The sequence below is a fragment of the Rattus rattus genome, chromosome 18 (genome assembly GCF_011064425.1).
Source record: "Rattus rattus isolate New Zealand chromosome 18, Rrattus_CSIRO_v1, whole genome shotgun sequence".
NCBI lineage: Eukaryota > Metazoa > Chordata > Mammalia > Rodentia > Muridae > Rattus > Rattus rattus.
Window position 1 is genome coordinate 26999232 of NC_046171.1, and position 143246 is coordinate 27142477.

General features: G+C 50.1%; 3 protein-coding genes across 4 annotated transcripts; 2 read left to right on the forward strand and 1 right to left on the reverse strand.

Moving 5' to 3' along the window:
* Positions 1-8903: 8903 nt before the first annotated feature.
* Positions 8904-23061, forward strand: Tbata (thymus, brain and testes associated). The gene is made up of 9 exons (XM_032888685.1): positions 8904-9052; positions 10343-10590; positions 13185-13343; positions 14357-14436; positions 18033-18224; positions 19888-19969; positions 20732-20876; positions 22108-22160; positions 22982-23061. Exons 1-9 carry the CDS (start codon positions 9009-9011, stop codon positions 23059-23061), a joined length of 1083 nt encoding a protein of 360 aa, XP_032744576.1. The 5' UTR covers positions 8904-9008.
* Positions 23062-31784: 8723 nt separating this feature from the next.
* On the reverse strand, positions 31785-107939 carry Adamts14 (ADAM metallopeptidase with thrombospondin type 1 motif 14). 2 transcript variants are annotated; one of them, XM_032888667.1, is made up of 22 exons: positions 107858-107939; positions 105853-106244; positions 82647-82803; positions 78570-78760; positions 63733-63816; positions 63205-63352; positions 60350-60455; positions 58554-58697; positions 57492-57624; positions 56284-56397; positions 53935-54083; positions 50338-50513; positions 47430-47563; positions 46984-47107; positions 45787-45867; positions 40487-40650; positions 38865-39033; positions 38337-38469; positions 36255-36462; positions 34754-34883; positions 33830-33940; positions 31785-32540 (listed from the first exon to the last, which is right to left on the reverse strand). In XM_032888667.1, exons 1-22 carry the CDS (start codon positions 107937-107939, stop codon positions 32059-32061), a joined length of 3612 nt encoding a protein of 1203 aa, XP_032744558.1. In that variant the 3' UTR covers positions 31785-32058. The 2 variants fall into 2 exon arrangements, with proteins under 2 accessions (XP_032744558.1, XP_032744559.1); XM_032888668.1 differs by having other exon boundaries at positions 63196-63352.
* A 26437-nt stretch (positions 107940-134376) lies between these two features.
* Prf1 (perforin 1) lies at positions 134377-140319 on the forward strand. Its single transcript, XM_032888593.1, has 3 exons — positions 134377-134464; positions 136334-136905; positions 138949-140319. The coding sequence occupies exons 2-3, from the start codon at positions 136370-136372 to the stop codon at positions 140075-140077; spliced, it is 1665 nt and encodes a 554-aa protein (XP_032744484.1). The 5' UTR covers positions 134377-134464; positions 136334-136369; the 3' UTR covers positions 140078-140319.
* The last annotated feature ends 2927 nt before the right edge of the window (positions 140320-143246 follow it).

A 143246-nucleotide genomic window follows, 5' to 3' on the forward strand; every position in this document is an offset into this window, starting at 1 on the left:
AGGTTAGGAGCATGGCACGAAAGCAGAACAAAGGGGCCCATGTCCCTTCTGGAAAGCCCCAGAACTGGAAGCACAGTGCCTCGTGCTGTGCTGTGAGTCTGGTTCCATTTGCTCATGCTACCTCCTCCATTGCTGCCAAGATGTCCATCTCCATGGGCTGTCCACAGGCCCGCAGCCCGCCATGGCCAAGATGTAGGGGATGGCTATCAAGGGGCGCTCAGCTTGAAGAGAAACCAGGAAGGTTTTTTATGGTTTTTTTTAATGATATTTATTTGTTTGTTTGTTTGTTATGTATACAGCGTTCTGCCTGCATGTATACCTCCAGCCCAGAAGAGGGCACCAGATCGGGTTAGAGATGCTTCCGAGCCACCATGTGGTTGCTGGGAATTGAACTCAGGACCTCTGGAAGAGTAGCCAGTGCTCTAAACCGCTGAGCCCTCTCTCCAGCCCAACCAGGAAGTTCTTTAAAGTGGCATCCCTCAAAAGCCAGGTGGTGTCCCCTGCAAACTCCTTCGCCAAGCTCACTTGTAATAACAGGTGCCTGTGTGTGTAGGGAAGTCTCCCTCACAACCTTCTGAAGCTCCAGTTCCAGGGGATCCACTGTCCTCTTCTGACCTCTGTGGGCGCCAGGCTCTTATGTGGCAAACAGACACCCACGCTGGCAAAACACCCTGATACTTGAACATAAATAAACAAACAAAACTTTAAAACAAACAAAAAACCTCAGAGCCGGCAGTCGTGGAGTATTGTGTATCAAGATGGCTTTAAACTGGGTTTGGACTACAAGTGTATAATCCTAGCCTGAGGCAGAGGGTAGTTCTAGGCCAGTCTGTGCAAGTAACAAGACCTTGTTTTAAAACACGAGGTGGAGCAAGGGTTTCGACTGTAGGCTGGTGAGACAGCGCTTGACTAGCACCAAGGAAAGAAATGGAAGAAAAGAAAGAGCAAGGGGAGGAGGAGCGGGAGGGAGGGAAGAAGGGCGGAGGGAGGAAGGAAAGGGGGAGAGATACATTGAAAGTGTCAGTAGTTAAGATACTGCAGCCTTGGGATTGGGGATTTAGCTCAGTGGTAGAGCATTTGCCTAGCAAGCGCAAGGCCCTGGGTTCGGTCCCCAGCTCCGGAAAAAAAAAAAAAAAAAAAAAAAAAAGATACTGTAGCCTTAGTCAATTTCACAGACATTCAGAGTTCATAAGTACAGATGCTGGGTTGTGGTTGTTGCTTTTTAAATCTCATTTGTGTGTGTGTGTGTGTGTGTGTGTGTGTGTGTGTGTGTGTGTGTATGTGTCAGAGTGTGTGCGCGCGAAGGTATGTGTATGTATAGTAATGTGTATGCGTGAGAATGAGTGTGTATGTGTGTGTAAGAGAGTATGTGAGAGAGAGTCCGTGCGCGTGCACTCGCTTGTGTTTCTGGAATAATCTGTAGGAGTCAGTTCTCTCCTTGACCCTGTAAGTAGCGGAAATTGAACTCAGGTCATCGGCTTTGGTGGCAAGTGACGCTCACCCAGGGAGCCATCTTGCCAGCTTTGTTTGTTCTTGAAAAGAGCCCCACTCTGTAGCCCAGGCTAACCTCGGTGCAATCCTACTGCAGCCCCTCCTAAACGCTACAGTTACAGGCATGAAGCACCACACCCAGCTCCAGTGAGTATGTATCTGGAAAAGATCTCCACTCCTATCCTACGCCTGAGCAAAACCTTTTTCCAGTTGACCAAAGATTAAAACTTCAAAGATAAGCCAGGCAATGCTCAAGAAAATAATGGGCGAATATCTTCATAGCCTCAGGTAGGCAAACATTAAAAGTAAGATTGATTGAAATCAAATGTATCTTTATCAGAAGATTATGTTAGAGCTGGCGTGGCGGTGTAGGCCTGTAATCAGAGACTCTTTAAGTTCAAGGCCAGCCTAAGCTATGAAGGGAGACCTTTTCTCTAGAAAGACTGGGGAGATAGTTCAGGGCCCTAGGTTCAATCCCCAGCAAGAGGTGGGGAGAGCAGAAAATCAATGCACTGGAGAGAGAGGAACAACCACAGATGGAAGAAATATTTGCAACATGCAGATCTCCCCCATCTCCAGTTCCCTCGGCTTGAGGGTTAAATGAGGTAAAACATCTGGAAGAGATGTCACAGGGCTTGGCACGCAGGAAGCCTGTTGAAGTTTTTCATGGTGGGGAGCTTATTGTGAAATCATTATCAGGAGATGTGCAACTTATAGGTAGAAGCAATGATAACCCTTTAAATTGTCGGGAGGCACTAAACCCTGGGCCTTGTTTCCATATGAATTCATAATTATCTGACCTCTTGAAACGCCACTCTCCATTCTGCCTTTTCTGTGAAGTCTAACATTAGTCCTCTCTTCCTGAGAGAATGAAGCAGAGCGCCCCACCTCCAACCGCTCCAAGGCAGATCTCCCTTCCTTCTTCCCTGTCCCCCCACATCCCTCCATCTCTCTACATCTGTCTGTCTGTCTGCCTGCCTGTCTGTCTCTCATTCTTCCTCCTCTCCCCTCTCCTGTCCTCCTCCCCCTCCTCTTCCTCCCCTTTCTCTTTTCCTCCCTGTCTCCCCTCCTCTCCCCTCCTCCCTCCCTCCCCCTCTCTTTCTCTGTCTCTGTTTCCTCTTCCTCCCCTCCCATTCCCTCCCCTCTGCTCTCCTGTCTTCTGTCTTTTTTTTTTTTTTTTTTCTTTTTTTTTTTTTTTTTCCTCCCCTCCCATCCCAAGCCTCTGCTCTACCCTGTCTTCCCCAACCCTGTCTTTCTTATTTACACTAGACAAGACTTCTCTGTTTAGCCCGGGCTGGCCTTGAGCTGGAGGTAACCTTCCCATCTCAGTCTCCCCATTCAGCCCAGCTCACTCCTCTTTCTGACGGTACTCAGGTCTCCAGTTCCTCTGCAAACCAGTACTTCAGACATTTCTCTCTTCTCTTAATTTTTTTCTCATTCTGTTTGTTTTGTTTTGTTGTTTGTGACAGGGTTTCTCTGTGCGGCCCTGGCTGTTCTAGAACGTGCTCTGTAGACCAGGATGCCCTTGAAATCACAGAGATCTACCTGCTTCTGCCATTTGCCCCCACTGTCTTAAGACATCCCCTGACTTCCCCACCCCAGCTTCGGCTCAGCACACTGTGGACACATTAAAGGGCACCCTAGGATGCGAGGCAGGGGGTTTCTCAGCTGTGTCAGCAGATTCGTTGGGAAACCGCCCCCCCCCCCTGCTGGAAGCTGCAGGAAGGAGCTGCTCATGAGAGGAAAGCCCTCCCTGCTTCAAACACGGTAGGATTTGTATCAGTAGTACCAGACTGCCCAGGAACGTGCAACAAGGGCTTTCAGGCTGGTTTCTGAAGCTCACCCGAACCCTGAAGAAACAGACCCAGGAAAGGTCCCCTCTCAGACAGAGAATAATCTCGAGGGAAGTTTTGGAAACAAGGGCAGAGTCAGAGGCTGCCTTCCTCTGCAGTGGCTAGAGTCCTATCACATCCCCACCCCCCATTCCCCCCCACCCCCCCACCCCTGGCCCGCTTCAGGTGAGGGGGGGGGGCATTAGGAGAGGTTAAGGCTTGCTCAGAGCTATCCATTTCAACCTCCTTGCTCCCCGGAGTCTACCCACAGAGTCTAGACGCCTCAGAACAATGCGGAGAGGCAGCCCTGAGAGACACCCCATCAGCTCTGAAAAACATCGGCCTTATTTCTAGACCAGCTTCCGGACGCTTTCTCTAGCCTTCTTGGCTTACAGAAGCCTATACATATGGCTCCCAGCCAAAACTGCTCCCGGACCCAGGATTAACCTTGCTCCCACATTACTGTATCTGGCTTGGACCTCAGAGAAATAAAGTGAATGAATCACGAAAGGTAGTTACGGACAAAGAAGTCACCCCACATCCTACTTTCACTTAGTGACCAGTAATGGTAGTCATCAATTGTTCCTTCGAACATCTCTTCTGTGTGTGTGTGCAGGGAGAGGTGCACATGTGAAGGTCAGAAATCGACCTTAAAATTACATTCCTCAGGACTCTCACTAACTTGGAACTCACCAAGCAGGTTAGGTGTCCTAGTTAGGGTTACTATTGACGTGATGAAAGACCGTGACCAAAGCAACTTGAGGAGGAAAGGGTTTATTTGTCTTTTGCTTCCACAACACTGTTCATCATCATCAGAAGTCAGGACAGGAACCTGGAGGCAGGAGCTAACGCAGTCTGTGAACGGATGGGCTTCCCAGCAGGCTCCTCCTGGCTGGCTCCGCGTGCTTTTCTGATTGGCTCAAGGGTGACTCCACCCACAGTGGGTTGGGCTTTCCTCCACCAATCATTAAGTAGGAAACTGCCTAACAGGCCTGTCTACCGCCCAAGCTTAAGGAAGCCTTTTCTCAATGAGGTTCCTTCCTCTCCAGTGACTCTAGCTGGCCCGAACTTGACGTAAAACTAGCCAGCACAAGGCTGACCAACTCAGCTGCCACCCAGGCCCAGACCCAGGGCTTTGAGTTGGTCCACTCCCAAATCTATGTCATCTATGTCATCTGTGAACTGTTTGGGTATGTGAAAATGCTGTTCCTGTTGATCCAAAGCTGCAGGAGCTCCATGATGCCGGGCAACAACAGATAACCAGGAGGAGTTCTAGTGAGGATCCAGTATTGATGGTGTTACCAAAGCCAGAGACCTGGAACCAGACCAATAAGCCACTGCAATGAATATTTGCAAGTGAAGATGTGTGCAGGGAGGGGTACACTGTGGGACACACGGTGACACACTACAGCTTCCAGAACAGGATTTTTTTATGCGCTCTCTCTCGCGCTCGCGCTCTCTCTTTCTCTCTCTCCCTCCCTCTCTCTCTCTCTCTCCCCCTCTGTGTGTGTGTGTGTGTGTGTGTGTCTGTGTCTGTGTGCATGTGTGTGTGATTTGGGGGGACAGTCGCAAGAGCAGAGAGCACATGATGTGAAACTCACAAAGAATAAAAGGTTACAAATGAGGATCTACCCAGCACACTAAGCTAATGGCCCAAGAATGTGAGGGAGTCAGCTAAGTCTGCCCAGTGCTGACATTACACACAACACTGTGACCCACCCTTTTTGGGGGTGTTGACATGAGGGTACTGGGGGTTGAACTCATGCCCTCATCCTTGCAGGGTGTACACTTTGCAGACAAAGCCACCTCCCGAGTCCCCCTTTTGAGCATCTCTTTACTCCCGATCAGTTCATTTATTCTTTAGAACAAGCCCGGAAGTGGGCAAGAACATTCATTTCCCAGCCCCAGCCTACACAGTAATAGTTAAGAGATCGGATTTGATGCCGCACGGTGTTCTAAGCACTTTAATGTGTGTTAACTCGATTTCCAAGGGACAATAAGTGGGGACCCCATCTCAGCCCTACTGGACCTGAGCCTCCGAGAGTAATTAACCCCCTGCCTGGCCTCCTGAGCAAAATTTTGAAAACAAAACAAAACCAAAATGCAGATAGGTTAGAAAATTGTTCATAATGTGCCTCAGTGGTTAGATTTAGATGAAACTTGGGGAGACTGTAGAAAACAGGCACCTGCTATTCCTGCTATACCGGAAACTCGGTTTTATAGACATTTCTATCATTCCTGCTGTAACAGAAACTCTGATAGGGTCAGAGACATGAGGTTCAGAGCCTTTGGGTAGACTGAGATCACATCAGGATAAATGGCAGAATAGGATTTTAACAGAGGGTAATTTCACTTTATACCCCTGGTAATGCAGACACCTTAACTAACAGAAGACCTTAATCTTCCCTCCCACCACCTGGCCAAGTGAAGCCACCAGGACCCTCCAGATCCTGTGATTGGGTTCCTTGTCTCTACCTAAGAAAGTAGGCAGCTCCCCCAGGACTGATCCTAAGAATGAAAGCTCCCAGAGGCAGGGCCCTGCACAGCACCATCTGGCTTTGTCAAGAGTGGCAAGACCAGAACCCAGCCTAGCCTGAATCCTTGGACAGATTTTCACCCTCTGTCGGCTGCTGTCCGATTCAACGGGGTGGCTAACCTGCTTGCGTGGGTCCGTATTGGAAGTGCGTGGATAGGAAGCAGAGGAGGAGTTTCAAGGGTCAAGAGAGAGTCCTCAGGAAGCTGTCTGCCCCCCCAGGAAGGGGAAAGATGAATTCCAAGGTGGTGGGGGAGAAAGATGTTGGGCTATGTTCTGGAGTTGTGGGGAAGGGGTAACCTAGCAACCCCTGGGCTCAGCACAGTCACAAAGCAACAGGTTTGCCCACAATTCCGACAAGCCTTCGATTAGTCTTATCCATCCTGGTCAGGCACCAGGGGCTTCTAGCTCATATGCTATAGTGGGACATCTTCCTGGTGAGTTCAGGGACCTCTCTGAAGGGACAGGGAATGAAATGGGTCCTGGCTCCAGGTGATGAAAAAGGAATGGGGGGGGTGATAAGAGGGTGTCTGCGGTTACATCGGTGGCTCCCTTGGGATCTCTTGTACCTGACTGTCAAGGTGCCCAGGATCAGAAGCAGGAAAGGGCAGGGATGGGCTACAGTAGGCCTCATCTGTCTCTCTTCCTAGGTCCCTATTGACCCTTGTAGGTGGGTGTTGACTCATAAGCTTATTAAAGAATTTAGTGGGTCATGTTTAACATTCATGAAGAAAAGAAAAAAAAAACCAAGATGCAAGTATCCATTTACATCTTATGTGTAGCTATTGCTTCAGAGTACCCCCCCATGTTCATTGCTGACACATACACACATGCATGCACACACACGCACACACACAAACACTCATGTGAATTTAGACCTAAGGAAAAAAATGGATTTCTTGCTGTTGTGATGGTCAAAAGCATTTGAGAGTCTCTTCTCTAAAGAGCACCTTTTCCTGTAGCAGGTGGCTGAGGGACTTCCACATGCCCTGTCTTCAAGCATGAAGCATCTAAGAACCCCAGCCCTTGCCATGGATGATGCCTACATGAAGCTTCCTGAAGAGGGAGCCCTGCTCACTGTTTTTAGACAAAAGATCAGCAGCCTGTTAGTCAGATGCCTATGCTGGCCCTTGGCTGTGCAGCCTCAAATGAGGCAAACCCATCATATGCTACTAACCCGATGGAGGTGGTCCTGAGGCATCTCAGAGAGCCTTGCAGATCTGTGGTTCTAGGGCCTTTCTCAGAACTCACTCACATCCTGTCCCCAGGGGCTTTAGATTTAATCATCATTTTAGCTTTGATATCTATCGTCTTTCATCCATTTCTTTCCATTGGTTTACTGAGCTGCAGTAAACGAGTCGCCTGTTCAAGAACCACAGCACCACCACTAACTCATCTCCTGTGGCCTCTCCTCCTGTCCCCACCCAAAATGCCACTAGGGGAACGTCCTTAGTTATATTATTGAGTGATCTCATGTTTGTGATGATTCTATTTGCCTGGGAACTTGTGTGTGTGCGCGTGTGCATGCATGCTTGGGGGTGTGTATATGAGTGTGTGTATGTAAGAGTGTGTGTATATAAGGGTGCGTGTATATGAGCATGTGTGTTTGGGGTAGGTGTGTATAAATGTGTGTGTGTGTGTTTGGGGGTAGGTGTGTATGTGTGTGTTTGGGGGTAGGTGTGTATGTGTGTGTGTCTGTGCATGCTTGGGGGTGTGTATATGAGTGTGTGTATATAAGGGTGCGTGTATATGAGCATGTGTGTTTGGGGTAGGTGTGTATAAATGTGTGTGTATGTGTGTGTTTGGGGGTAGGTGTGTACGAGTATGTGTGTTTGGGGATGTGTATATGGGTGTGTGTATGTAGGAGTGTGTGTGTGGATGGATGTGTGTGTTTGGATGTTTGTGTTTAGATGTGTGTGAAAGAATGATGTATATGGATGTGTGTGTATGGTATGGATGTGTGCATATGAGTGTGCGTGTATGGATGGTTATGTAAGGGTATGTGTGTATGGTGTATGTATTTATGATGTGTGGATGAATGTGTTTGAATGGGTTTGTATGTGTTTGTATGTGTATATGGATGTATGTGTACGTTGTGTATATATTAGTGTTTGTGTGTTTGTGTGTGTGTGTGTGTGTGTGTGTGTGTAGAGGTCAGAGAACAACTTGGAAGCGTTGACCTTCTTTTACCATCATGTGGGTTACAGGGACTAAACTCAGGCTTGGTGGCAAATGCCTCAGCCTGTTGAGCCATCTTACTGGTCCTTTACTTTTCTTTTTTTTTTTTTTTTTGAGCTGGGGATCGAACCCAGGGCCTTGCGCTTGCTAGCAAGTGCTCTACCACTGAGCTAAGTCCCCAACCCACTGGTCCTTTACTTTTAAAAAGCGTCTCAAAGCTGGGCATGGTGGAGAGAGGCCTTTAACCCCAGCACTCTGGAGTCAGACACAGGTGGATCTCTGTAAGCCTGAGACCAAGGCTGGCCTGGTCTCCGTATGAGTGCTAGTCCAGTTAGGATTACATAGTGAGACCCTATGTCCTTGCTTCCTAACCTTCCTAATGCTGTGACACTTTAATACAGTCCCTCGTGTTGTGGTGGCCCCCAACCATAAAATGATTTCATTGCTTCTTCATAACTGTAATTTTGACACTGTTATGAATCATAACGTAAACATCGCATATTTGACCCCTGTGAGGTCATTTGGGGTTGCGACCCACAGGTTGAGAACCACTCACTCCATGGGCTTCCAAACCATACTAAGCGCTGTGTTTGCATGGTTGGTCCATGTGGTGGCTGTCACTACAGTTCACTGCTTCTCACAGCAACAAAAAAATCTCGATGTGGTCTGAACAAAGCTTTACTCCTGTGTTTAGACATAGGTGAAGTCACTGGGTTTGGGCTGTTTTGGACCCTCTGGATGGGGCTACTCCCCCAGACAGCCTAAGTCAGGCAACTGTAGGAGTTTCTCTTGTGTCTGGGAGAGAAATGACTGGGTGAGACAGTGTCCAGCTTTATCAGGTGTCGTCGTCCTCTCGCCCTCAGATCCTGTGTTCCAGTTTGCACACCCGCCACCAGACCACGAGAGCTGTGCCAGCCATCGAAGACGCCGGCATTCCCAGTCTAGTCTTTTCATCTCTCATTGCAAACCCTGCTATGACTACAGAGGTGAAACAGCTGGATGAGCATCCTCTAGTGAGGTGAGGCCCTAAACGCACATGGGCTGGAGAGGAGCGTGTAAGGCAAAGGGGAGATGGGGCAGGATAGCCTTGGAGGAAGTTGGTAAACAGGGGTCCAAGGTCCAGGGAAAGCCTTTCCCTCACCTCAGAATGCCATCTATCTCCATCTGCCGAGGGCCTGGGTGGCTGTGTTGACACAGGTCTCTGAAATACACAGGAGGAGGTAGGGCTACAGCAGAGGGGCTCTGGGGTTTCCAGAGACTTCCCCTTTATTTGGGAGTAAAGGAAGTCTCGTACTGGGTACGACCGGCACTTCAGAGAGGTTTGCTTTCTTTCTTTAAGACCCGGATTGCCTAGAGCTGAAAGGAAGGAGAATGGAACAGGCTACTCAGGGGGCCGCCCAGCAACGTCTTCCCAGGAATCGGGGGAGGCGCACCTGGCTTAGTATATTCCCAGCCCACCTCCACTCCACCAAGGGACCTCCCTCCAGCCAGGGCCAGCAAGAGAAGGAAGTGCAGAAAGCCACCAGGCAGGTGGTAGAGTGCAGGCTCTCCTGGGACACAGACTTCGGCTTCCTTCAGGGACAGAGACTAAGCATCCTCAAATCCTGGGCAAAGGATGGGTTGCTGGGAACCTGAGACAGCTGGTCTCCAGCCTCACCTAGCAAGACAAGAGTTGGACGCTTCTCGCGTCCTGCTCCCCCACCCCCACCCCACCCCACCCCAGCCGCTTTGGCGTCTGTCAGTTCCGCGTCTCCAGGGAGGGACCACGTGGGCAAAGGACTCACTAAGACCACCCTGGTCTTGGCTCTAGTTCTGACCCCTGGGTGCTGAAGCTAAGATAATAATGACCCAGGGGAGGTAACAGCTAATTTTGGGGGGTTGCCAATTTTTTGGTTTGGGGAGAAACTTATGTTGGGGCCAGCCTCTGTTCCCGGGGAGTGTATATAAAGGGTGTTTGGCACCTCGTAGGGGATGAAGTGACTAGGTGGGTCTGAGGTTTCTCTTTCTGGTTTTAGATCTGGTCTCAGGAAGAAAGCGGGGATCCTGGGAGGTTCCACCTGCTTTCTGACAGATGGGCCCCAGCTCCCCACCAAGGCATCTTAGGAAGACAGAGGCCCACTGGGACCAAATGGCATCATTGAGAAAGGATTCTGGGGGAACCAAGCTTTGTGGGGGGTCCTAGGGTGGGGGTGCCATAAAGGCAGACTTCAGCCTCTGGGGCTGGGCTTCATGATAGGCACTTGAGTCCTCGAGGCCTGGTGAGCCAGAGGAAACACCACTGGTCTCTCTTTAACCATCCCTGCTTCAGTCCAAAGACAGAGCCCCAGCCTGAGAAGAAGCCGGAGCAAGTTCCAAGGAGCCACGGGGATGTTGGGTTCCAGAAAGAGCCTGTGGTCCCAGGCATTGTGGACTTCGAGCTGATCCACGAGGACCTGAAGACCACAAAGCCCCCAACACTGCAACCAGCACCCGGTGCCTACCGCTTCGGACGCCTCAGCCATCATTCCTTCTTCTCGAGGCACCACCCGCAAGCACAGCGAGTGACTCATATCCAAGGTACGGCCGAGGGCGCGGGATCTGGCCACAGGGACCTGTAGCGGCGGCGGTCGATTGGCAGAGGGCGCAGGATCTGGCTGCGGGGGGGGGGGGCGCTGCAGAAGCGGGGTTGGGGGGCGGGAGGAGGTCAATCGCTGATTGATCTTGAGATCTGCTATAGAAGCATGCACTCACATTTCCCTGGTAGAGTCAAGAGAGTGTGGAGGTCCTAAGGCTGCCCCAGTGGCCAAGCCAGGACTGAGATCTGGGGGGCTAGAGGAAACTGCGGCCTATAAGGGTGACTCCTGACTTCCGACTCATGCTGCTTGGATCTTTTGGCCATCAGTCCACCCACCCATCCATCCACAGCATTGCGAGCTCCGAGAGGACACTTGTGTGGATTCTAAGAATATGACGACAGACAGAAACAGACTACTGTCACTGCTGTCCTGGAGCTGAGGGATGAGACAGAGTAAATGTCTGGGTCGGGCTACAAGAGGGGAAATGGCTATTTTCAAAAGGTTGTCACAAGGGTCCCAGTAAATTACATGATATTGAGAAAAATTAAAGGACAAGTGAAACCCGTGGGCACAGGTCAACCAAGTGCAAGAACGTCCTGCAGAGGGACACAGAGGTCCTGGCTCTGTTGGAGGTACAGCAGGAGAGCCCCTCGGTGTCTGGGGCAGGACACCAAGTAGAGGAGAAGAGATGGGTTCAGACAGGCATTGGAGCCAGATCGGGTGGACAAAGAGGCCACTGGTGCTGCCTTAAGTCACCTCAGCCTGACATAGTGTATACTCCTGTAACCCTAGCATTTGGAATGCAGAGGCAGAAGTATCACCACGAGTGTAAAGCCTGGTCTACATTAGAGGTCCTGCTTAGCCTGTGCTACCTAGTGAGATTTTTGCCTGAATAATAATAATAATAATAATAATAATAATAATAATAATAATAATAGACAACGTCACTTCACTGATTCAAGTGAGACCACTGGGAGGGTGACAGCCCAGAAGTGACCATGAGAGATATTCGAACAAGGTCACACTGGCCTTGATGGAAGCTAAACCATGGAGCAGTGGAAGATTCCATAGCTCTGGTCTAGAGGTACAGAAGGGAAAGGATTTGACCACTGACTGCAGGTGAGGTATACAGGGCAAAGAGGCATCGACGTCACTCCTTATTGGTCAGCTTGGGCAATAGTGGACCAGAAAACCCTAATACCAAGAAGCCATCAAGGGCCAGTTGGGGAGGAGGTAGAGGTGGGGAGGAGCCACTGGCAGAGGAAGCAGAACAGGCAGGGAGATACCACTATGAGAGCCATTTGGGAGGGAGCAGCGCCCTGTGAGGACATGTGAGAGCAGAGCTTTGGATTCGCAGGTTGAGAAAATTAGGAGATGATAGAGAAGATGAGGAGAGGTCAAGAAGCCAGAAGAATGAGGATCCAGAGGCCAGAGCAGCAAAGGCCTCGCCACACTGTTCCTTGCCTCTGGATTGGTGATAATGTGATTGATTGTTCAGACCAATCTCTCTCAGATCAAGACTCTCCTCCACCCTGTATAGCTTTTCTATTGTTCTTACTGCACCCCCCCACTTGTGTGTGTGTGTGTGTGTGTGTGTGTGTGCGCGCACATGCATGTTCATGTGTGTGCAGGTAGAGGCCAGACAATAACCATAGCTGCTGTCCCCCAGGCACCATCCCCATTTGGCTGATGGCTGGTCCCGTGAGCACTAGGGAATCCTCCTGCCTCCACCTACCCAGCTCTAGGATTATAAGCCTGGGCCACCATGCTTGGCTTTCTGTGTATGTGTGTGTGTGCACATTCACCCTTATGAATGTGGATGAACCTGTGGCCAGGTTTGCGTGTGGAAGTCAGAGGTCAGCCTCAGCGGTCAGTCTTTGCCTCCTACCTTGTTTGATACAGAGTATCTTTGTTTTTCCATCATATATGCCAGGTTAGATGGCCAGCAAGCTTCCTGGGTATTTTCTCTCTTCCCCAAATCTTCCCCTACATAGGAACACTAGATTATACAGATGCCTTTTATCTGACTTTTATGTGGGTCCTGGGGATTCAAACTCAGAACCTCACATTTGCATGTCAAGTGATTTTACTCACAAACCGTCTTCCCTAGACCTTTTTAAAAAGTCATGGGTCGGGGTTGGGGATTTAGCTCAGTGGTAGAAAGGCCCTGAGTTCGGTCCCCAGTCCGAAAAAAAAAAAAAAAAAAAAAAAAAAAAAAAAAAAAAAAAAAAAAGTCATGGGTCTAAGTATTGGACACAAGTTCTCTTGCTTTCAAGGCAAGCACTTACCAACTGAACTGTCTTCCCAACCCTTGTGTCTTTGCTGTAAACTACCTACAATTCACTGACCTGTCACGTAAAGCCAGAAGGCCCTCAGGAGGAGGTCCCATGAAGACTGTCTTGCCTCTGTGTGCCCAACTCACTGGTGACCCTAAACAGGCCTTCTTGTCCTTGTGCCCACGAGTAAAGTGGCTGCTGGTCTAGTTGTGGGCTCTAACACTATGAGTTTCTAGTTACAGGAAGAGGAGGACCTGGAGCACTCCCCGCCCCTCACCAGCCCCCTGGGTCCAGCCCACAGATCTCACTCCCTCTGCAGATATCGCCGGCAAGCCCATCTGCACGGTCAGGGACGAGTTCTCTCTGTCGGCCTTGACTCAGCCCTCATTCTTATCCCCCTGTGTGATGGGGATGCCTACCGTCTCTGTTCCCATTGGGGATCCACAGTCCAATCGGAAGCCCCGGCTTTCTACTTCCGGTGAGTACTTTGGCCAGGCGGTTCTACGGTTCTACGTGGGGCTCATACCTTCCCCGAAGTATGTGGTTGGGCAGAGGCCAGTGAAGGAAGGAGCCATTGTTCTTCTAACCGGGTCCCCCTTTTCTCTCATTTCCTGCCACCTGCAAATAGTGTGCCTGTTTAAGAAGTAATGAAGTTAAGCCGATTTGGGCCATAGTCATGTGACTTGGCGCTAGAGACGAGAGCAACACCTTATGTTTAGTTATATTTAGTGTCTTGTAATATTTAGTGACAGGTACTCTGGGGCAGAGGTTTATCCGGACCTCCAGCTGTGATGTTGGAGAGACTTTGGAGGTCAAGCCCTACTCTTCTGTTCCAGGGATGTGTGTGTGGGAGAGCCAGGAGGATAGGGTGTGGAAGAGATCCTGCTGAACAGGGTGACAGCCAGTTCAGGGCAGAGAAGTTTGCTCGCTGCAGAACAAACACTAAACCTGTCTTGAGAGTCACTTGCTGTCTTTTTTTTTTTTTGTAGATTTATTTATTTATTATATGTAAGTACACGGTCCCTGTCCTCAGACACACCAGAAGAGGGCATCAGATCTCATTACAGATGGTTGTGAGCCACCATGTGGTTGCTGGGATTTGAACTCAGGACCTCTGGAAGAGCAGTCAGTGCTCTTAACCTCTGAGCCATCTCTCCAGCCCCGTCATTTGCTGTCTTATCAAGAGACACGGCATCTTTCCTGAATCTCAGTGTAGGCTCCAGGCATCTCAAGGGGGAAGAGATATCAGATCAAACTTCTTGCATTTAGACACAGTAGCCTAACGTCCTCCAGCACGGAGAGGACTCAGGGGAGACTGCCAACATTAGCAAACCCTGATCCAGGGCATTTTCTAAGCCTTTGGGACAGAAAGGCTTACAAAGTGAGGGGCTACTTCTATCTAGAGCCTTTCCTCTCCATCCCAGTCCTGATGTCACAGGGGCGGCAAAACAGTCAGTCACCCCCTCCTCTTGTCCTGTCATCTCCTCTCAGCCACCTGGAGGAAGAATTTAAAGGACCTGGCTTCCCGAGTGACTTTCTTCACTAAGGAAATCGCGTCAACAACCAATGAGGTTGGTGTTGAACAAAGAATGGAGACTAGAAAAAAAGCCTTTGTAAGTTCCTCCAACGCTCAGCAGCTGGCATGGGAGAGGAAGGACCCTCATAATCATGAAGGTGACAGTGAAGGTCAAAGAAACACAAAATCACACCTAGTAGAGAAATCCAGGAAGTGTCCCCAGGAGTACCCTCTAAAGCAGCGGTTCTTAACCTGACCCTTAAATACAACTCCTCATGTTTTAGTGACAATCCCCCCAATAAAATTATTTCCATTGCTACTTAATCACTGCAATTTCATTAGTTATGAATCATAATGTAAATATCTGACAGGCAGGATGGTTTTAAGAGACCCCTGTGAAAGGGTCGTTTGACTCCCCAATGGGTCACAACACACAGTTTGAAAACCGCTGCTCTAGGTTCCTCCATGGATGCTTATATGAGGAAGACTTCTGAACAGAGAACCCCCCTCCCACCCAGGCCCATCTCAGGACATCCGAACCCAGGGCCTTGCGCTTCCTAGGCAAGCGCTCTACCACTGAGCTAAATCCCCAACCCCCATCTCAGGACATCTTAAGAGAACACAGGGTATGGAGAGGTGAGAGGTGGGGGGGGGGGATGACTTTGAATGTAGGGAGGAAAACATTCTTAACGTCCCACACTAGTTAGGATCCAGTTCCATCAGGAGTGGAGAGTCACTGGAGGCTTTCAGACAGAATGGAGATGATTTCAAGGGTCTTATTCCAGGACAAAATGCTAAGGGACAGACCTGGCCCTTTTTAATGGAGTGTGTTTTGGTCAACCTGTGTGTAGAGGTGGGGACATGGCTTCTTGTCCCTGCTTGCAGCTAACTCATCATGGTGCTCAGGGTAGCTCAGTTGAATGTCCAGGTCTCCTCTGTTTTAAAGTGAGAAGAAAAATGGGTTTGGCGATGCACATCTCTAATCTCAGCACCAGGGGGACAGAGGCAGGAGGATTACTGCAAGTTTAAGGCTAACCTGCTTTCCACAGTAAAGTTCCAGGTCTGTCAATGCTACTTACTGAGGCTTTGTCTCAAAGCAAATAAAAGTAAAACAAAGAAAAAAACATGGGGGTGGGGTTTGGGGAGAGATAGTAAACTCTATAGCTAGAATTTCAAGGACAGGAAGCTCTAAGCCTGCCATGCACCCAGAAGCTTCCTGGGGCAGAAAAAGAATGTTAAGGGCTGGGAACACAGCTTCTTCAGAAAGCACTTGCATATACATATACATATACATATACATATACATATACATATACATATACATATACATATACATATACATATACATATACATATACATATACATATACATATACACATGTGTGTATGCATATGAATATGTGTATGTATATGTTATGTATATGTAGTATATGTATATACCACTAAACTACTGACAGGCATAGTGGAACATGCATTTAATCCCTTGGAGGGCTGAGGCAAGAAAATCTATGTGAGTTTGAGGCCAGCTTGGTCTACACAGTGAGTTCTAACATAGCCAGATCTATGTAGAGAGACCCTGTCTCAAAAATAAAATATAAAATACACTTATAAAGCATGAGGACCTGAGTTCAATCTTCAACACTCCCCTTTTTAAACTTTTTTAAAAGCCTTTGAGGGTTGGAGGACTGGAGAGATGGCTCAGTGGCCAAGAGCACCACCCGCTCTTCCAGAGGACCTGGGTTCAGTGTCCAGCATCCATATGGTGGCGCACAAGCAGTCATAATTCCAGTTCCAGGGGATAAAGAAAAGATACTCACTGCACACATGTGGTCTACCTCCTTACATGCAGAGAAACACACACACACACACACACATGCACACACAGGCTCGCACGTATACAATCACACACATACACCCCTCTTAAAAAACAAAAAGCTTGACATAACAATGCATGCTTATAATCTTTGCTCTGGGAAGGCAGAGATGAACAAGATCCAGGCTAGCGTGAGACCTTATTTCAGGGGGAAAAACCTGTAAGGAATGACACTAGAGGCTGTTCTCTGACTTCCCTGCATACACATGCACACCTGAGCATCCATATAGACCTGTACACACATGAACATACACACCCACACACACATACAAGCACAGACACACAAGCAGACACACACACAAGCACAAACACACAAGCAGACACACACAAGCATAGACACACAAGCAGGCACAGACACACAAGCCGATACACACACACACAGACACACAAGCAGACACACACACAAGCACAAACACACAAGCAGACACACACAAGCATAGACACACAAGCAGGCACACACAAGCACACACACACACACACAACACAGACACACACACCACACATACACACACACACACTGTACACACAATGCACACATACACACACACACCACACACACACCACACACACACCACACACACACCACACACACACACCACACACACACACACACACACACACACACACACACACACACACACACACACACACACACACACACACACACACACACACACACACACACACACACACACACACACACACACACACACACACACACACAGGGTTGGGGAAGCAGATGGAGAAGGAAGGATATTAAGCTGTGAGGAACAGACCTCACACGGAGGGGCAGCTGAGCCAGGAATTAGGGTGGAGTGTGGGAGTGTGTGGAGAGTTGAGGGGAGGGAGGTAGAGGGGTGATGGTGGAGGTGCCCACAGTTCGTGTTCTCCTTCACCAGACCAGAAGGGGAAACAGCGGTATCTGGGAGAATGTTGTGATATGGGGGTGTCCACTGAGAGTCAAGAATAGGGAGGGCGGAGGGGGAGGGGAGTGAGTCGAGGCTTACCTTTCCCAGGCAGAGAGGGGAGGTAGAGCTGGTGTCCCAGATAAGCAGAGCCCAGTCTGAATGAGAATGAGGGCTGAAGAGTGTACCAAAGGGGCTGGAAGAGAGAAGGCCTTCCTCCAGACTTGTAGGTGTGGCTCTTTAAGGCCTTCCTCCACAAGCCTTAATGAAAGGATGGTCCTCGCTTTTCATACCGGTTTATTTGGAGGTGGACTTGAAAGGCATACACTTTATTCAGGGTGAACCAGGAATTTAACACTTTTTTTTTTTTTTTTGGAGCTGGGGACCGAACCCAGGGCCTTGAGCTTGCTAGGCAAGCACTCTACCACTAAGCTAAATCCACAACCCCAATTTAACACTTTTTGAGGGAAGGAATGTCCAGGAAGGGAAGGACTATCTAGTTACCTCATTAGCATGGAGAAGAACTCCAGGTGTCTATGCTACCCAGTGCTATGATCCTCAGTGAGGTGTCATGGTTACCTGCTCCACGGCAGATAGAGGCAGACAGGGAATGGCCCCCCTCTTGCCCGTCTCAATTCAGAGATTCCAGGTATTTGAGCTCGTTCAACGTTTGTACCATTTTTTTTTTCTTTTTTTCGGAGCTGGGGACCGAACCCAGGGCCTTGCGCTTGCTAGGCAAGTGCTCTACCGCTGAGCTAAATCCCCAACCCCTGTTTGTACCATTCTTAAGCTGTCTGGTGGCACAGTCCATGCACCCATCATGCCTTCTGCCCTCGCTGGCTCCTAGTGAGTCTCTGCTCGCTTGTGTTCCAGCAGAAGGACGAGCCTCCTATGAAGGATCCTTCTCCGAGAGAGCAGGGGGCCAAGTACTCAGCTGAGACTGGTAGGCTTATCCCTGCTTACAGCCATGCCCTCACCCGCCGAAATCGCCAGGCCCAGCGGGGCCACACTTCTGGCAAAGGTGGAGGAATCCAAGCCTCCATTCTGCAGGACCAGGAGCTGCTGGTAAGCCCCTACTCTGGAGGCAGGGACTGCAATGGTCTCAGCCTCCAGGTTCCCAGGCCTTCCGAGCCAGCACCCTGTCTGTGGGAGGCTTCTTCAGAGAAGCCTCCTAAGACGGTAAGACCAGAAAGACCCTGTCCCAGGATTCAGCTTCCTGGGCTCTGAGCCCCTCTGCCTCTAGACAAGCCTGTTGTCATCCTGACCCCCTCTACGTAAGTCCCCTTTCGTGGGTCATTGGCCAAATTGGGACCATACGTGTGTTACCACTGTATTACAACTGAAGAGGATGTCCATTGTTCTTGAGAGAGCTGCACAGACCCTGAGGAGCTTGGGGGCAGGGCCTGCAAGCGTAGCCTAGCCTGGGCCTTCTGTTGCTCCTTTTCTCACGGAGGCTTGAAGTGGGCCCCACTGTGTGGCCGTGATGCCAGTGATCCCTATGAAAATGCGGGAGTGTTCTCCACAGCCCCTTAAAGGCCATGCTTTTGGGCCTAGCAACATGGATAGAACAGGCAGATCCCAGGATCTCCATTCAACAGATGAGGAGGTTTGGGGTCTGTTGGATAGTAGTCTATGGCTCAGGTCCCAAAAGGATGTGTAGGCAAAACCAGGCTAGAATTGGTACTTTCTCCATCATAGGGCGGCCTCACCGCACCTGGAGTTAAGTTCTCAGGTCCCGTGGGGAGGGGGCCCAGGGCAGGTAAGGAGGACGGGGAGAACTGGGAAGGGGCAAAGGGCAGCTCAGGGTGGGTCACCACTGCAAAGGGATGCTGGGAGACTCGGGTGGACATCCAGCAGGTACAGGCCTGAGGAAAAGCCCAACCCAGTTCCTACTCCACCAAGGATAGGTGACTGGAAAATGCTAAGGAAAGCCCACTTTCCTAGGATTCCTAGGGCTCCACCTCCTACCTCCGGTACCCCCTCCACCCCTCCATAGCTACAGACAGCACCGGCAACCTGGCCTAGGAAGTCCCCCGAGCACATCCAAGAAACAGACGGAACATATCCTGCCACTACTTGACCCGAGGCCACAGAAAAAGCCACCGGCAAAGAAAGCAGCTAGGGATGGAGATTCCCAGCTGCTCCACTGGATGGAACCCCTCACTAAGCATTTGGCAGAAACCACCCAATCTGGCCAGCAGGCTGCCAACAGCGAGTCCCCTACCTCCTGGCAAACATTTCCAGATTCTTGGAGCTCCAGGGTGGGGAGGCCCTTGGGGTACCCCAAGTCACCACCCAAAACATCCCAGCATGCAGGACTCGGTGCGTCTCTGAGGAAGTGACTGGCCAGCTCTGATTTTGCTGTCCCAGTGAGGGGCCCTAGGTTCTAACCAGCCCAGTGGAACTGTGGTACTGAAGGGTTTACCCATCTGATAGCTGAGGCTTGATTCTGTTCTAAAGTCCCTATTTGATGGCTTCCTTCCCAGGCCCCACGGTCTTTACCTGACCTGCAGGGAGCTTACGTGTATCTGCACCCCTAAGACTATTGTGACAAAAAGTCCCCCCTCAAAGTGCTAGTTCCCATGGAGGAACCTTTAGGGGAGCCAGTTTAGCTAAGCTCAGAGACTGATCCCATGTTGAGGGGAGGATCCTGCTGTTCCCTAATACATTTGCCTGCACTTGCGCGGCAGGGAATCCTACTGACCATGACCTGTCCTCTTACACTCAGATCCTGGAGCTTCTTTGTCAGATTCTACAAACAGATTCTCTAAGGGCTATCCAGTTCTGGCTGCTCTACGCTCCGCCAAAAGGTGAGGACCCCCAGAACGTGGTGCTCTCCCAGCTTCTATTCCAGGGCCTTCTCTCCTTTCGTTTGGGAGTTCAAAGCATTCCAAAGTCTTCCCATCATCACTTCCCCCAGCAGAATTTCTGTGGCCCCATTCCTTGGTGGGAACCCTTCTTTAGTACCAACCTCAGGCATAGGTGTCTGGGATGAGAAAAATAAAATCCAGATTGCACCTAGCAGACACAGTCCACCCACCCACCTCCTTCTGCACCCCCCACCCCCCTCATCCCCGTTGCTGTAGAAAGCGTATGCACATGGTTGCAAAGAGGAAGAACACACAGGCTTGTCTATAAAACATATCTGCTTCAGGGCAGGGTGGAAGGGCACATCTCCTCGGAAGGAGCTAAAACTCACTCTCAAGGTTTCTAGATAAGAGGAGGGAGTTGGAGGGGAGGGGTGTAAAATCCCAGATTTCCAAATGTGGTGGGGGGGGCAGGGAAGGAGGGGGAAGGGACAGAAAGGGCCAAAACCAAAGTGCATATGGGCTTTCATGGTTGGAGAGGGTGCTGAAGGGCTAAAGGACTCTGCTCACATAGCTACAAGCACTGTGGGGGACCTTCCTTGGAAGCAGGGGTTGGGGGAATTTGGAGGGGAGGGGAGTTTTGGCAGGGAGGTGACCTTTGAGGAATGTAGCACTATTAGAGAAAGCTGTCCTTCACCAGGGTCTGGGCTGGATGAGGGAAGAAAGGGGCAGGGCTGAGCATACTGCCCCGGGCTGCTTTTTCAGAAAAAGATTTGGCTTTGGGGCTTCTACAGACCGCCTTGGCTCAGCTCATCCCCCAGCCTCTCCCCTCCATCCCAGCAGAGAAGCTGTGGCACCAACTTCAAGAGCTTCAAGACCCTCCTCAAGAGATACAACAGGCAACCTACAGGTGGGCTCCGGCCCCTCACCGGCCCTTCTATTCCCAGAACCACACCTTCATCCATCGCCGCCATAGTCCCTGGTTTACTGACCCACCCATCATCCCAGCATTGTAGATGGGGAAAGGAGGGTGGATCCTTGAACAAAGCTGGCCAGCTACACTGATTTATGTATCAGTGTGCATTGAATACAGTTGAGAGATCCTGCTTCTGTGATCAGGACAGAGAGCACCCACGTGGGTGCTGAACTTTGGGTCCTCGCACACTTGCACAGCAAATGCCATCTCCAGCCGAACACTGGGGACTAGAAAAGTTGCGAGGCTGGGAAAAGGTCACGTCTGGAAGGAGGAGGAGCACAGGTCTACAGGAAGTAGGAGGAGTCAGGAAAGGACAAACTGCAGGGAATAACATTTGCAGTTACAAGGCTGAGAAACTGGCTCGGGTTTGGGGGAGGTTTATTTTGGTGGGTAGTTGTTTTTTGTTTTGTGGACCTGGCTGGCCTCAAACCTGCTTTGTGTTTGAAGATGACCTTGAACTCTTGATCCTTCTGCCTCTGCCTCCTGAGTGCTGGGATTACAGGTGAGCACCACCACATTCTGAACAGTGCTGGGATGGAACCTGCCTTGGCACCAGTTAGGCAAGCGTTCATCAGCTTATCTACAAAGGACTAGCTAGGGCTGGGGTTCATTGGTAGACAATTTTACAGGCTCTGGTTTAGTTCCTAATGTTGCAACATTGTAACTAAGCCAACCGGAAAGAGAGCAGCAAGGAGGGCAAGTTCTAAGGTATGATTGGATGAGAAACCCCAAGTTGGCCTCTTCATCCCTTCTCTGAAGCCTTCTGCTAGAGTTACAGGGAAAATGAGGTGAGGGGCTACTGCAGCTTAAGGCTGGCTCACACAAGGTAGAAGAACATTAGCCGCTTGTCCAGAACCAGCTTGAAAGGCAAGGGGCTATGGGAAAGGCCATAGTGGTGGCTGTCCCATATGACTCCAGACAAGAGAACCTTGGTTCCCTGTGGTGTCAGCAGGCACAGAAGGACAGCTCTCAGGCTCCTGCTTAGGAGGTGCAGGGAGGTGCCTGGGTCCATGCATGAACTGCACTGCTCCAGGCTCCTCAGGAGGGGTGTCTTGCTTTTCCTGAGAGCTGGTGGCTTATCACACCCGTGCCAGCCACCAAGTCCTACTCGCCCGACCACCTGTAGACTCAGCCTCCCGAGCCTGTCTTTTGTACTTGGTTATAGTCCATCCCTGAAGAAGACGAAAACACCACCTGTATCCAAGACAGACAAACCAGGTAAGAGTCCTCAAAAGGGTTCGCTGAAGCCAGCTCCGGCTGGATTCCTGCCCAAGGCGGTTGGCTCACTTCTGCATGCAGCAAACGTGTATTGAAGACTTACTGTGTATCAAGTTGGGGGTCGGGGAAGTCGTGAGGGAAGGATTGGGACAAGTGCCTATGTCATCAGGGTTTATTTCTTAGAGAGGAAGTATCCAAAGGACAAAAGCCCCTGGGAGGACAGTAGGTGAATCAGGGAGATCTCCCTGTCATAAAGCATAGACTCTCCCACTTGGGAATGCCCAGGGAGAATCTACAAATAGAACTGATGGAAGACCAAGCTGGACAGGGTATCTGGGCTCTGTTAGGGGGGGTGGGGAGGCAATGGAGGTAAGACAAGAGAGGGTGAGCCACTCTGGAGGTTATGAGCATGATGCGGCATGCCCCTGTGGTCGATATGCGAGGCATGGATGGCAGTGAAAATGGCAAGCAAGGACAAGGGAGCCAGGAAAAAGGCCCCTGTGGTGGACATAGTATCTTAGACCAGAGAGTGTGGGGGTAGGGTGGCAGCTGGAGGGGAAGAAGAGAATGCTCGTCCCCAGTGGACTTGACTCTTCCTTGTCAGGCTGTGCAGGGTCCCAAGCACTCAGCAGAGTGTCTGGCGGGCGTGCCAGAGGGGCTCGATTCACGTTCGATATCTGGAGGAGAAGGGACCTGGGTGTAGCCGGGCTCCCACAGGGGAACCAGCTTATTTCAGGTCCGAAGGTGAACAGAAGGCAAAGCAGACCTTGACCTCGGTACTTCCCTGTCTGCTCTCTTTCTGTTTCCTCTCCCATCCCCAGAGTACATGGGCAAAGCTCAAGTCCTCCTAGTACATCCGATGGAGAACCCAGAGGAGAAAATGACCAAGCCCAAGGCCTAAAGCTGAGGAGCATCGCTGACAGCACGGAGACTTCTGCGTAGATCAAAGGCAGTTAGTTAGCTTGGGGAGGGAGCACTGGCTCCTGTCCTGCTTCCTCGACTCCAGCCCCTGGCCGCCAAGAATACTCTACTAAATAAAATACTGCCCTCCCTCCCTGGATGAGGGCGGATCTACCCTCAGGAGTGTCTGTGTTTTGGATGGTTTATTCTATAAAAGCAGTGTCCCCTCCCAAGGAGCAAGCCCATGGTAGCGCCCACAGTTAGCAAAGGTCTTCACGAATTCACATAATCTCCCACAGGCATGCACAGAAGCCTGTCTCGTAGGTGATTCTAGATCCTGTCAAACTGACGCCGAACATGACCATCCCAACCACCACGCCTGGCCACCTGTGTTCATATTAAAGCACCTCGTTTTTAAAGCCCTTATCCCTTCCCCCCTCCTCAGTGGCAGTCTAAGTGACAACCGTGCCCATTGCTGTTTCTCTGGCTTCACCCTTACCCGGACAGTAGATTTGTTTCTCAATTACATCCATTCAAGTTTCAAAAATGTGGTCAAAACTAAGGGGAAGGTTACCATCTAAACCACCAGGGGGTGGTGGTTTAAATAAGAATGGCCCCTAGGCTCACAGGTGTGCTTAGGGAGTGGCACTGTTTGAAAGGATTAGGTGGTGTGGTCTTGTTAGAGTGGGTGTGGCCTTGTTGCCACACCCACTTGTGTCACTCATTGTCTGTGGGCCTCGAGGTTTCCCAAGTCCATCCCCGGCGCGGTGTACCTTCCTGTTGCCTGTGGACCCAGATGTGGAACTCTCAGTTACCTCTCCAGCACCGTGTCTGCCTCTGTTCCACCATGCTTCCTGACATGACTGTATTGGATCCAATGTCTGAAACTGTAAGCCAGACCCAATGAAATGTTTTCCTTTGTAAGAGTTGCCTTGGTCATGTCGTCTCTTCACAGTAATAGAACAGTGATGTAAGACAGAAGGGTACTGACCCCTCCATTGTGAGACTGTCCTTCCCTCCATCTTTTTATGTCTTGCAGAAGTGAGACTCTTTCTTGTCTTTGTCTTGCCTGTTTGAAAAACTACCACACAGATACCTTGGATTAGGTACTGCATAGACAACTGAAGTTTGTTTTACCTTCTAGAAGTGGAAAAGTCCAAGGTCAAGGCTCTGTAGTTATGGTATCTGGTGAGGACCTGTCATTCTTGGATGAGGACCTTCTCTATGCCCTTGCATGGCACAATGGGAAGACAGACTCCCCTCAAGCCCTCTTGGAAGGGCACCTAATCACTACTTATTCATGAAGTGAAAACCCCCATGAGCCAATTCCTTGTATAGGCCTGTTTTTTTCAAGTTGAGACAGGACTCTCCATTTAGCCCCATTCAGACTGGCTTTGAACTTAGTCTTCTTGGTTCAGCCTCTCTAGTGCTGGGATTGCAGATATAAGCCATCACCCCTTGGCCAAGTCCCAATTTCTTAACACTGTGAGTCACCTTGGGGACAGTGTTTAACACTAACACCTCTCTGGAATCTGGGGGTGGGGGGGATCGACCAACCATAGCACCCACAAAACAGTAAGTCCCCAGACCCTTATCGTTGACTGCTGGAGACCGCCCTCCGGTTTTCTGTGTCTGAGTGTGGAGCAGTTCCTAGGCATCTCCTACTAGAATTCTCTTCGCCTTTCTGTATCAGATTTGGTTTTCTTGGATAACTTCAAGAAGTCCGACATGTTGTGACCTGTGTCACAGTCTCTTGCAACCTCTGTTTTTATTGATGTAGCTCTGAAGCTCTCCAGCCTAGACCATCCAGCTTCATCAACAACCTGAGCCCCACCAAGGGTCTGTCTGTAGTGAAGGGGACATAATGCCGTCACTGGCCTTATCCTAGACAAAATAAACTACAGCTGGCACGAAGTTACAGGTGTCTTAGTTAGTAGGGTTTTACTGCTGTGAACAGGCACCATGACCAAGGCAAGTCTTATAAAAGATGACATTTCATTGGGGCGGGGCGGGCTTACAGGTTCGAAGGTTCAGTCCAGTATCATCAAGGTGGGGGCATGGCAGCATCTAGGCAGGCATGGTGCAGGAGCTGAGAGTTCTGTATCTTCATTTGAAGGCTGCTAGGAGAATACTGACCTCCAGGCAGCTAGGATGAGTGTATTAAAGCCCACGCCTACAGTGACACACCTCTTCCAACAAGATCACAATTCCTCCAACCAGGCCACACGTTCTAATAGTGCCACTCCCTGGGCCGAGCACCTATAAACCATCACATGGGGTAAATCCTGGTCACTGTGGATTCTCCCTTATTTCGGTCCAGAGGATCAGTCTACCAGTGGCTACCCTGCTTTAGTCCTGAGGGTAAAGAGCATTCTGACCGCAAAATGCCAACGGTGTTAGTTAGGTAGGAGTGTGTGGTAGAGGTGGTGCTCACTGCAGCCAAGAAGCAGGGAGAGGAACAAGTATCTGGGACAAGATCAAGCCTCTGAACCACAACCCTGTTGACGCCTCCCTCCAGCTGGTCCCCATCTCCAAAAGTTCCCACCATGGCCCAGCAGCAACTGGACTCCATCAATGGTTAATCTTGAAGGAGGGGCCCCTTGTAATTTAAGCACTGGAAGTTGGGTTTAGTCATTTGGAAGGAGAGAGTCCAGGACGACCACTCCTCCTCTCCCAAGGTTTGCATAAAGCCAGGCTCTGTCCAGTCATTTGGCATAGGCTTGACTGATGGGGAAGATAAGCATGTGATCTGCACTGGGCCAAGCACACACTGACCTTGGGAAGATTTTGTGCTGGCCCCTGAACACGCAGGATTCTGTCTGTCCTTAGTCATCTAGTCCATGGAGACCAAGGGCTCGGCCCACTCGAGCCATCAAAGTACCGGAAGTGTTTCCATGGCGTCGTGCCACACACCTTTAATCTCAACATCTTAAAGGCAGGGGCAGGTGGATCTCTCGACTTGGAGGCCAACCTGGTCTACAGAGTGAATTCCAGGACAGCCAGGGGTGCACAGAGAAACTCTGTCTTAAACACCACCAACAAAATCCGTGTCAACTTATTTTATTTCTCACATAAAACTTACCATTTTTGTCATGTTTAAGTGCCTGACTTAGGAGCATCAGGAATGTTCCAACTGCTGTGGTATCTACCTCATCCTTTCCCAGGGCAGTAGCTCTTGCAAAACCTCTATTGTTGTTACATAGGAACGCTCCTTCCCTCCTCCAAGACACTCTTGGCTCTCACCCTATTTTGTTTATGTGTGTTTGGCTGCTCTAAAAGCTCCATGTAGAGCATTTTTTCCTGACTGGCTTATTGCATGTAACAGTTCATACATATAGCATGTCAGGATTTCTTGCCTTTTTGAAGGCTAAATAGTATTCCACTGTTTCAATAGATCACATTTGTTGGGTTGGTGTTAGTACTGATGTGTGTGTGTGTGTGTGTGTGTGTGTGTATGTGTGTGTGTGATTGGAATCAAAGGCAGTGCACTTGCTAAGAAAGTACTCTACCACTGAGCTAATTCCCTGTCCTGCCCCCATGCCCTACTATTGATGTATTTATCACTTGATACATGACGTTAAGTGGGTCCCATTTCTGCTTGCTGCATACTATGATTCTCTGGTGACAAGCATGACAGAAGTACAAAAGATTTCTGTGCCACATCTCAACAAAAGAACCCAGAACTAACCTAAAGATGTAGAGCTAGAGAGAAGGTTCTAGAATTAGATCCTTTATCATCAGAGTTCTGGTCTCAGGTTGGGATGGGAGTCCTTCCTAAATTTGAACCACGCCCATCCCTACACACACACACACACACACACACACACACACACACACACCCCATGGATTTTGTTACAACCATTTATCACCTATTTTTTTCTATCCCTAATATTTCTTTCCATTCACCCATTTTATTCCTAGATATAATTTCGTTCCAAGCAGTGGTCTCTCTGCTTTGTGGTTTTGGTGTGTTGTTTGTACAAATTTCTCTCATACGTGAAAATGAATTCTGGGGCCGGCAAGGTAGTTTGGTGGGTAAGGGCACTTGCTGTCAGGCCTGATGACCAGAGTCAGATTCCCCAGGGAGGGCCTACATGGTAGAAAGGGAATCAGGCTCCTTGCAAGTTCTCCCACAACTACACCATAGCATCCTGTCCCCAATCATTCTGGTGTGAGCATGCACGCTGTGGGCACACACACACACACACACAAACACACAGAGGGGGAGGGAGAGAGAGAGAGAGAGAGAGAGAGAGAGAGAGAGAGAGAGAGAATAAAATGTAACAAACGCTTTAAAAATAAAGTGGGGAGGGTGGGAAGAGAGACAAGGTCTAGAGGGGCTTGGGGTAGGGGAAGAGTATGAAATACAAAATGTAAAGTAAATAAACACATAGTCTAAAAAATAAAAATAAATAAATACAGGGTTTCTCTGCACCACGCAAGTTCATATATTCTGATACCAGAACATTCCGATCCCACCTTGGGGGTGCTGATTAGAAGAGATGGAGAACGTTATGAGGAAGACAACTCTGCACACACATAGGAATGTTCCTGCTCCTGGCTTCCCGTCCCCTCCACTTGCTCAACCGGGCCTTTCCCCATTCCACTGCAATAGATAAAAACAAGGATCTCAATGGTGGGAAGTTCATCCCATAGTCTGGCCTTGAACTTTTGATCCTTCTGTTCCTATGGCTGGGATTACCATCATGTACCACCAACTCTTCACCTTCAACTCTTTTTTTATTTTTTATTTTTTTTTGGTTCGGGACCGAACCCAGGGCCTTGCGCTTCCTAGGCAAGCGTTCTACCACTGAGCTAAATCCCCAACCCCACCTTCAACTCTTAAACGTCTCATTCACACAGAACTTTCAAGATAACGTTTGTTGCAACTAGATAAGGGCCTTACAGAAATAACCTGTGGTTTGAGGAGACTGACTTGGGTTTCGATACTAGCTAGGCACAGCAGTGTATACCTCTAGCCGCAGCACTGCTATGTGGAGAAGGGAGATGGGTGGGAGACTCCCCGGAGGCTCTTGGGCTGGCTATCCTGGTACACAATGTGGTAGATAATAAGGGACCCTGTCTCAGACCAGACGGAGGGCTAGGACTGTCGCCTGGGATTGTCTTCTGACCTCCAAACACAAGCGCGTAAGAACTGCAGGGATTTTTATCATGAGAACTCAGCGATAATCCATCTTAAGTGCTAAGCATGATCCTGGATTTAATGGGCCTAGTGACCCATGCTTCTAATCGGCACACAGATCTAAAAGCAGCTGAGGTCCAGACAGGGCTGTAGGGTGTGTTTGGAGCGTGTACTGCAGAGCTGAGTCTGCTCTGGACACTATGGGGACACCCGGTTCTTGTTATCGACAAAAGCTGTCAGACAGCACCGCCTGGTTTTCATGGTTTGCCTGGAGTTCAAGACCCCTGATCGCTCAGTTCCACTGCAGGCTCTGGCTGCCCACTCTGGAGTACTCAGCCCCTCTCTCACCCCGTGCTCAATGGTCTTACTCATGAACCTCCAGGCTGGGAAAAGATCCCGAAGCCTGGTGAGTCTTTCTTTATCTGTTTTGTATTTTGTAGTAGCTAAGCCCGAGGGAAGAAAAGCTTTGCCCATAGTCACTGCACAGGAAGGTTAATCACACACAGACACACACACACACACACACACACACACACACACACACACACCCAAGGCCTTTTTGTAACAGCCCATTTTTCCAGGTGTGCTGTTTTTAAGGTGGTCCAGGTAATTAAGCGTGCTGTCCCATCTCTCTGAGGAAGGGTCTCAGGTATCCCAGACTGGTCTCGAACTATACAGCAGCAGATGACCTTAAATTTTGGTTCCTCTAGATCCCAGCTCCCAAAGTCCTGGGATTGCAGACAAGCCACCAAGTCTGGTTTACTTGACTCAGCAAATGGAGCACTGGCCTTCCTGCACCCTAGATGCACCCGTTTGCTTTCCTGATACTTGTATAAAACATTGACCAAAAGCAACTTGGGAATGAAAGGATTTGTTTGGCTTACATGTTCCAATCAATAGACCCCATGGGGTCTCAAGTAAGAGCAAAGGCAGGAACCATGGGGGAAAGCACTTTTCAGTGCTTGTGTTCAGCTTGCTTTTTTATACTATCCAGAACTGTCTGCTCGGCAGGTAGAACTGGCCACATCGGTCTGGGCCTTCTATCAATCATTAATCAAGAAATTGAGCCCACAGACATGCCCACAGGCCAATATGACAGGGACAATTCTTTTTTCCCCAGATATATGTAGGCTTGTGTCGAGCTGACAGAAACTTATTAGCACGCTACCATCTGAGCCATAGCCCCAGCACACCCATTATTTAGACTGTGCAGATAGGCTCAGGGACCCCAGGGATGCTGGACAGTGAGGGCTGCTTGGAGAAGCCTTATGCCCAGGATGTGCCCTGGAGGTCCCTTGGGCTTGTTTCTGGGCCTCTCTTCCTTGATGGGGGTACTGAAGCTCTGTTTCCATATGCCTTGCTTCTCCCTAGATGCTGATTGGAGTGTCTAGGAAATGTTCCCAGTGGTATATAACATTTTAGACAGACCCACTGGCCACTGCCCAGAGTAATGCAGGGTAAAAGTTTGGTGATGGACTAGTAATGTCTGCTATGGGCACAAGCTGGGGACACGTACTCTGTGTGTGCCCAAGTCTGGAGTGTGTTCAATAAGCCAGACCACTACCAGAGCTAAGGCTCTAACAGCCTAGGTTGGTCCTCTGAGGTATGCACTCCTGGGCCCATGTGGCTGTCTACAGAGAGGCAGCTCCCTGGAGCAGGCAGTCTGTCAAGGGGTAGAGATGGAGCTTGGTTGTAAAGCCTGCACTGTCCACACTAGCATGGAAAATGCCTGCAGATTGGAAGAAAAGAGGCATGTGTTCTAGTTGAGGTTGGTGGAGGGTGGGATTGTATAGTCTTAGCCAGGGTCCTAAAAATGTCAGAGAACAGCTAGTGTAGTAATAAATGATTGATGTCTGACACAGACACAAAGCAAGACATGAATTGATTCACCTTTCAAGCCCTCCCAACCACAGCCCCCTTCTCTCTTGGCTGTGGGGTTTAAACCCAGGGTCTCAGAAATGCAAAGCAATCATTCAACCAATAGGAGGTGGGGCAGGCTGATTCTCTCCCTCCCTCGCCTCTGCAGGGCTGGGGGACCAAGGCAAGCACTCTATCGACTGAGCCACTCTCTCCAGCCCAATGGACCAGTACTTTAAAATGACAGTGAGTTCGCATTCGCTCTTCTTGTCCAGTAAGATGCACCGCAACCCTTCTTCCTGCTCCGCACCCAGATTCTGCCTGGATCCTTCCGGGAGAAAACTCTGTCACCACCTTCCAAAGAAACTACCCTTGCAGGGTTGCAAAGCTCTCATCATATTTCTCTTTCTGTGAGCCCCAAAGCTACCATCCGGCCATCTCCACCCTTGGTGTGGTAACTTGCCCAAAGCCATTCAGGTCTTTGGTGGCCCTTCCTTGTTTGTTCCCACCTGCAATCACCTTACAACTGCTGGGCCCAGTTCTTAGAGTGCTGGTCACACTGTCCCACTGTCCCCATCCTCCCAGACAGAAACAACACACACACACACACACACACACACACACACACACACACACACACATCACTTTTGGGGTCTAAAACAAAACACCAAGGGCAATACTAATAAATAGGTAACATTTTAAAAATCAGAATCTGCAGGCCGGTCCACACATGACTTGACTCCGGGTAGCCCCAGCCACCTGTAAAGCGGGAAGCGGGAGTGGGAGGAGCATGCAGAGTTCCCAGCATCCCTGCTCCCCACGGAGCTTCCAGGTCAGCGACTTTCCTTCCTCCAGCTGAGGAAGGCAGAGAGACAAGCACCTCCACCACTGACCCTCAAAATGAGGATCTAGGCAATTTCCTGAGAGCCTTAAGACCGTGGAAGGTTCCCTATGCACCCTCCCTGCCCTAACCTGGGAGCAACAGCAGCTGGCATCCTGCCCAGACCTTCCTCCCGGTCCAGCTGAGTGGATTCTCTAGTCGTTGGCTATGTGACCCACCTGACTGACCTTCTGAGCACCACACATTTGGGCCCAGCTTAAGTCATAAGGGAAGAACCAACCCCACCCCCAACTCCATCAGGAGTAAGGGTCAGCAGAGAGTGATGGCTAAGGGGGACAGTCTTGGAGGTGACATCTCTCCAGTGGCCACCTTTCAAGCTGGACCTCCTGCAAGCCTGAGTGATGGCTGAAGTCACCGTTCCTCGTCCAACCAGGGATCAAGCCCCGGCTTGGAAACTTCTGGATGTTGAAGCTGTGTATCCAGGCCTCTTCCTCTGGTGGTTTGGGTGTGACACTGGGAGGTCAGCCTGTTACCTAGAGTCACCAGCAGTGACATCTACAGGGACAGAGTGGGCCACAAAAGTGACCCTATGGCTGGCAAAGGTGAACTGACTTCTGCCGGGGATTAGCAGCCCTCAGCTGACAAGAACCAGGCCTGAGAAGAACTCTCCCCTGCCCAACCCTGCAGGTGTGAAGCCTCACCTCTGCATCCATCCCAGACCCTTCCCATGTCTGCTTTGTGTGTGGCCGTACCTCCTGAGCCCTTCTTTGTTTTGGGGGTATGTGTGTGTGGCTGTTCAGGCCTCCCTGGTAGTCAGAAGTCACGAACAAGCAAGAACCTCTGACAGGCCCCCTGTGTGTCAGGCCCAGTGGCTGTGGGATGGGGCATTACTGAGCCTAGAAGGACGAATCGTAGAAAACTCTTGGAAGTGGAGCCCCGGCTCTGCTGGCTGAGGTATTTCTGGTTAGGGCAGTCCCTGATCTCCCTTTCCCCACAACCCTGTCATGGGAGTAAAGAGCGTCACAGCCCCAAACAGAACTAGAGGGCAAATAATTTAAAAGGGAACCTGTGATACTTCCTGTCCCCTGTGCTTGAGTCCTCTGATCCAGGATCACTGGGACCCCACGCAGAGTGTCAACATGACCAGAGGGACGGGTTCATGTCACTGGGGAGGTTGTGGGAAGGCTGGTGCCTGCATGTCCTGGTTCCTCCCTGGACTGTCCTTGACCCTCAGAGGTTGGCACAGCTGTTTGGGTCCATCCCCAAGGTGGGCCCTGTGGGGTGGCAGGAGAATTGCTCTCAAAGGCTTTAGGGCTTAGCATCTGGGGGGTGACCAGATGCTGAGTTACTGAGGAGATCCTGTCCACCGCCCCTGAGAGCTGTGTGGGCTGGCTTTGCCGATGATCTTCCAGTCTGGTTGGCCCCCTTGTAGATTCCATGTCCTCCTGCGTGGCCGTGGGTTCCGGCAAGAGACTCCCAGGGGTGGAGAAGGTGGGTAGTGAGGCCAGGCTGGCATTGGAGCTCGAGGCCTTCTTTATGCAGGACTCACAACACAGCCGGAGGTAGCCAGGGATGGTGCAGTAGCGGTCCAGCACTTCGATCCGGCAGAAGACCGATCTGTCTCCCACACAGGGCTCCACTGTACATACAGGAAGGCAGAGGGGTGCCCATCAGGAGGGGACATCTTTCCTCCTTCTGTCCCGGCTGGAATCACTACATAGCTTATTCCAGTCAGGGAAGAGAGACTAAACTGCACCCCAAGCCCAAACACAGGATCAGCATCATTAGAACCTTGGTGGTGAAGCCAATTGTCAAGATCCATGCAGACCTCCTGGGCCAGAACCGCTAGGGGGAGCAGAATGGTTTTAAAGAATCCTCCAACAGCTTCTGGTGTTTAGGGAGAGCTATATAGCTGTCTGGTTCACCCGCATATTCAGCTATGCTGGTCTTTACCCAGGAAGCTCTGCCTGGGGAGTGTGGGCGAGGGCCTAGACATTGAGGAAAGTCTAGATTCAACCAAGAATGAGAACCCTGCTCTAGGAAGAAGATGGAGCCCCTGATTCTCCTAGCTACCCAATCACCCCTGCAGCTAAGGCTCAGTGAGCTCTCCAGTAACCAGCAGATCAACCTTCAGCCACTTGTTGGGGTGCAGGTGGATCATTCCCCAGGCGAATGCCCGGGACAGCTAGGATAGAGAGCAAGCTCTGGAGCAGAGACAATGGAACCAATGGTCGCTAGATGGCGCCAAAGTGCCAGAGCCAGAATCAGACTCCCAGTTTCTGCTTTGAGGAGAAGCTGAGAGGTCAAAGTGTTGCACGAGGTCACATCCTGTAACTAGAATGAGGGTCTCATCTTTCTGCACATTATCTTGCTAGGCAGTTGGAGGGAAGGCTCTGGTAGCTAGGGAGTGTATCATAGCAGGTTCAGGACCAGTCTTTATTCACAGAGACATGAATGGGAGAGACCACAGGATGAATAGATTGCTACCCCTGTGAAGAGCTCAACACAGCAGCAGGGGACACTGGTTCACTCCCATGGCTCATTCTCTCAGCTGCTCTGGGAAAGCAGCTCCTGTCTGTGACTGTGGTTCCCCAAAGCGTGGAAGCGTGATGAGAATTCAGAGCTCTGGGGCATGCTTTATAGGTAAAACAGGACACCCTCACAACAGTGGGATAGTACCTTGTCACTAAACATGGCAATGTCCCTTCAGCAGAAGAAGCCTATATGATTTCTTTTTAGTCTGTATCAGGTTTGGCCAACACAGGAATAACACCAAACTTAGGACCAGAGCTCTTGGGACCAAATGGGTCATTCATACTCTCTGAGGCCACCCAGACAGGTAGGCACCATGTCTGTTCCATTGCTGTGCTCCAAACCCCGGGATGCCTGAAAGGTTGGGGGAGGGGAGGGGCCCGTGACCATACTTACTTGTTGAGATCCTGTTCGTGGGAGTCAGGGGCCTGGATTGGGGTTCCCAGGGTCCCACTTTAGTCACAGGGTCCTGGACCTCCGCCTTCACTGTAGAGTTCTGGAGATCTCCTGTGAACAGAGACACAGATTTATTATATATGGGAGAGCATCCCTTATCCAGAATGCTTGGGACCAGAAGCACTCCCACTTTCTTTGCCCTGCAATCTGGAATATTTGCATAGACTTAATGAGGACTTTTGGAGGTGAGGCCCAGATCTAATGCTGGGATGTACCTGTTTCTTTTTTCATTTATTTGCATTTTGTCCTGTGTGTGTGTGTACACCAGTGTGCGTATGTGTATCTCAGAGCATCTGCGGAGGTCAGAGGACAGCTTGGAGGAGCCAGTTCTCTTGGCTTGGCAGCAAGTGCCTTTATCCACTGAGCCGTCTTGATGGCCCCCTTGGTTTCTTATGCCCAAAGTATTCAGGTAGTTTTGTATGATGTTTTTTTTTTGTTGTTGTTGTTGTTGTTGTTGTTTTGTTTGTTTTTTTTGTTTTTTTTTTTGAGCTGGGGACCGCAAGCGCTCTACCACTGAGCTAAATCCCCAACCCCTTGTATGATGTTTTAAATGATTTGGGAACTGAAATGAGGTTTGTATATGAGAATGTAAGAGTCTTGAAAGGTCTTTTTCTCTCGTCTAGAATGCTGGCTAACTGGGTAGTGATATTTCGATCACAACCTATCCTCTGCAGTCCGGAATGGAATTTCCCCCCATCCATGGCAGCGTGCGAGCACCTCAGAAGTTCTGGATTAGAAAGCATTTTGGATTTTGGATTAGGGATGCTCAGCCAGTCTTTGGAATTTCAAAGGGCCAGGAACCGTGCTGCTGCATGGTCACAGTTAGAGGAATGAATGACTGGGCCTCAGATCCTGGCTGCTCACCTCCACAGGCTGGCTGGCTGCAGATCCGCACGGTGTCCGGCTTGACCCCCTCACATGGCCCGAGGGCACTGGAGCTGTTCCTGCACACGACCTGCCGTTGCTGGATGCCTTTTCCACAGGTGGCAGAGCACTGTGGGAGAGGAAAGCCAAAAGCCCGAATGCCAGGGGCAGAGCAGTTAGGAGAGAGGGGGAGAAGGAGAGGGAAAGAGAGAGGGGGAAGGGGGTCAGTGAACTCAGGGGCCAAAGGAGTACCAAGAAGTCTGCTGTGTTTCCACTCAATCAGATTTGGCAGAGCTCGTAATCTCACCAGGATCTGCCACTGTCAGGTTCTTCTGAGACAGTGTAAAGAACACTGTCCGAGCTTGGCCCCCCTAGAGCATTCCACAGTTTGAACTGTGTCTCAGATGAGAACTTCTGGGGGAGGGGGCGTTCCACCGGCTGCCTCCTGTGTTCAGTTTCCACTCTAGGCTCGATTCTCAACTATTTTATGTTCCTCCCTGGCAGGCCCCTCTGTTCTGACCCTACCTGCCTGGGGCTTGCAGGAGCCTGGGTGGGGACACTTGCTGACACACTGGCTCAGTTTCTGATTCTGTAAATCAGGAGAGCTGGGGACCCACAATAAAGTTGGCGGTCCTTCCCAGAAGTGTCACTCAAGGACAGGAAGCAAACTGACTTCTATGTGCAGGGTTATCACAAGCCAGCCACACACTGTCCTCATAGTGGCACACCCCCATCTGTGATAAATAGACTGGCCAGCACTGGGGTGGCAGGGCAGGGTCCCCGAGAAAGCCCTATCGTATCACATAACTGGGTCACTTCTTTTTTTTTTTTTTTTTTTTTTTTTTTGGAGCTGGGGACCCGAACCCAGGGCCTTGCGCTTCCTAGGCAAGCGCTCTACCACTGAGCTAAATCCCCAACCCCAACTGGGTCACTTCTAAGCACTGCTTGCAGCCTCTCCTAGCAGGACTGGAAAGAATTTGTGCTGGGGCATGTGACCATTGATCAAGACACAGTGTCACAGAACTGAAGGGAAGCAGGGGACACATGATCATCCTCTTTGTGCTTGCTGCATCCCCTGTGACTTCTGCAGGTCCAGCTGGGGGTATGTAACATCTGTCACTGGCCTGCTTGTCTTGTTCCCTCACTGGACTGAAAGCTCCATCAGGGTGAGCATCCTGCCTATCCAGTGACACTGGGCTTCCCAGCCTTCCTTAAATAACATCTGGCATACAGTCGTTGCTCAGTGAATTTTTTCTGAAACACAAGAATTTGCCTTAATTTGCTCCTCTGTGACATGGGGGCAACACAGCTTAAAGGAGACGAGAAAGGAGGGAGGAGGCTAGCGAAGAACCATCATGCATAGCGCGCTTGAGGGCTGCCCTCTTTCCTTCTTTCTTAGAAATGTCAGCCCTCGGGTGCACTATTACCTCCTCAGACTCCTCCCCTACCCATGCCCATTTCTGTACCACGTGCTTCCACCCACTCTATGACAACCACTCACCTGGGACCAGGCTCCAGTCCGCCACTGGGCTGGGCAGGGCACACGGAGGCATGGCCTCTTGGCCTCTGGCCGGTTACCTAGGCAAGCCTTGGCTGGCATGGCCTTATGGGTGCCGTTGGAGAGAGGCAGCAGGCACTGCACGCCCCTGGTCTGCAGCCCCAACTTCCCACAGCTCCGGCTGCAGGCACCCCACTCTTCTGTCACCCACCTGGAGACAGACAGGACAGAGGCAGAGGGAGATGGGACCATGGGGACACATCCCCTTGGGGCTGCATCCCACCCACCAGAGAAGGCTCATGCTTCAGAATGCTGCTGCCTGGCTAGCTGGCTTCTGGAAGATCATTAGTCTCTCTTGCTGTTTCCTTGGGTAAGGAAAGGTAGCTATTAAAATCCTGACCCCTCAAATGTCTCCACCAAGCCTCAGTTTCCCCATGTTTACATCGGGATTGCTTTAGAACCCATAAAGAGTTCAGAGCTACCATGGATGCTGAGACTCAGGGGTGCTCCCAAACCCACGAAAGCCACACTTCTTGTAGATGTCCCCTCGGCTGGGGGCCAGAGTGCTACTAAGCCTGCTCTCAGCACTCAAGGACTTCAGCACCTACGGCCCTATTATGTGTGTGTGTGTGGGGGGGGGGCTGTCCTGCAAACTTCTCAGTAAGCAGTGCCAGGAATGAGTTAGGCTACAGCCAAAGCATCCAGGGGTAGAGAGAGAGAAGGGAGCCCCAACTCCGTGTCTTTTCGCTAACTGGAGTGGGAGGCACATTCTCAAAGCCAACCCTTTTCTTTAAAAACAAAAACAAACAAATCTTGCCAGGTGTGGTGGTGTATGCCTGTAACCTCAGCACTTGGGAGGCTGAAGCAGGAGGATGGCTGAGAGGGGACAGCTGGCTTGGGTTGTGTGGTTTGTTACACACACACCCCCAGAAATGAGAGAGAGAGAGAGAGAGAGAGAGAGAGAGAGAGAGAGAGAGAGAGAGAGAGAGAGAGATAGGGCCGGCCGCGAGCATGTAGAAAGAGGGGGGAAAGGGAACTGGGGTGGGAGAGGGGGAGAGGACAGAGTGGGAACAGGAAAGCAAGAGCAAGAGAGAGCAGAGGGGGCAAGCAGCCCCTTTTACACTGAGTCAGGCATACTTGGCCGTTGCCAGGTAACTGTGGGGCGGAGCCTAGACAAAATGCTAGCAGTGGAGCGGGGAGAGGAAGAAGAGGAGTAGAGGAAGAGAAAGGGATGGGGCGGTGGAGGAGAAGAAAGAACTGGCCTCTAGCAAGCCTAAGGTTGGCTGGAGAATAACCAGGATCTTAGACAGTCCTGCATGCACACCTCATGATCACAAGTTGTAGGCAGTCCCATGAGTGCCGGCTGAAGCACACTGTCATTGCCTGGTTGTGCCCCAGAAGATCACAGTAGACTACCGCTAACTATCAATTCCTGCCCTAGCCCCCCGATTACATGTCCAGCCATGGAGATCCCCAGCCAGAGGGGACTCCCTGGGAAGCAAGAATGTGGCGAGGACCCTTTGCAGTTCCCTACCAAGCAGCTACCCCCACATCTCTGGGAGACCCTGGGCAGCTGAGGGGGATCGATCTTGAGTTCTCAAGCCCAGCTCAAACCTCTCCCTTTAGACTCTTGAATAATCCTAAGAACAAGACCCTGGTCTCTGAAAAGCCTGCTTCTCGGGCCAGGGATGGTAACCAGGGATTAGATGATATTGAAGGCTGAACTCCCAGTGACCAAGTAGAGAGAGAGAAGGAGGTAGATCTTATTCTTGCCTAGAGATATGAGTCTCCTGCCTCACCAGCAGAAAGCCCAGGCCCTATCTGTGAAAGAAGGCAGGCTGGGGCAAACCTGGTGGCACCGTCCTTTTTCTGGCCGTATGGGTTGGCAATGCAGAAACCCAACAAGGATGGTTGGCCATGAAGGGTAGCCACAGTGCCTCTTGTGGGCTGTGGTCTATCCCTGGAAGACCTGGGGCTGCAGGCTTTGGCATGAGGAAGTGCTAGGGTAGCAACCCTAGCTACTTTTCCTTGTGGGCCAGGGTAGAGAGAGGCAGGGGCCGGACTTTGCTCCCCTGAAACACTCACGTGGGCTGGGGACACGGGTGCTGGTTGCAACGCCGTCGAATAGCCTTGGGTCTCTTTTTATGGTCACATAGGTGCCGCTGCACCATGTGGTGGTCCCTGCGGTGCCGGCAGCCGTATTTAGTGAACTGGATTCCTGCGAAGGTCAGGCTGTTGTGGGCCAGCTCCAGGCCTCCTGGTCTCAGGGTGACTTTTTTTTAGAAAGCCTTCTTTCTAGAAGGCAACTTTCCCTTCTTTCAGTTTGTACCCCAGTCCTCTGTCCTGGCCAAGTAACTTTCTACAGGACTCCTCCCTCTGTTACCAGTGGAGAAATGGCTTTGGGCAGCAGCTGAATAGACAGCCTGCCCTACAGCCTGCTCTCGAAAGCAAGCCCCTGCTTTTCTCAATGCCTTGCTCAGAGCTGCTTGTAGGCATGGGAGATCCTCGAGGACAAACTGATACACTTCTTTCAGACTCCTACCCAGTCTCCGGTCCATTCTACCTCACCCCCGCCACTCCCCACAAGAACCGTAGGACCACGATAGCCAATACCTCCTCCACAGGCCTTGCTGCAGGGAGACCAGCTCTTGAGAGCCCACTCATAGCTGTCCGTCTCTTCCAGGAGCACATTATTGCTCCCAATGAGGGGCAGCAGGTCCTCGTGGATGACATACTTGTAGGCCAGGCTACCTCGGGGTTTACCCTCAGCCGGGGGGAGAACCTGGAGGGGGAGACACAAAGGGGGCGGCACAAGATCAGAGGTAGAAGTAGGGTCAGCAGTGGGTCCAAGGAAAGAAGCTGCTGTCCACAGCTGCCAGATGGGGTTCCAAAGTGTGCTTTAAGACTCGATCCATTCTGTGCAATTCTCCCTATTAAAATGTGTGACCCAGTACCTAGCTGGGGCAGGTGGGACATTCACAAACTCCCATTCCCCAGACGAAGCACTCGCTATGTCTGTACCAAGCCCTACAGCAGCCAACACCAGGCCCATGAGCCGTTCTCTCTCCCCCACACCTATATTCAAAGGAGGGTGATGCCCAATGGCTGGAGTCTTAGGGTATCCAAACTGTCTGGCTTCAACTCGGCTGCCCGTGAATGACCTCTTTAATCTTCCCTCTTCCCCCCTCTTTCTCTCCACCCCTACTTGGGGCAGGACTGGGGAAGGGACGCATGCCATGGCGTGAGTGTGGAGCTCAGAGGACAAGTTGAAGGAACAGATTTTCTCCCCCCACCATGCGAACTCTGGGCATTGAATTCAGGTCATCAGGCCTGGCGTTGACACCAAGTGCCCTGGATGAGAAGCCGTATCAATGGTCTCTCCTACTTCTGGATAGTGTCCCTTAACCAATAAATGTTTCTGGCATTGACGATGTCTCATTTCTTTTGCTCCTTATCTTGTTACTGAAGAATGGAAGGTCATGAGAAGTTGCCCATTTCCTTCCAAGAGTGACAGGTCATCATGTTTACATTTAGGTCATGGGTCGACTTTGATTCACTCGTCTACAGCACAGTGGAGAGACCCGACTTCAGCCTTTTCCATGTAGGTATCCTGTTGTCCCAGCATCTTTTGTTGAGCCTGCTTGCTCTCCCTTAAACAGCCTTGGTACCCTGAGCAAACATCAGCTGGCCCCAGACGTGGGCGATCACAAATATAAGGTGAGTGGAAAGTCCGTGCCAGATAAAAGTTTCACATCGACACCCGCAGCCTCTGGAACACCGCTCACCAGTGATGCCAACACTGGACGCAGAGCCATCAGCTCAGGCTGAGGACATGCTCACAGAGCTTCCATAGGCCAATCTGCTGGATTACCAACCCCTGCTCCTTGAGCCCAGGCACAGCAAAGGGTGTATGGGCAGCAATGGACCCCAGCGAGGGTAATGGCCCTGCCCCTTTCTCAGAATCTGGCACTGCCATGATCTCTTCATTCCAGCTGCCTTAAAGCATCCGAACCACCTTAGGCCTCACAATGTTATCATGTTGCAATGCATGTGGATGCTGGGGGATGCTGTGAGGACGGGGGAGGGCTCCCTCACCAGACCCCATTTCCCACCCCAAGTAAAGGCGGAAAAAGCTGCTGCAGTTGCCCTCAACACACGAAAGGCCATTTTAAAATGCACTAACCAAATAGCAGGCACAAGGGACAAGGAAGGCTACTTCAGGCAAGGAGGCTCACCAGGACGGCGATGGCTTCAGGCAAGGGTCCGTTGGTCTTGAGGCTATCCTTGGTGTCCTCTGCTGCGTGCTCCCATTCCAGGCCCAGCGCAGTGAATGTCCTGCTAGAGGCCTCCTTGCCCTTGGGGTTGAGGATGAAGCTTCCAGTCACCTGATTCTTCACCGCTGGCCAGAGCAGAGGGACAGAGATTTCTCTCTATAGGGGCCCATGACTCTGACACTCAAGGTCTTTCCAGGGGACCCCTCCTCATGTTCCTTGTCTTTGTCCCCTTGAGCTCTCCCATCAGGGCTACCCAGGAGCCCTCTGCAAACCAGTCCTGCCTCTGGGCCCAGATGCACACCCCTGATTCTGCACCAGCCCCTCTCTTCTTCCGCACTGACTAATGGCCACCCACAGTTATGGCTCAGTTTAACCTCTTTCAGGAAACCTCCTTTAAGTGCCCTCAGAGATGCTGCTGTCCCTATAGGATCTATAGCAACACACGGAGCACAGGAGAGCAAGAGACTTAGCCCCTGTGTAGCCTGTTCGACCTCTATAACACGAGACTGATTACTATAGCCAGCACACAGGGTTGCTCGTCCAGGTGGATCTTACAATAATCCCCAACACACTCACATACACACTCACATACACACACACACACACACACAAATGAATGCATGCACACATACATGCGTGTACATACACACTTATCACAATACATACAAACGTGCACACACATGCATGCTCGTGCACACATACATGCACGCTCATCAAACACACACATACACACGCATACACACACACACACACACACACACATATACATCCCAAGGCAATGAAAGGGAAGGAACGCATGTATGTACTAACCAACTATATACATTGCTGAGGCTATGTACATGTTGAGCACACACACACATGCACGCACACAAACACACACACACACACACACACACACACACACACACACACACAGAACTATATACATTGCTGAGATTACAGATGCCTGTTGCTTTCAGTAGCCTGCCATTTAGGAGCCCTGACTGGCACAGAGAAGATTTAAAGAATGCCCGTAAGGTCAGACATGACAGTACATTCCTATTCTTCCAGTAATTGGGAGGCCAGGGTAGGAGGATTCCCTGAAAGTTCTGGCCAACCTAGGCTGTTTAGTGAAACCCTCTCAATGCTTTCACCCAGAAAGGGTTGGAGATATGGCTCAGTAGCAGAGCACCTGCCTAGCATGTGCGAGGTCCCAGGTTCGATCCTCAATAAAACTCTCGTGCTCAGCTCTTTAAGGTTCTTGTAGGAGAGCGATGGGCAGTTTATTACTGAGGAAGGTGGGGATTATCCAAGTGCAGACTCCGGTCACTGCGTTGGCTGCCCTGGAAGCCATGAAGGCTGGGGAGAAGCAGCAGCATGGGACTCCGTCCTAGGAGAGGGTGGAGACCTAGGGTGTCAGGGAAAGAAGCCCTTGAAGTCCCCATCATCTAAGGGAGCGATCTAAACACACTGCTCTCACGCCACTGCTGTTAGTGCTTACATTCCGCAGTATCCTAAGGGGCACAGCGAGCACAGATGCGTTCAGAGGCTCACTGGGCAGGAGCAGGCACTCAGCCTGGACACGCACTGGGCTGCAGCTGGGCCAGGTCCCAGGATAGTGACCACAGGTAGGGCAAAGGCAACCTGGAGTGCCACCACCCCACCCCCACCTCCTGCCCACCCAGGCCCTGATGTATCTCCCAGCCCCAGACCACTGAGGGTAAGGCTGAGCTGCCCTTGAGGCCAGGTCAAGGTTCAAATCACCTCATTGACCTTAACCACTTACACAGCTCACAGCAGCCATGGTGGCAGCCACCTGGCCGTCCACCTCACATCCCAGAAGGGGGAAGACAAATGGGACCCTGTAATCCAGACCCAGGAAGTTAACAGCTCTTGATCATCAACTAAACTACCTAGCCATTCTGTACCCTCAGTCTCCTCAGATACAAAATCCAGATAACATTATCCTTCATAGGTTGTCATGGAGATTATGGGACAACAGATGAAAACTTGGTTTGAGTTTGGTCAGAAACTTGGCGTTCATCACTAGAATGGCTAACCACCCTGGGCTGCTGCAGAGAGCTCATATCCTGACTGGCACCACGCATGCTCTTGTTTCCATGCACACACAGTTGTGAGTTATTGCTTACTCTCTCACCCACACAGGTTGCACACTACGGTGGTTTGAACACGAATGGCCTCCAACGATTTACGTGTCTGAATGCTTGGCCCATGGACGTGATACCATTAGGAGGTATAGCCTTGTTGGAGGAAGTGCGTCACTGGATAGGGTGGCTTTGAGGCCTCCTAGGCTCAGGCTCAGCCCAGTGCAGAAGAGAGCCTCCTCCTGGCTGTGTGCAGAAGACAGTCTCTTTCTGGCTGGTGCTCGAAGACCAGGACCCAGGGTCACTCTGCCTCATCTCTGACGAGTGACTCAGAACCCCGGAGAAGGCCCTGAGTTGCCTCAGTTTCTCTTTGGCCACCCTGTAGATGGCCTTCCGGGTGCCCTCAAGGCAGAGGGGTGGAACCACCACAAGCTGTACTGGGACGAGATGCAGCTCCCGGAAGCCTGAAGCGTCTCATATTACTGATGATGACCTAAAACGGTGACCCGTGAACATTCTGTGACCGCTGAGCTTGCCAAGAGACACTGCATTTTATGTTAGTGTCTGTTATGTGTAGATGGAGAGTGACAGGACTTGGTAGGCTGTCGGGCCGGAGAGGCCTTGGTGACTTGCCACAGTGATATCAAAGCCTGCATTCTCTGCATGAGGGGGTCTGCCTGAGCACAGACTGAAATGGGAACACACGGCCACTGACTGAAACAGAAGCAGTAGCTGCCCACGGCTGTCAGGCCGGGTTCCAAGCTGAGCTCTTGAGTTTGCAATTGAGACACAATCCACACCGTGTAATTCACCCTATTAAAGCGTGCAGCCCGATGCTGGTTGAGCACCTTCAATCATCACCGTGTGTAATCTTAGAATACCTCCACCACCCCAAAGGAACCCCAGCACACACCAGCATTCATTCCCCACCGGAATCTGTACGATGTCTCAGGAATCGTTCGGACGTGCCTATTTTTCTGACTGTCGATTTGGTTTTCGGTAAAAGCAAGGCTAGACCAAATGATAAAAGCATCTTTCCCATTGCATTAATGTCTTAACATGAATTTTTAAAACTGAAAAAAGTTTATTTACTATTATTAGGGGGGTTACATAATAGCCTATGTGTGGGGGCCAAAGGTCAACCTTGTAAAAAGTCAGCTTTCTCCTTATACCTTTCTGTGGGTCCCAGGGACCAAACTGTGGTCATCTTGCTGGCTCTTAACTTGAACATTTATTTTATTTTAGTTTGCGATCGAGTCTCACTAGCCAGGTACCTCTGGCTAGTCTGGAATTTGCTACGTAGATCAGGCTGGCCTCGAACTCCCAGAGATCCATTTGCTTCTGCCTTCTGGGTATTGGGATGAGATATTTGCCCCACTATGTCTGGACTTGACTTTTTAAGTTTAATCTGGGCGATCTGATGTGTGTGTGTGTGTGTGTGTGTGTGTGTGTGTGTGTACATGCATGGCCATGTTTTATATATGTATATGTTTGTATATGTGTGTATATATGTGTGTGGTGTATGTGAAGGCCAGGGATCTTTGTCACAGTCTTTCACAGTCACTTTACCTTATAGATCTATCTGTCTATCATCTATGTATCTACCTATCTATGTATCTATCATCTATGTATCTATCTATCATCTATCATCTATCTATCTACCTATGTATCTATCATCTATATATCTATCATCTATCTATCAATCATCTATCTATCATCTATCTATCTATCTATCCAACTACCCATCTACCCATCATCTATCTATCTATCTATCATCTATCTATCCAACTACCCATCTACCCATCATCTATCTATCTATCATCTATCTATCTATCTATCTATCTATCTATCCAACTACCCATCTACCCATCATCTATCTATTATCTATCTATCTATCTATCTATCTATCTATCTATCTATCTATCCAACTACCCATCTACCCATCATCTACCCATCATCTATCTATCTATCTATCTATCTATCTATCTATCTATTATCTATCTATCTATCTATCTATCTATCTATCCAACTACCCATCTACCCATCATCTATCTATTATCTATCTATCTATCTATCTATCTATCTATCTATCTATCTATCCAACTACCCATCTACCCATCATCTACCCATCATCTATCTATCTATCTATCTATCTATCTATCTATCTATCTATCATCTATCTATCTATCTATCTATCTATCTATCTATCTATCTATCTATCTATCTATCTTCTATCTCATCCATCCATCCATCCATCCATCCATCCATCCATCCATCCATCCATCCATCCATCCACCTATTTTTCAGACAGGGTCTGTAGATGAACACAAGGCTCAGAAATTCCACTAGGTTCAGCTCCAAGGATCTTCTGCAGGCACAGCTCTAGCGCTGCGATTGTAGGCACACACCACGCTGCTGGCTTTTATGTGGTTTCTGGTGCCAAACCTAGGTTCTCATGCTCACACGGAAAACCCTCTGCCCACTAGGCTGTCTCCCCAGCCTCTGGGGATCTAATGTTCAAACTGTCTTGGCTTCATGTTTGTACAACAACCACGACACCTTTAGTAACTCCATTTTAGTACCGTTATATTACAGGGATCTAGGGCCCGTATGGTGGACTGTAGAAATGGCTGCCCATACCTCATAGCCCTGTGATTTTACCACTCCTTCATTCCCAGATTTGCTTTTTGGGGTCAGTCATGGCTCTGTCAACCTCAGACTCAGCCAATTGCCCATACTACCCACACTTCCTAGACCAGTGAACTCCTGACAGACCCACCAGGCAACCAGTAGACGCTGAGCCAGCCATGACCTTTGCCACAGAACTGAGATCCTGTGACAGTTGCTGCTCCTAACTCTTATGTTCTTGGGTGGTGGCCATGCAGCAAGAGCTGCTGCCTGAGCCCGTCTGCGAAATGACTTTAAAAGGAAGCCAGCTGCTGACTTAAGAAATTTGAACAATGGTTGATCCTGGTGGGAAGAAACAAGCCCTGGGGGTGACAGTGTTAACCATATTCCCCTGCATACATTTGAACTGTGTGATAGTTCAGCTATTCAGCATAAATTTAACAACTAAAAGGGATTATCTGTGTTTATTTAAGTCTGTGAGGTCCCACTTGCTCTGGGATCCCTGCCCTCCCCACCCTCCCTGCCCTCCCCACCCCACACGGTACTCACCAATACGGTGGGGAGCCTTCTCCAGCAACTCAATATGAATGTGCCTGGCGCCCGCCGGGATCTGCACCTGTTTGAGAGCCGCTGCCACCCAGGGGCATCCAGGAAAGCAAAGAGTCCTGAGAGGGTGGCTCCCTGCTCAGCACCCCATGCGCCTCACCCAACACTACCTCACAGCACACTGCCGGCAACACAAGGGCTTCTCAAACACAGAACCTTTCAGAAACCTGTTTCCTTGGCTGGAAACCAGGCTTGGAATCTTCCCCACCCCAGCCGACCCCCAAGGACTGAAGGGCATATGAGATGCTATAGCACCAAGTGCCCTCTAGGGGTCACTACCACGTGCACTGATGCCCACCTGTGTGAGTTGCTTTTCTTTCCTTGTTGGTCTCCTCTTCTGCTTTCTCTAGCCCGGCCCCTGGCCCCTCCCAATCTCCTAGGGAACTGCATGGTTGATGGGACCAACCATGGAGATCCTTCTTGGCTCTTTTGGACAGATTCAAAGCTTGCAAACAAGCTGTTCTTGGTCACCAACCTTCCCCCGCTCCAGAGTGAGACCAAGCTGTAAAAACCCTTCAAGAAGAGTAAGGGGTTGGGGATTTAGCTCAGTGGTAGAGCGCTTGCCTAGGAAGCTCAAGGCCCTGGGTTCGGTCCCCAGCTCCGAAAAAAAAAAGAACCAAAAAAAAAAAAAAAAAAAAAAAGAAGAGCAGACTTCCTGCACACAGACTCCTAAAGGAATACTCCCCTTCTACAGCAAGCCTCAGAAGGTTAGAGGTGGAAATCAAAGAACTCAGGGACCAGAAATTCAAAGTGGAGAAAAGGTCCCGGAGTTTGTTTTTAAAGTGAGAATAGAAAATGACCCCCTCACTCCTACCAAAAGCCCCGGGGTCAAAGAGATGGTTCAGCACACACTCTCCCATGTTAGCTACCCCCTTCCCTCATCCCCCACCAAAATGGTTTTTAAGTTCCTGTGCTTTGGGGAGTCTATACTAGTATGCCAGGAAGACAGGGGACCAGCCATAGGCAGACTGGGAAGGTCTGTAGCCAGGCTCCAGGACCCTCCCCTCTCTCCAGCACTGGTCAAGGAGAACCCCCCACACACACACACACAGCCATGCCTCCCCGCCTGCTTGGAGGCCTTCCCCAGGGCCCCATCCCCACCTCCCAGCCACACCCCCAGCCATGCTCACCCATGCTCACCTGCTTGCTTGGAGGCCTTTCCCAGTGTCCCCTTCACAGTCCTGCAGTGAGAGTTGTCCCCACCACAGACACCGCACTTGTCATCCGTCTTCATGGATCCCACCTCTTTGTCGCAACCAAAGGGCTGGGGGTGGAGGCGAAGTCAGAAGGAGGAGGCTCCCCTGCCTCCAACTCTCTGGCCCACTGGCTCCCTCCTGGCCCTGGCTGAAGGGGGAACCCTGGTGCATGAGAACTCCCCCAAATCTACCCTGTGACCTAGGTGGTCTTAGCCCGGGTCACCTCACTTCTCTAATGGTGTAGGACAGGAAGGGACCCCTCTGCAGTAGCCCTAGCTGCCCTCAGGTTGGCAGTGGCCAATACCTATTATCCCAGGGCCCGAGAAATGGCAGCATAGTCCTCTAGGCCCCTGAGGCAGCAGAGTGTGAACAGCTTGCAGGGGTACCCACCACGCACTCTCCACGGGCACAGACACTGTAAGGATCTCGGTAACTGCAGCGTGTCCCATCATGTACCACTTGGTTCATAAACACCACGTCTCCGGTGTCTGCCGACTGACAAATGAGCTCGCACTTCTGGGCCTCTGTGAGGAGAGAGACGCTGCTAAGCCCATGGGTCGGCAGGAAGGGGATGGCTTAGGACGGACGCCATCAGTATGTGGTCTAGGCACAAAGTCCAAGGCCAGCTCTGGGGCAGTGGGGGGAGCTCTGTCTGGGGCACTGGCTTAAGAATGCTGCTGTGGCATTTACAGTTTGGTCCTGTGACCTGAGGCAAATGTCTCAGCCTTTAAAAAAAAAAAAAGATTTATTTATTTATTTATTTAGTCTTCAGACACACCATCAGATCCCACTACAGATGGTTGTGAGCCACCATGTGGGTGCTGGGAATTGAACTCAGGGTCTCTGGAAGAGCAGTCAGCACTCTTAACCACTGAGCCACCTCTCCAACTCTCTAAAGATTTATTATTTTAAAATTTCTCTATGTATGGGTATTTTGAGTGCACGCGTTTGTGTACCATGTATGTGCAATGCCCGTGGAGGCCAGAAGAGGGCATAGGATCCCCTGGAATTGGAGTCACAGACTGATATCAGCCACCATATGATGCTCGGAATCAAACCTGAGTCCTCTGCAAGAGTCATAGGTGCTCTTAACTTCTGAGCCATCTCTCCAGCCCAGGACTTATCTTTTTAATGGGGATCAACTCAAGTTAACATACTTGCAAACACTTTACCAACTAAGCTATCTTCCCAGCTCCCCACTACCTCTTCTTTCTCTCTCTCCCTTCCTCCCTCCCTCCCCCCTCCCCCCTCTCTCTGAGGGTCACATACATGCTAGACAAGTGCGCTACCACCGAGCCATACCCCAGCACAGGTTCTAACATCTCGGAGGAATCACTGGACCAGAGGCTAAGTAACGCGCTTAAGGTCATACATGGAGTGGCTCAGCCACGCTTGTAACCACAAAGTCACTCAGGTCTTGCTTTGGCGCTGCAGCCTAGCTGGGCACGCTAGTAGGAGAACTGTATGTGCCAAAACGAAACGTTTCCCATCTCTATGAACTGATAATGTCCTAAAAAGGAAGTTGTAGAGAACAGATAAACACTCGCCGTGTTTCTTAGAGAAAGTGACGTTGGGGGGGATTAGCTAACTTCCTGGAATTGGGAGTCCTGGGAAAAGCCTGACACTCAGCTGTCCCTCAAATTTCTTACCCTGCCTGCCCAGGCCTCTCCCAGAGGACCTGCAAGGTATTCAAAGCCAGCCTTGCAAAAAGCCAGCCTCCCAAATCTCACTGTAAGGAGCCTGGTTAGCTCCTGCTCCCAAGAGACTGGGTCATTTCTACTTCTTCCACTGCTGCTGCTGCTGCTGCTGCTACCACTATTAACTGTTATTATTATTATTATTATTATTATTATTATTATTATTATTATCTTCCCCCCCTTTTCTTCTCCTCTTTCTCCTCCTCCTCCTTCCTCTTCTCCTTCCTCTTCCTCCTCTTCTTTTCTTCTTCTTGATAGTTTTGTTGTTGTTGTTGTTTCGAGATAGGGTTTCTCTGTGTAGCCCTGGCTGCCCTAGAAATCACTTTGTAGTTCAAGGCTGGCCTCAAACACAGAGATCTGCCTGACCCTGTCTCCCAAGTGCTTGGACCAAAGGTATGCCTCACCACACCCGGCTACCAGGTCCCTCACACAGAACTCCAGTACGGAGTCACAATATCCAAGACCACTTTAGAGAGCTTCATTGAGAGTCAGAATCCTGGTGGATGTGGGGGCTTCACTTCCAGATGAGAAGCAGGATCATTCTAGTGGATCCAGCAGGCAGCCACATGGACAGCTGACATCATCCACAGGAGTGGTGAGATCCTCAGAATGGGTATAATCCAGGCAGAAAGAAGGTCTTGCCCACTCCTGCCCCTCCTGCTCCCTCTTGCCTGTTTCTGCACCCCCTGCCTCTCCTGCCCCCTTCTACTCCCTCCTACCCCCCTGCCGCCCCCTCTTGCTCCCTCCTGCCTGCTTCTGCCAGCTCCCAAAAGGGCATGGCTGAGAAGTCTGGCCCTGACAAGACTCTGAAGTCCCTTGTATTAGGAGAAATCTGCATGAGCCTGAGCTCAGGGTGCTGATGTCAGCTCAGGTTTGACATCGTTCTCATAGGAGCTGCCTGGGATCCAAGAGCTGGGGACCACTGCACCAGCAAAGCCCTTCCAGCCTCAGGCCTGAAGAGCCAGACACCAGGCCATTCCTCCCCTAATGCTACAGCAGGAACTCTCCCTAAACATGCAATTTTTAAAAGGCTGGGTGTTGGCTCAGTGGGGTCCCCACATCAGACACTCCACGTTCCAAGGCCTGTTTCTATCCCAGAGCAGCCAGAGGGGGAGGGCAACATGAGACCCCCACCTCCAGGCTCCTACCAAGCTGCCTTTCAAATGACCTTCAGCAACTGCGAAATGAATGGATCGGCCATGGCATCCCTGGAGAGGGCCCCCTACTCCGAAAGCTGCTTGTCTTTTTTTTTTTTTAAAGATTTATTTATCATATGTAAGTACACTGTAGCTATCAGAACAGGGCATTGGATCCTGTTACAGATGGTTGTGAGCCACCATGTGGTTGCTAGGATTTGAACTCAGGACCTCTGGAAGAACAGTCAGTACTCTTAACCACTGAGCCATCTCTCCAGCCCAAAAGCTGCTTGTCTTATAAACATACAAACCAGGGGTGGCCTCAACAGTGACAGTGACTCCACAAGTGCTGACACACAGGTCTGCCCATGGGTTCCCCATGGCACCCCAGGTCCTTGGGCCTTGATAGGTGGGAGAACAGGAACAAGAACACGCCCAACAGTTGTGCAGAGCAGGGCCACTCACCACTGTCCGGCTCATAGGGCAGCCAGCTGTGCTTGGCATCCTGATAGGTATAGTAGGAGTTTCGCTTGGCACACTGCTGGGCCCGGAAGTCCTCGTAGGGCCCAGGACAGTCCTCACTGTTGCAGATCTGGTACTCAAACATGGGCCCTGAGCACAGGCGACCTCCATAGGCTGGACTGCAGTGGCAGAGAGACCGGGTGATTGAGTCAGGGGTGGGGTGGGGGGCGGGAGGGAGGAAGGCTGGAAACAGGAGAGCTTCCCACATGAGACCTGAGACAGCTTAGTCATACAGTAGTAGTAGATTTCTCAACTCAGTAGTGACCTACAGCGTTGGACTGCTGAACTCAGGGTCGTCTGAACACTCTCTCTCTCTCTCTCTCTCTCTCTCTCTCTCTCTCTCTCTCTTCTGAACTCTCTCTCTCTCTCTCTCTCTCTCTCTCTCTCTCTCTCTGTCCTTTTCCATCCTCCACCTCCTGAGCTTTGGGATTACAGGTGTCAACAACCATTCCCAATTTATATGATTCTAGGGATTGAAGCAGTGCACCATGGGCAAGCACTCCAACATGTGAGCTACGACCCCCTCTTTCCCCTTCACTATTTCACCCATAGGAAGAGTGCTAGCCCTACTTTCCTGGGGTGGGGGTGGGGGCAGAGGACATAAGTACAGACAGACGAAAGACTGGCTAGCCTTCTCCACCAGTTGTTAGTCTTTCTTATTCTTTAAATTCCTTCAGTGCTTACAGCAGACCGTGCAGGCTAGCACTCAGTCAAGATAAAGAGTTCTCCATATCCACTCCTGTCTCATAAAGGCATAAAGAGCAGCCGAAGAGTCCTGGGTTTTGAACCAGAAGAGCCGACATCCACGCTCTGACCCTGTGGCCTTGGTTCAGTTGCTTGGCTTTGCTCTGCCTTGATTTCCCCCTTGAAAGGTGGGGTCGTCGTAAACTCATCTCCGGTTGTGACAAAACAGAGGAGAGCAACCGACACTCTTCCCCATTAGGTCAAGAGGATTAGAAAAGACTGTCAGTACGGAGCTGCGGAAGATGGCTCCACTGTCTACCGCTGTGGGTTCAGTTCCCAGCACCCACATGGCCGCTCACAAGTCTATCACTCCAGTTCCCAGAGATCTGGTGCCCTCTTCTGGCCTATGCAGGCACTGCAGGCACTTAGTACGCATAAATACACGCAGGCAAACTGCTCACATAAAAGAAAGACAAATCTTTTTAAAAGGACTTTTAAGCTGGCTGTGATGGGACACACTTTTAATCCCTAGCCCTTGAGAGGAGCCCTAGAGATGAATCCCTGAGTTGAGGCTAGCCTGGTCTACATACTGAGTTTCAGGCCGGCCAAAGCTACCTAGTGAGGCCCCACTTCAAACAAAACAAAACAAAAACCTTTCAATGTAAACTATCCACATACAGGAGGCAACGGTGCCCTGCTCAAAGTCTCTAAGAGAACTCTCCAGGTGTAGCTACCACTTGAACACACGGCCTCCTGCACACAGCACTTAGGACACCTCCTGATACAATAGAGCAAAAAGGTATTTGTTGAGGTTTTGATCTTTTGCTATGTATTTTAATGCTAAATATTGGTCCCCAAGGCCTGGTTGTCCCCATGGATGAGAGAGTCCGCCCTTACATCAAGTAGTACTGTGACCTTGCTCCTTAATTTAAAACTATTGGTTAAATAAAGATGCCAACAGCTTATAGCTGGGCAGAAGGGAGGTAGGCAGGGTTTGGATTTCAGGGCTTGAGGTCTGAGGCAGGACCTCAGGGAGAGAAAGGAGAGGAGAGAAGGTAGAGAGAGGAGAGGATGCCATGGGGTAGGTGGGTCCTGAAAACATGGCCATGAGGGCTGGCCAGCTGGAGTTCAGAGCAGCCCAGAGGGAACATGACGAGTTACAACTCGGGGTTATTGATGGGGAAGTAGATACCCATAGCTCAGGGGATAGATGTCTGCACAGTTCTAGTGCTGTAAAGATATCATAAATATGAAGGTCGTGTGTTTTTTATCTGGGGACTGAATGATCTAAGGTGGGGTAGAAACCCCCAACTGAGATTAAATATTTATTACAACAGGTATTGCAAACATAAACAGGAGAGTTGATCAAGGGGAGGACCCGCTGGCAAATGCAGGTGGTTTGTCAGGGTAGGCAACGTGACACCTTCCCACCACCTTGGCTTTTGCATCTCCAACGGAGGAAAAGTACAAGGGAGTCCGTGCTCGCTGTCATTTGTATAAGGTCAGCCTAGTTAACACAGACACTAGGTGCTATGGTGACAGTGAGCCACCAATCTGTAAATGGTATACCACCAATAACCACTGCCCGCCTTTCTGGATGTGCCTGAGTGTGTGGTGAGCATGTGTGTATGCATGGTCACAAGTGTACGGATGTGCATGTGTGTACATGTGCACGGTGGCCCTAGGTTGACACTGGGTGTCCTCGCTTTTGACTTTATTCATTGAGGCAGGGTCTCAGGTTGAACCTGGAGTTAGATGAGTCTTCCCAGCCTGCCTGCATCCCCATCTCCCAGACGCTAGGACTATAAGCAGTCATCACACTTGCCAGGCTTTTTAAAAAATGATTGCCTTATTTTTACTTTATACGAATTGGTGTCTTCCCTGTAGGCATGCATTGTGAGGGTGTTGGGTCTCCTGGAGCTGGAGTTACAACCAATTTTGAGCCGCCATGTGGGTGCTGGGAATTGAACCCAGGTCCGCCGAAAGAACAGCCAGTGCTGTCAACCACTGAGCCATCTCTCCAGCCTCCATACTTTTCGACCTTTATGTAGGTTTAGGGAATGTCAACGCCCGTCTAACTTGCATGGCAAGTACTTTATCCAGCGAGCCCCAAATGACTGCTATTTCTAAGGGTTCTGGGTCCACTGTGGCCCTGTGACCTATTACCATGGGTGTTCATTCTGCCATTTGGTGCATGGAGGGCCTGGGCCAGGCCCTGTGGAAGTCTGTAGGCCAGGGGCATACCTATGGCCGCTTCAAGTAGTTTACCCATTCCTCGTTGGGGCGTACGAAGCAAGCAGTTTCATCCTGGGAGATAAGGACTGTAGGAAACTGGGGCTCAGACATTCCATGAAGTAGGGGAGGGGATCCTACCAAGATGACTGAAAGGGAGAGACAAGTGTCTTTTCTGGATACTGAGGTGGGGAATGGAGTGGAGGTACTAGTGGTAGGCAGCAGAAGTTAAAAAGGGGCGTGTGGGGAGTTTACATACATGGCAGAAAGCAAACTTGATCGTGTGTTAGTTCATTGGAACTGGTGTTTACTCAAAGTTTCACCAAAGGATTGGGGTGATGGGGGGGTCTCTGAGTACCCGGCAGGGTCTCTTGAACCCACCCTGTTTCTCTGGGAACTCCTCTGGACAACTTGAAACATTATCTCAGGCACATTTCCAGAATTCAGCCCCAGTAGCTCACTAGCAAACTGCCTTGCTCAGACATTCTGGGTCCTTATCCAGGGATCACGTCAGTAAGGGTCACTCTCCTGCGCCCAGCCCACCTTCTGCCTTCCCTTCTGTCTTTCCCCCACATAAGTGGCATCCTCTGCCCTGCCCGCCTCTACCCAGACCACAGCACTCACGGAGGGTTGTCGCAGCTCCGGCTTCGGGACCGCACCCCACCTCCGCATGACCGAGAACATGAGCCGAAGTTGGTCCAGGAGCTCCAGCCTCCGTCCTGGCCGTAAGTCTGCTCTGGTGACTTCCAGACACAATGGCCTTTGAAGCACCACTAGGGTGGAGCACAGGACATATGGTCACCCTGGGCCACCACAGTGGAGCCTGCATCAGGGGTGTTCTTTGGGACACAAAGCATAGCTAATGGATACTACAGCAAGCCCACCCCGGGGGGTGGGGGGAGAGGGAGAGCAAGAGCCATTGAGAGATTATCCTGGGGAATGAACTGGACAGGCTCCCAGCCCTACTGGGATATAAGCAGCTGAGCCATCTCAGACAAATGGCTTGCCATCCTGGGCATAGCCACTCTTCTCCAACGCCATGCTGGGAACAGCATCTCAGTCAACAGCAGCACACACAGCCCTCCCCAGATGGCAAACATTAGTCAATGATATCCCAGAAGGGGTGCTATTTCATGCACCCACCTATTTGGTGTGGGTGGGACTGAGGGGGAAAAAAGACTTTGTCTCATCCCCTCTGAAGCTGACCTGTACCCTGAAATGACCAGAGACATATATATGAGCCAACCCTATGTATGGCCTGTAGCCAAGGGACATGTTGTGGTTTGCCCCGGAGTTACCTGTATTTTGATGCTAATTCCGCTGCCCCAAGGACAGCTGCCTAGTCACTACTCAGGACTCAGGTGACCTTATCAGAACCTTCTCCCCATTTAATTTGCAAAATAGGGTTGGGGATTTGGCTCAGCGGTAGAGCGCTTGCCTAGCAACCGCAAGGCCCTGGGTTCGCAAAATAAAGGTGATTTGGGCTGGGGAAGAGAAGTTGGAGGGGAGGAGGAGAGAGAAGGGTTGGAGGAGAGGGAGGAAGAGGGAGCTGAAGACATGGCCTAGAAAAACTGCAAGTTATGAGGGATTTCAGAGCTGGGGAATAGGATAGCGTAGCAGTAGATCTGCCCAATCTAGGCGCGACCTGGTACTCATTGTAATCGAGTTGGGTTTTCTTTGCGCGGGCATATTCCGGTTGGAGAGGTTACTGCAACAGGGACAGATACATGGAATCTGAGAAGCCTGGCTTTGAATCCCAGCTCAGCTGCTGCAAGATGTGTGTGGCCACTTCACTTGGCTGGACCTCAGTTAAATGGCCCTATGAACGGAGGGTATAGGGGCTGGAGAGATGGCTCAGCGGTTAAGAGCACTGACTGCTCTTCCAGAGGTCCTGAGTTCAGTTCCCAGCAACCACATGATGGCTCACAACCATCTGTCATGGGATCCGATGCCCTCTTCTGGTGTGTCTGAAGACAGCTACAGTGTACTCACATACGTAAGATAAAGACTAGAAGGTGGAGGTTAGGTACTCAGATGAGACCTAAAGTGATGCTCCTCCCCTTTGCCACAGGATATCAGGAAAAACACAGCAAAGATTTTTGGTTGCTTCTCAAGAGATGAACTGCTCCTCTCAGAGGCCCCAAGTAAGACTTTAACAACCCAGACACCCAGGCTTCCCCTCGAGTCAGTCTTTAGGGTCCTGAGATGTTTAGAATGAGGTGTGATTTATACACCATGGGAATCACTCATTTTGAGCGTGCAATTCAACATCTTTACGATCCAGAGGTGTATAGCCTTCACCACAGCTGAACTCCAGAACACTGTCACTACCATCCCCAAAATCCTTTGTACCCGCTGTGGTCATCTCCACAGTGACGGGGGTGGGGTGTTTAAGGCTCCCCAGAAGGCTTCCACATGTAGCCAAGATGGAGACACACTGGTTAACTCAAATGCAGGACTGTGACAGGGGAGGAGCTGGGATTTTAAATAGAACAGCTAAGGGCTCTCAGACCAGCCAGGGAATCGTCTGAACCATGCAGGCCCAAGGAAGCAAACACACACCCAGAAACACATGAAGGACAGGTTGAGGAAGAAGAGAGATCTGTGGGGTGGGGAAGAGGCAGCCAGGGAGCAGGGTGTAAGATCGCTGGATTCCTCCTCCCTTTCTCCCTCTCTGCTAATCATCTCTGTGTGGCCTGACCCTTTCCTTAGCCCATCTGGGGTTTAGTCGTCTTATCTCTACAGTGACAGGAAGTGTGCGGGCTGTAGCTCAAGAGACCATGCTAACCCAGGCTGACCATAGAGGCCAAGGGGGGAAGGGCAAGGTGGACGTGTTGAGGTCATGAGAAGACTCTAGGCCATGTAGACTATCCACAAAACAAGAGTGGGGCCCTGTCACCTACATCCGTGCCAGTGACGGATGCTCCATACCTTAGGGGGAGGGTCACTTCCTGCACAGCCCCCCGCAGGTACCTTGCCTGGTGCACACTCTGTCCCATCCAGTGGAGGCCCCTTCTTGGTCTTGCAGAAGTATGGGTTGTCGGGGTGGCTGCACCACAGCTGCTTGCAGGGCTCAAAGGTTCTGAACTGTGAGGCAGGGGGATGAGGTGAGTAGTGGCAGAGAGAACAGAAGGTGTGGTGATTGTGGGGACACAAGATGCTAGAAGGTAGCCAGAACCACATGTGCTGTCAAACGTCACTCAAACTTGGAGGCTCAGCAGAGGTCTGTGCCCAGGCTGCCCCTGATCCTTGGGCATGTGGGGGATGGGGGGAATCTTGAATAGATCCACACGAAGTTGCGACTCCCTCCCCCATCTCCTTATAATTTGGATACCCAGTGAGGTCAGAGGTCAAGCCCTCGTGCCAGCCGGGAGGGACGCCCCTAATTTCATTAGTACTTTCTTAGCATCCCCTCTAAGGCAGACAGGTGTCCCTCAGGTGTCCCTTCAGGCACATGGGCACTGAAGTCCACACCCTGCTCCTCAGCCCTAAAGCAGTGCTGTCAGGCCACGCATCCCAGTGTGGCCTAGAGAGAGGGAAAGGTGACCACACGAGGGGTCCATGTTACCAAGCAGGGCATCCTATCCTGCAGAGGGGAGCAGAGGGGGGCTCTATTCTCTGGGTGGACGTACGAAGTACTAGAGTCACAGAAGCCTATTCTGTAGCTGTCTCTACCCTGAGATGTCCCCTTGTGTGGGTCCCTGCAGGGTAGATCATGCTGACCTCCAACCTTCAGGTCGCCCTTTGCCCTGTCCTGAACAGCAGGAGCAGGGCTATGTTCTCTGGCATCTATGGCCTTCAGCAGCACAACGGAGGCATGGGGATGACCCCATAGAGAGAAGACTTCCAGACACCATGCTCCACTACAGTGTTCAGAGGTGGGAGCTCTCTTCTTGCCCATGGCTCAGACCCTGTCCTGACCCATCACAGGGAAACCCCTCAAGGGACCAGACCAGCCAGGGCAAATCAATGGCTGCTTGCCCTCTCGGCCTCACTGCCTCCATCTTCTCCAGGCGTCTTACAGGTGGGACTGGATGGAGCGTGCACCCTGCCCCACCCGACCCCACCCCTGTGTAGGTGGCTGGAACTAAGCTGCAAATGCATCCCTGGGCCCACGGCTTGCAGGGTTGACGGTAAAGGAAAAGCCTGGGTCATGTAAGCCTGGCACACAGCCTACTCACAGCCAAGCAGGTGTGGTACCCAGTGCCAAAGTCGAACCGGCACTGCTCGTCCATGGAGTAGTCGATCCCGGGCAGTTCCGGGGGCTGGGGCCAGGTGCGCTCGAAGGGGTCATCAAGGAGGCAATTGTAGGATCTGCGGCGGGGACAGGGGAAGTGAGCCAGCCCTAGGCCTGTACATCCTAAGCCTTCCTTTCCCAAGTTGGGGCTTTTAATAGGCAAGGAAGGTCTATAGGACTTTGTGCCCGTTGTCATGGGTTCCAGCTGTCTATTCTAAGGGCGATCGGCTGTCACAGCATCCTTCTTCCTAGGCAGCCATTGAGCAGAAGGATTCTACTCACATCCACAGGCACACCTAAAGAACTCAGAGTGGATCAAGCTGACTGCCAGAACCAAGGGTCATCCCTGCATGGTGGGGTCAGAGTTATGTCCCCTGGTGACTATGGCCTCATAGATTCAGCTGATATGTGATTTGGGGTATTGATTTTGCCCAAATAAAAGGGATGCACTGTGGATTAAGATTGGAGGTGGATTTGTAGATAATTTGAGGCCACACTGCCTGAGCCTAAGTGTATCTACCACACAGGATGTACGCTGGGTAGACAGTGCTAGCCAGCTGCTATGGAAGGTCAGTGACTAGTGTCCCTGACTCTGTCTGCTTTGAATACCTGTCCTCTATTTCCTGGTGCCCCCACCCCACCCCAACCCCTGTCTCTGGGGCCCTGGGGAACTGAAGCTTAGGTTCCCCACTTGCAGCATGCATGGTGTTTGCACCTTTAATGAACCCAGATTCCCAGGCCCAACCCACAGGGAATTCTGATTAGCATCTGCATAAGGCGAGAGAGACCGATTTTTAATAGTACTTCCACATTTTTGGTCCCTTGGTCACACTGAGATGGGGGGCTCACTAACCAACTCGCGGTGTGCTAACGTGGGTGTTTTAGGCCAGGTGAGGAATGGGGGTTAGAAGAGACACAGAATGACCAGGCCAAGCAGGCCGGGGGAGGGCAGGTGTGTAACCTGGGCTTGCCCACAGGTTCCTATCTTGGGGTGGCGGTAACCTACGGGAGGTAGCGGCTGAGCTCCAGCTTGCTGCAGCGAGACCAATGAAAGCGGTGGAAGGCAGCCTGAACCAGGGGTGCCATGACGCTGCCCAGACTGGTCTCGTCATCACAGCCATTGCCTTGGCCATCATGCTCCATGCCAAGCCTGGGGGTGGGGGGAGAGAAAGTCCTGCTGTGGGTCCAGAGCCTTGAGGTCAGGCAGAAGTACCAAAAACAGCCAGCCCTGCCTTGACCAGGAACTCAGACTGGCCTGTTAGCCTCAGTTCCTAACCATGCCTCTGCTCTTCTCCATACTCTATCCTCCTGGAGACCCATCCCTCCCTCAGACCTTATCCACATCCCTCTAGCTCTTCAGAAGAGCCCAGCTGGGACGCCAATGGCCTCTCACCTTCCTCGTCTCGTCTCTTTTCTCATCATTCCCACAGCCCACGGACACACCTGCCCAGCCCACGGACAGGACTGGGGAGGGTGTACATCCTGTTCCTTCTGCACACCCTCCCCCCCATGTGACTGTTCATCAAGCTGGCAGGCCCATTCCCGGACCCATTGCTGGCCCGGGTAGAAAGTTCCTGTAGAGGGTGCTATTGTACTGCACCAGCTCCGGCAGCCACACGCATGGCTTGACCTCTAGAGCCACCCGCTCTGCTATCGATACCTCTTGCCTTGGGGCACCAGAAAGGCTTCTGCATGCAGGGTCTAATGTTGTTAAGTTTGATCCCGTCGGTCTCACCCATGGAACCCTTCAGCGTGTGAGCCTCTTATTCAAAACTCTCCCCAGTGGATGCGCTTGTAGCACACGCCTTTAATCTGCCTCTCGGGAGGCAGAGCGGGCAGATCTCTGTGAGTTCAAGGCCAGTCTGATCTACTTAGTGAGTTCGAGGCTAGCCAGAGCTACGCAGTGAGACTCTGTCTGAAACCAACCAACCGACCCTCCCTCTGCATAGGATTCTACACATAGTAGGTACCCATGAAAGTTTAAATTTAAAACTTTGTTCTTTAAAACTGATATTCAACACTCTTCTTAAATACTTCCAGTGCCATGGGCCCCTGACCATTAGGTAGACATGACATAGACCTCTAAGTTTGACATTGCCTCTCTGCAGTGAGGTCTCTACTTCGGAAAGAGTGGATACCTACTTACTGCCTTTTGCAGCAAGTCAAACCCCAGCACATGATAGGTGCTCAATAAATACTGAATGACGCCAGGTGAGGCGGCACATGTCTGTAATCCCAGAATGAGTCTAATCTGAAGCAGGAGGATCCAGAGTTCAAGCACATCCTCAGGTAGTTTGAGACTAATTGGGGTTTATGGGACCCTGTCTCAGAAAACAAACCCACAAACCAAAAGAATGAAACCTTGTGGGGGAGCGAATCGATGTGATCTAAACAGCATCCGAGCTACAGAACTGGTTGCCAGTCTCTCCTGGCTCACTGCCTGGGCTCAAAGCGTGCCTGTTCATGGGCTTGGGCCAGTCTCTCAGTAGGCACAAGCCAGAGCAAGCTGGAAGCGGTCTCTAAAGGATGCTTGGGTGAAGACAGAATGGAGAAATAGCAAGGATAGACCACCCAGACCGCAGGTCTAACCTATGACAGGCAATCTGCCACCAGCTTGGCAAAAGCCAGGGCACATGTGTCCCCCACATCCATGGGCAACGCCTCCTGCTATGGGCAGCTGGTAGATATCATGTGTCAGGACAGAACCTGGCCTGGCCTTCTACCCTCAAGCCCCCTTGGCGCTTAATACTTGGCCCAGAGCCCTAGAGCCACTCCTAAGCACACCCTGACAGAGCTACTTACACATGACCTGTCTCATGAGCCACGACAAAAGCTGAGGAGAAGCCATCCTCGTGGTTGAGGGCACAGCTCCTTAGGGGGTGGCACATGCCAGTAACAGGTGCGTACCCTGCCAGAGAGAAGGAGAGAGGTCACAGACAGGTCCGATGGAGTGTCTGGCCTGTGCTCCCAGCCTGAACGATGCAGACACATCCCAACCTGGTGGGTGTTGGAGGTTCCTGGAGGAGAAAGGGTCTCAAAAATCTCTTCCCAGGGGCTGGGGATTTAGCTCAGTGGTAGAGCGCTTACCTAGGAAGCGCAAGGCCCTGGGTTCGGTCCCCAGCTCCGAAAAAAAGAACCAAAAAAAAAAAAAAAAATCTCTTCCCAGAGAAGAAGCATGAGCTGTCTGTCACCCTGTCCCAGGATTAGGGCTTGTTCTTGGCCCACAGTTTTCCACGTAGCACAGCAACAATGTCTCTGAACAAGTGGGACTTCCAGGTGAGACCCAAGCCTCCACATACTCCACTTCTGTAAGTCAGTCCACAAACAAACCCAGAACACTGTGTAGAGGTTAGGGATGGCCCTGTGTTGGGTACTGTGGGAAGCCGGGTAGAACGGCACCAGCCTGTAACCCCAGCCGCTCCTGAGACTAAGGCAGGAAGGCCACATGAGGCCAGGAGTTTAAGACCAGCCTAGGCAACATGGAGAGACACATCTTAAGGGCAATGAAGGAGAAGGGGAGGGGGAAGATGAGAAAGAAAGAGGAGGAGGAAAGAGAAAAAGAAGGGGAGGAGCAGAGAAGAGGAGGGGGGAGGGGAGAGGAGGAGGGGGAAGAGGAAGGAGAGGAGGGGAGAGGAGAGGGAGGGGGGGAGGAGGAAAAAGAGAAGAGGAGAGAAGAAGAGGGGGAGGAGGAGGGGAAAGAGGAGGAGGGGAGGAGGAGGGGGAGGAAGAGGGAGAAGAGAGAAGAGGAGAGAAGAAGGGGGGAGAAGGGGGAAGAAAGAAAAGGAAGAGGACAGAAGAGGAGGAAGGGAGGAGGAGGGGAGGAGGAGAAAGAGAGAGAAGAGGGGGGAAAGGAGGAGGAGGAAGAAGGAGGAAGAAGAGGAGGAGGAAGAGGAGGAAGAGGAGGGGGAGGAGAAGGGAGGAGGAAGAGGAGAGAGGAGGAGGAGGAGGAGGAGGAGGAGGAGGAGGAAGAGGAGGAGGAGGAGGAGGAGAAGGAGGAGAAGGAAGAGGAGGAGGAGGAGGAGGAGGAGGAGGAGGAGGAAGAGGAGGAGGAGGAGGAGGAGGAGGAGGAGGAGGAGGAGGAGGAGGAAAAATTCTCTTTAGATACCATGGGAAAAACAGACTAAGATAGCATCCCTACTCCCACCACGCCCCATCATTAGGGAGGGTCTAACTCATCAGGCAGGGACAGAGTGCAGGTGTGGCCGAGGAGCACAGATCAAGGATCAAGGGTTCTAGGAAGAGTGAAGGAAAGGAAGGGAGACTCCCCCTGGGAGGTTTGACAGGCCTAGGGAAAGAGACAGAGAGAGTGACTTCTGAAGGCCACCAAGCTGGAGAGCAGGCAAGATAACTCTCCAGAATTTGGGAAGACACAGGCCAAAGTGTAGATGGGCCACATGGGAAGAGAACAAGCAGTAAGGGGGTCAGTAAACACCGCTGTGTGAAGGCCTGCGAGCTGTGGGTCTGACTTTCGGGTGACTCTAGGGCTGAGGGCTGTGGTTCAGTGGTGAGGGCTGTGGCTCAATGGTGAAGCCTAGGCTGAGCTTGCAAGGGGCCGTGCAATCCTTCCTCAGAGTGGCAAAGAAACAATCGACCAGACCCCGCTTGCAGCAGGAGTGCATGCTGGGACAATCTGGAGATGGAAGTCCACAGGGAGGACTCCTTGCTTGGGCCTGCAGTGACCAGCGAGCTCTCCTTGACTTAGTTGTGCTGATTTCACAGTCCATTTTGACAGGGCTTGGGGAGCACAGTACTATGGTTTGGCGAGAAGAGGCAGCCTGAAGCCCTGGGGTTAGCGCTATAGGCCATGCTGTTCCCACATGTGTGCCTATCTGTATCCTGTCTACATGTGTACTTATGTCTGGTGTCTCAGTGTGATCGTACATGTGTGTATGGTGTCTCTGTGTATGTGCACGTGTGTGTACATGTGCATGTACACACGTCTGCTAAACACATCTGAGACCTGGTGGTTTAGACAGGCAACCTTATGGGTAGGCGAGTTAGCTGACTCATTTCTACCACTGGACTGGGAAGACATCCCCAAACCCTGAGATCTGAAGAGCCAGTGAGGCATCAGGTCTGTCCCTGCCTGGGAAGAGGTGTAGGCAAGTCTCTTCACCACCTCGTGCCTCAGTTTCCCCACATGAGAACTACGATCAAAGCCGTACATATACAGATGGCTTACAGTTGTCAATACTGTCTTAGAGTCCTGGGCACCCCTCTACCCACTGAGAAACTGGGAAACGGAGGATGGTAAATATTAAGGTTTCCCCACCACCATTTGCAACTTGGGAGAATCCAGAAACGGAAGAGCTTCGGATCCATGCAGTGGCACAGGGTATGGGTTTCCATTCCTACCACCAACTGCTCACGATCTGGAGCGAGCAGAAGCCTGGCTGAGGTTCCTGAGCAGCTGGGGGCAGGAACATGCAGGCTACAGGCAGGACTGAGACAGCAGCCACTGAAATGAGATGCTTTCCCTGGTCACGGTCCTTACGTTGCAACGCTTACCCTTCTGTCCGACCAGGTTCTGTCCCCTCTTCTTCCGTGGGGTGGGCCCCACAGAGAGAACATTGCTCTCCAGGTCCAACCTTGAATCTCCACGTCTGCCGTGCAGGCTGCTCACACGGGGCCATGGTTAAGAAAAACACCTTGCATACCTGAGGGGCCGAAGTTCTGGCGGGTGAGGAAGATGACGTGGTCGTGGTGTTCAGTGTGGCTAGGGTCCTGGCGCTGCTGGGAGTGTGCCCAGCGACACACCTGCTCCAGGCTGCGTGCTGGGTTCCCTCGCTCGATCAGGCTCAGGGACTGTGGGGGGAGCAGGAGGGTACCAACAATGGAAAGGTCAGAGACCCTCAGACTCCAACGGAGCTCTCCCCAAAGGGAGACCACCGAGGCCTAGGGCCGCAGTGCCTCTCCTAGAGATCACTAGCACAAGGTCCTGGTCTAAGGCTGCAGAGGTCAGGGCCCTTAAGTGACAGCCTTGGTCTCCATCACTGCCCCATCCCCAAGGGACTACTCAAGGAGAATGGCCTCTGCCCCGACATAGGACTTTCAGTTTTCCGATTATGAGACCCACCCTATTGCCTCCCACCAAGCAGCAGGTCCGATGGGTCTTTGGGTGGTGATTTTACAGGCAATTCTGCTCGCCATCCACCCTGCCTCCCTTCCAGGCAGCAGGGCCTCACCTGTCGGTAGCCCACCATGATCAGGCGGACAAGGGCAATGTTCACGTGGGCCCCCAGCGATTCATCATGGTAGATTTCATCCACCTACAGGGACAGAACAGTATAAAGGTAGCAAACTTCCTGCAGGGGACCTACTGTACGCCACATGTCAGGCCAGGCTCTGACATAGTATGCTATCTCCTGTGGGACCGTGAACCGCACCCTGGTTCCTGGTTGAGCAAAGGCTTGCAACCCCGGTGACCCTGAAAGGGAAGGTAGGCATTTTGCCTGACTTGGGGAAGCGGGGAAGCGAGGCCCATCACTAGCCACAGCCCTCCATAGATTTGTTGTGGTGGTTTGCCCTGGAGTTATCTGTACTTTGATGCTAATCCCACTGCCCCAAGGATGGCTGCCTAGTTAGTACTCAGGACTCAGGTGACCTTATCAGAACCTTCTCCCATTTAATTTGTAAAATACAGGCGAGGGCAGGAACAGGATAGAAGGAGGCCTGTCATTGGATGAGAAGGAAGGATGGGCGGGAGAAAAATTCGAAGGAAGAGGAGGAGACTGGAACGGAAAGAGAGGAAAGACAGGAGGGACAGAGAGAGTAGTCACGGTGGAGAGAAAATGGAAGCTGACGTTAAGATTCCACTCTGTGTATTCACAGGTAGTTATCAATGTTCTTAAGAGATGGATGTGTACTGGGCTTTGTATGTTTAAGTGGGCAATTATATCTTACCAACTGGGTCAAAGGTTATTGTGTTGTGTGTTCTTTTATGTGAGGGTTTGAGTGTAGGAAAGTGTGCAGTGGCTGGAGACACTGGGCCACCGCGGAATTGGGATGTGTGCTTCTGGCATGGAAACCTACCTTGGGAACTAGATAGGCAGAGAGGTTGCTGCCAGGCTCAGGGACAGGCCTTTGGCCGTGTGATATGGGATGGAGCAGAGCAGGTGAGAGGCTTTGCTGACTGAGATTAAGGTATCTAGCATATCTAATCTTGGGACACTGTGGTGACAGACCTAGTGGAGATAAAGACAGAAGTTTTATTTTTTATAATTTTACAACAACAATTTGTGGCCATCAGTCACGTAAGAGATACACCCCAATCCCCTCCACAGGAAGAGGACCTGACCACAGGTCATGTAGGCTCAAGACAGATCTCCATTCTAATGAGGTACCTAAAGGTCTGGAAGCTTAGCCAATGAACTTTCCTTCCTAGACACTCCTCCCTGCAAAAGGTATTTAGTCTCAGGACCATGTTGAGAAGTGGGGTACGGTTTTACCCATCCACTTTCCACCATGACAATAAATGTCTTAAAACCATGGACTGTCTCTTTTCATTGGTATACGCTGTGGGTAGCCACAGAGAAGACCTTTGCCCACAGAGACGCCTCCCCCACTCCCAGTGGCTGCAGCCACCACCAAGCCTGCAGCCCACCACTGGCAAACCAAAGACTCTCCCCCAAAAGACTAGCTGGAGTCCCCCCACTTTTTCCCTTCTGCCCCGGGGCTAGATCCAGCCCTGCAGTCCCCCCACTCTTCTTCGGCATTCCGGAGGCACCTGGATGCCCAAGAACCTGAGAACCTGTCAGCCCCAGCCTCCTTGTGGGTCCGGGGACACTGAGCCAGCTCTAGCTGTGTCCTGTGCTCAGACCACGCTTCCCCACCCCTGGAGCAGTGTCCCGCGGCTTCCCCACAGTCCAACACCCACTCGGTGATGGCATGGGGTAAGCGCAGTCAAACAGCTGAGCTCTGTGGAGGCGGGCAGATCTCTGAGTTTCAAGCCAGCCTACTCTATAGAGTGAGTTCAAGGACAGCTAGGGCTACACACACACACACACACACACACACACACACACACACACACACACACACTACTCAGGCACAAAGGCTTTTTTAAAAGCTTAAAATAAAGAAACAAAATATTTCAATGTAAACACACACACACATACAGAAGAAGAAAATTAAATCACTTAGCAACCAACTAAATAATGCCCAGAGTCTGCTGACTTACTGTCTGTCACATGTGCACGCCTGTGTGCTAGTTTACAAAGCTGGGGTCACACAGAACACATTGTTTGTGCCTTGTCGGCTCATGGAAAAATGTTCTGTCTTTAACTGTGATTCCTGATGTCTGCATAGAACATGTCACCAAGGCTGTGACAATCCCAGACAGCAGCTGAGAGCCTTATGAAGAAATGTTTTCCTCAGTCACTCAATGTAGGCAATAATAAAGCAGCTGCTTGGAGTCCCGGATTCAAATCCCAGCTCACTTTTTGTTTGCTTTTTGCTCTTTTGCTTTGGTTGTTGTTCTTAGTTTGTAATCTTATGTAAGAGTGTTTTGCCTGCAAGGATGTCAGTGTGCTGAGAGCATGCAGTTCCCACAGAGGCCAGGAGATGGCGTTGGATCCCCTGGCACTGGAGTTACGGATGGTTGTCTGAGGACAGTGCTGGGAGTTGAACCTAGGTCTCTGCCCTTCCGCTCTGTTCTGTCCTAATCTCCTGGCTGGCTTGGGGCGCAGCACGGAGCTCCTTAGAGAACCGGTTTCTTTTTCTGCAGGATGGAAATACAATGGCTGGTAGAAGGCCACCCTATACAAATGTCTGGGAACCACGAATGAGCCACACGAGTCCGGAGGCCCTGTTAGTAGTGACACTTCGTGGTCCCTCTGATGGCTGCCTGCAAGGCTCCCTGGGAGTAGGATGGTCTCATGCCTGACCATGTCCCACCGTTCCTGTGTCCTGTGCTGTTTATGTATACCTGTTCTTTCTCACGCATGTGGGTAGCTGTCCACTGTTCACTTGGCAGTGAGGCATCATCCTTCTAAGTCCTCACTTCTAAGACTGGGGGTTGCGGGATGGGGCAGGAGGGAAGACAGGATGAGCCAGCAGAGGACTAGACTGTGGGCTCAGAGCCATGAATTAGAAGCTGCCTCCAGCACAGAGCCCAGCCTCAGCCTGTCTTCCCAGTGCCCAGAGCTGGCAGTGGCCCCGTATATGAATGTGCAAACCTCAGAGCAGCCAGCATTGGGCTTTCACCATCGGCTTTCCTGGCGCCTGTGTCTGAATCCAACCGAGTACGGAGACCAAAAAGCCTAGTACTAGATCCAGCTGAGTCCAGAGATCAAAGCCTGGTGCCTGCTGTGGACACACAGACCCTGCCAATCCCCACCGCAAGACATGATGGTGACGCCCAGGGCCCAGTTCCTCCCATCCTCCAGAGCAAAGACATCATAGAAAGAAAGTGTTTTGCTGTATAGCGAAGGTACTTTTCTTAACTCACATGCCATAAGCTTGAGGCTTATCCTATGGGGACTGCAGCCTCTATTAGCCACACCCAAACCATAGGATTCAAACCTCACAATACTTTCCTGACAGCTGACGGCCACCTGCAAGGAGAGGACCTCTTTATGTTTATGAGCCTGAATTACATGTATGAGTCTCCGTGTATATGTATGAGTCTGAGTGTATGTGTATGAGCCTGTATGTATGTATATGAGCCTGCATGTTATGTATATGAGCCTGCATGTTATGTGTATGAGCCTGCATGTATGTGTATGTATGAGCCTGCATGTATGCGTATATATGAGCCTGCAAGTATGTGTATAGATGAGCCTGCATGTATGTGTATGAACCTGCATGTTTGTGAATGTATGAGCCTGCATGTGTGTGTATGAGCCTGCATGTATGTCTATGAGCCTGCATGTGTATGTATGAGCCTGCATGTATGTGTATGAGCCTGCATGTGTGTGTATGAGCCTGCATGTATGTGTATGAGCCTGCATGTGTGAGCCTGTGTATGAGCCTGCATGTGTGTATGTATGAGCCTGCATGTGTGTGTATGAGCCTGCATGTATGTCTATGAGCCTGCATGTGTATGTATGAGCCTGCATGTATGTGTATGAGCCTGCATGTGTGTGTGAGCCTGCATGTGTGTGTGATGAGCCTGCATGTGTGTGTGTGAGCCTGCATGTGTGTGTATGAGCCTGCATGTATGTGTATGAGCCTGCATGTATGTGTATGAGCCTGCATGTATGTGTATGAACCTGCATGTTATGTCTATGAGCCTGCATGTATGTGTATGAACCTGCATGTTTGTGTATGTATGAGCCTGCATGTGTGTGTATGAGCCTGCATGTATGTCTATGAGCCTGCATGTGTATGTATGAGCCTGCATGTATGTGTATGAGCCTGCATGTGTGTGTATGAGCCTGCATGTATGTGTATGAGCCTGCATGTATGTGTATGAGCCTGCATGTATGTCTATGAGCCTGCATGTATGTCTATGAGCCTGCATGTTATGTGTATGAGCCTGCATGTATGTGTATGAACCTGCATGTTTGTGTATGTATGAGTCTGCATGTATGCATATGTATGAGCCTGTAAGTATGTGTATGTATGAGCCTACATGTATGTGTATGAGCCTGCATGTGTGTGTATGAGCCTACATGTATGTGTATGAGCCTGCATGTGTGTGTATGAGCCTACATGTATGTGTATGAGCCTGCATATGACTCTACACCAAGTGCATAGCCATTGAACACAGAAGGCAAAAGAGAGCATTGTATCCTCCAGGACTGGGGTTACAGACAGTGTGAGCTGCCATGTGGGTCCTGGGCATCAAACACAGGTCCTCTGGAAGAGCAGACAGGACTCTAACCACTGACCCATCTCTCCAGCTCCCATGAGAAATAACTCTTATTTGTTTATTTATTTCTGCTCCACATGTATTGGTGTTTTGTTTTGTTTTCTTTTCTTTTTTTCGGAGCTGAGGACAGAACCCAGGATGTATTGGTGTTTTGCCTTCATGTCTGTCTGTGTGAGGGTGTCAGATCCTCCTCTGGAACTGGAATCACACAGTTGCAAGCTGCTATGTGGGAATTAAACCCCAGTCCTCTGGAAGGTGCTCTTAACTTCTGAGCCATCTTTCCAGCCTCATGAGAAGTGACCCTTAATGTGACTTTTCAGGTCCCTCAGCACCAGGGCACAGCCTTTCTCCTCCACAGGGCTGGGGTCAGTACTGTATGTGAACCCTGAGGTGACAGCTTGTCCAGAGGACAAAGAGAAGAGAGAGACAACTGAGGCACCTCAGTTAAGGTAGATACTGGGCCCCGGGCATCTGGAGTGGCTCCTGGACATTGTCTTCTCCCATGTGTCTCTGGTAAGTTGGGCTGTTGAAAATCCTGTCTGAGTGCCGCATGTGGCAGCCAGCTCCGTGTCGGAAGGCTTAGCACCTGTAGGCTTAACCGTCTGTGAGCTGAAAATCTGAGAAAAACTGTTTATATGAAACACATGCTGGGTTTTTTTTTTTTTTCTTCTCTTTGCCGCTACTGGCTAACGAATGCAGCCTAGCAGCTATGTGCACAGTGCTTACACTGTATTCCTTGGTTCAGAGTCATCTGGAGGGTTGGGGTGATTGCCCAGTGGTTAGAGCGCTGGCTGCTCATCCAGAGAACTTGGGTTCCATTCCCAACATCCATATGGTGGCTCACAACCATCTGTAACTCCAGGTCCAGGGGCCCCATGCCCTCTTCTGGTTTCCCTGGGCACTGCATGTGTGTGGTGAGCACAGACACATAGGCAAAACACCCATAAGCATGAAATAAAAGTAAATCTTAAGAAAAACTTTTAATCAAAGTCATCTTGCAGCACCGTCAATTACGTATCAGAGAGTTTTGCCGCTCAGTGGTGGAATGCTAGCCTGGCACATGGAAGGCCCTGGTTCAATCCTGTCCTAGTGAACAAAGGGGGAAAGGGTTTATTTAAGATGACATTTCCTGGTCACAGGCCATCATGAAAGGAAATCAGGACTTGAACTTAAGGCAGGAACTGAAGCAGAGGGCATTGAGGCACGCTGCTTACTGGCTCATTCCCCATGATTTCCTCAGCCTGCTTTCTTATCAAACCCAGGACCACCAGCCTAGGGATGGAGCCACCCACAGTGGGCGGGCCCTCCCCTATCAATCATCACTCAAGACAATGCCCTACACACGTGCTTACAGGCAATCTGATGGGGGCGCTTTCTCAATTGGGGTTTGTTCCACTTCCCAAATAACTCAAGCTTGTGTCAACTTGAGAAAAACGTAGCCAGGACAAAGGTGAGGGTGGGAGAGACAGAAGAGAGAGGGAGACCATATAGGTTACTAAGGAGACTTGAGCATCTACAGATGTGGGGATTCGGGGTGGGGTCTTGGGGACACTGAGGGACAACTCTCCTCATTTCTGTCACTTGCTCAGCAGGCCAGATCTACTCATCAAGGCTTTCAATGACCCTTGTTCTGACTGCCATCCAGACTATAGAACACTGGCAGACAGGGTAGGCCCTGTCCTCCCAGGCTCCCTGGTCCAATCCTCTGGGTCTTGGCATCCTTATCTGTGTACCCCTGCCAGTCTTGGCCCTGGAGTCAGGAGCTCAGGGGTGATTCAGTTGGTACTACCTCAGTACTCTACCCAGGCCAGAAAAGTGCCTGGATAGGGCCACCATATTGGCAGAATCTATCCCCCCCCACAGGGTGCCACAGTCAGAGGTATGGCTACCTGGCAGGTCCAGGAACCTCTCCTCCCTGGGACACATCCACAGGGGCCCCTGACAAGTTCCACCCTGGCTACACACCCAGGGCTTGGCCCAGCACCCTCAACCTCCTTGGCTGTGGAGAGAGGTAGTCAGGGAGCAATCAGAAATCGCGTTCCCTGGCTGGACAAAGAATGGCCGCAAGGCACACCCATGGGGCGGGAAGAACAGCAAATCGGTTTCCTTGCTTCTTACCCCTGAACCTAGTTCAAGGCCAGGCTTGGCAGGTTTCCTAGGTTAGGGTTTGACATCACCTGTTGGCCTGAGGTAGCCAGCGGGTGTGTACCAGAAAAACAAGCAAAGGTCAGGATGTTGGCCAAGGGGAGACAAAAATGGCAGAGGGGAGGGGACAGGTGAAGAGCGCTGGGTCTGCACGGGTGAGCTGCTGCTCTCAGAATAACTACTGTGTACCAGACTTTGTTTATCACTCCCACCCACGTTAGAGAACTATTCCCGTCTCATGAGCAAGAGAACAAGGTTCTCTTTCTTTCCTGTATTCACTTCTTCCTCGCGTGTGTGTATGTGTGTGTGTGGATGCAGGTGTGTATGTCCAAGTCTGTGTGTGTACCCCATGTACAAGTGTATGTGCTCATGCAGGAGGAAGACATTGGGTGTTCTGGTTTCTCGATTCCCACTTTAGTCCCTTGAGACAGGGTCTCTCACTGAACCTAGGCCAGCAGCCAAGGGACGCCCAGGGATCCTGCTGCATCGGACTCCCATAGTGCTGAGGTTAAAGGGCATGCCCAGCTTTTTATGTGAGTACCAGGGATTTGAACTCGGGTCTTTGTGTTCGCTGTAATGGCTAGGGTTTTTTTTCCCTTAATTACTGATTGATATGGGAGAGCCCTGCCCTCTGTGGATGGTGCCACCCCTAGGCAAGCGGCCCTAGGGCATATAAGCAGGCTGGGCAAGCCATGGGGAGCAAGCCATTAACAGTGTAGGGACCCTGCTTCAGATTCTCCTCTGAAGCAGTCTGCGACGCAGAAATACAAACTGAAACAAGCCATTTCCTCCGCAGGTCGCTTTTGGTCAGTGTTTTACCACAGCAAAAGAAACCCTAACTAAGACAAGTGCACAGCAAGTTCTTCCCCACTGAGCCACTTCCCCGACCCCAGGATGAACACAAGCTTCTTGAGGTCTGGGGGTGTAGGTGGAAGGGTGCTTACCGAGTGCCTATGAGGCTCTAGTAAAAAGGGCTTGCACGATGTAATCCCAGCTCTTAGGAGGTAGAGGCAGGGAGACCAGGAGTTCAAGGTCATCCTTAGTCACATAGCAAGATCTTGTTGAAGGGAAAAAGGGAAAGAGGGGGAAGAGGGAGGGAAGGTGGAAAGGAGGGAGAGAGAGAAGGAGGGGCATCCAAGCTTCTGAGAGGCTAAATCACTTTCCAAGGGCTCCCCCAACAGCTGGGGAGTGGGAAGCCGGGATTTAAACGGATGTCACCATAGTGGCCACTCTCTGGCCCCAGTTTACACTCAGGACTGTTCAGACAGTTTCTGGGTGACAGTAGATGGGCTTCCCATAGCCCAGTACAAAAAAGAGACCTCAGAGGACACAACCCTTTCTCTGCACCCAGGGTGTGAGCTACCATAGAGCCGTGCCAGCAGGAAAACAGACAGACGCTGAACTCCTGGGCCGGGCTGCAGGTGTAGTCTCTGTCCCAGCAGCACATAGATAGACACAGCTGTGCCTCCTCAGGCTTCATTTCAGAAACATGGCTCCTGAGAGGGTAGGTTCACGCAGATCCCTATTGCCCAGTGACTGTCGGTCCCACTGATGTGAGCCACAGTGCAATGTGGGGAGGTGTGGAGGGCTGGTGAAGATGGGAAGCCATGGGAGCGCCATGCTTCTGAGCCCCGAGCCTTCAGAGGGACTGATACGGAGAGAAGGCAGCTTCTGTGATAGAGAGAATGAAAAAGAAGACACCAGGGGGAGGGAACACTGGGCCATAGGTCTGTATGCCTCTGAGCTTTCTGGAACCTTCTCCCAAACATCTTTGTTTCCCAAAACACACAGAAGACTTCTCAGGTTGCAAAATGGAGTGGGGCAGGGTCTTCCCAGCCCAGTGTTCAGCAACACAGCGCCAGGCAGTAGCAAAGACCCCTTCCCCAACACCCTATAACCCTACAGGTGTCAGGTGCCCACAGCCCTGTGCTAGGAGAACTCCACTTTTTCAGACTCTGAGCCTGAGGCAGGAGGGCCCTAGCTTGTTTGTGGCTAGATAGGTAAACCAAGTCCCCAAGGGACCACAAGAGGGCTGTGGGAAGCCTTCCTCCTGTTCCGCACCAACACCAGCCTCTCCTGTGCTGGGGCACAGAGCTGCATGGAGCCCGGTGTGCAAAATTATGCACTCCCTCTCTCCGGAGGGACAATGCTCAGAGGAGCCACAGGATAGACGGTCCACTTCTGTCAGAGGGCTTAGGCAGGTTTCAGGCCATGAGAGTAGGGATGGTGCCAAGAGACAAGACCCTGGAGCCTAAGGCCACCTATGCTCACACACCAAGTAGCACTAAGTGCTGGCCCAGTCCACCCTACCCGGATCCTCCCTGCCATCAACTCCCTGCCTAAATCCCAGCAAGCGTCCCAGACAGAAGAGGCAGCCCTGCCTCCCTGTTTGCTTGCTTTTTAAGAATTTCAAACATGTATATAATGACATATGACCACGGCTTTTTCCTCATGTCCATCCAACTCTTCTCATGCCTTTTGAGCATATTCCCTCCCAACTTCACATCCCTCTCCCTCTCCCTCTCCCTCTCCCTCCCCCTCCTCCTCCCCCTCTCTCTCTTTCTGTAACCCACCAAGTCTAGTTAGTGTTATCCATATGTGCATGGGTGTGAAACCATCTGATGGAGCACGTGCCAGTGAACATATCTTCGATTAAAGAGAGATTCTCCACTTCCCTTTCACTGCCACGATTCCTAATATGGAGCAGGGCCCGGAGACCACTGGCCAGCCCTATGAGTGTAGGGATTTTGACTGACTTGTTCTTGTACGGATCTTGTGCAGGCGACCACAATCATGGCGGTTCATGTCCAGGTGAGAGCATTTCACCCCGCCCCTCCCTCTTACATCTTCCTCCGCCTCCTCTTCTGAGCCTGTGCCTTGGTGGTGGGGTTGATAAGGATGTCCTGGCTAGGGCTGAGCACTCCGGTGTCACTGTTAGAACTGGGACCAGGCACCATCTCCCTGCTGACTGCTGTGCATTGCAAAAGGAGCTCCCATGACCGGAGCAGAGAGCAGCCCAGGCCTGTCATCCCCAGGAGTTGTGTAAGTGTCCCCTTAGCCCCACTTTCTTTCGAGCAACAGCTTGAACACCCTAAATGTGAAAATGGGCTCTAATTTCTAGATTTTTTTTTTCTTCTGAATGCCAGCGTAACATTATAAGTGGAAAATTCCACACCTGGGCTTGTGATGATGGGTCACTGTCAAAAATTCAGGTGCACTAAAAATAATGTTTAAGATTACCTCCTGGCTGTGTAACTAAGGTGAGCATGAAGTATATGTGAACGTCAGGTTTAGACTTGAATCCTGTCCCCAAGATTGCAGCTGCTGATATGCAGACATTCCAAACCTCAAACACTCTGGCCTCAAGAATTCCAGAGAAGAGATACTCGACTTGTAAGGTTTGCAGAGAGGTTGACAGGGCAGGAGGGACACTCCACACACACCATACCCATCTTTCCCCACTACCAGTATCTTGCATAGTATGGTTAAAGTTGCCAGGATTGGCAACATACACTGGCAGGAAATTAACTCAAGTCTGCATATCACCCAGGCTCCTCTAGTTCCCCCCTAACGTGCTATTTTGCTGGAGAAATCTCATCCAGGATACAATAATGAATCGGGGCACATGTCTGCCACAGTTTTTCAGCTCTTTCTGGCTTTTGGTGGCTTTAATGATTTTGGGGAGAACTACCCAGGGACTTTAAAGAACACCCATCAATTTGAATGTACACACACACACACACACACACACACACACACACACACACACACACACAAACACTTCTTGACTTTCATTTATATGTGAAGGGAAGGGGTAGGGTTTCACTAGGTAGCCCAGGCTAGATTCACCACCATCAGTCTGTCTCCCTGGTGCTCCGCCTGACCCACATGTTAGCCAGGCCTGGACCCAAAATCCTATCCCCTAAGTTAGGGCACATCTGGCCAAGGCACCACACTTCCTTATGTGCAGACAAGCAGGGTCTGCCTGCCTCCTGTCCCCAGCAGTGGAGTGAAAGAAGGATGCTGACTCTCCTAACTTGTCCCCTGGCCCCAAGCTTGTGACCTTATATTTCACAGGGCTGGCCTGGGCTCCCAGTGAGTGGTGCCCTCTCTGCCAATCGGCACACACTGAGGGATGCGGTGTCTCCAAGGCTCCCCAGAGTCCAAGGGCAGGCCTGCACAGCTCCCCTGGGATCAGGCAGTTTGGCCCACCTCATATCCAGGTTGTTTGTGCAGGGTGGCTCCGAGAGCACAGGGACAGACCCACCCAGCCCAACAGACTTCCTTTCATCAGCCCACAATGCTCAGCATTTAAACCCCACAACCTATTTCTGAAACAGCAGCCTGGATGTCCCAGGCGGGCCTGCCTGCATACAATCAGAGGCACGAGGAGGCCTGGCAAGCCTCAATGCTTCCGGCCCCCTGAACTCAGCCTTTGGAGCCCACTGTGCACTTCTGAAGTATGGAGGACAAAAGGAAACAAAAGCCCATTGCTTCAGAGCCCGAGCTTAGCCAACAACATCTGCTAGTTTAAAATGACCTTCTACTTTGGGAGCCCACTACGCCACCCCAAAAATAGAATGTCGGGAGTCCCCTCTGTGGCTGATGAAGTGGAATGTCATGTGGGAAAGAAAGTGCTCTGGGGACAGTAGGGCCTTCTTCACCTGTTGCTAACACGCGTTTTGTGCCGGGGGAGAGGAGCATCCGGGTGCTGTGTTTCCCAGTGCAGTGAGAGCTGTTTCCTCTCTGGTGGGAAAGGTTAGAAAATACCCACACGTGTGTGTGGCAACAGGGGCAAATCCCTTTGAGCAGGGCCTTCATGGGCTACCATGGACAGTTTGACTCTGGTTGGGGAGCTGCCTCAAGCACAGTAGGGGACTCTGGAGCCTTCCTGGTCTCTCTCTACCCATGAGATGTGGCAGCATCTCTTAAAAGCTAAAAGCAAACCCACTTTAAGGAAGTGCTGGGTGTGTGCGCACATGCATGCGTGTGGGCACATGTGTGCCTGCCTCTATGTGTCGTGCACTCTGCACATTATTAGGTGAAGGCACCGGTCTCCCTTCTCCCCTCCCCACAGCTGCCCATCCAGTTCTGCAATGGCAGCTATGGTGGGTAAGGAACATAAACTTGGAATCAGACAGAGCTTAGTTCAAAGCCTGACCCTGCTACTTAGTTGCTGTATAGATTCCAAACAGGTTGTTTAGCTCCTCCAAGCCCCAGAGGTAATAGATGCAGCCTCAGAAGGCTACGGCCATGGGGCTGTCATGCTCAGACCTCTGCCTGGACGAGGCATCTCGGGTCTTTGCCTCCTCTGAGCCGCTTCAGCATTGACCTCAGTGAGTCTCTGGTTATCCCAGGGGACTGAGGCTTCTTGTGTGTGTGCAGCCAGACCGAAGCTTTGAGAATGAGAGGCTACCTCTGTTGACAGGCAAGTGCGTGCTAAATGTTTCAGCGGCTCAAAGAAACCCTAAGGAAATGGACCTGGGAACAGAGTAAACTAAGGCACAGAAAAAGAAAAGGCACCCAAAGTCTACCATCAGATGAGAGAAGAATGAGAAGGGATCCCCCACCCCTTGCCTGTCATCAGTAGCTCTAGAACTTTTCAGCACAACCCAAGTGAATACAGGCTAGGCTTGTCATGGAGGGCCTGTCACTCTCTGCAGCCTTGGCCACTCTGGAGCCAGAATCTCCTTGGCTGATGGTAACTGCCTCACTCTGACTCTCCCCGCCCCCACCCAGCCCCCCCACACTAGCACAGTAAGAGCATCCAGCCTAGCAAACAGATATCCCCCCCTACGAGGGCACCAGGCCAGCCCGGCAGAGACAAGGCCTCAGGCAGGCAGAGCTTCAAGGCAAAAGTAAAGTGACACCTGTGTTCCTGGGTCCGTGAAGCCTCCCCTCAGGGCTGTCTGTGCTTCCAGTGCCCCAGCCAAATAAAAGGCTCACACAAAGAAGAGGATGATCTCTGGATCCCATGGGAGGGTGAGGCTGTCGGCTGCCCATCTGCCTACCTCCAGGGCCAGGAAGTCTAGCTAACCAACCTTTGTTAATGGGAGTCAGAGCCCTGAGTAACCTGCTTGGCAGGTGTGTGGGTGACAATCCCTTGAGCCTGTGTGCGTGCTCTGAGGTCCCCGACTGTTGAAACAGCTCCAGGGAAGCATGGTCTCAGCTGTATCATCCAAGGCCCTGTGTTTACCATCCATAAGGCAAACCAGCGATAAGCAAGCAGCCCAGCCTTATGGTACTGAACCCAAGCTGGACAGAGGGGCCCGTTCCCGTGATCCCAGCGCTTGGGAAGAGGTTGGCAGGACAATTGAGAGTTCAAGGCTGGCTTGGGTCACATACGAAGTTCAAGGTCAGTCTAGAACACACGGTAAGACACTGTCTCAAAAATAAATAAGCAACAGGGGAGGAAGAGGAAGACAGGGATAGGAAGAGGAAAGAGTGAGGGGGAGGGGGAGGAAAGAGAGTGAAGGGGAGGAAAGAGAGTGAGGGGGAGGGAAGAGAGTGAGGGGGATGAAAGAGAGTGAGGGGGAGGGAAGAGAGGGAGGGGGAGGAAAGAGAGTGAGGGGGAGGGAAGAGAGTGAGGGGGAGGAAAGACAGGGAGGGGAGGGAGAGGGGGAGGAAAGAGAGGGATGGAGAGAGGGAAGAAAGAGAGTGGTGCAGCAGAGGATCAAGGCCCCTCCAGGCCATACATGGACGATGGGGACCCACCTCTAACCCCAAAGAAGTTAGAATGCTTTTAAGATGAAAATATCTCTACTTGGACAGATACAGTAAGAAACCTCTGGAATGTCCCTTACGAAACAACAGCAATTTCCAGGAAAGCGGGGCCACAGGAAATCCCCTCGGAGAGCTTCACACCATGAAGACAGATCTTTGGAGCCTGACTGAGCCACCACCACCGACTTCCTCATCCCCATGCTCTCCTTCCTTTAAGAATCCATTGAGAGACTGGAGAGGCGGCTCAGCAGTTAAGAGCACTGACTGCTCTTCCAGATGGACCCAGGTTCAATTCCCAGCAACCACATGGTGGCTCACAATGACTCTAGCTCCAGTTCTAGGGTTTCTGATGCCCTGAAACAGACAAAACACCGATACACATAAAATAAAAAAAAAAAATCATCTTTTGTGGATTTTTCATGACAGGGTTTCTCTGTGTGGCCCTGCCTGTCCTGGAACTCACTCTGTAGAGCAGGCTGGCCTCAAACTGCCTGCCTCTGCCTCCCAAGTACTAGGATTAAAGGTGTGCACCACCACTCAGCAGTAAATACATGATTTTTAAAAATACTCAATAAAAAAAGAACCCGTTGGAGTGTCTGACAGATAGCTCAGCAGGTAAGGCTCTCAAGCCAAGCATGGGTATCTAAATTCAACCCCTGAAACCAGCTTCCCACAGACGGTCCTCTGATCCCCAACTAGCATTCTATAACACACACACACACACACACACACACACACACACACACACACACACACACACACACGATTGCATGTGTATATATATACACATACACATATATACATATACACATACATATACAGAACCTGTTTGACCAAATCAAAATTTCCAGCTTTGGCCATTTCTTCCACTAAGTTACTCAAAGCGACAGCCCTACCTCACAGCCAAGGATCTGGTAAAGTCCTTCTTCTTGCCAATCTGTCTCAGACACAGGGCATCAATGGGAGAGAAGACGTCCCCCTGACACATATGCCTGGGTCACCGGTTGTGGGATACCACCTCTCCAAAGGCCACCATTAGAGGCCAGGCTTCGACTGACACAATGGCACTTGGAGTCCACCCCATAAGAGACCAGCAAGTTCCAGCAGGTCCCCAAAACAGAAGTTACTGCACCCAGTGGCATGCTCCTAGCTGGACCTGCAGTTTATAGACTTGGGTGGAGCGGTCAGTACTCCAAGGAGGGAGGTGTGTCCCCAGTCACTCTCCCGTGGATAAGTTACAATCTGTCCTTCCCTCACATCCTCTCTCTGAGGAGCTCCAGGCCTGAGACACTGGCACTAGCAGAAGCGCACCACCCCGCCCAGGGCACGAGGGATACTCACGATGTTCATGAGCGTGAGCACGTAGTTCTGCGTGTGCTCCCTGCCGTGGAAGCGAACCACCGAGTCGTCCACTGCCAGCAGCACCTCGATGCTGTAGCTGCCAGGCTTGGCGTGTCGCCGCTTCCGCTCTGTGTCACCCAGCTGGTCCCCCACCAGATCCAGCACATTGGGAAGGTCACCAAGTCCGAAGGCTAGAAAAGGGATAGAAAAAGAGGGAGGCTGAATCCTGTGCTGATGGGTCTCTATATCTTCCTTTCTGTACACAGGCTCTCCAGTGGTCTAGCCTGGTCTTCAACTTATCATGTAGCTGAAGACAGCCTTGAATTTGTGATCTGCTGATCTCCACTTCCTGAGCTTTGGGATGGCAAACATGTACCACCACGCCATTCACGAGGTGCAGCTGAGCGAACCCGGGGCTTCCTGACCTCTGGGCAAGCGCATATCCCCAGTCTCTCACACTGTGCCTCAAACACTCATCTGAAAACCTACTAGAGTGGGCCCAGAGCTGGGGCTGCAGACACTTTACAAATGCACTTCGAGCAGCTAGCCAACGAGCAGACAGACAAACGGCAGCTTGGTGATAAAGGGGAGGGGGCTGCCCGTGAATCTACAGTTCAGTTCCAGAGACAGAAATGGACGGAGCCAGCATACAGTATGAGGGCTCCTTATCCAAAACCCTTCAGACAGGCAATTTTTTTCAAGTCTTGGAACTCACATACACCCTGACAGCTGAGCATCCCTGACCCAAAAATCCCAACTTAGAAATACTTCAAACTCCACAACAGTGAGCATTCCTGGAAGCCCAGTATCTAAGCCCAGGGGCAATCCCAGTAGCTTGGGAAATCATGTGTGTGTGTGTGTGTGTGTGTGTGTGTGTGTGTGTGTGTGTGTGTGTGTGTGTGTGTGGAGCAAGGACTTACACCCATAAGAAGGGTGTAAGTCACTCTAGCCCATGAGTAGCACTCACCACCTTGGAGTCCTTTGTTCATGTCTACTATAGGGAGGCTCAGAAAGGTTACCTAACTTTCCCTAGGTCACACAGCAAATTAGTACGTGGCAAGAGCCCAACCTCTAAACTGGAGTCTCCCCTATTACCACAGCCAGGGCGAGACCATGCAAATTTCCCCCTCAGTGAGAAAGGGGGAATCTGTGTTAATGGGGGTATCACAGGTGCCTCGGTCCTAATCTCTTCTATGTGAGCCTCCAGGCAGTGAACCAGAGCTGAGCAGTATCGGGGAGCCCACCCAGGGAGCCCCCCAGGAGAATGGAAAACAGCTCCTCCAAACCACCAGCAATCTCCAATCCCTGACACCTAGGGTGACCCACAGATTCCATTTCCAAACCGCACCCAAGTCCAGCTGCACTCTTAGAGCACTGCATGCACATGTCCAGACTAGTGCCGTCATCAGCCCAAAGATGTGCACACAGAATAGTAGTGTGGCATCAACAGCTGTGTCCTGGAGACGAGAGACGTACTAAGACCTCCGAGATGAGAAAACCTGACCGCTAGAGGATGACGTCATGCAGGCCTTGAACTGTATGCCTGTGTTCACACGAATCCACCCTCATCTCGGGGAGAAGTCAAGATTTGAAAGAGTGAAAAGGGTCTTGGCTGCACAGACAGCAAAGACAGCATAAAGCCACTTGGTTATGTAAAATGGTAACTTTGGGGACGGGGGAGATGGCTCGGTGGGTGAAGGGCTTCGACGCAAGCATGTGGCCCAAAGTTGGATCTCTAGCCCTAGACAAATGCAGAGGTGGGGTTGCCTCCCTGGAATCCTAATGTGTGGGAGGCAGAGACTGACTCTTCAGAGCAAGGTAGCTAGCTTGATACACAAGTCCTTGAGCTCCAGAGTCAAGTGAAACAGCCTGCCTCAGTATATAAGGTAAAGAACACTCAAAGAAGACACGTGTATGCACTCCCACAAGTACACGTCCACGTACACATAAGCAGCAGCATGCCCATGAACACACATGTACATGTGTTCATGGCTGAGGCCCAGAGCTCTGAGTCTGTCTACACAGGTTTACATCCAGTTGCTTCCTCAGGAAGGATGGGGGTGTGGGGGGGGAGGCTGCCCAGGGCAGGCCAGGGATAAGGAAAAGGGGTATTTTAGTGTGCAAGAATGTGTGAGTGTATAGGTGTGAGTATTGGGGTACAAGGGTGCACAAGTACATGTCTGGGTATGAATATAGCATCAGTGTGTAGGTGTGCAGGTGTGTGTGTGTTGCACATATACCCTCTTCAAGAAGTCACAGCCAAGGCCACATCCAGAGGCCCCAGAGGAACTGTCTCTTTTACCCTAAGTTCAAGGATGAACACTGTACCCCTTTACTGGAGACAGTTTGAGTGACAGGCCCATCTGGTGGAGCCCCTCAGGCCTCCCACCTGTTAATTTCAGTTAGACCCCCTACAAACACACATACACACACACACACACACACACACACACACACACACACACACACACACACACACGGGTCCATAGGGGTGACCAAAGGGTGATGAGACTTTGGGGGTCTGTCCCGCAGGAACCCCAGCCTATGTAGTGCATGGATCACTGGGGCATAATATTGACTCTGAGGGGCCAGGAGAGGGGCCCGGCAGAGAATGGAGGCGGGGCTCAGCCTTGTGGGGGGCAGTGTCCTTTGCCAGGCTCAGAGGTAGTTATATGCCAGGCAGAAAGCAGGCCTGTGAGAAACCCTCAGCTTGCCTGTCACAAGGGGACTGGCACACCTGGGAGCGTTCCTACCAATGTGCTTCAGAATCGAAGGTACCCAAGGAAGTCCTCTGCCACCCTTTGTCACATAGAGGAAAGAGCTTGAGTGGCCAGGCCGTAACCATTGGCTGGTACACAGGAATTTCACCCAAGTAGCTTGAGGTACAGAAGACACTGTTCCCTGAGTGATATCTCAACTCTGCTAATTTGGCCTTGGGGCCACCATCTATGTAGCTGCTGAGGAGGTCAGGATTGGGCTAACAGAGAGGGGCTAGGCTTCCCTAAGCCTCTCTTCAAAGATAGATTTATGGCCATTTGATTCAGAACGAACCTTAAAAAAGAAAAAAAATATAAGACCTAATGTTCTCCTTGGAGAGGAGGTATTGCACCCACCCCAGCCTAATTCCAGCTCCTCATTCCCACCTGCAGGCTACCCGTCCCTCCTCCCCTCCCCCAGTTCTTAGACACAGAGAGAGCAGCCGGATCTTCAGAGAAGTCACTGCACATACAACAACTGTTCTCTGGTATTCCTTCACGCGAGACCCCACCCCACAGGACCCCAGCATGAGGGTGTGGCCTCTCAAGACCACATTCCATCCATCCCTCACCATCGCTGAAACTCCACGGCAAATACAAGACTCACTGGGAAGTTGGTCATGGGGCGGGGACCGGCACCTGTCACATACGCTATCTTTCTCCCAACAGTGGTGCTGAAGTGTGTTCGCCAGGGAGCGGGGTTGTGCCCGGTTTTAAGGGGTTCCCACATTAGCATGCTATGACTACAGTGAGAACAGCATTTGTCAAGGGCCTGCTGTTGCCTCTATTCGTGAAGGCTTCATAGATATCCACTGATACCTACAACAGCCTCGGTTAGTAGTTAGCACCCACTGTTGCTTCGTTAGGAAGATGAGGTTCAGGGGTGTTAAAGCACTTGCCTGGGGTCACTGAGCAAAGTCCTGGAATACAAGGCTGTCCCTGTTGCTCTGCCACCAAGTATTAATTAGTAATGTCCTAAAGAACCTTCCCATTGCTCACACAAAATGGATGTGGCTTTTTAGGGGGAAAAATGGTCACTCAACCTTCTGCTTCTGCTTAGCCACAGCCTTCAAAAGCAACATGGAGCATCCCCAGAGATGCTGGAAGGATCCATGTTCAAGACCCAAGTGACCTTCTCTAGCCCCTGGTTCTGGCCAGTTGTAGCAGCCCCTTCAATCCACTGGGGTTTCCTCTCCTGTCATGGTCACTCCGTATGGGCCGGGCCCATTTTACAAATGAGAAGACTGAGGACAGGTACTGCGAGCTTACATCGGAAGTTATCCCAGAGACGGGGACAAAGGTCACTCCTGCCATAGCCTACCTTCATTGTGGAGGTCCCCATGAGGCTCTGTCCACTCCCTCTGGACGGCTTCCCGGCGGTATACCACGTGGGTCCTCCCGCCAGCCTCTTTTTCCTGCTGCCCTCGCTCCAGAGGCTCAATGAAGTAGTCTGAGTTGTCTGTGCGGATGAGGCCAGCCTGGGGGGTCAGGGGGAGCAGGAGCAAGGGGGAGAGAGAAGAGGTGAGAAGACAAACAGGTGGGTGGGCTCTTCCTCCAGGATCTTAGGAAACCTTGGGAGTCCTGGAAGTCCTATGACAGAAAAGCACAGGGGCTAGGAACTCTGAGCATGAGAGCAGGGAGGGGAGAGCCGCCATTTTAAACACAGCAGATCTGCACTGCCTGTGCTAGTCATCTGAGGCTCCATTTGAACAAAGACTTAGTTCTACACTTTGCAAGGTGAGTGGGGAGCACACAGCCAGGTGCAGCACTCTGATGGTATCCTACTCCCACTATGGCCAAGAGGGAAAGGCCCAGAACAAAAGGGGAATCAGCCCTTGCAGAGGTGTGGACCCTGCTCCAGTACAAAGGGCTATTGTTTCAGACCTGAAGCTTGTGGCACAGCAGGGGGCTAATGGGCCCCTCAGAACGGAGCCAGGAGAGTGCACCAAGGGTGCGGGCTCCCTTTTCACTCTCCCATACAGCCCACCTCAAAATATTCCTTAAAAAAATAAAACCAAGAGCTGGCCTTGGAAATCAAAACACAAAAATGTAACCCTTGGCCAAACCCAGCAAATGTTATTAGCCACCAACTGAGACTATAATCAAAGAGGCTAATAAAACATAAGGAGGTGTATTATTTAATATACATATGCTTGCATATGAATATAGACACACACACATGCACAGACACACAAATATACATGCACATGTACACATATGCATGCGCACGTGCGGACACACACACACACACACACACACACACACACACACACAAACAAAGCACACCATCTTTATAAAGTAAGCTAGCACTTACTATGGTGTCCCCAAAATAGCAGATAACATATTTGTTGAATTCACTCACTGATTCTAAGAGGTATCTACTGAAAGCCTTCAGCATCCCAGACACTGGAAGCCCAGATGTGGACAAAAAACCCTGTGCATTTTCATAAGCTGACGGGTCTCCTCCATTTCAACAGAATTCCCCTCCTTAAAGCAGCCACCGGACACCATTTGGTTTCACCCACCTCCCCAGCTCGGCCTGTTTGGAAGTTGTAGCTCAGGAAGTCCTTCAAGGCCCCAGTGTGCCTCCCCCTGCAGCATCAGGCCTTCATGTCTGTCAGTGAAGCAAAAACTGAGATGGTCAGGACCAGGATGGCCACCTTCACACCTCAATACAGACCAAGAAATGCCCTGGAGGAAATAGTGCCACTGTGGTGGTGTGCTGCCTCCTTGGGCTCCAATTTGTCCGGTAATATGATGGTCTGAGAAAACCCTGGTGTATTTGTTAAAATGTGAGGGACTGGGCTCTCGGGCTGGGAAGACAGCATAAGGCCCTTGCAATGCACGTTAGCCCGACAAGCTGCATTCAGATCACCAGAGCCCACATAAAAGCCAGACAAGTAGCACAGGCTACCCCGATAGTCTCAGCATGCCTGGTGGTGTGGGGGGGTGGGGCTGGGTGGATGGGGGTTGCTGAGGCAGGAAAACCTCAGCCAGTCTGGCATAAGCTTCATGAACAAGAGATCCTGTTTCAATCAAGAAGAGGACTAGAACCCAAGCTTGTTCTCTGACGGCATGCACACTGTGGCACGTGAATGCTTGTATGCACACACATAGCACGCATGCACACATACCCCACACACTCCCTCCACACACATACCCCCCTACACACACAGACCAGCATGAACATACACATACAACACACATACCACATACACCGCACACACACCACACACACACACACAAATTAGCATGCACACGCATACAGTACACATACCACATACACCACACACACGTGTACATAAAGACCAGCACACACATACAACACACACAAGCACACAAACACACACCACATATACATACGTAACACACACACACACACACACACACACACACACACACACACACCACATACAATGCCAGCATCAGCATTCCTTCAAAAGACTCAGCCCCTGACACTTGCTTTGGCAAACAGGTAAATAAGGTTCAGCCTCTGGCTCTGGGGAGGAGCCAAGGATGAGGAGTGTCCTACCCTGCCCAGCACTAGGGCAGGTGTGGCCCTGAGGGATGGGTGTACATCAGACACCTAGTTACAGGAGTTAAAAATACAACCTGATACCCCTGCCCAACGAGGAGTGTGTTGGCCCCATGGAAACCTTAGCAAGAACGGGAGCAGGAGCAAGAGACTCAAAAGCTTCCCAGCATCAACTTCATTCTGTCCCTTGCTGACAGCATGTCTCCCCACTGCCACCAGACAACAGACCTCCTTCACAGGCCTGTATGCAGCCTGGGGTAGAGCTGTGGTGACCCCAGCTGTTACACACGCATCCTGAGACTGGCATCCTGGGCTAGATCCCACTGCTCTATACATGCACCATATACATACACGAACCATGGAAGGAGGGGGTGTGCATGAAAGGAAGGGAGAAAGCATTAGGTTAGTCAAAGAGGGGTTTCCCAAGAGGGGAAGGGTATGCCAGGTGGAAGGAACCCTTGGCCAGAACACGGGCCGTGCCAGAGACCAGAGAGGCTTGAAGATCACAGGCAGAAACCGAGAAAGGATAAGAAGTAATGGCCAAACTCAAGGGCCTCTACCACTGTAGAGCTGTAGAACCCTAGGGCACAGGAAATGGGCAAGTTTCAAGAGACAGCTGGTGGCCTCAAGCACAGGACATGTCCCAACACTATGGCCGCTGGAGAGTCTTGACAGGGCTGGTTAGAAGGCTCAGCCCAGTCCACCTTCGCTTTCCATGTTCCTTCCTATGCCCCATCTGCAAGTGAGGGGCTGTTCCCGGGACAAGCAAAAACAACATCCCTTCATAGGTCTATCCAGGCCAAGGTCCACCCAACTAGGCTTGCCCAGGGTAGCGGCCTGTGCCATATCAGCCCCCATGCTTCCTGCAGTAGCCTGGCAGAGCAGAACCCCTTAAACCAGTAGGCAGAAGACCCCACGTACATTTTTCATGCTCTCTAGCCCTCCTTGCCCAGATCCTCTCTGTTCTGGGACTTGTTTCACCAACTGTACAAAGCAGATATTTCAAACGCAGACACCTTGGGGTTGGGGATTTAGCTCAGTGGTAGAGCGCTTGCCTAGCAAGCACAAGGCCCTGGGTTCGGTCCCCAGCTCCCCCCCCCCCAAAAAAAAAGATATCAAACGCAGACACCTCACGCCTCACGGATTGGTGATTTCACATGGTTCAAAGCAGGGATGTAGGCTCCAGAAGGATCTGGATTACTGCCCAGCCCACAGACACTGACCACATTTCTAAGTTCCAGATTGAGATCTCCTAACCTAAGGACAAAACCAGCTAGGAGACCTCTCACCTATGCTTGGACGTCTCCAGTGACAGGGTGCAAGACAGACTCTTTAGTGTTGGGGGGGGTGCTGCATGTATTCAAATGTTAAATGCTGGTCCCCAGGTTGTCCCACCTGATGAGGAGATCCTCATGTACATCAAGTGATGTAAACCCTGCACCCCAATTTAAAGTTATGTGGTTTATAAGAGGCTAGAGCCTGTGGCTGTGCAGTAGGGAGAGAAAGGCAGGACTTGAGGATCCAGTGAGGAGTCTAAGGAAGACCAGAGGAAAAGAAGAGGATCAAAAGGAAAGGAGACGGGGAGAGGAGGAGGCCGCCATGAGAGGAGATGGACCATGAGCATGTGGACAGGAGAAACAGCAAGCAGCAAGGGACATATGGCTGGGATGTACGTTAGAATAGATCGAAACCTGCCCAATCTAGACTTACAGCGAGGAAATGAAATACTAAGATTGTATGTCTCTTATACGGGATAGATAGAATAAATAACTTTTTTACACTATAGGAGGAGTACTCCTAACATGTCAACTCGACCCAGCCTAGAGTCATCGAGAAGAGAATCTCAGTTCTGTATTGCCTTTATCTGATTGTCCTAAGAGGGTGTCTGTGAGGGATTGTCTTGATTGTTAATTGTCATAGGAGGGCCCAGCCCACTGCGGGCTGCACCATTCCACAGGTTGGCGGTCCTGAGCTGCATAAGAGAGCTTAGGCAAGCATTAGCTCGGGCGAACCAGCAAAGAGTGGTCCACCATGGTTTCTACCTTCGAGTTCTTGCACTGGCTCCCCTCAGTGATGGACCGAGACCTGAAAGTGTAAGCCAAATAGACTCCCCTTTCCCAAGTTGCTTGTGATCAGTTATCACAGTAACAGAAAGGAAATAAGAATATGTCTCTGCTCTGGCCCTTTATAAACTGCCTTATTATTTGTTACTATTAAAAAGTAGTTCCTACAGCTTACTCTGTCTTGACCCATTTTATCTTCATAACCCTTTGAGAAAGGCACTAATACCAGAGCAATTTCATAAGTGAGTTTTAGAAATTTAGAAAATCAAACAACTTGCTCAACTCACCCAGTGAGGGTCACCATTGAACAGGAGCCCGGGTCTGTGTGGTCTGTAACTGAGACGCCATACGACCTTGGTTCATCTGGGCTGGCGCCTACCCTCTGGGTCCTTTCCTAGTCCCACCTGAAATTCTCCTGGCTTCTGTTGGAGTCTAACTTTGCAGAGCAAGAATGCTCAATCTTGGTGTCCCCATGGACACCAGCCCACTGCCCACCATGAATGTGACAGCAGTGGAGACCCAAAGCACACGGCTCACAAAGGGAACAGTCACACTGTCCAGGTGACTTCCCATCTCTCAACTGGAAAGGGCCCTCAGCTCACACTGACCTTCCTATCACACAGGCATCTCTCCAGCACCAAGGACTCCTCAAGCCCCGAGGAGTCTGCTCAGCCCCCTAACCTTGCCCTAGGGCACACTTAAGGAGTCCAACCCCAAGGACAGTTTACTGCGTAGGACAAAAGAGCTGGGCCCAGTAACTGGGGGGGAGGGGGCATACGTTGCCTACGCTGTGATTGTGGATTTCACTGGTCCCCAGAGAACAAGAGCAGAGCCTATCCAAAGACTGTTCTCATCCCATCCGAGGCATGGTGCGTGGGCCTGTGCCAGAGCCAGATCTGGGCTCTCTCTGGGCCTCAGAGAGAAGATGAGACAGTAAACCTGGCCCTGACCCCTAGCTCCAGCCATTCTTACCTTCATGGAGACCACTAGGGTATGACCCGCCTGGACAGCACAAGCCCTGACCCTTCCCTGCCTAGCTCTGCTCTCCTCCTCTAGACAAAAAGAGATTTGGCATAAATTTCCTTGAATCCCTGCCCTGGCCAGGAAGCCAGGCACCACGCGAGGCAGACAGACTGGCAAGCAGAGCCTCCTGGCTCCCTGCCTCCTCGCTAAATCACTCCGTCTCTCAATTTATGAGATGTTTATATTTCTCAAAAGTGGTAGCTAATTTTAAAGTACTAAAATCAAATCAAATTTCTGGGTAAGACATCAAGGGAAAGGGGGAAAATTATTTGTAGAAGGCTGGGAAAAAAAAATCAACGTTGGCCCGATGTATTTGTACTCGCCACTCATTTCTTCACAAACAGTACATAGGTGGGAAATATAAGCTAAAAAGGGTCCTCATACAACAAAAACAAAACAAAGACCGAAGCCTTGGTTACATCTGACAGAGCGAGATACCACGTGGGCCCTCAGCCAGGAGAAGGCCTGGCCATCCTAGCCTTCCACTAAATTCCCTTTAATGTGGTCGTTTCCGTGTGTCCTTCCTGGGAGGCTATGGCTAGTGGGAGCAGGGATTCCATTTGGATTTTTCTTCCACTGCGCCTTGTGGTGACATCACTTTCATGGCAAAGGCAACAACTCCTCTCTATCTATACCCAGCAGCCTCCGGGGGCCATACGCAGGTTTTCCCCAATAGTCCGGGTGGAGAGGAACTCAGAGTTTCAGTGTGGCATCCCAGGGCATCTGAAGAAGCGGTCACATGGCAACTGGGGCGGGGAGTGGGGCTTAGTTATCACCCTGTGGCCCGCTGTGAGCGATGAGCAGGCTCGGTTCGTTACTGGTGGCCGTAAACCATCAGGACAAGGTCCCAGAGATTTAAGTTGATAAGTGAAGCCAAAGTATTCTGAAATTTGTACATGTGTGCTCTTGTATGTAAAATATGTGTGCTCTGTAGGTTACCTGTATGTTCGTGGAGACAGAGGCAAGGGGACACAGAGACAGCAATCAAAATCTCCAGGAAAGCCTGGGAAATGTGTCCTCAAGTGGAATGGAAATACGAGCTTGGAAATGGGCCAGGCTCTGTCTGTGCCCGGTCAGGTACAGAGACGGTGAAGGACACAGCCAGACAGGTTCAAGAAGCCTGGTTCTGAGACGTAACTGCAGGGCACCTGGGAAGGAGGGTCTCTTAGGTGCCATGGCTTCCCAGAAGGAAGGCCTTGCAATAGACAACAGTAACTGTGCACAGCAATGAGGCGGGATGAGGATCAGTTACCCCTTCCACCAGCTTCCTCAAGGGGTAGCTGGATTGTTCTTACCCCAGCACCCTGATGTGCTACACCATCCCCAACACCGGTCCGTACCTCTATCTCTCCCTATACTACAAGGCTACCACAACCCCCTAAGTCTTCTGCAACCTAGGATACTGACCGCTGCTGCTCCCGCTCCCGGCCTCTGTCCCTCCTCACCACCTTGGACCTCTTGGTTTACATGCATGGTAATTCCCCTACAAATATCTATAATTCTCATCCCTCTTTTTCCCCACTCTGCTCTCCCTAGGACCCTCCCCTTCCCAGTCTGTCCATCCACCCACTCCACGGATAGACAGGACACTTCAGGTGCTTATCGCCTTCACTCAAAGCCAACAGACACTCCTCTCTCGTGTGCGTGCCACGGGGGTCTCTGCACACGTCCCCAGCACGTCTGCACAGACCCTTTCATCGGAAGCCAGCACGTGATGCATGAATAGCACAGGTAGAGGGGACCTAGGACATTTCTTTCCAGGTGTCCCAAATGGCAGGACCTCCAACAGGGACCCAGATATAAACACCAAGGCTCCGTCCATGTTGGTGTCAACAATCTTCACACAACAGACCCTACCCCTGTTCCTTCCTTCTCTCTTCTTCCGGGACTGGATTCTGTCTTCCACCCTGTGCTTAAGATCGCTTCTTGTTTGCTCTTTGGGGACTCAGGTCCTGCAACCGTGGCTGTCTCTTTGGTATCATCACAAAGACCTCTGCTAGGCCACTGCCCTCAGCATTCAAGCCCATCCAAGTACCTCCACTCGCCATTGCTGGCTATTGCTCCAGTCTCAGGAAAGGAACAGGAGACCCCTGTTCCTTTCTACCTACTACAAATTGGCCTATAGAGCCACCATTTCCCGAAAGATTCGTTCACCTGTGACCACCCTGTGGCCAAAGCTGGCGCTCAGTTCCCTGCCCCATCCTGGTTTCCTTGAAATCACATGCTCTCTGAGGCTCATCCCCAGTCCTGGCTTAAAAGGCCTCACGCTGACAGATAATTCCTGATTAACAGCCACTCTGGTCCTTCTCGGTACTCCTTATACACATATGTATTCCTTTGATATTACCCAACAACCCCCTTTGACAGAGACCCAGATCTCCACCAGACAGACTAACTTCAGAGAACCCTAGGCTTGTGGCCAGACCTAATCTTCCTCTCTTGACTTTCTCATCCCTGAAAAAAAAAAAAATTCAAGGAAGGCCAGGACCGAGACCTGCAACTTCCGGTAACCTAACCCCACAGTCAGTCCAACTGTACGCGGCACCCAAGGGTCCTGCAGGGTCCAAGCCCTGAAAGGGCCGTGCTAGGTTATTTTCTTTGGGCCATGGCATGAGAGAAGTGGCAGGGTTCCTGTCAGGACTCTTCTAGGCACAGGAATGACAAAGAGCAGGAAAAAAAAAAAAGAAGAAGAAGAAGAAGACGACAAGCCTCTACTAGTCTTAACGAACTTATATCTTTTACGACCCGATAATTAAGACAAACAACTCAATTTAAAAATCGGCAAGGGATCTGAGTAGCCATTTCTCCAAGGAATATATTTAAATGGCCAATGAAAAGGTGCCCAGTGTCATTAGTCAGCAGGGGGACTCAAATCCAAACCACAAACGAAATACTGCTTCACACCCACTGCGTTGGCTAGAATCGAAGTAAGATAATAACAAGTGCTGGCAGGAACAGGGAGAAACTGGAGCCCTTTCGCATCGCTGGTGGGAATGTAGACTGTTCAGCCACTTGAAAGCAGCCTGGCAGCTCCTTAAGCAATTGAGTGGCGTTGATACAAGGTCCAGAAAGTCCACTCCTAGGTAGAGACCCAAGAGAAACAAAAACACATCCACCCAAAAACCTGTCCACAGACTGTTAGCCTCCATTGTTAACTTGACGGGATTTAGAGTCACCTAGGAGACACACTTCTGGGCTTGTCTGGGAAGGTGTTTCCTGATAGGTTTAACCAAGGAAGGGCGAGCCATCTTGAATGTGGAAAGCATCATTGTGTGACCCCAATCAAAAGGGGGGTAAAGGAGAAGCATGCTGAGTCCCAGCACTCTCCTCTCCTGCTGCCTGCACAAAGACACAGTATGGCCAGCTGCCTCACAGTGCCTCACAGGCCATGCCCTCCCGCCATGATGGGCTGTCCCTCTTCTTAAACCCTGGAGCCCCAAACCAATCCTCCCTTCCTTCCTTAAGTTGCTCTTGTCATAGCAACGAGAAAAGTCATCAACACAGACTGTTCAGTCACAGAAGTACTGTTCACATCGATTAAAAAGTGCAGAGAGCCCAAGATGCCTATCAACCAAACATGACACATCCATACAATGGATTATCTGGCCATAAAAATGAATGAAGGACAAGCGCACGCCACAGAGAAGATGAGCCTGTTGACACCGAGCGAGAGAAGCCAGATACAAAAGATGGCGAGTTCCGTGAGAACCCTGGGAACCGATACTCAGTGGTCATCGAAGGTTCCAGACCTCGCAGGAAAGAGAATAGGAGAGCATACACAGAAAGCAGTAGGAGGGATTGTTCTGGGGCAAGAGGTAAGGAACACCCACTCCCTGCGAACAGATGGAAACCTCATGCTGACTGTGGAGAGAGCTGCACATCTCTATGGTCATCCACTAACAGTCCACCGAGAGCCAGGTGAGGTTGGCATACAACCTTAATCCCAGCCCTCAGGAGTCAGAGATATGCAAATCTCTGAGTTCGAGGCTAGCCTGGTCTACAGAGTGAGTTCCAGAACAGTCAGGGCTACACACAGAAAGCCTGTCTTGAAAAAGCATCCCCCCTTCAAAAACAAAGACAGAGAGAGAGAGAGAGAGAGAGAGAGAGAGAGAGAGAGAGAGAGAGAGAGGGGGAAGAGGGGGGAGGGAGGAAGGAAGGAAGGAAGGAAGGAAGGGGGAGATGGGTAGGGAGAAGGGGAAGAAGAAAGAAAAGAAAAATAAGATAAAATCCACTGAACTGTGTGCTTTGAACAAGTGAATTGCATGCTGCTTGTAAGACAACTGAGAATTCACTCAGGGAGACAGACACCGGGAGCCATTCTCCCAGCACACAAGCTGCCTCCTTCCTTGGAAGCATGAGTCAGCATGGCTCAGATGCAGTGAGGCCCCAGCTGAGGGAGATCCGCTGGATACAAGGGCAGTCAAGGTCTTGGGCAGAGCCCAGGAAAGTCTGCAGGCTGATTCAGACAGCGCTGCAGCCTGAGGGCAAGCAGGAGCCCTTACAGGATGGGGCTGAAAAAGCCAGACTCTCCCTCCATCTGATCCATAAGCTCTACTGTCCTCCATCCCAGCAGCTTGAGAACTCCCAGACAGGACAAAGGCAGGAATCCAGAGCCTCCGCCAGCGCCAGCGGGGACTGGTGGGGCAGGGTGGGGTGGGGTGGATGGTACCTGCAACGACCACTGAGTATCTGCTCTTAGGGACAGGACATCTGTAGGCTCTGGGAAGGGCTGAGGGCTGAACCTAGCCCATCTGCAGCAATACTGTGGCTGATACGGAGAAGTGCAGAGGCCCTAAGTTCAAATCTTGACTCTGCTGCTCATTCAGGTAATCTTGGGTAAGGTGACATGACAATCTCGTGCACCTGTCTGGTTAGGAGTAATAAGCATGCGACATCCAGACATCACTTCTGCCTTCCAGTGGTGGATGTGTGGCGTCTCTAGCTGTGGTTGTGATGGTCTTTAACCTCACTCAGATTATGTTTTAGAGCTGTGGTTCTCAACCTTCCTAATGCTGCAATCCTTTAATACAGCTCGTGTTGTGGTGACCCCAACCATAAAATTATTTTTGTTGCTACTTCATTACTGTAATTTTCCTGTTATGAATCATAAGCTAAATGTCTGATGTGCACATGGTCTTCGGCAACACGTGTAAAAGGGTCATTCAACCCCACCAAAAGGGTCACAACTCACAGGTCGACGGCCACTGTTTTAGAGCCTGGGGGCTCAGAAAGAGGATGCTGGACCCAGAGATGGAATCATCAGTCTTCAACCCCAGAAAGGTTTGTTCCTGATTCCTGGCTCTGACACAACCTGCTTTTACCTACTCAGGTCCTCTACCTACAAATGGGAAGACATTCCCAAGAGGGGAAAACCCCACCAGGTAGGAAAAGTCCCTACCAAGAACAGGAAACTGGGGCTGGAAAGATGTCTCAGTGGTTAAGAGCACTGGCTGCTCTTCCAGAGGTCCTGAGTTCAATTCCCAGCAACCACATGGTGGCTCACAACCATCTGTAATGGGATCTGATGCTCTCTTCTGGTGTGTCTGAAGACATTTATATATATATATATATATATATATATATATATATATGTGTGTGTGTGTGTGTGTGTGTGTGTGTGTGTGTGTGTGTGTGTGTGTATTTAACTGTTAAAAAAAGAACAGGAGACTGATATGATTTCTTTCTCTTTAAAACGTTACATTTTCTGACTTTGCTATGGTTTCATTATCTCAAAAGACAATCCTGTTCTGCCTGGAATTCTACAACTCCCCTCCCCTAAAACAATTTGTAAAAGGAAACTGTGTTCATCAGCCTTTCACGGCTGTGACAAAATGTTTGAGAAAAAAAATCAAGGTTAAAAAGAAGAAAGAGGGGTTAGGGATTTAGCTCAGTGGTAGAGCGCTTGCCTAGCAAGCGCAAGGCCCTGGGTTCGGTCCCCAGCTCCGAAAAAAAGAGAAAAGAAAAAAGAAGAAGAAAGATAGGGCTGGAGAGATGGCTCAGTGGTTAAGAACATGTATTGTTCTTGCAAAGGACCAGAGTTCAACTCCCAACATCCACTCAAGCAGCTCCCGGCTGTTTCTAACTCCAGCTCCAGGGATGTCTCTGATCTCAGACACAATGCACGTATACAGACACGCAAACATGTAGATGTAAATAAATAATACAAATATTCCTTTAAAAAGAAGAAAGGTATATTTGTCTCGTGGTGGTTTTGGCACTACTATCTTTGAATCCATGATGCCACAGGGCAGGGTGGCAGAGGATATGTAGTTAAACAAAGCTGCTCATCTCATGGTAGCCAGGGAGCAGAAAGCAGGGGGAAGAGTTGGGGTCCCCATCTGTCCATCAAGGGCTTGTCTTCAGAGACCTAACTTCCGTTAGTCCCCATCCCTTGGTAGCAGCTTGCCCTTGGTGGAACATTCCAGATTCTGACCATAGCACCAATACCATGAACCCTTCTTTCTCTGCCATGCATCTTACCTGGCAACCGATGGTAAGACTCCATGAGTAGTGACCCATCCATCTGAGACTCACTTGGTGGCACAGGCCTCTTCAAACTTCAATTTCCACATCCAAAGCCAAAGGGTTGGGAGGACAAAATGAAATAGGAACAGGAGAATGCCCCACAGGGTCTGACTCTTAGCAGGGTGTGGTCTTTCAACTTCTTTCCTTCCTGGGCCCGACTCCCATGACCTGACCCCAGCTTCTCTGTCAAATACATGGTTATGACAACTGTCCTTTCTCTCGGGTGCTTATTTCAATCACGTGAGGAATTTGCTGATCTATTATCACCCAGACCACACTCCGGATCCATGACATCACACCTCAGTTGAGGGGCTTGGACATGGCATGCCCTCAAAAGGTACCCCAGGTTTTACCAAAAACCACACACCTAAACTGAAACCTTCTGGTCTATGGAACGGTACTCGAAGGGATGATGAAGGACTCTTTCATAAAGTGGCCAATCAGCATGGAGTGGACAGAACAAATGCAGAAAATGGACAGGAAATAGAAATTCCAGTGGACTGTCTGCGCATGCCCTGAATGGTGTTCACAATCTGCGCATGTCCTGAATGGGGTTCATCATCTGCGCATGTCCTGAATGGGGTTCATCATCTGCGCATGCCCTGAATGGGGTTGATCCCAGATGGTCTGCTTCTGCATTCCCCTGCCATTGGAAGCATCCCACCGCTGCATGGAGTGACCAAGGACTCCTGAGATACTCTGTGCCTCATACCATCTCAAGATCTCACAATCTCCTCCCCCACCACCCCAAACACAACTTCTCTGTGGGTGACAACTGCCCAAACCTGCCCCAAGGACAAGGGAGGGTCTTGAGGTCCAGGAAAGGGCTGAGAGGGTGTGATCTACAGGCAGCCAATGGCAAGTCAGAGATGTCAGTGGCCATTCGAGGTGGGGAAATTCACAGCACAGATAAGTCCCTGTGTTTTTGATGGTGATGCTGATAATGAGAACAGCGACATTGGTGGTGATAATTAACTGTCCTCTAACCGCCCTCTATTGCCAACCAGACCTCAATTACTCAGACCATTACCAGCATCATACATACACTTAAAGGAGGGGTGATTGTTTTATTTCCACCCTACCCCAGCTCCAGAGATCCTGCTGTAGGTGGCAGGGCGGGGCTCACACCTACAGGTGTTCTGAGCTTCCCCTTCCTCTGCAAACCATGCCTTAGGGGCCATTCGGAGTCTCAGTGTTTCTCCTTGGGGCTGAAGCCACCCCGTGTCCATTTCCCTATGTCTGAAAGTCACGTGGCTCTGAGGTTCCCCTATACCACTCCATCACCACCACAGCCCACCATGATCGGGCTGGGAGTTCTGCCTGGCCCTTTGCTTGGCTCCCAGTCCTGGCAGCGACTGTAGCTTCGGGACGAGGAGACAGGAAGCAATCCTTGAGTGCCAGAAGACGGCATGGCTGCCAAGCCTTGAACTGAGAAGCAGCTCTCTGCACAGAGGCCCTGCAGTCTGCACCCTGTGGCTCAGATGCCAACCAGATCACTTGGGGCAGCGCCAGGGAAAGGGTACATGCAGCCCCCCTCAGCAGGGGAGAGTCGGCCAGGAGAGGGCCCAGAAGGTCCTGCCTTGGCTGAGAGCTACATCTCTCCATTAGATCACAATTGAATGTCTGTCTCAGACTCCAATACAAGGTCAGTCTGTGGCGGCCCGGGAGAAGGTTCCCGCACAAGGCAAGGAAGCACCGGGGAGTAGGCACACCAGAAACCCAAATCTAATGGCAACAGGCTCCAGCTCCAGTGGCCCTAACAACACACTGACCACCTGGGAAACACCGGTTTCCTCTACACAGGGTGCAAGAGCAGACAAAATACAAATAAATCCTACTTGGGAACTGTACCACTAGAATGTCCCCTATTGCCAGAATTCTGACACCTTACCCTCACCAATACACTTGTCAGTGAGCAGCAGCACAAATTTCCATCCTGCAACCTTAAGGCCTCTTCAACCGTGGCCTCGCACTCATTCATTCATTCACTCACTCACTCATTCATTCATTCATTCATTCACACATCCATCCATTGTTTAATCGTTCACCTGTTTAGTTATTCAGCAGAGACACTCAAAATAGAATTTTTAAAAAATGTGTCTTTATGACCTGGGGAGATGGCTCAGTAAGTAAGAGCACTTGCTGTGTAGTGTGCGGTTTCAGATCCATGTGAAGAGCTGAGAGTGGCTGCCAGTGGGGAGACAGTGACAGGAGGACCGTTGGCATGTGCTGGACAGTTAGTCCAGCAGAAAAACAAACTGTGGCTGGTGAGAATCTGTCTCAAGCAAGTGATAGGGGAAGCTGCCTGACATCTTCCTCCAATCTCCATTTATGCTTGAACGCATGTACACACATACACACACACACACACACGTATGTATGTGCACACACGGGCATGTACACAATGCATACATATACACACATGCACTATGTGTGCATACATATGCATGCACACACATGTGCCCACACACATACATGTATGCACATAGATACATGCATACACACATACATGCATGTGCACACGTGCACGCACACACATATATGCATGCACATACATATGTGCATGTATGTCCACACACATGCATGCATACAATACATGCATGCACGCATGTGCACATACACACATGCATGCACACACATATGTGCATGCTCACAGACACAATATATACACACATTCATCTTCACATCGAGCTACCACTTCACTGAGATGGAGACAGACTGGGGGTTGGGGGTTTAGCTCAGTGGTAGAGCGCTTGCCTAGCAAGCGCAAGGCCCTGGGTTCAGTCTCCAGCTCCTAAAAAAAGAAAAGAAAAGAGATGGAGAAAGACAACACATCCATAGAACTGGAGCATCCCAAAGGGCATCATAATAAGTGATAAAGACATTGGCGGCTAGAATTGTATTTGTGCCATTGCACACTGAACCTGGGAGCCTTATGGATGCTAGGAGCTTAGCACTCTGCCACTGGGATACATCCCTAGCCCTCTTTTGATTTACTTAAAATTTGGGACAGGATCTCACTAAGTAACCCAGGTTGGCCTTGACCCCAAGCAGGCTTTTTTAAATTATTTTCAAATAAGATAGGCTTCACACTGTAGCTCAGGGAGCCTGAAACTTACTACATAGCCCAGGCTTGCCTCAAACATGCAGTGATCCTCCTGGCTGAGCCTCCTAAGCTCTGAGATTATAGGCATGTGCCATCAATCCCACTGAATGTGGCCCTTACAGGAGATCTGCTTTGAGGGCTGGAGAAATGAGCACCTAGGGCTCTCGCAAAGGACCCATGATCAGTTCCCAGCACCAATACAGTATCTGTAACTCCAATTCAAAGGATCAGACATCCTCTTCTGACCTCAGGCATATGTGTGGTACAGAGATATGCATAAAGGCAAAACACACATGCATAAAATAAAATTTAAATAATAATAATAATAGATCATTTTCCCCACAACACTGGCCACTGGGAACTATGAGGACAAAGTGGCCCCAGGGCAGTAACCTTCTCTAAGCAGCTTGTGGCCAGACTGATATTCTCGATTGCAGAGCCCTCTCTCAAGTCGGCCTAACTAGAACTCCTACCACCATGTCACTGAAAGCTAAGCAGACCACGAGGCTTGCTGGGTTCTATGACACGCAATGAGTATATCACAGCCGTCTAGTCTGGATCTGAAAATGGAGAGGAGAGTGAGTGTAGCCATGGTGACCAGAGTCTGAGAAGGCAGATGGTCTCCCTGGAGCTAAAGCCCACTCCTGACACAAGTCCTTGATGTGTCTCTTTTTTCTTACTTGGCTTCCAAGTTTTAAAGAAGACTACGGGATGCAGAAAGTGGGCAAGTCCAGTGCCTGGATCGGGAACCTTACAAACACCTCATTTAGCGCTCAGCCAAGCCCAGGAGTCCCCAGGACAGCTGGGTGGCGTTCAGTTTCCTGAAGCTGTTCCCATGGCTACTGTCTCACTGGCCAGCACTGACCTACAGTCAACCCTCATGTGAGCCCTATCCTTTTCCTTTGAGTCAGGAGAGGCTGAGGGATTGTGGGAGGAGCCTGTGCACCCCTACCCACACTGAGAGGACATTCCCTGGCCTGTGTGCCCTAGGTTTCTTTCCATACCTGGACCTTGGCTTTCTCAGCTAGGAAATGAAGAGGCACAGGAGGCCCCAGAGCCTCTTGCAGACACAGCTTCTCCAAGTCAAGCTAAGAGCAGGGAGGAAACAGGAACTGCTCTGAGCTAAAACTTACTGTAGAAATGTTTGTGATAGGGACCAGCTTCAGACACATGGGTGGTCGTCACAGCCACTCCTGACCAGCCAGGGACAAGATAGCATGTGAACATTGTTATTAGTGGTGGCTTTAGGACTTTGAAAGCTAAGGCAAAGCCCACGTGACGGAAACACCATGCCAGGGAGCTGGCAACAAGCTTCAGAACTTTCCACTGCAGAGCTGGGGGAGCTCCTGCAGGGCACTTGCTGGGGGCCCACCCAGGTCTCTCCCATGGAGACCAGGAGGTAGACAGGCAGGCAAGCACAGCCCCCTATCCTCACCAGCCCTAGCCGTCCTCTCTCCAGCCACAGCCTGGAGACGCAGCCGAGGAAGAAAAATCAAAGCAGTCCTGGCTAGAAGGGGAGGTCTTTATGCCTCAGAGCAGCAGTGAGGTGATGTCTGGCTTTTATTCCATATCATAAATAGGTTGTTAATCCAGGGCCGACAGCAATGCAGGGCTTGGGGAGACGGGGAGGCAAGACTGCGATACTGACTGTCTCAAGGGCTGGAAAGTCCCAGAAGCAAGGCAACTCTACTTACATAGACTAAGCAGCCCAGGGCAGGAGCGACAGAGCAAAGCCCTCTCAGGAACAAGAGGTAGGACTTGGAGAAGACATCCAAGGATCCCATTGCTCATTGTATCTGTCCTTGCTCACGCACGTTCCCATTCAATGTCCCCAACTTTGAGCAACATTTTAATTGCATCATTTAAAAAATGTGTGTGTGTGTGTGTGTGTGTGTGTGTGTGTGTGTGTGTGTACAGGTGCATGAGGCAGCCAGAAGAGGGCGCCAAAATCCCTGGGGCTGGAGTCACAGCAGTTGTGAGCCACCCAATGTGGGTGCTGAGAACCCAACTTAGGTCCTGGAGGTGCAGCAAGAGCTTTTAAGAGTCACGTGCATCATTTCTAAGAAACAAAACTACAGCGTAATTGTAACTTGGTTGGTAGAATGCTTGCCTAGCAAGCATGAAGCCTTGGATCTCTTCTCTAATACAGGGCGTGCTGGTGCACATCTGCAATCCCATCACTCAGGTGACAGAGGCAGGGCAACCCTAAGTTCAAGATCATCTTCAGCTACATACCAAATCTGAGGCTAGTCTGGACTACTTAAGACTTTGTCTCGAAAAAAGAAAAAGAATAGAAAAGAAAAAAGGAAGGAAGGAAGGAAGGAAGGAAGGAAGGAAGGAAGGAAGGACATCACTTTATAGGTACAGATTGAAATGTGCTCAGAGAGATCGAGTCCCTCAGCACGGAGGAATGTTATTGGTCCTGTTTCTGTGTGTACACTCTTTGCACCTGAGACTTAGGCACTCATCCCTCCGAGAGAGACAGAGAGAGAGACAGAGAGACAGATAGAGAGGGGGGAGGAGGAGGGAGAGAGGGAAGGGAAGGGAGAAGGGAGGGGGAGGGAGAGGGAGAGGGGGAGACTGCTTTTACCTAGGAAACTCTCCTCTGGCCTCTTGGTATGACTTGGCCAATACCAAGAACGTCTCAAAGCTTTCAAGGCTGGACTTTAAGAGACCATATGGCTTCTGCCTTCCCCATCTTGGAATGTTGCCTGGAGACTGTGGGGAAAGAGCCGGGCTGTCTGCTAGAGGAAGAGAGGCCCCAAGGGGAGAACTCAGGCCACCTAACTTACAGCCGCACCATGTTGGCATGAGGATGGAGCCAGAGGAGACCGTCCAGCAAGCCTGCCCACCCACTCACTGAAAGTAACTCTAAGAGAAAGTCTAAAAGACAATCAGAATAAGGTCCACGGAATGGGGCTGGGTGAGGCTAGAACCAGCATGGGCTCTGACTACCAGATGAAGCCTAGAGACCCTTGGGTGGCCTTCAGACAAATAGGATACACTTGCCTTCCTCTTCCTGCCAGCCACCATCTCAGACAAGGGAATGCAAATGACAAAGGCATCAGGAGATGGGCATAGCTGACAGGTCTGTAAGGGGCTCTTTGCACACTGACGAGTCTAGGAAGTAATGGCTGTGATGACCTTTCCTTTCAAGATAAGAAAACTAGGAACAGTTAGGTTATGGTCAACATGCATGCACAAGGCAGAGCTGGAATTTCATTCTAAGTAGACCAGCTCCTCATCCTGAATACATACAGCACTGCCTACTAGTGTGGGCTGAATGGGCTTTAGTATCTGAGTATTGAAATCTGTTCATCAATGTGACTGTCTAAAAGGTGAGACCTTTGGTATAAGATTAAGTCATGAGGATAGAGCCCCAGAAATGGGATCAGCCACCTTATAAAAGGGTTGGTGGCAACTCACTAGCCCTCATTGGCCCTCTTTCTTTCCTATCTCTCCTTTCCTTGTAGAATGCCTGTAGTTCCCATTTTGTGACTTTAAAAGCTCATCTACATCCCTTGAAACATGTTCCCCTGAACTCTGTACTCCTGTACCCCTCCTTGCCAGTGCAGTCCCTAGGGTTGAGTGAAGCTTGTTTGAAACAATTAAGCAGAAGGTCAAATATCAACCCTGAAACCCCAGAACCTGACCTGAGCCTAGATCTGTGCAAGGTCCCCAGACTGTGCTCCATGGAAGGAAAGTGTCCTTTATCTGGGAAACTGTCCAAGTGGTGTGATAATCATGTTCTCTGGAACTGGAAAAGCACCACTCACCCACCTGACAGTTTGGCTTTCATGACTTGCTGCTTCTCCACATAAGCAGAGTTGTGAGCCCACAGCAGGAGCACTCATTTTCCTGTCTGTCATTTCATCTCCTCCTCCTGCTGTGTGTGTGTGTGTGTGTGTGTGTGTGAGAGAGAGAGAGAGAGAGAGAGAGAGAGAGAGAGAGAGAGAGAGAGAGGAGGGAGGTATGTATTATGTGTGCATGTGAAGGCTGACATCTTCCTCAATTGCTCTCCACTCTAAACCTGCTGGTCAGTTCAGATTCTCCTGTCTGGATCTCCCCAGCACTAGGATCACAGGCATACACTACAGCACCCACCTAGCTTTTTAGGGAGACTCTATGGATCCAAACTCAGGTCCTCAGGGTTGCCCAGCAAGCCCCTTACCAAAGACTAAGTCACCATCCCAGCCCACTGAAGACCCATTTTAAAGGCAAAAGGACTCTGATTCAAAGACTGCTGGGACTTAGGGATGGGAAAAAAGAAGAGCTGGATCCTGCCTACAGGGTCCTTTCCCAGCCTCACCCAGCGCCACTAAAAATGCAGCATTTGCAGAGTGAGAAAACAGAACCAGATGTGACGAATCTTACACGTGTGGCCACTTCCGCACCAGGCCTTGACTCACAGAGGCACTGAAGGCAGAAGGGGAGCACCAAAGGCAGGGGAGGAGCACCAAAGGCAGGGGAGGAGCACCAAAGGCAGGGGAGGAGCACCAAAGGCAGGGGAGGAGCACCAAAGGCAGGGGAGCATCATAGGCAGAGGAGGAGCACCATAGGCAGAAGGGGAGCATCAAAGGCAAAGGCAGAAGGGGAGCACCAAAGGCAGAGGAGGAGCACCAAAGGCAGAAGGGGAGCATCAAAGGCAGAGGAGGAGCACCAAAGGCAGAAGGGGAGCATCAAAGGCAAAGGCAGAAGGGGAGCACCAAAAGCAGAGGAGGAGCACCAAAGGCAGAGGAGGAGCACCATAGGCAGAAAGGGAGCACCACAGGCAGATGAGGATCACCGAAGGCAGAGGCGGAGCACTATGCAGCCAGGCCCCTTACAAGGCTAGCACAGGGTAGACCCAGTGAGGTCACAACTCCAATCCAGAAGTAGAATCCTCATTCTGAACCCTGCGGTCCCTCTAGCACCCATAAAAATTGGTCTCTACTGAAACTCCCGTATCCCTCCAGATACAGAGCTTTGGTAGCCATGATGAGCAGCCCACTGGGTCCCTTGCAGTCACCTGGTGATGTCTGGGCAGTTCTGAGGCAATGGTCCTCCTCCCCTAAGTCCTGTTCAGTGCAGTGCTAGCATCTCATGGCCCAGGGCAGGCCTGGCTGGAGGGTTCAAAGCCCAACTCTGGAAACCTATAGATGATTTCTCCCCGCCCCTAACTAGAGCATAAGACTAGACCTCAAAGTCCGGGTCTGGCTGCAGATTCAGAGAACAGAAAGATCCATCCTGAGCTTGTCCTTCAGGTTCTAGTGCTCCTTTTGTTGTAAGACAAGCCTTCTTGGGGCTGGAGAAATGGCTCAATGGTTAAGGGCACTGACTGCTTTTCCAGAGGTCCTGTAGTTCAAATCCCAACCACATGGTGGCTCAGAGCCATTTGTAATGGGATCTGATGCCCTTCTGGTGTGTCTGAAGACAGCGACAGTGTACTTATATATAATAAATAAATAAATCTTTTTTTTTAAAGAGACAAGCCCTCTTTTGACAGATTCACAGCCAACTTCATCTCTGTGGTGGAGAGACTGTGTAAGCAGGGGATCCATTCTCATTTGATCTGTAATCAATGAGATCAAATGAGCCAGAGGCAGCCACCCTCCAACACCCACTCGGTCCTACCATCTGTCAGGGTGGACATCTGGGATGGGAGACGGCATGCTCTGTGCCCTGCAGTTAATTCCTACATATGGTTGGGAACAGACACCAAAAACTGAATAAATGTAATAAAAATTAACAGTGTAAATCTCAGAGACAGGAAGTAGCTTACGCAAGGTGACAGAGCTAAAGAGAAGACTTACACAGAGGTCACACCATCCCGGACATGTCCAGCTCTAGGAATGTCCCACTCATCAATCCCACCACCTACCAGCCCCAGCCACCAGGCACAAGTGTCATCCAGGGCGTGGCCCCATGTGGCCATGTAAAGTGCACCACTTCACTAGGTACTGTGACAGGCTCCCATGTGACCTTGGTCCCAGCAGCATCTAGCAGATAGTGAGGAACTTGTCAGGAGACCAGTGAATGGGTTCAATGTCAAAGGCCGCTCTGAATGGTGCTGCCCAGACCTTCACACCTTAGTTGAGACCCAAAATGTACCAAGCATCACTCCATGCCTCGATCCAGGCAGACATATAGAGAGACTCAGAACCCAGTCATCTGGGCAAGCATCTATTTCTCCCATTGACCCTGCCTACCTGGTATTCTCAAAATCTACCTGTGGTTAACTTTGCCCCAGATTTCCTGGAGAGTCTGGTGGGCCCTGCCCTGGAGAGGGCACTATACCTCTGACAGGGCGCTCAGCAGCCCTTCCTAAATGTGACAAACCAGCCACTCCCTAGATCATGCTTCCCAATGGTGACCACATTGAAAACTGTTTGGGAGAAGGAGAAGACAGCGACGGTGTACTTATATATAATAAATAAATAAATCTTTTTTTAAAAGAGACAATCCCTCTTTTGACAGATTCACAGCCAATGAACACACACATAAATACACACATACACATACATACACATGCATACATACACACACATACATACATACACATGCATACATACACATGCATACATGCATACACACATATACATACACATGCATACATACATACACATATACATGCATGCATACATACACACATACACATACATACACACATACATACACATGCATACATACATACACATGCATGCATACATATACACACACATATAGACATATATAGACATGTGTGTGTGTGTAGGAGAGAGATGGCTCAGTGAGAAACTGTTTGCTATGCCTAAGTTCTGATCCCCAAGAGCTATGTGTCAGTTGATGGACTAGAGTCCCTGAATCCCACCAGAGCTTCACTGGTCGGCTGGCCAGCTTAGCCGAACAGGCACAGCTTCAGTGACAGACTGACTCAGAGACAAGCAGCCCTGAGCGTCACTTAGCACAGGTCTCTTAGCCCAAGTCCAAGCACCTTCTGCCCATTGCTACCTGAGCCCCCACAGTCAGCCTGTACTTGGCTGAATGGCATTCAGGGAGACATAAATGTATGAACGTACATTCTCTCTGCGGCCATCCGGTCTTTTTTATATTTGAACAAGCAAAAGAACGGTTAGAGGGCTGATTTCAGGCTGTCACACGCTAGTGCACAGGGGGCCATGTGCACACAGGCATCCAACACACATATTACGTGTGTGTGTGTGTGTGTGTGAGAGAGAGAGAGAGAGAGAGAGAGAGAGAGAGAGAGAGAGAGAGAGAGGAGAGGAGGGAAAAGAGAGAGGGGAAGAGAGAGAAGAGAGAGGGAAAGAGGGAAGAGGAAGAGGGGGGGGGAGAGAAGGGTATTCCCACCATCTAGAGATGAGGGGCCATGTGGCTTCGGTCAGTGAGCTTCGGGAAGACACATGGAGAAAGGAAGATATGTGTGTGAATGACTGTGACTCCCGTCGTCTGAGCCTGGCTGGGAAGCTGGCTTAGTGTTAGTGTCACATGCCAAAATGGCAGCTTACACGGTGTTAGAATCACATCCGTTTGTAAGGACAGGGACTGGGTTGCATGCCAGTTTCTAGAATACTGTCTCGATGCAGAATTGACAAACAAATCCTGTGGAGGTGGGGGGACCTGAGCCTATGATTTCAAGTTGAAGGGATATGTGGCAAGACTTTGTCTCAATAAGTAAATAATAAATCCCTGCTTTAAGCAGAAGGGAAAGAAGCACAGAGAGGTTAGTTAACTTACCCAAATCTGCACAGCTTTTGAGTGCAGCCACCAGGACACCCTAGACCAGTCTTTCTCAACCCTCCTAATACTGTGGCCCCTTAATACAGTTCCTCATGTTGTGGCCACTCCCCACCATAAAATTCTTTGTTGCTGCTTCATAACTGTAATTTTGTTACTGTTGTGAATCCTAACATAAATATCTGACTGGCTGATCCTCTTAGGCGATTCCTGTGCAAGGGTCATGTGACCTCCAAATGGGGTTGCGACCCACAGGTTGAGAACCACTGCCCTGGACTATTTCTTCTTTGGCCCTATTTTAGTCTGCCCAGAGGTCCCAGCAGGTAGCTTATTGGTGAGTCCTGGAGGGGAAAACTATTAAAAATGTACAGTCTCACGATGACTACCTCCCATCTGGCAGAGCCTGGCACTCGGGAAGCCATGGTGATGCCCATTTGGAAGACAGTCAAGCCACTAACATATGGTGCTGTGTACTATCTCCCTGGGAGTCCCAAATCTATAGGGGGCTCAGGGTTGGGAAAGAAACTTGATGCTCCATAGGAGTAAGAGTGGTGTCCCTTACCAATCCGTCACAATTGCTGATGGCTACAGCTGCCCCAGGCATTCCAGTGACACCTCCGGTGTACACACACTCCCGCTGCAAGGGTTGGCGGAAGAGTTCCCGAAAGTCCTCCTGCCATTCCACCGGGGCCCCTGGTGCCACCAACCTCTGGTTGGGCTGCAGCCTCAAGTGAAGCAACTTCCCAAAGACAGTCACATTGAAGTAGAGGAAATGGTGCCTTGGACGTGGTGTCTCTCTTTCCAGGCTCAGGGGACTTCGAGCCACCCGGAGGTGGCTCCGGGAGGAGGCAGCTGCGGGAGCAGACACCACATGGGACAAGAATCGTCCCTGGAAATCCGTGCTGCAGGGCACAGTCACGACATAGTCATGAAGTTTCCCAGAGAGGCGCAGGTCTGTTGGAGGTAAACACAGAGTCACTTCACTATGCACTGTGCAGAGGTTAAGAGGAAGATGGGAATCCAGGGGTGGGGGTCAGGGGTTGACGATGGAGATGATGGAGAGGCAGCCCTGAGCATCACTTAGCACAGGTCTCTTAGCCCAAGTCCAAGCATCTTCTGCCCATTGCTACCTGAGCCCCCACAGTCAGTCTGTACTTGGCTGAATGGCATTCAGGGAGACATAAATGTGTGAACATACATTCTCTCTGCAGCCATCCGGTCATTTTTATATTTAGCAGAAGTAAACAAATGACGTCAAACAAAGTCCTGTCACCATAGCAACAGGCCTTCCAACCTTGAGCACTGCCTAGAAAGGGCTGAAATTCCTGATGTGCCTCAACTCCCCCAGTGTGCTGTAGTCACCAGCCCAGCTTGGGCTAGGGCCTTTGCCAAGCTCCCAAAAGTGTGGCTGCCAAAATAAACACACCTAGAAACCCAGGGGATCCTGGCCCCTGACACAGAGAAAGGAGGGGCTGGCGGAGGGAGCGAGGGAATGAACCGTTATATATTTTTCCGAGGTTAGAAAGGAAACTTTTTAAAGCATCACAGTGGCTGTGAGATTTCTGCACTGCCCAGCCCCAAGCAGGATAAATATAGAACTTCAAAAATAAAAAAGAGACACAGGGGGTGACCTGCCCACTTGGGCTGACTTAAGTGTGAGGTCATGGCCCCATATTGTAGGCCATTTGCCAGTGGGCCCCATCCTCGCTCGACTTTCTCCCTGTGCACACAGCCAGTCAGAAAAGACAGCTCATTGGCTTCCAGGCCTGGTGATTCACGGACACAAGTTGGAAGGAGTTTTCACCCTCCATAGTTCTATTTCTTGCCATCTCAGCTCCCAGCACTAATAAAACACACACAAAAGAAGAATGACCTCCCTCGAGATCCCCTAGGAAGCTGTAAGTGGAGTGTGGTGTTCCTTTATCTCTTAGTTGAAAAGCTAAGACTGTGGAACCCAAGACTGCGCTAGATGGGTCTCACTTGGGCACATGAACTCTGTTTGGAAATAACTCCATTCTTTCTCTCTATGCCCCAAAACACCTGAAGGGTGCCCATGCTGTAAAATGTATGTGGTATGTCTCTGCTCTTTTCCTGAGAGACGGATGCTATGTGGGAGGCTTGGAGGAGAATTAGAATTCTTGCTTCCTGGTCAGAAGCAAGAGTGTCCAGAGTTTTCGGCTATGGGAAGCGACAATCTGTTAGTCTGACTCTGTGTGGGACATCTTGACATGCACACTCAGAAGCATACGTGCACACAATCCCACAAGAGGAGAAGGGGTACTGAAAGATCAATGGGGGCGGGGTGAGAGGAAGGATGGGCTGTGACTTTTCTTCACTGTAAGAGACTCCGGCTCTCAATCCTCTCCTGCAGGTCACGCTGCCTCCAGTGACAGAAAAGAGACAGAAATCACTAGAAGCAGCCAAAGTTAAGCAACTCAACCCACACCAGGCGCACCGCCTGCTACCCGCCTCGAACTCTCCCTGGTTGGCTCCTGCATCCTAGGGCCACTCTGGCAGCCAGCAACCCCCAGAGACCCCACGTCCCCGTGCGCCCGGCCCGCACGCACCTGGGGTCTGACTGCCGGCGGCGGCGCAAAGCGCGCAGTACCAGGGCAGCAGGCAGTGGAGCAGAGCGCGGAGCTGAGCCATGTGGCTGCGCGGGGACAGGGACCGGCAGGAACCCGAGTCCTGGGACTGCCAGATCACAGACCAGCAGGCAGCCTCCGCCTCCCGCTGGCCCGGTCCGGGTCCCCCGGCACGGCGCCCTCGCTGCTGGCTCCGGCGGCGGCCGCTCTGTCCGCCCGCGCTGTTCGGAGCCGCAGGGACTCAGCGAGCCGGGCTAGGGGCGCGGGGCGGGTACACAGGCGGGGCGGGGCGCGCGGCTCGGGCGGGGGCGCGGGCGCCGGGGCGGGGGCGGCCTGGCGAGCCACGGCGTGCGGCCCGGATCGGAAGTGCCACGCGGAGCCCGCGCAGGGGCTCCCGACGTACGGGGTGATCGTCCCTTCAGACGCCAGAGCTTTCCAGAGCCACAGCCTGAACCTTCCCATGGCCGCTCCGCCCCATTTGCAGGCTCTGTGACTACTCCAGAGCCACAGCACCCAGGAGTGTCCCATTGAATTTTGAAGGAGAGGATGGGAACTCCTCCTCTGCCCCCCAACCCCGCCCCAGGAATGCCCAACTAGCTCCTGAGCCCTTGGATCTCCCCACTTTGCAGATGATAGCGCCATGGACCCTAGGGTACTTCTGTTGTCTTGTGACTAAGATCAGGTCACAGCAAGGTGAATAGAGGGGCCCTGCAAGGCCTTGCAGCCCAACTACCCAGACGGAAATCCCAGTGCTGAGCCTCAGTTTCTCCATCCGTGGCATAGTTGTTAACCGCAGCACACAAAAGACGAACACCCAGCGTGTCCACCCCTGACACAGTACCCAGCACCGTAGCCTACAGAGCAAGTAACACAGCGACCACAGGCAGAGCAGATGCTGGCTTGGCAACTGGTTGAGAGCAGTTGGACAGTCAGGGCCCAGAGCCCAACGGAAAACCCCATATTCTTGCTTCACTTTACAAGTATGTCCTAAATAATTTGAAATTAGACCCGAATTCAAACTACTCACAGGTGGAAACTTAGAGAAGGGAGGATCTGGTTGGCTTTGCTATTTTTATTTTGTTGTTGTTGTGTTTCACTGTGGCTATGGCTTTGAAATGATGCCGAGGTTTGGGGAGGCCAGCTCATTTCTGAAGTCAGCTCAGAGAGCTGATACCCACTATAATTCCAAGTAACGTCGAAGCACTCTGCTAGAAATGTCACCAAGCACCAAATGAATAAATAGTAAGTCTCTTAAAGACCACCGAGGTCATGACAAGGCAGGGAGCTGTGTGAAGCTGACGGGACAGGATGACCAGGCTGCAGCCTTCAGAGGTTCAGCACCAGAGCTCTGCCAATCTAAGTGATTCTAAGATAAGAGCTTGCCTTCCCAGGGCCTCAGTCTTCCAAGCTGTAAATTGGGAACAGATGTGGCAAGTGACATAAGGATAGCTCACTTGCTCCCTACTGAGAAGCCATCCCAGAGGAGATTCCTTTAGAAAGCCCAGGCACCCTGGCCTCACTCCAGTTCCTCTTTCCTGCCCCTAACAGAGCAAGCCATGAAGAATAGACGATAGCTTCGACCCCTGGAGTCTGAGTCATGAGCTGTGGGCTGGGGCCTTCCCTGGAGCCAGCCTTGGTAAAGAGAAATTAAAACCTCATCCTATTTCTCTGCCCCGCCCCCTTTCCCTGGGGCTACAATGGTTGCTTGTGTTGGCCAAGGATTATGTGTCCAGGCCCTTCTCCGATGAGAAAGGCTTTGTTAGGGAGAGGGCATTGGGGACACAAGGTAAGGAAGCAGCTGGGTGGCCTTGTGAACAGGGCCATGTGAAGAAATCCTGGAGGCTGGAGACCCTCCTAGGAAGGGGAGTTTTGGGATTTCTCAGGCTAATGCCTTAGGACTTTGCAAAGGGGAGAGTAGTTTGGTGGGGAGGGCAGGTGACACTCTCTGGTCAGTGGTCTTCCCACACTTATATCCAATGCTCCATGCAAGGTTCCAGGGCAGAGAATGCTGGAAGGTGTCATTTGTCCCCACTCAGAAGAGATGGTTCGTGTTCCAGTAAGCTTTGAGCCAGGTGAGAGAAGGTTGGAGAAAGGCCAATGGATGGAGGGGCAGGGTTACTAGCAAGGACAGGGGGATGCCTGGGGGGGAGGAGCCTAGGAAGACAGGGAAGCCCAATGAAGAGGGCATTGCCCCGTTGGGAGGAGGGACCCGCACAGAGAGGAGGTGGACCAGCCTGCCTGTGGGGAGTGTCCCACACAGAAGGAAAGACAGCGTTAGCTGGATGCTGTCCTCCAGTTATCCAAGAGGGGAGGGGAGCGGGAGGGGAAGGGGACGGGTGGGAGGAGGGGAGATCTAGTACTGAAATGTTACACCACAGCAGCAAGTTCGGGGAGAATCCACAGAGCAGGCAGGTAAAGAGAATGCCTGAAGTCCAACCTGAGCTCTTCTGAACAGCCCGTATCGCAGAGGTTGGGGGCTGCAGGAAGGGGTCAACAGCTATTCCTCTCTTATCTTACCACAAGACAACTGAGGTCACACAACTCAGTAGTCAGACCCCCAGCTGAAGGCCTGCTCTCTGAGCTGTGAGAGAAGAACCCCTCACCAACCACCACTTCCTTCCCGCTGACCTGTTTGTGGTCCTGGGGTGAAGATCTGGTGAAGGCTCAAGGTTGAGACACAATGTATCTTTTACCGTAGGGAGTCGTCGGCGTTCCCCCTCCCCCCAAGGGTGTAAGTTTGAGACAGAGCTGACCTAGAGGCAGAGTTGTCACCGCATGTATCCAGCAGGTGGCTGCTGCTTATTGAGTATCAGCTGCTGTTACAGACTTGACATTTCTGATTACCAACCCGGAAGAGATGAGAAGCCTAGGAAACAGAAACTCTCGTCTTGGAGGTTTTGATACAACCAGTGGTCCTAAGGCCCTGAAATTCTCAAGAGAGGAAGAAAGTCCCATCAGAGCACAGGGGAAGCCTGTACTGTCCACCCAGACCAGCAGTTCTCAAACGGTCCCTCTCTAACTCTTTGGGTTGCTTAAGACTATCTACATATGATATTTTTGCATTACAACCCCCAACAGTAGCAGACTTTCAGTTATGAAGCAGCAACAAATATCATTTTATGGTTGGGGGTGGGGTGGGTCACCTGAACTTGAGGAGCTGTATTAAAAGTTCTCAGCATTAGGAAGGTTAGGAACCTGTTACGTAGACAATCAGGAAACCAAGCAGCTGGAGCCCCCCGGGTGACCTCGTTACAGAGCAGACTGGAACGATCTTCCAAATACAGCGTCTCCTTTCTAAGACACATTCATACCCACAGTACCCAGAACAGAGCACACCTTTCCTGAACAGCAGCACAGCGTGTGTTTCTAAACACATCTCTCAGCTCCCTGGAACCTTCTCCAGCTGTACCCAGAAGAGACACACATTGTACGGCTCTCTCTCCTGTCAGACCTCCAAAGCCTTGGTCAGACTTGAGATAAAGACCCTTTGTTTGCCATCCTCCTGCCTCCACAGCCCTCCAGCCCACCTCCTTGCCAGTACCATGCTCTTCTGACCTCGGGACCTTTGCAAAACTCTTTCCTCTGTCACCTTCTTTCTTCTAGTCAATTCTTGCTGCCTTCTGATGTCATCCTACATGGTTGTTAGATTTGTATCTGCTTTCTCCCATCCTCCAGAGGAAGCAGGGGCCTGAAAGGGTTTTTAAAAACTCCCTGTGTTCTCAGTGGCTATCCCTGTACTGGACACATAGTAGGCCTTCACAAATACTAAATAACCAGATGGATAGAGGTCAGAGAAGGAATCATCCCATGGAGAATCTGAGGGGTCACGTATTTCCCAGAGAAATCAGCATTTCCAGGGGAAATCTCAAGACGTGTATGGAAACTATGAATCTACCATGAAGGTGTCCAGGTTCCACAGTGGGGGCAGGGATGAGGAAGAAGAGATGTCTTCCTGGTTCCCTAACCTTAAAAGAACATTGAAAATGGAAGGGGTCGTCATAGGTAACATTGACACACCAACCTCAATCTCTTCAGCACCCCCTTGCAGGTCAAGCACCTCAGAGTAGAACCTTCAGCTGGCAAATACCCATCCATGCCCATGTAGTACCAGGCTTGCAAGCACACTGACTGCTGGAAGATTCCAGTTGCTTCAGGGTCATTCAGTTCATTTTGTATTCCTTTTCATTTTCTAAAATTGTCTTCTTGACAGCAACAGTAGTTGTGCTGACTACATTTATGTCAATTTGACACAAATTGCACTGCCATTTTCTGAGATGAGGACATTTTGAGAAAATGCCTCTATAAAATTGGGCCATAGGTATACCTGTAGGACATTATCTTAATTAGTGATTGATGGGAGAGGACCCATCCCTCACCCATCCATCAGATAGTGGTCCAAGGTTCTATAAGAAAGCAAGCTGAGGGGTTGGGGATTTAGCTCAGTGGTAGAGCACTTGCCTCGCAAGCGCAAGGCCCTGGGTTCGGTCCCCAGCTAAAAAAAAAAAAAAAAAGAAAGAAAGAAAGAAAGAAAGAAAGGAAGGAAGGAAGGAAGAACAAGCCAAGGGGAGCAAGCCGGTAAGCAGCACCCCTCCATGGCCTCTGTCTCAGCTCCTGTCTCCAGGTTCCTGCCTTGTTTGAGTTCCTGTCCTGACTTCCTTCAGTAATGGACTAGAATGTGGAAGGTTAGACAGATTAACCCTCTCCTCCAGTTGCTTCAGTTACATTGTTTCATTAAAGCAACAGTAACCCTAAGATAATAGTTCCTACAGAAAACTGTCAATTGCTTATTTTACAGGGACTCAGATGGAGGCCCAGAGAGGACAGGTAACATACAGTGAGAGGTCATTCCGAGTATCTATCTCCCTAAGTCTCTGGGCTCCTTGTCCAATGGCTTTAGAGCATCTTCCTGCCCAACAGGGCTGAGATTGTAGCTCAGGGGTAGACCATTTACTTAGCGTTTGTGAGACCCTGGTTCTGTATCCAACACTGCAGAAGAACAAGGCTACGCAGGCGAGCGAATGGACACACACACATGCACACACACGCATGCATGCACACACACACACACATACACACACACACACACACACACACACACACACACACACACACACACACACACACACACACAAAAAAAACAAGAACAAGAATAAAAAAAAGCAAAGATAACACAAGTCTTCCCTCAGCCCCTATCAGGACAACTTTCAAGCACTCATCAAATTCAGGCAAAATGAAGAGGGCGAAGAGGGTTTGAAATTTCTCCTCTCACTGTGGGAGAACCAGGATCTAGCAGGGGTTAGAGCCAGTGACTGTCAAAAAAGGAACCTTACTGGCAGGATCACCCTCCTCCTGTGCTTTAGTCAGAATGCAGATTCTCAGGCCCCACCCTAGAACCTGCTGGTTTAGAAACTGAGAGAATCCAGTAAACTGTGTCCTATGAGAGATTCTGACATTTGCTTAAATTTAAGGGTTACAGCGCTACTAAACAAAGCCTTAAAAAATGGGGCCAATTGAGACTGAGAAGGAACAGCAGTCTTGTGACCTGCCACTCATCCTGGATACATGACCTCAGCCACCCCAATGTCCAAGGTCTGGGCTGGAGCACAGCAGAGCCCCAGCGGCCCCAGACAGAATTCCTGTCAGCATCTAGAGGACAGGGAGAGATCGTGCTCCGGGGCCTTTCTCCACATCCTCCTCCTTTCTCCACGTCCTCCTCCTTTTTCTCCCCAGCATTTCCTCCACACATTTTTGGCAAGGGTCTAATGTCCGTATCTAGGAGACTCGGCTGAATTCAGCTAACCACAGTGACTTGTCTTGCATTACAGAACAGCGGACAAGCCCCGAGAGCAGCTGGGCCATGAGGTCAGTTAGAAACAACGCTGTTTGCACCCTGTGTGTAATCGTTGCATGGCGCGGTTGCTCTGTGTCAGAGAAAGGAAGTCTCCATGTCCATGTGGGCTGGAGGCCAGAAAGGACAGCTGTCCTTCCTAGCTCTGCTTCTGTGATTTCCATCTCAGAAGCTGTACGGGCTGTGATTGGGACGTGGGCATCCTCCTCCCCAGAGGCTAGAGAACAGTACATTGTTCCTTTCTCTAAAACAGTTAGGGTGCTTGTAACCAAATGATGATTTTTTTATTTTTGAAGTTCAATGGCCTCTCATAAAAAGAAATCCCAGGCTGGTAAGATGAGTAACCTAGTAAAGACACTTCCCTCTAATCCTGACAGCCTGAGTTCAATTCCCAGAATCCCATGCCAGAAAGCAGGAAGTCCACAAGTATACACGTACATGCACCCTACACACACACACACACACACACACACACACACACACACACAAAAAACAAAACAAAAAAAAACAAATGAATAGATAGGTGATAGAGATAGCAAAAAAAGAAACTAAAAATAAATAAATAAATAAATAAAAGCAAGTCATTTCTTGACCTGATGAATCAGCTACCTAAAAGAATTACTCACCATGGAATTGGCCTACGTGTCCATCAGCAGATTAATGGAAAAATAAAATGTGGTTCATATACACCAGGAGGTCCACTGAACCACGAAGAAGGCAGTAATGTCATTTCCAGGAAACCTAAAGGAACTGGAAGTCACAGTAAAGAGAGAAACCGGACTCAGAGAGAGGAATGTCAAGAGTCCCCACCATTGTCAATCCTGTGTTAAACCACTTACATAGGCCCTTATCTCTCCTTCCCCACTGCCATACTTGATGCTTAATCTAACTTTCGGACTTGTCCCCTTTCAGTCACAAAATGACTGCAATGTGCCCGATACCTCAGTGACCGGGCTTGGTAGGAGAGGGGATGCTTTCTCATTGAACCTTGTGCCTTATTACTCCAATATGCAAACTCATGTAAAGGAAGGCAGAATAGTACAAAGACCTCCCTCTATTTTCTCGTTACCCAACTTAAATCATTATGATCATATGATCAGTATTAATTACACTAGTTCCAGCCCTCCCTCTGCACCCCAGTTATTAAAGCATCACCTCCCATTATCACCCATAGCTAACAGTCAACACCTCTCACTCCTACAAACACAAAACCAGGGCTGGGGACTGGCTCAGTCAGTAAAATGTTTGCCGCACCTACGTGAGAACGTGATATTGATCACCGGCACCCCTGGTGAGCAGAGGGAGCACGGTGGTAATCGATTATAAATCACTTAGTAATTCCAAGGTTGAAGCAGCAGAGACAGGCAGTCCCCTGAATAGCCAACCTAGCCGAATCAGCAAGTCCCCGGTACCAGAGAGAGAGAGATTCTGTCTCAGAAAAGGCTCTTCAGGAATGACACCAGAGGTTGCCTTCTGGCCTCCACATGGCCACACATGAACTCATACAGTGTGTACGAATAAAAATTTCAGAACACAATAGCAAAGCAAAACAAAACCAAAAAGCGCCATATGTTTGGCACACCCAACAATATCAACAAGAAGTCCTTAAAAACCATTATTTACAGTCTCCCAGTTAGCACGCACGCATACGCTTCCCCCACCCCACCCCCACACACATGCTTGTCTTGATTCTGCCGTGTGGGAGTTGAGCCCAGAGCCTCGTAAATGCTTGGCAAGCACTCTTGCAAGAAGCTAGAGCCACAGACCTTGACCTAAAGTTTCTGTTTCTTTTGTTTTGTTTGAGATGGGGGTCTCACAGAGCCCAGGCAGCCTTGAACGTTCTGTGTAACCAAGGATGACTTTGAACTTCGGATCCGCCTACCTCCACCTCCCGAATACTGGGATTACTGGAGTGTACCACCAGGATCCTTTTACGAGGTGCTGGCGTGGAACCCAGAACTTTGTGGTAATGAGACCAGAAGTCCTACCTGCTGTCGAGAAAGAACAGCGGCCATGCGTTGTGGTACACACATTTAATATCAGTGCTTAGGGAGCAGAGGCAGGCTGGTCTCTGTGAGGTCAATGCCAGGAACTTGCTATCTAGACCAGGCTAACCAGGGCTAAACAGAGAGATTTTGTATAAATAAAATAAAATAAAATAAATAAATAAATAAATAAATAATGTATTTTTAAATGAAGAAAAGGAAGGGTGGAAAGGGAGGAAAAGAAAGAGTAGAAGTCCACCAACAATCTGTCCTGAAGCTCCGTGACGACCTGGGAACAGAAGCCATCAGATGGAATGACACTGGGGTTTCGATTTCCTCTTTAGTCTTAGAAACCAAAAGCTCTGAATGACTGAGAAGCCCTCCTTGAGGCAACCACTCAGAGGCAGCCAGGCTGGAGGTGATATTTGGTCACTTCCAGGATCCTGCCCCTGTCAAGCTGAGTCACACAGAGACCTGGAAATTCTTGCTTTCAGTTTGGTCAGAGCATTTGTAAACCTCATCTCATCCCGAGTTGTCATCTATATATCCTTTCAGGGGCAAGTACCTCTACCCAACCCCTATCCATAAAAGAGGACAGAGATGTTTATTGAGCACCTACTATGTGCCTGGCACCTTGTAAAGTCCTACAGGATCCCCTGAATAGCCCTTCCCTCTCTGCTCCCCATTTACAGACAGTTCTGATGACTTGAATGTGTTCCTGCTTGGGACATAGCAAGAGGCAGATAGCATTGTGTATGATACCCAGAAGCAAATAGCCTTGTGCATGATACCTAGAATTTTCCCAGCAAGGAAAAGTTCTGCTAGGAGTGAGAAGGCCAAGTTCCAGTCAAGACTGTTTCTAAGTAGCTAGGTACTTAGCCTGCATCCTCATGGGGAAGGGGAGCAGCAGTGGGTGGGTAAGGTCACCTCTACCCACCATGACAACCATTGTGCAGTCCCCTGGGATGCCTTTCTTCATGTGGGTGCTGGGAATTGAACCTGGGTCCTGTGGAAGATTTAACACCTGAGCCATCTCTTCAGCACCTCCTTGTACTGAACTTTAACACTTGCAAACCAGAGTTCTCATTTCATCTCCACATCCTGCCACTCAGACTGAACCCTTACTGAGCTTTCTGAACGTTGATGTGTCTGAATGATTGCTACTTTGTTTGTTTGTTTGTTTGTTTCTTTTTGGATATAATTTTTATTGGATATATTTCTTTATTTACATTTCAAATGTTATTCCCTTTCCCGGTTTCCTGTCCATAAGCCCCCTATCCCCTCCCCTTCTATAAGTGTGTTCCCTCCCATCCATCCTCCCTTACTGCCCCCCATAATCCTCTACACTGGAGGTACAACCATGGCAGGACCAAGGGTTTCTCCTTCCACTGGTGCCCCAACAAGGCTATTTTCTGCTACATATGCAGTAGGAGCCATGGGTCAGTCCATGTATATAGTCTTTGGGTAGTGGTTTAGTCCCTGGAAGCTCTGGTTGGTTGGCATTGTTGTTCTTAATGAGGTTGCAAGCTCCTTCAACTCTTTCAATCCTTTCTCTAATTAAGCTCCCTGAATGTTAGCAGATTCCTATTGTGGTTTGGGGAGACACATACTTCTCCCAGCTCTTGGCTTTGTCTGTTTTTTTGTTTGTTTGTTTGTTTTTGTTTTTGTTTGTTTTTTGAGACAGGGTCTCCCTGTGTAGCCCAGGTTGGCCTAGAATTTAAGCTCTTGCTAGTTCAGCCTGGGATAACAGACATGCAGAGCTCGCCTAGCTCAAAGCCCAGTTTCTTATGTTTTTCTTCCCTCTTCCCTTCTCATCTAGGCAGACTTGGAGACTCCGGGGCTCTTCCTGACAACCTCCTGCCTCAGCTTCCTGGGAAGCTGGAACCACGGGCAGAGCCCCACCACATGCACCTCTCTTACACACTTCTGATCTGTTTTCTTGTTGCTGTTTCCTTGGTGTATGTTTCTTTATTACAATATTCGTTTTTTTCCCCTGCAGAAAGAGCCCAGAGCTTTGCCTACACTAAGTAAGCACTGTGCTATCCCCAGCCCCCTTCCCCTTTTACTTATTTATTATTTTAACTTTTATTACTGTTATCTCTTTATATTAATATAAATATATTCTGTTATTTTGTATTATTGCATTTGTTATTATTATATTATTATTACTTTACAGTTCTTTACATATGCGAGGGTACCACAGTGCATGTGTGGAGGTCAGAGGACAAAGGACACCTTGCAGGAGTCAAGCTCTTCTTCTATGCACAATGTGGGTCCTGGAGATTGAACTCAGATCTTCAATCTTAGCAGCAAGCTCCTTTACCCACTGAGCCTCTCTCCACACCATCTCCTGTACATGTCTTAAGGGTGAAGCCAATTCTTTGCTCACACTCAGTCTCATTAGGCCTTGGCACACACGAGGCACTCAATAAATGTGTACCACACTGCCACCCCCTCTGCCCTCAGCAGATTGGCAGAGCAGGCTCTCCAGGGGTCTGAGAAATTCCCAGAGACTGAGAACTCAGTGCCACATGGGTAAGGAACTGAATTAAGTTAGACTAGAAAACAACTCCATCTGCACTAGGGCGGGGCCCTGAAGGCCAGGCCAATGGCAGGGATACCTAACCGCATTCACAAGAAAGCCACCAATGTCAATGCTGGTGGCCCCAGACTTGAGAAGGTTCCCAGGAGAGACCTGTGGCATGACTTCAATGTAAAATGTCCTTGGCAGTTTCGTGTGTTTGAACATTTGGTCCCCAGCTGGTGACATCGCTTTGGGAGGATATAGGACCTTTAAGGAGTTAGAATCTAGGTGTAGGAAGGGGATCCCTACGGGCTGACCAGGAGGTCTATAGCCCTGCTCACTCCTTGTCTTGTCCCTGCTTCCTGGTCCCCAGTGATGTGAAAAATGGGTGTGGTGTTCTGTGTTCTCTCTCCTTACATTCCCTGATATGATGAACGTGGTCCTCGAACTGTGAGCTAATAAGGTTCCCATTAAGGCCTTCCTCCTGGGGCTGGAGAGGTGGCTCAGTGGTTAAGAGCACCGACTGCTCTTCCAGAGGTCCTGAGTTCAAATCCCAGCAACCACATGGTGGCTCACAACCATCTGTAATGGGATCTGATGCCCTCTTCTGGTGCGTCTGAAGACCGCAACAGTGTACTTATATAAATAAAATAAATCTTAAAAAAAAAAAAAAAAGGCCTTCCTCCATTGGTCCCAGCAGCAAGAACATTGATGCACAGCATTGTAACAATGATAAATGTTTGCTGGAAGGGGAGGCTGCTGGGAGAGACTGGGCTCAGCTGGGTCGGGTGCCAGTGATCCCAGCACTTGGGAGACAGAGGCAGGAGGATTAAGAGTTCAAGGCTGGCTCTCTGCTCCTCCCTATTCCAGAGACAGCCGCATCTTCTCATGCAGTGCCAACCTTTTCCCGTAGCCAAGATAGTGAAGGTAGGAGTGATGGATTTGGCCATATTGGGTGCCTGGTTACCAGGGCTTCCTTCTGCTCTGCAGCTAGCAAAGTGGAGATTGTTGCCATCAACGACCCCTTCGTTGACCTCAACCACATGGTCTACATATTCCAGTATGACTCTACCCATGGCAAATTCAATAGCACAGTCAAGGCTGAGAATAGGAAGCTTGTCATCAACAGGAAATCCATCACCATCTTCCAGGAGCGAGATCCCGCTAACATCAAATGGGGTGATGATGGTGCTGAGTATGTCATGGAGTCTACTGGCGTCTTCACCACCATGGAGAAGGCTGGGGAGCACTTGAAGATTGGGGCCAAAAGGATCAGCCCCCATGTTTGTGATGGGTATGAACCACAAGAAATATGACAACTCCCTCAAGATTGTCAGCAATGCATCCTGCACCACTAACTGCTTAGCCGCCCTGGCCAAGGTCATCTGTGACAACTTTGGCATCGTGAAAGGGCTCATGACCACAGCTCATGTCATCGCTGCCACTCAGAAGACTGTGGCTGGCCCCTCTGGAAAGCTGTGGTGTGATGGCCGTGGGTAGCCCAGAACATCATCCCTGCATTCACTGGTGCTGCCAAAGCTGTGGGCAAGGTCATCCCAGAGCTGAACGGGAAGCTCACTGGCATGGCCTTCCATGTTCCTACCCCCAGTGTATCCATTGTGGATCTGACATCTGCTTGGAGAAACCTGACAAGCATGATGACATCAAGAAGGGGGTGAAGCAGGCATCTGAGGGCCCACTGAAGGGCATCCTGGGCTACACTGAGGATTAGGTTGTCTCCTGCGACTTCAACAGCAACTCCCACTCTTCCACTGGGGCTGGCATTGCTCTCCATGACAACTTTCTATGACAATGAATACGGCTACAGTAACAGGATGGTGGACATAATGGCCTACATGGCCTCCAAGGAGTAAGACCCTGGACCACCCGCCCCAGCCCAGCAAGGATACTGAGAGCAAGAATCCCCATTCCAACTCAGCCCCTAACACTGAGCATCTCCCTCACAGTTACCGTCCCAGATCCCCCGTAATGACAGGAGGGGCCTAGGGAGCCCTACTCTCTCTTTTTTTTTTTTCGGAGGTAAATCCCCAACCCCAGTGAACCCTACTCTCTTGAATGCCATCCATAAAGTTTGCTGCATCCACGGGGGAGAAAAAAGAGTTCAAGGCTATACCAGGCTTCTAACAAAATCCAATCTAAAAAAATTTGAAATAATAAAAATGTATTACTTGCAGTTTATGTATTTATTTATTTTTCTTAAAAGAGTCTATTCTAAACATGCTGTGAATCAGCCAAGGGTAATGTCATCCGATGAAGGGTTAAAAATGATGTTGCATGGAGCTGGGGAGATGGCTCAGTGGTTAAGAGCACTGACTGCTCTTCCAGAGGTCCTGAGTTCAATTCCCAGCAACCACGTGGTGGCTCACAACCATCTGTAATGGAATCCAACGCCTTCTTCTGGTGTGTCCGAAGACAGCTACAGTGTACTCATATACATAAAATAAATAAATCCTTTAAAAATGGTATTGCTGTCTTTTCCATGGTTTCTCATTTCAGAAACAAGGCCACCTGAGGTCTGGAGAAGCTTACAGACCCAATGTAAGGGCCCACAGACAGACGGTGGCAGTGCTGGGACTCGGAGGCTGCTTCTCAGATGCCAAGCATTCAACCTGCCAATCCTCATCAAACTGAGCTTCTCCACCCTGCAGGGAGAGAGGTTCATTCTTAGGGGGCGTGACCATCTACCACCGTGCCTGATCTGGACTACACAGCAGTTGGATTTCAGAGGTGACCACTACCATGTCAGAAGTGGGCCCAGCAGCCAGACTGGAAGGTGAGCAGGGCTGTCAGAGAATAGCCTTAAGAACTCACGGCAAGGGGGTTGGGGATTTAGCTCAGTGGTTAGAGCGCTTGCCTAGGAAGCGCAAGGCCCTGGGTTCGGTCCCCAGCTCCGGAAAAAAAAAAAAAAAAAAAAAAAAGAACTCACGGCAAGGGGTTGGGGATTTAGCTCAGCGGTAGAGCGCTTGCCTAGCAAGCACAAGGCCCTGGGTTCGGTCCCCAGCTCCGGGGGGGGGGGGCTCACAGCAAGGGATCCATTGGCTTCCCTGACAGTTAACATGACACTTGGAGCAGCCACTATTAGTCACCCACCGGCCATGGTGCCACTGCTCTTTAAGAAGTCCAAGCAGCTGAGCCCAGCTGGGCCCTCCAGCAGCCCCGCTGTTTGGCTGCCAGGCCTCAGGGCTGCTTTTTTGGCAAGATCTCCAGGTCATTCAGCCAAGTCAGCATTGGGAAGCTGGGAGGTGATGGGGTGGGAACCGGGTCATAAGTTCCTCCCAGGGCCCCTGAGTCAGTCACCAGCTGGCTCATTTAGGGCCAGTGGAGCTGAGCAGGCGCCCTGGGCGGAGCTCTCTGCTCAGAGCCCCGAGAAGATGAGGTCGTCGGGTAGCAAAGTACATCGGAGAATCAAAATACAGTGTGAAGACCCAAATCTGGATGGAGCTAAAAATGACCTCTAGATTGTATGTTACAAGAAGCAAAACGGGCGACCTGAGCTAAGCAGTCACGCAGCCCACTGCAACTGGCCAAGAGGAGCTTCCTCTAGCTCAGAAGGGCTGACCTCAACTGAGTTTTCCAAAATAGATGGGTAGGGCATCCAGCCCCATTGACCAGGGTGCGCTAGAGATGTTGCCTCTCTGTAGGCCAAGCAATCCATGATCTCATTCTTCACACCAACCAGGTGAAGAAAGTAGGCTCACACATTCCATTCCATCTTGAGTAGCAAATGGTTCATGATATAAATGTTCAAAACCGAAACCTAAGACTCAGTTTGGGTTTCGAGTCTCAGGATGAAATGTTTGTAATTGAGATCTGCTGAGCAATCTCTGGGAGGGTTATCACCCTGCTTTGGGGGTTCAGCAGCCCTCTGACGTGCTCAGTCCGGACAGTCCTGAGCTCTCTCCATCAGCTCTGGTGTTCACTGCTAAGTGAGGCAAATTCCTCCGCTGACTTGAGGGGAGTAAGCTGCTACCCTTTCAATGGCTGGGAAAGGCTTTTCTGTTTCAGCTAAAGACTCTTTGGAAAAACTTACAAGGAACCGCCAAGGTCACTAAAGTCACTATGACTCATTCTTTTTAGGCAACCTGAAATAAACTTGACTTATTCCAGTATTGAACTGAGCATGCCCAGAGGCATTCATAGCCACCATATTTCCTTTCTGCACGCATGGTCTAGGACTCGCAACCCAGCACGCCCAGGAATGTATCAGCCATCTCTCCTGTTGGAACATGGACCTCTGGGACTTTAAACTGAGCATGCTCAGAAGTCTGTCTGCCCCTGCATTTGCTGTCTTACATGGGCATGTATAGAATCCCTGGTATTTCCCCTTCTTCCCAGGGGCATGGCTCTGTAAATAACTCCGCACACTCTTTACTTGCCGCAAGTGATAAACCTATTCCCACTAGCTCTCTAATGAGCCTTCAGCTTTGCGCTCACTAAGATACACGTGTACTGTGCTCATGTATACGTCCCACCCTCCGCCCCACCCCCGTATCTGCTTGTGAGAGTGCAAAGAACAAATGAGGTGGCTCCGTGTGGCGGTTCACCCCTTTAATCCCAGCACACAGAGGCTGAGGCAGGTGGATCTCCGAAAGTTCCAGGCTAGCCAGGGCTAGCTACATAGTGAGTCCCTATCTTTAAAAAAAAAAGGGGGGGGCAACGTGACATTTGAGCAGGTGGCTTCCACCCCATCTCCTGCCTCATAGCTTGGGGGCAGGGGGCGGGTCCAAGCACAGAGCAGGACCTGTGATAGGCTGTTGCAGAGTTGGGAGCTGCCCAGGACAGAGACTGCAAACCCAGGAACGGTGTATTAAGAAAGAAGGGATTTCTTTTGGCTCCAGGAAGGCACGGCAGGGCTGCATGGCGGCCCGGATGTGGCTAGAGCTCCTCACATCGTGCCAGGCAGAATCAGACTCTCCTAACATGTGAGCTGCACCCCTACGGTCTTACGACTGCCGGCTCCTGCAACAGTGCCACCAGCCAGGGACGAAGGGTTCAAACACACGAGCTTACCCGGAACATTTAAATTTAATCTATGACATTCTGTCCCCGGTCTCCATATGCTCTGTCTTAAACTGGCTCTACTCAGTCCCTCAACAGATGGACCGCCTTCTACAACATCCTGAAGGATCAGTGGCAACTCAGGTTCCTGTTCACAATTTCACACACCGCTTAGTCAAGAGATGGATTCGGGGAATCGGAGCACGGTACGCATTACTCAGTCTCACTGGCTCCAGTGTTTTGCATGCCAGAGACACAAGTGCTCTTTGAATGACATCATGTTCCCTTACTGGTCAAGATGTAGCCTGGGGTCCTTTCCTTACAGCAGCGACCTCTGGGTGCCCTTGCGGCTGAACCAGGAAAATGCTGTCCTAATACTGTGAGAACTCACCCTCAAGCCGTTATGTCTAATGTCTTTTTTTTTTTAAGATTTATTTATTTATTATATATAAGTACGCTGTAGCTGTCTTCAGACACATCAGAAGAGGGCATCAGATCTCATTACAGATGGTTGTGAGCCACCATGTGGTTGCTGGGACTTGAACTCAGGTCCTCTGGAAGAGCAGTCAGTGCTCTTAACCACTGAGCCACCTCTCCAGCCCCATGTCTAATGTCTTAGTTCAGGGTTTAAACTCAGTTCAAAGGCTGGTTGCTTCTCTCTCAAAATCTTCTCTTGAACACTTCTTAATCTTCATAAGATTCAAGTTAACCATTTTCCGTTTATATAAAGATCTTTTTGAAAAGTTTGATTAGGAGGCTGGAGAGATGGATCTGCACTTGAAATTGCTTTCTGTTCTTGCAGGGAACTGCAGTTTGGTTCTCAACCCTTGTCGGGCAGCTCACAACTGCCTGTTACTCCAACACCAGGGGGTCTGATACCCTCTTCTGACCTCCACAGACACCCATGCGCATGTGCGTGGGCACGCACACAGAGACACACAGACAGACACACACACACAGTAATACACATACACACACACTAATACTCATACACATACACATATATACACTCATACATGCATGCACACATGCTCATACACATACACTCATACATGCACACACATACACACACCCTTATACATGTACACACTCATACACATACACATATATACACTCATACATGCATGCACACATGCTCATACACATACACTCATACATGTATACACACATGCTCATACACATACACTCATACATGCACACACATACACATACCCTTATATACATACACACTCACATACACACACACACTCATACACATACACACACTAATACACATACACACACATTCATACACATACACACACTAATACACATACACACACATTCATACACACATATACACTCATACATGCAGGCATACATGCTCATACACATGCACTCATACATGCACACACATACACACACCCTTATACACATACACACTCACATACACACACACATACCGAAATAAAATAAATCTTTTTAAAAATTCTGTTTAAGGGGTTGGGGATTTAGCTCAGTGGTAGAGCGCTTGCCTAGCAAACGTAAGGCCCTGGGTTCAGTCCCCAGCTCCGAAAAAAAGAAAAAAAAATTCTGTTTAATTAGTCTTTGATTTACCAACATTGTAAAGATAATGTCTTATGTTATCTTCTAGAAACTTGGTAATTTTTCAATACAGGCGACGGTGAGTTTAAGATCCGTGTCTTTCCTCTGTGGGTATCCGATTCCTTTTGCCATTCTATGTCAGCATCACGTGTGACAGAGTCCTGGTGACAGAGCCATCTTTCCCTCCTGATGCTAACACCCACGGATGCATGGCTGTAACAAGTTTTCGTATTTAGTGGTGCAAGTGCTCAACGCCATCTCTGCTCCTACATACTCATTTTAAATGATGTATTTATTTTTATTTTACATGCATTGGTGTTTTGCCTACATATATGGCCTAAATGTCTGTGTGAAGGTGTCAGATTTCCTGGAACTGGAGTTACAGACAGTTGTGAGCTGCCATGTGGTTGCTGGGATTTGAACTCAGGACCTCTGGAAGAGCAGTCAGTGCTCTTAAGTGCTAAGCCATCTCTCCACCCTATATCTATTCTTTTTAAATTACATTTGAGCTATGTATATGCAAAAAAGGGACAGAAAACAGAGGAGACATCAAGGCCTTAATGAAAAGACCACATACAAAAACTCAGGAGAAACAGTTGAAAAGAAATACAGCTATAGGTCTGGAGTAATGGCTCAGTGGTTAAGAGCACTGGCTGCTTGGCTCTCCTAGAGGACCTGGCTTCAGTCTCAGCACCCACATGGTGGTTCACAACCATCTGTAACCCCAGGTCCAGGGACTCTGATCCCCTCTTCTGGTCTCTGTGGGTGCCAGGAATATAAGTGGAACACATGCATTCAGGCCAAATACCTATACTCAAAATTAATTAACTAATTAATTAAAACATATGTAAGGGGGACTGGAGAGATGGCTCAGTTGTTAAGAGCACTGACTGCTCTTCCAGAGGTCCTGAGTTCAATTCCCAGCAACCACATGGTGGCTCACAACCATCTGTAATGGGATCCAAAGCCCTCTTCTGGTGTGTCTGAAGACAGCTACAATGTAGTCAAATAAATAAATAAATAAATAAATCTTTTTCAAAAAATATGTAAGGAATAGGTAGTTTAGTAGCCTTAGTTTTCCTAAAAGAAGACTGAAAATTGATGAGTGTCTCTAAAAAAAGTTAGGAAAACGAACAACAGAAGCCCAAATCATAGAGAAAAAATGAAAAAGATAGGAAAACAATTAACAAAGTAGAAAAAATGCCTCTACACAGAGGTGGTCAATAATCCAAGAATGGTGTCTTTAAATATATCGCACAATATCTAAAATTCTTTAGGGAAAAAAAATCCTCCTAAAAAACAGGATCAAGCCAGGTGCGATGACGCACACCCTTAGTCTTAGCGCTTGGACGCAGAGGCAGGTGATCTACGGGAGTCTGAGGCCAGCCTGCTCTGCGAAGCCAGTCCCAGGCCAGCCAGCACTACACAGAGAGACTCCTAAAAATAAAATAAAATAGCGTCCTACCAACTCAGACAGCTCTGCTTTAAAGATAGAAGGTACCAAACTATGAATAACTTCAAGGCCGCAAGTCTGAAATTTTCTAAAAGAAATGTCATTTGCCAAAACTGATACTGGGGGGTGAAAATGAAGAAAAGGAAAAGACAAGAAAGAAAAAAAGAAAGAAAGAAAGAAAGGAAGGAAGGAAGGAAGAGAAAGAGGAAAGAAGGAAGGAAGAAAGGAAGGAAGGAAGGAAGGAAAAGAAAAGAAAGGGGGGAAGTGAGGGATGGAGGAGAAAAGAAAGGAAAGAAAAAGGGAAAGAAAGCCTAAGTGTGCTACAACCATTGAAAGTCTGGACTCATCCGTAAGAACAGAATCCTAGGCTTCTCTGGGGAACAGAAAGGGGGAAATGATTTTCCAGCTTCTTTACAGGAGCCAGGGAGACAGAGCAGAAGTGTGGATTGCACAGTGAAAGGCAGAGAAGGGGCATCTAAACTTCACAGCCCCTGACAGAAAAGGAGCCAGAGAGAAAGAACTACAGGGTAAACCACAACCACCACACGGAACTTTCAGATAGAGCTTGTGGAAGGGATACATTGTTATTCTTCATAGCTGTGATTTACTCCTTGGTATCTATAAAAAGCTGCAAGCAGCCTCAGGTGTTCCCTCACACATTCTATATAGACGCTACCTTAGGCTGCAACAGAAGACCTCTGACCGGTGTCTTAGGCCATTTTCTCCATTGCTATAGCACAGTACCTGACACCAGGTAATTTATAAAGAATGGAGGTTCATTCAGCTCGCTGTTCTAAAGCCACGGTGTTGACGTCCATGAATGCGTTTTGCTGTGACATAACCTAGTAGAAGGTGTCCCACAGGAAGGCGTAGAACTTCAGTTGTCTGATCTCTCCCTTTCTTTCTCTTTTAGGCACATTGCCCACACTGGCCTTAAATGTGCTATCTAGCTGAAGATGACCTTGATCTTCTAGACCTCCTGCCTCTACCTCCCAAATGCTGGAACTGTAGGTAATCCATGACCTGTTTACGTAGTGTTGTAGTTTGTACTGCACCTTTGCATGTGTTAGGAGAGAGCTCTAACCACTGAACACATTTGCAGCCCCTCCCCAATTTTCTTCTAATGATATTGATGCCATTATTGGGGGGGGGAGGTCCTACCTTGATGATCTTATTTAATTCTAATTCTCCCCAAAAGCTCCACTCCTAAATACTATTAGCATACGACTTTGAAGACTAGGTTTTTAACTCATGGATCCTGGGAAACTGTAGCAACCCGGTAATTTATAAATAATGCCATGTATTTCCCATGTTACTTGGACTGGGACATCCAAGAGTCAGTGACTGGTAAGGGTTTAACTCTTTGTTTTGTAGAAAGCACATTGTCGTGGTGTCTTTGCACAGCAAGAGACCAGAAAGATAAAAGGACACAACGGACCCCTCAAAAGCCCTTTCAGAAGTACTCTAATCCTGTATTCCTCCTACAGTCCCACCACCGACCACCACTGAGCTAGGAAGTAAGCTTTAGCGGGAGCTTTAGAGGGACACAAACCTTCAGATCATAGCTAGTATCTGTGGAGGGTTTTTGTTTGTTTCTCTCTTTGTTTAATCGAGAGGAATTCTCTCTCTCTCTCTCTCTCTCTCTCTCACACACACACACACACACACACACACACACACACACACACACACACACGCACACGCACACGCACACGGTCAGCATCTTTCTCACACAGAAGTTACCCCCAAGACCAGAGGTCTAAGTGTAGGAGCTGGACTGATGATCAGAAGAATTTTCATGACCTTTGGTCCTTGAGAGCCAGAAAATCAGAGCTATTAGCAATGGGAGAAAAGTAATAAATTATACTTCGTCAAAATTGAGCACACCTGTACTTTAAAAGGACAACATCAGGAAGCAGCAAGAGAATGGTCGTGATGGTGCAGACCTGTAGTCCCAGCTGCTCGTGAATCGGGGGTATGAGAGCCAAAAGTACAAGGCGTGCCTGAGCTATAGCGTGCATGAGTTCAAAGCCAGCTTAGGAGCTGGAAAGATGGTTCAGGGGCTGAGATCTCTGGCTTCTCTCCCAAAGGACCTGGGTTCCATTCCCAGCACCCACATGGCAGGTTACAGCTGTAACTCCAGTTCCGGGGATCTGAGGCCATCTTTCTGGCCTCTATAGTCACTGCTTGCAAATGGTGCACAGACACATACAGGCAAAAGACCCATACGCATAAGAAATCTTTTTTAAAAAGTTTTTCAATATAGGTTTTCTGTGTGTAGCCCTGGCTATCCTGGAACTTACTATGTAGACCAGGCTGGCCTAGAACTCAGAGGTCTGCCTGCCAGTTTTCCACCCGCTGGGATTAAAGGCCTGCATCTCCACCACCTGACTCAGATGCAGAGTCCCACTGCCCGAAGATCAGGCAGAGCTTTAGAGTCCTGCCAAGGAAGGGGGGAAGGATTGAAACAGCCAGAGCGATCAAGGACATCACAGAACAGGACCCAGAATCAACCGACTGGGACCCAAGTAGCCCAGAGAGATCACAGAGCCTGGACGGGTTTGACTTAGGTCCTCTGCACATGTTATAGCTGAGTTAACTCGGTGTTCCTATGGGACTCCTAACAGCGGGAGCACAGGCTGTCTCTGACTCTATTGCCTGCTTTTATGGCCCTTTTCCTCCCACTGGAGTGCCAGGTCCAGCCTTGATATGAGAATATATGCTATAACTTGTTATGCTGTATTTGGTTGATATCCCTGGAAGACCTCTTTTCTAAGGGAAGGTGAAGGGTGGATGGGTCTGGGAAGGGGGAAGAGAAAATGGGGGAGGGAGACTGAGGAAAGGGAAGGCAGGGGGAAACTGAAGTCTGGATGTAATATATGAATGAAAAATAAATAAAAAGAATTTTTAAAAAATTAATAAATCTCAAAAAATTATATTCACATTCTTTTATTTATTCATTTATTTATTTATTTTTACTTTAGTACACTGTAGCTGTTTTCAGACACACTAGAAAAGGGCATTGGATCTCATTACAGATGGTTGTGAGCCACCATGTGCTTGCTGGGAATTGAACTCAGGACCTCTGGAAGAGCAGTCAGTGCTCCTAACCGCTGAGCCACCTCTCCAGCCCCTCACATTCTTTTCCTACTCTACATGTATGGCTGTTCGGCCTGCCCATATGTCTGTGTGCTGTGGGCTTACAGCACCTGCAGCCTCACACGCTTGTTTAAAGGCATGAAGGATCGAAGAGGAGGCTGAGGACGGAGCCGTGGGGAAGAGCTCTTGCTCAGCACAGGAGAAGCCCTGGCTTCGACTCCTGGTACTGCAAAGAGGAAAGGAGGAAGGAAGAGAAGACAGAAGAGAAGCCAATGAAAAGATGACTCGGAATAGAAATATCTGCAAACCATGTGCGGGGAGCCGGGCGGGTTCCAAGCCCTCCTCAGAGAAACGGGTGGAAGGAGAAAAGGAGTGTTCCTTCTAGGTCCTTGCCGAGGGACAGACCTGGCAAGGCCAGCCTGAGGCTGGAGCAGAACTGCAAAGGAATTACGATTTTGGTTCCTGGCAACCTGGCTTTTCCTCCTAGAAGTGACCCGGGGCTATCATTGTGCCCCGTGCGTAGTGGACTTGAGATGCCCTGTGTCCCCTTGGGCAGCATCGATTAGCTTCTTGCCGACTTCATCCCAGTGTGTGGTAGCTTGAAGCTGACACCTCTCATTTCCCCCTGCAAACCATATAGAAGATGCTGTGCTTGCGAATAAACTCACTTGGCCCAAGGCATAGCTTATGCAAGACCTCCTGTAGCGCATGCCTTTAATCCCAGTGCTCAGGAGGCAGGGGCAAGCAGATCTCTGAGTCCAAGGCCAGCTTGGTCAAACGGAGTGAGTTCCAGGACAGCCAGGGCTACACAGAGAAACCCTATCTCGAAAAACAGGAAAACAAAACAAAACCAAGACCTCCCGACCCCAGACTCTGCTATCTTCTTCATTTTCTGATCCCCTGGTCCTTCCCCCTCAGGAACCTGTCACTGAAGAACAAGCTGCTGATCCTGGCTCACTATGTGTCTGAGAATGGTCTAGAATCCAAACATACAAGGAACAGAATAATAATAATAATAATAATAATAATAATAATAATAATAATAATAATAACACCTCAGTTCAAAACCGGGCAAAGGATTTGAAGGACAGTTTTCCAAAGAATATGAACAAAGGGTCCGTGAACTCATGCAAAAGGATGCATCTCTTAAATGAATGAAAAAAAAATACAAAAGGAAAAGGCATGACTGCTCCTAGGTATGGTGGAGAAGGTTTATTGTAGCTAAAAGGGAGAGCAGAGTCAGAGGCGGACACATCCGGAATTGACATGACCAGACTGAGCTGGGCCACACGGTGAGAAGGAGAGGGGGAACAGTGACGGGACAGAGGTGAATCTGTGGTGGGGGGAGGGCAGCAGCCTGAAGATCCAAAAGATTAGCCAGAGAACCAAAATGGTTGGCTTATATAGAGAAGGTTGGCTGGGGGAAGGACAGCCCAGCCTCTGAATGAAGAATTCAGGGTAGTGAGCAGTGTGGTCTGCCAGCCAGGAGGGCCCTGTCACAGGTAGGGAAGGAGGCATGCTGGGAAAACCTGGCCACCAGGTCTGCTTTGTGTGTTAAATAGGATTCGTCAGGGGTGGGGTGGGTAGGAGGGCAGAGGCTGAGATCTAACATTAACCATTAGGGAAATCTGAATACAAAGTGTGGTAAACAGTCTCTGCATACCTGAGAAGGTAGCACAGTCAGACAATCGCAAGGGTTCTCCTGCTGTGAGCAGACACCGTGACCAAGGCAAGTCTTACAAGGACAACATTTAATTGGGGCTGGCCTACAGGTTCAGAGGTTCAGTCCATTATCATCAAGGCGGGAGCATGGCAGCATCCAGGCAGGCATGGTGCAGGAGGAGCTGAGAGTTCTACATCTTCATCTGAAGGCTGCTAGCAGAATACAGGCTTCCAGGCAGCTAGAATGAGGGTCTTAAAGCCCATGCTCACAGTGACACACTTCCTCTAACAGGGCCACACCTTCTAATAGTGCCACTCCCTGGGTCAAGCATATGCAAACTATAACAGGTGGGAAACGGTGTGGATGTAAAATGCTTCAGCCACTTGGGAAAACAGTTCCTATAAGAACAAAATGGAGCTGGGTGTTGTTGGCACACATCTTTAGTCCCAGTGCTTGGGAGGCAGAAGCTGCTGGATCTCTGTGAGTTCAAGGCCAGTCTGGTACACAGAGCAAGTTCCAGGACAGCCAGGGATACAAAGTGAGACCCTGTCTCAATAGATAAATAAATAAATAAATAAATAAATAAATAAATAAATAAATAAGAAAGAAGGAAAGAAAGAAAGTTACCACAGTTCCATGACAGCCAGGGATACATAGGGAGACCCTGTCTCAATCAATCAATCAATCAATCAATAAAACAGAAGTTATCACATAACCCTGCAGTTTCACTCCTAGCTATAAACCGAACGGAATGAAAACATCTGTTCACATAAGAAATTTGTATGAGAATGTTCCTAGCAGCGTTGTTCTTGATATGACCATCAACGTACGGCCACACGATCCTATACGATTCAGCCATAGAAAAGCTGGCACGTGCTACAACACTCAAGAACCTTAAAACTCCTGGTCAAAAACAAGGCAGACAGAAACGGTGCTATTGCGTGACTTCATTTATGTGAAAATAAATGTTTTAGTTAGGTTTCTAGGGCTGCGATAAAAGACCATGGGCAAAGGCAGCGTGGGGAAGAAAGGGTATATTTGGCTTATGTATCCTGAGTCACAGTGCCCTGGGGGGAAATCAAGGCAAGAAGTCAAGGGAGGAACCTGGCAGCAGGCACTGAAGCAGAGCCCAGGGAGGAGTGCTGCGGAGCTGGGGACCGAACCCAGGGCCTTGCGATTCCTAGGCAAGCGCTCTACCACTGAGCTAAACCCCCAACCCCCACTGAGCTAAATCCCCAACCCATGGTTTCTTTATGAGAGTAGAAATATTCTAAAGTCGGCTGTGGTGGCGGATGGACAGCTCTCCGAACAGAGCAAAACCCACGGGGTCAAACACTTTCAATGGGTGTGTGTAGGGCAGGTGAATTACATCTCTGAGGATAAGCCAGGCTGCAGCACACTTCGACTCTGAGTTTCAACCGACAAGGCAACTTTCATCAAAGAGACAAGCCCAGAGCTGTCAGAAACATGGGCCTCATCATGATTCTCTACTGGGTACACCCAGTGGGAACCTGGGGAATACATGTCTTGTCATTTGCTAGAAGAATTCTGTGTGTGTGTGTGTGTGTGTGTGTGTGTGTGTGTGTGTATGTATATATATATATATATGTGTGTGTATATATGTATGTATGTATGTATATAATGTATATATGTGTGTCTGTGTGTGTGTATAATGTATATATGTATATGTGTGCATGTGTGCATGTGTATATGTGTATATATGTATATAAAATCTTACTCTTATTTTATGCTCATCGGTGTTTCGCCTGTGTGTATGTCTGTGTGAGGGTGTCAGAAGGTCTGGAACTAGAGTTGCAGACAGGTGTGAGCTGCTGTGTGAGTTCCAGGTCCTTTGGAAGAGCAGTCAGTGTTCTTAACCACTGAGCCATCTCTCCAGCCCCTGCTAGAAGGGGTCTGAAGAAGACAAAGGTTTACTCGTGATCGTGGTGGTGGGGAGTGGTGGAGATGGTGATAATGATGTCGGGTGATTGTGATCTGATAGTGATAGAGGTGCCGGTATTATGGGATGGCGATGTCAACAACATGATGACGGTGAAGATACCAAGGAAGATGGGGCAGATTGGTGGGGATGCCGGCGATGTGATGATGATCATGGCGATAAAATGGTGATGATGGTGGCGACCCCGACAGGAATCAGAACATGATGAACCACAGGACCTTTCCCAGGCTAGGCAAGTGGGATACCCTGAGCTACATCTGCAGCCCCCTCCCTTTGACTTCATACATCAAATTCGGGACTTAAAAAAAACTGCTAAGAGTGGATTTCTGGTGCAGTTGGACTGGGACTGTTTAGATTCTCGACTCTCTTCCCGCAGGCTTTTTGCAGGTTTCTGCACCTTCCACACTGGCTGTCCGTCCAACATGGTTAGGGACCGAATGTCTCTGAGCTTTGGCACCTCAGTCAGGTCACCTGGGCAGAGCACCAGCCTGGGACCACAGGGCAGCTGCAATTTCTGGGAGAGTCACTAATGAGGCCGAGTTCTGAGAAAGGCAGCATAAGGCAGGGTGAGATGTGACCGTGAAGCCTGGGGCCTGCGGCTACTTGGTCTGTGACCGTGTGGCCTGGGCCTGTGACTACTTGTTCCCATCATATTCATACTTAGGGGTGTTGAAAACTACCCCCCACCCTGTCCGCTTTTACCCACCTCATAACCAGCATGATTTTTTCGTGTGCCCCAGGAGGTGCTCATGAGTCACTCCACCCATGGAAACCTCCCCACAGTAACCTCAGGCAGAGCAGAGTGGGCAACTGTCTTTCCACAGTACTAGCTTGCTCAACCCTGAGGCATGGCTGGGATGAAGGTACAGACAGGAAGTGGGCACCAGCTTTGAGTATCTCTCCCTACTCCCCAGAGAGGAAAGTACAGTCACATGAATTGAGAATGAATAAAGGTCAAGTCTAATCCTAAGCACTGCACCATATCTTCACATTCCCCTCCCATGGGACATTGCGATTAGCCACACTTTTGGATAAGGAGCTGAGACGTGAAGAGGCTGAAGCCCCTTGCCCAGCCACGCAAGCCCAGGCCACTCTTCAGCAACCCTTCCTGACAGCTTATCCCATCCTAAACACTCAACTCGGAAGCAGGGAGCAGTCAGTTGTCCTGTGGTCCGCACCAGAGTCCCACACCTGACAGCTCTGTTTCGCAGATGAGCCCCTGGCCTTCACAGCTGACTTCCTGAAGGCTGTCACAAGCCGGATGAGAAGGTGACAAACAGGGTGGGTGCTGGTGGGGACCTGTGACCACAATCTGGGGGCAGGGCAGGAAGTACTAACGATATGACGTCGGCGAGGGTGGGCCTGCCTGGGAATTAATGGCAGTATTTTAAAAAGCCTCCGCTGGCAACGCAAGTGTCCCCCTGAGCAGCAGTGGCATCTCTGTGGGACTTCAGGTAAGGAGGAGGGAGGGTGGGAAGCAGGAAGGTTGGGGTACCCTGGGAAAGAGAGTGAGGAGGTACAGCCAGAAGGAACCAGAAGTGCTAGGAACCAGAAGTACTAGTAGCCAGCCTTCAAGCTCATCTCTAATTCCTTCATCGGGTTTGTGACTACTCTGGAGTTCATGTGTAAATGACTGCCCAGAGTCTCAAAGGTTATTCCACCAGTTCTGGCCAGTTAGAGTTTGTAAGTGATGCAAATGGACCATGTAGGTGACACACTTACGTCTGCCATCGGGGGACGTGATGAAATCCCATCTTGAGAGACACAAGGAAGGGGAGGGGAAAAGAGAGAAGGAATGGATGAGAGAGGAAAGGAGGAAGAAGCCAAAACCTGTTAAATAGATTCCTGATGAGACAAAGAAGACCAGAAGGAGGCTAATGCCCGTTGGTCAAAGTCACGAGTATGCTGGTCTCGTAAGCAGGACAACCAGAAAGCTTGTCAGGATTCTCGCTTGCTTGTTCATCTCCCTACCCTGCCTGAATTCTGCCTCCAAGTCACTGCTTTAGGTAGATCACAGAAGGCTGCAGCTAGATTGATGGAGGCCTCTGCTCACCTCGATCCCTCACGTAGGACCCTGCCAGGCAGAGGAGAAAAAAAAAAGACCTCCGAGGACCTTGGAAGAAGCCAGTTCTCCATCTGTGGGTCATGTCCACTGGAAAACATATATTTTTGATGGTCTTAGAAACCGCAAAACAACAAAATTACAGTTATGAAGTAATGAAAATAAATTTATGGTTGGAGGTTCCCAGGACCATTGGAAATGTGTTTTCCTGTAGTCAAGATCCACAGGTAGAGAAACGCTGAGACAGAGAGGAGATAGAGGGAAATTAGAAAACAGTCCCCTGCAGTTCCTCAAAGCAGGGAAGAGCCTTCTAATGGATTTGCTACCCAGTAGGCCCCGGTAGAAGTGTGAAGTCCTAGGCAGGGAAGGCCGAGACAGAAAACCTGAGCGGCAGGAGGGCTTGCAAGGGTACACTTACAGGTCTCCACAGCCAAGGGTATAGATACAGGGCAGCCTTCGTCCATTGTAGAGCTGAGGCTGGTGCCCTTGCTGAAGGCTCAGAGCAGTAACGGGATGTGCGGGGAGCTCGCTGTCTCTCCATTACTGTAAGGGAAAGACAGAAGTCACCGCTGGAATAAGAGAAGGAGAGAAAGTAGGAATCAGCTAGGAGCCATGCCTGGTGCCACAGGCTTGAGCTCCTAGCTCTTCCCCATGTTCAAGGCTAGCCCAGGCAACAGAACGACTTCAAAGCTATCCGGAGCTATGATACCTCATCTGTAAACAAACAAACAAACAACAAACAAAAATAAGAGGTAGGGTGTGGCTCAGTGGTAGAACATTTGCCTGCCATGCGTAAGACTCTGGGGTCCATCCCCAGAATGGGGGAGGGGATTCATGTAGGAAAAGTATTCCACTCTGAGTAGGAAATGGCACATGGAGCCTAAACCTATTACAGATGCTCTTGTCCAGGGTCATAGCCTTCCATCTTGATTCCTGCTAGGTCTGAGAGTAAAATCGCAGCATGGGGCTTCTCTTGGCTGTGTGACTTTGGGCTATATGTTTAATCTCTCTGGGTTTCTCTGCACAGTGGACGAAGCCAGTCCAACTCTGGCACGCAATAACTTTTTTTTTTTTTTTTTTTTTTTTTTTTTTTCGGAGCTGGGGACCAACCCAGGGTCTTGCGCTTCCTAGGCAAGCGCTCTACCACTGAGCTAAATCCCCCGCCCCGGCACGCAATAACTTAAGAGAGGTCCACACTCTCTCTCCTGATGCTTCCCAGTCGCGAGCGAGAGGTGAGCATCCTTCATCCCTGTTCCCACAGCTTTCTGGAGTTTATGACTACTGTGCCCGCAGCATCATGGCCGCGTACCTGTTCCTCCTGGGCCTTTTCCTGCTGCTGCCACGACCTGTCCCTGCTCCCTGCTACACTGCCACTCGGTCAGAATGCAAGCAGAAGCACAAATTCGTGCCTGGTGTGTGGGCGGCTGGGGAAGGCGTGGATGTGACCACCCTCCGCCGCTCCAGCTCCTTCCCAGTGAACACAGAGAAGTTCCTGAGGCCTGACCGCACCTGCACCCTCTGTAAAAACGCCCTGATGAATGACGCTATACAGCGCCTACCCGTGGCAATCGCCCACTGGCGGCCTCATGGCTCACACTGCCAGCGTAATGTGGCCACAACCAAGGTCAGCTCCACGGAGGGTGTGGCCCGGGAGGCGGCTGCTAATATCAATAACGACTGGCGTGCGGGGCTGGATGTGAACCCTAAACCGGAAGCAAACGTGCATGTGTCCGTGGCTGGCTCCCATTCCAAGACAGCCAATTTTGCAGCCGAGAAGGCCCATCAGGACCAATACAACTTTAATACTGACACAGTGGAGTGTCGCATGTACAGGTAAGAACTGAGGCAAAGGAGAGAGACAGATAGAATGGTGGGACACTCTAAAAGGTCTAGCGGAGTGGAGTTTATTGTTTCACAGGAGGATACCAAATCCTGGTCACTCTAGAATCAGTAGTTCTCAACGTCCCTAACGCTGTGACCCTCTAATACAGTTTCTAACGTGGTGACTCCAACCACAAAATGATTTTGTTGCTACTTCATAACCATAATGGAAAGATCTAATATCCAGGATATCTGATATGTAATCCCTGTGGGGGGGTGGTCTTAACCCACGGGTTAGGAACCACTGCTCTAGATTAGTTTCTGTTGCTGTAATAAAATGTCCTGACCAAAAGGCAGCTAAGGAGAGAGGGCTTATTGTAGTCACAGTTCCAGGTCACAGTCGATCATGGCTTGATGCCAAGGCAGCAGGAACTTGACGAAGCTGGTCATGCCATACCCACAGTCAAAAGCAGGGAGAAATGAATGCGTTCGTGCTGAGCCTTCTCTACTGTTCTGCAGTCCAGAGTGCAAAACAGGAAATGGTTCTACCCACGTTCAGGCTCGGTCTTCCCACATCAATTAAAGCAATCAAGACAATCCTCTACAGGCAAGACCACAAGCTGATCTGATCTAGAAAATTCCTCCCTAAGACACTCTCTCCAAGTGATTTTAGGTTGTATCAAGGAGACAATGAAACTAACCAGGGCACTGGTCTTTTTTTTTTTTTTTTTTTTTTTTTTTTTTTTTTTTTTTCTTTTTTTCAGAGCTGGGGACTGAACCCAGGGCCTTGCGCTTGGTAGGCAAGCGCTCTACCACTGAGCTAAATCCCCAACCCCGGCACTGGTCTTTAGATGCCAGACCCTATAGCCCTATCTATCTTTCTATCCACCCATCCATCCATCTTTTTTCTTTCTTTCTTCTTTCTTCCTATCTACCTATCATCTATGTATCTATATATCCGTCTATCTATGTATCTATGTATATAGGTATTTATCTATCTATTCATGTATTTAACTGTATTATGTTTCACCTATATATGTATGTATCTATGTAACTATGTATCTGTAACTATGTATGTATGCATGTACTCTGTATCTATGTATCTATCATCTATGTAGTATGTAACCATCTATCTCTATATCTCTGTATCTGTCTATCTGTCTGTCTGTCTATCATCTATCCACGATAGTCCTCCTCTATGCATGAGCACCTACATCCGGAGAAAGGGGCATGGAATCAAGATTGCTTCTGAGTCCTAGCTTGGTGACATTTAAATACAGGCAGTGAGGACCCAAATCCTCTCTCCCAGGCATTGCCAGTCTCCCATGGATTCTTCCTGAGTAGGGACAGAGACAGGAGACCTGACTGCATCCTCCCTCCTCACTGTATCCCTGGCTGTCCTAGATAGAACTCGCTCTGTAGACCAGGCTGGCCTGGAACTCAAAGAGATCCGCCTGCCTCTACCTCCCAAGCGCTGGGATTAAAGGCGTGCATTACCACTGCCCGGCATCTAAAAAATATGTCTTTACTTTTTAATGTAGTGTGTGTATGTGTGTATGTATGTATGTATGTGTGTATGTATGTGTGTCACAGCAGGTGTGAGGAGATCAAGGACGACCTGCAGGTGTCTTCTGCTTCTACTAAGTGGGGATCGAACTCGGGTTAGCAGGCTTAGCGGCAAGCTTTACTCCTCCATATTCACACGCTTTACATTTTTAGAGAGCCTATATTAATTCTGAATTTTTTTTTTTTTTGGTTCTTTTTTTCAGAGCTGGGGACCGAACCCAGGGCCTTGCGCTTCCTAGGCAAGCACTCTACCACTGAGCTAAATCCCCAACCCCTTAATTCTAAATTTTAACAATGGGTTTCACTACATGTATATATTTTGATCGCAATCTTTTTATTCCAACTCCTGCTAACCCCTTCCTTTTTACCAGATAGCCCTGGTGTACTTTCATGTGTGTGTGTATATGTGGGGAGCGGGGTCTTGAAGGTGCTACTGAATCAGAGAAATACCACACACTAGGCTCCTCTAATGCTCTGCCCTCTCCACAGTTTTCGCCTGGCACAAAAGCCTCCACTCCACCCTGACTTCAGAAAGGCACTCAAGAACCTTCCCCACAACTTTAACAGCTCCACAGAGCATGCTTACCGTAGACTCATCTCTTCCTATGGGACTCATTTTATTACGGCTGTGGACCTAGGTGGCCGAGTCTCGGTCCTCACAGCGCTGCGTACCTGTCAGCTGACCCTGGATGGGCTCACAGCTGATGAGGTAGGAGACTGCCTGAGCGTGGAAGCCCAAGTCAGCATCGGTGCCCAAGCCAGTGTCTCAAGCGAATACAAAGCTTGCGAGGAGAAGAAGAAACAACACAAAATCGCCACCTCTTTCCACCAGACCTACCGTGAGCGTCATGTCGAAGTGCTCGGTGGCCCCCTTGACTCCTCGAATGATCTGCTCTTCGGGAACCAAGCTACCCCTGAGCACTTCTCTACCTGGATAGCCTCATTGCCCACCAGGCCTGGTGTGGTGGACTACAGCCTGGAGCCCCTGCACATACTACTGGAAGACTCGGACCCGAAGCGAGAGGCACTGAGACAGGCTATCAGCCGGTATGTGATGAGCAGGGCTCGCTGGCGAGACTGTAACCGGCCCTGCAGGGCAGGCCAGCATAAGAGTAGTCGTGATTCATGCCAGTGTGTGTGCCAGGATTCGAAGGTCACCAACCAGGACTGCTGTCCACGCCAGAGGGGCTTGGCCAAGTTGATGGTAAGGAATTTCCAGGCCAAGGGTCTGTGGGGGGACTACATCACATCTACGGATGCTTATCTGAAGGTCTTCTTTGGTGGCCAGGAGATCAGGACCGGTGTAGTGTGGAACAATAACCACCCCTCGTGGAGTGACAAGATGGACTTTGGGAATGTGCTCCTGTCCACAGGGGGACCCCTCAGGGTGCAGGTCTGGGATGCTGACAATGGCTGGGATGATGACCTTCTTGGTACTTGTGACAGGTCTCCCAAGTCTGGTTTCCATGAGGTGGATTGTCACCTGAACCACGGCAATATAAAATTCATCTACCAGGCCAATTGCTTGCCCCATCTCACAGGAGAGACCTGCCTGGAGTATGCCCCCCAGGGGCTTCTAGGAGATCCACCAGGAAACCGCAGTGGGGCTGTGTGGTAAAAACAAAAACAAAAACAAACAAAAAAATACATAAAAAAAAAGCAAAAACAAAAAACAAAAAACAAAAAAAACAAAAAAAAAAAAAAACAAAAAACAAACAAAAACCATGCCTGAGAGTTGGGTGTAGTAGCACATGCCTTCAATCCCAGCTTTTGGGAGGCAAACACAGGTGGAGCTCTAGGAGTTCGAGGCCAGCCTGGTCTACATAGTGAGACCTATCTCAATAAAAGCAAACAACAAAACTGGAGTGTGCAGCTGACTTCTCCCGATGGGTCTGCAGTATGCAGTAGAGAGTGTGACCGGAGCCTCTCCCTGGAGTGGCCGAGTTTTTACAATAGAGCTCCCCTGTCTACACTGCCTCAGCCCTCCAATGTCCCCAAGCTTGGAGGCTGGTGATGCTCAGCATAAGCAAAGTCCAGGAGCCCAGCAGAAGGCCACAGCCGCCCCCACCCAGCTTTAGCTCCTCCCTCTCTCCTTGGCATAGCAAGCCCGTCTGTTAGAGACTATGCCTGTGTCCCGATTCCTGTACCCCTTTGTCCCTCATTCTGCTCCTGATGAGTGAAGGCCTGTGTCACTGAGCACATGGCTTGACAGAGGACTATACGATGTAATGGTAAGCACGCTGCTGGCCTGGTGGCAGAGAAGAGGAACAAATGATGCCCCAGAGATAGACATTTCTGTTCTACAATGCAGTGTTATAAAGTGGACAGTCAGAAACTGTAAGTGAACTGGTTTTTCTAATTCTGTTGGTAATGTGAGACCCCAATCCCTTACCCTCTGAGTCATGAAACAGTAGCACAGAGGTGGCAATAAATGATGATAAGCATTCCATTTCTGGCTGAAAGACAATGTGGGACGCTGGGGACTGCAGTGAACTGGCAGGGGCATCCTGAAGTGGCTGCAGCTTTACTTGGAGAATTTTTTTTTTTCGGAGCTGGGGACCGAACCCAGGGCCTTGTGCTTGCTAGGCAAGCGCTCTACCACTGAGCTAAATCCCCAACCCCGGAGAATTTGAGCCCAGGACACAGGGTCTTCTCACTTCTTTTATTACATTTATCTATCTGTGTGTGTGTGTATAAGTATGTATGTGTGTGTGTATGTATGTATGTATGTATGTATGTATGTGTATGTGTGTATATGTATGGTATATGTGTATGTGTGTATGTATGTGTGTATAAGTATGTATCTGTGCATATATGTGTGTGTATATATGTATTTGTATGTATGTGTGTATATGTGTATGTGTATATATGTATGTGCGTATATATGTATGTGCGTATATATGCATGTATGTGTGTATGTATGTATATGTGTGCATATGTATGTGTGTACATGAATGTATGTGTGTATGTATAACTGTGTGTATATATATGTATATGTATTCATGTGTGTATATGTATGTGTGTTTGCATTTCTGTATATTTTATGTGTATGAGTGTTTAGCCTGCAAGTCTGTGTGTGTGCCTGGTGCCTGAGGAAGTCAGAAGAGGCATCGGCTCCTCTGGAGCTGGGGCTGCAGATGGTTGTAAGCCAGCATGTGGATGCTGGACCAAACCCCGGGCTTCCTGGACAGCAGCAAGTGCCCATTACCACTGAGCTGGCCCCTTCTTCTCAGTTCTTTTTTTTTTTTTTAAGATTTATTTATTATATATAAGTACACTGTAGCTGTCTTCAGACACACCAGAAGAGGGCATGAGATCTCACTTCAGATGGTTGTGAGCCACCATGTGGTTGCTGGGATTTGAACTCAGGACCTCTGGAAGAGCAGTCAGTGCTCTTAACCACTGAGCCATCTCCCCAGCCCTCTTCTCAGTTCTTAAAGTAACCAGGAGCCCCAACCTGCCTTCCATTTTACTTCACAGAAATAAAATCCTAAACAGACACAGTATAAGACAAGAGAGAGACAGAGACAGACATAGAGAGACAGAGAGAGGAGAGTATGTGTGCGTGTGAGCTTGTGTGTATATATGGGTGCACGTGTGTCTGTGTGCATGTGTGTGTCAGTCTCTCTCTCTCTCTCTCTCTCTCTCTGTGTGTGTGTGTGTGTGTGTGTGTGTGTGTGTGTGTGTGTGTGCAGGCTGTAGTCAGCCCAGGGCTGCCCATCTGAAAGACGAAAGACTCAATTCCCTAGAGAATCCATCTCACGGGTTGCTAAGTTCTCCCCTACTTCACAACTTAGGGAAGCAGTGGTTCTAGCAAAGTGGTCCGAGAGCCTCTCAGTTCAGCCTGCTCAGCCAGCACATCAGGATCTGATATCACAGAGAGAAGCCACAGAGTGCAGGCAACATTTGTGGCAGGACACGGCTGTGCATGGCTGTTTTTAGTCAGAGGCGCTCAGAGGAGCCATGCAAACCCTCAAGGGTTTGAAAGTTCCAACAAAATAGACTGTGAGGTACGGGTAAGAAGCGGAGGCCCAAACCCCAATCCCTGATGTTGCAGCAACCCTAAGTTCCCCAGCAAGCAGGAGGATGAGAAGGGTCTAGAAGCCTGTGGAAACCACTGTTCTTACACGTTTCCTGTCTCAGCCACACACAAACAAAAGCTTCAGTGGCCGTGCTTGTCAGCTCAACACGTGACACTACCTGTAGCCTGGGAGAAAAGAGAGGTGGTTGTGAGCCAAATCCCATTGAGAAAACAGATCCGCAGGAGTGGGACAGGACTCACTGAGCAGGCCCTTACTGTGCCTCAGTTTCTCTCAAAGGCTATTCTGTGCTCTCCTTTCTCAGGACTGCTTGAAGGGGGTTGCCAGCCTCTGTGGGATAAAAGAAGGGATCCTAGGAGAGGTCATTAACCCTGAAAGGTCATCCTGCAGCCCCTCCTAATTTCACATATAGACGAACCGAGGTCAGCGGGAATGGAAGGCCGATGTTTGAATAGTTTTTTTGGGAGTTTTTTGTTTTGTTTTGTTGTCCAACTGTGGTCAAAGATATTAATGGCAGACATAAGACAACCAGGTCTCTGAATCCTGGCATGCTACCCTGGGCACAGTGTTGAGGAACCAAGAACATAGGAGAGAGTTGCATCTTTTAAAAAGATTTGTTGTTTTTATGTGTACAAGTGCTTTGACCAGATATGCATGGAGGCGAGAGGAGGGTGTCAGATCACGGAGAACTAGAGTTAAGGACAGTTGTGAGCCACCATGTGGATGTTGGGAGCTGAACTTGGGTCC

Excerpts from the sequence above, each read along its gene's own strand:
- Tbata (XM_032888685.1), top strand. The coding sequence starts at position 9,009 with ATGACTACAGAGGTGAAACAGCTGGATGAGCATCCTCTAGTGAG. Across the intron at positions 13,344-14,356 it reads GCCCCGGCTTTCTACTTCCG|CCACCTGGAGGAAGAATTTA; the intron begins GTGAGTACTTTG and ends ATCTCCTCTCAG. Across the intron at positions 20,877-22,107 it reads ATACAACAGGCAACCTACAG|TCCATCCCTGAAGAAGACGA; the intron begins GTGGGCTCCGGC and ends ACTTGGTTATAG.
- Prf1 (XM_032888593.1), top strand. The coding sequence starts at position 136,370 with ATGGCCGCGTACCTGTTCCTCCTGGGCCTTTTCCTGCTGCTGCCACGA. Across the intron at positions 136,906-138,948 it reads GTGGAGTGTCGCATGTACAG|TTTTCGCCTGGCACAAAAGC; the intron begins GTAAGAACTGAG and ends CCCTCTCCACAG.
- Adamts14 (XM_032888668.1), bottom strand. The coding sequence starts at position 107,939 with ATGGCTCAGCTCCGCGCTCTGCTCCACTGCCTGCTGCCCTGGTACTGC. Across the intron at positions 82,804-105,852 it reads TCAGCAATTGTGACGGATTG|GCTGGCCTCATCCGCACAGA; the intron begins GTAAGGGACACC and ends CTGACCCCCCAG. Across the intron at positions 50,514-53,934 it reads CGGAGCTGCGACAACCCTCC|TCCAGCCTATGGAGGTCGCC; the intron begins GTGAGTGCTGTG and ends CTGCCACTGCAG.